Genomic DNA, 143,466 nt, shown 5'->3' on the forward strand with positions numbered 1-143,466 from the left:
CGCTCATTGTGCAAATACTTCTCTCGTTGTACACATGTGCCATAATGTTCTGCTTAAATTCTATCGATTTATCATCTTACATCTGGTCGTCGGGTCAGATTGGTTCATCCTGCTGTTTGTTGATATCGAATGGATTTAAGGTCAGGGTGTAAATCTTATTTTGAACAGAAACACTCCGCTTGAGAAAATTTCCAAGAGAGAGAGAGGGGGGAAAAAACACACACTAATCCTTAATATCACAAATGTGTATAATCCCCTCTTTTCTTCTTTTTTTGTTTTTACTTTGACCTTTTGCATCGCGAGTGGCATCAAATCCAATTCAGAGGCCTGGGCTGTTCTCGGCAAGCTGTGAAAAGCCACAGTCGTCATCCAGCGCTGGGTCCTGACATTTAAATAAAAGATGATGCAATCCAAAAGAAACGCCGCTTTCGCTACAAAAATCTGATAACACAGAATAGCTTTTACCCCATTTCATAAGGAGGTCCTCACTTGACGGGAGAATTATTTTTATCTCCTGCGCTACACTGTCAGGCCGTTAAATATTAATGGGAATTCTTGCGCCATATTTACATATGATGTGCTCTCTGTAGGTTAGCCTCTTTCAAGGGCAGGCTTTTACTTTTTGTAAAGCGTTGATTAACTAACTTGATGTTCTGTTGAACCGAGAGTAAGTCAAAATGCAAGGTGGCGGCTTTTCGTCTCACATTTGGATGTATTGAACGTTGTCGCATCGCTTCATCGTCAAGAAACGGGACGCAATGAATATTTCATCCCCGCTTGGCGCTGCACCTTTGCTGCCTGCATACAGATGTTCATCGCATTAAAAAAACAGTTTGGCTTCCTGACGCTTCTTGTTTGGAGGCTCGCGCGGTGTCATGAAGCGCTTTGTAGGAAAAGCGCCTCTGTTTATTGTCACCTCGTGCAGGTGAAATGAATATGCACACTTGGTCCCAGTTTGTAGCAGATATATTTGAGTTAAATCCAATACTACCACAACATTGACAACAACAACAACATTAAAAAAAAACACTGCAACTCATATTTCATCTGAAATTATGTCATTATTTTACCATGTAAGCATGTAAAAAGACGCCAATCAAGCCATCCATCTATTTGCTTGTCTTATCTTGATTGTGGTCGAAGAAACGCTGGAGCATATCTCATTAAACTTTGAGCATGAGTGAGGCCGGGTGCACCTTGGGCTGGTCACCTGTCAGTCCCAGAGCAGTGTATGGTGTGCACTGTATTCAAACAAACAACCTGAGTCAGATGTGGATCCAACGTGTGCAACGCACTTTCAATAATTGTGTCCGAGGAGGGCTATAAAGTCGTTATGGTGGGTTGTTTTGATTTTTGCATTGCCTGGCAACTTCAGGTGAAAATACCAGAAGAGCAAATGTCGATGTTTTTGCATTATTTCAAGTGTGGTGCTGAAACCTGCTGACATTATTAAGTTCACACGAAAAGCTGTTCGTTTGAGTAGAAGTCTGTAAAGTTGTTCAAAATATTGTATCTGCACAAAACCTTTGGAGATGGCAGACGATTCCACTCCATCATAGGAAGTGAAATGTGAAGACAGTATGGTGCAGCTCAAACAGCTTCCACTTTTCTGAGAAGACTTTCTACAAAAACAGAAGGTTTCGCTTACATATCAAACTCACCCAAGCAAGATTTTATGGATATTGCTTTATGCACTCAGAACAGAAATTCTCATTTACCAAACTGTAACAACAACGTTGGAAGGTGATTGTCAAAGTGCATTTAGAGTTGTATTGTGAAATTTCAAACAATGCCCTTCATTTTTTGGTAAGTAGTGGATGTGGTGCGTAAAATCCCAATACGGGATGTGCGAAATTTCAAAGATAGTGATCAGACAAAAAAAAATGCTCCATATCAGCCCACTTATGAGTATGACACCATTTAAGCCATGAACCATTCCAAAACAATGATTAATGAAATCATTGATTAAAAAGGTGCGTTATGCATGTTTGCATCTTCACCAAAATATTCTACACAGGAGGCCCTTGATGCATCACGGTCGATGACAGCAGCTCCTCTGAATCCAAGCGGCACCTTACAGAGAGGCTTCTACTAATCTAACACAACAACATTTTTTTTTCCAAGAGGTGGGATTTGTTGCCAATGTATTTTCCCTCTTTAACTCAAAATCTTCTTTATAGGCTGCATTCTCATGGATTTTGCATGAGTTCCTTGCCAGCCCATCAGCGGTCCTTAATAAAATCACTGCGTAATGGTGAGGTAAATTACACCCTAATTGTGGTGGCATCAATTAATTATTCATCTGCGGTTTCCCCCGACAAAGCCTCCGACGTAGCTTTAGCATTCGGTGAGGAAGATGTGAAGGATCACATGTACATTGAGTGCAAATTAAATTACATCACAGGCTCCTTCTTGTCGCCAGAGCTTTGTTTACTGAACTCGGGACTAGATTACAGCTTTATTGAGAAATGATTGGGATGGATATATTGCGCATGCTAACGCAGTTAAGCTTCGAGGTAAAATTTGATTTACTGGCAAAGAAAGCAACATCCTTGCGCTGTGAGCTGTAATCCTGTAGTGTGAGAGGAGTAGAGTGTTTATATGAAACAAATGAACCAACCAATTAGGTCAACGACATCCCAAGAAAAACAACTGTATTCTCTTTTACTGTCTGATGCAACTTTGGAACATTCCAGTATTTGTACCATACATAAAACAAATGATTAATTATGCCTATTCCTGCCAATTATAAAACTAATTCATTAAATTAATGTTTTGTTTTGGGGTTTTTTTTGTTTTGTTTTACCAGAGCAGGAAGACCATTTTCATCAGTTATTTTATTTATTCATTTATTTTACACTATGGCGGACAGAAGGCATTTAGGAAAACCGGTGCATGTTATTCTTAGCTTTAATGTGGCTTGGCTATAAAATATATAAAGACAGAATTCAAGTAATTTTTATATGAAGCGTGTTTTTTTTTTGTAAGAAAAGCATCATGTCTCCTCGAGACATTATAAGAGGAATACAAAATGATTTGACAATTGATGGGCTTATTTTCACAAATCTGCTGGATCTGGTGGGGCACACATAACAACAATGTCTTCTTTCAGTGGTAACACACCTAAATGCACAAGAAATAGACAAGCTTAAACAAGAGTATCATCCTCTCTTGCTCCAACCACAACAAATTGGTTTTCAAAGGAGATCAAGGTGGCATTTTGACTGCATAATCCATTATCGTATTCAAGCATGAAGAGCATTTTTTTATAAGTCCCTGCGGGGTACACAAGCAGCATCGTCAATGCGTGACTGCTGATGGCTTTCATTTGCAGGATGGATGCTCAGGCGGTCTCGCGTTATGGGATGAAGCCTTATTGAAAAGCGTGCCCCTACCTGTGCGACTCTTCCGATGTGGAAAGAACAGCTAGTTTGCATTGAGCAATTCCCAGTCAATTTTCCTGACTTCCTCAAGCAGAAAATGAGCACAGCTCAGATAAGATGGAAAAAGTGCAGCGTTGGGGTACGTAGTATATACCGTCTTTATGGTGGAAAACAGTGAACGTCCTGTAGACCAGATCGGCAGGACATGCTTGAATCACATTGCATAAATATTCTCGCATGATCTCCACGTTAATGTGCCGGGTCCAGCAATCATTTACAGTACTTATCCTCTTTTATTTTTATTTTAGGGTCATCATAACCCCCTGCTCAGAGTACTGAGTGAGCTAAAATCAACAAAACAAGGTCAGATGAAAATGTGCAGCGACAAATTGTGATGGATCCCATCCATTTTTGTATATTGAATGTCATATTAATCAACGTCTGTGGAATTCTCACTCGGACAAAAAAAAAAAAAAAAAAGCTACTTCAGGTTTGAAGAATGTTTGTGACAATTACTTTACTTTGTTTTATAAGGATAAAGATCAGTTGTGAAATGCATCCCCATTGCAATGCTTGAATCGGAACCATAGCTAAAGTGAAAACATAACTTGCACATTTTTGATTATTCATTGTTGACATTTGAATTCTTGAACAAGAAACTTTTTTGACTGGTGTCATTGAAGATATCTTTTAAACTCAAACTACAAGTTTTCTTCTTCAATGTAATCACCCTGGAGAATCTAACTATGACCACGGCTCTCTGCAGTCATTAAGCTTTACTTTTGCCTTTATATACTTATCCTCTGTGTCAAGTCATCAAGCAATGAGCAAAGTGAGTGATGATGAAACCAATGAGATCAGACAGAGTCATCACTAATGATGAGTCATGGATCTTTTTTTACAACCTCTGACACCAGACGCTAGTGCCTGAGTCAGACGAGACCAAGACAGTCAAAGTCCAAAGTCAAAGTCATGTAGATCACTTTCTTTGATGTAAGAGGCATCATACACTGTGAGATCTTGCCACAGAGTCAGATGATCAACCAGCAAGTCAACAAAGACGTCCTGTATCGTTTACTTGGTTCAGAGAAGCAAAGGTTGTGACAGGACAAGTTGTAGCTGCTTCACTATCACAATGCATCTATCTGCTTCCAACGCCCTAGGTATCCAGCAATTCTTGGCTAAGAACAAGAACGACCCCCCCTCACTCAACCTGGCTGCATGTGTTTTTTTATTGTATTTTTTGTTAGGTTTTTTTGGGACAACATCAAAACAGTATAGCAATGACAATGGAGCTGTGGAAGATCACAGAATAATCCTTCCAGGAGTACAATATGGAATGGCAGAAATGTGTGTTAAAGTGCATTAGACGTCAGGGTGATTACTCAGAAGGGAAACACTGAAATGTATCCTTTGTGACACCAGTCCTGCAACCTTTCTGAACAGACTAAACTCGCCAGTCAGAGACTGTAGAGTAGTGATGGGAAAAAGAAGAGTCAAGATGCTTCGTGGTCCAGCTGTTGTGTTTATTCAGCCCTCTTGCTGGACCTCTCTGTTCAACACTGAGTTGAAAGCACACAGAGTTGCCATTTGTTAAACCCTTTCCTTAAATCAACAGTGCTATCTATAGGAGTGAAAAAAAATATTCATTAAGCAGTTCATTACTGTAGAGCCAAAAAGCCAGACAGAAAGATGTGTGAATCATGTGCTAACCCACACAGGCTGAAGCAAAGGAGACTATCATAGTTTCTTTCCCAGTAATTTAACTCCAGTTAGCAGTAAGTTTAAAAAAAGGAATTGTAAAGTTGTGTGCTTCATGTCAGATGACATGAAATAAATATGGTGTTTTGGGGGGATATTTGGACAGCAGCATACAGCTTCAACCCCCGTCAAGAACCTGCACTGACATGACCGTTTTGTATCGGGTCATCAACTAAGTAATGCTAAAAATAACAGAAAGGCAACAGCAAATGTCAGAAATCGCGAATAAAGTTGTTTCCAGTCGAGCAAGCACCTGACAGCACCTCAGATGATAAGACCCCGATGCTCCTCAACAGCAAAGAGCCTTTACGGTGGTTGTGATTGATCCACATGTCAAGCCCCCACGATCGATATGAGCCTCCTGACATGCAGTCAGGAGGCTGTTATTTGACTATGCTAACCATCCTCTGACATCTATTTTATAAGATGACAAGAGCATGTAAGCACACATTTTTTTGTATTGCAAATCAAGACTAGATTATTGTGTTTTAACAAATGATTTATTCGATACATCCACACAATCGAATGAGACTGAGATGCAGAGTAAAACCCTGTCCACAAGATGTCCTCCTTCATTTAGTATACCTGTATATTCATGAATCTGCTATTACTTTATCTTATTTCAACAGCATGCCACTGAGCAGCTCATTTTATATTTTCCAGCCTGCTGCAGAAAAACACCCACTTTAGCCATGCAGGTGTAGGCCACGAGGAAGATGATGATGACAAAGAATTCAAACATGTTGCAGTGCCTATGTGCTTCTTTCAGACCTGGGATCTGAGCCGAAGGGCTCCCAGCACCACAGTGCAGCAGCGCTCTTGTCTTTCAAATTGTATCACTCGACACAGCGGCCATCTGGCTTCTCTCAAAGGTGTACAGTGACAAAGATTCAAAATAGAACAGGTCATGCACTCTTGCGGAATTTTAAAAAATGCTACCGGCTTAGTCTTTCTTGTAGTTTTAAGATGGCAATGGATGATGAGCACATTCACATAAGAATTCACAAGATAAATGAAATATTTTCCACTCAGGATTAGACCCCTTTATTGGGGTCAATGAAAGAGTTGGGGTTCTACGAACAAGCTCTGAAATAATGTTAATCATCATGCTCTTATTGAAATGACCAACAAAGCACACCACACAATATCTCCAAAGACATTTTCGACTCTCCTCCCCCAAACCAGATGTGTGCCAGAGTACAAGGATCCACAGGGCATGTACTGCACTACCACATTAGGATTTGTGATCGTCCCAGGCCTTTTTCCAAGTTAAAAATAAAATACATTGAGTTCAATTTTAAAGCTAATTACATTTCAAAATAACACATTTTAGTGCTTTTGACAGTGTCATGGTTATACAGCTGTCAGAATCTGATACTGGCCAATGTCTTCATGATGACTTTATGACACAATGTGGTGACAGAAATTAGACATATAGATTTGTTCTCCAATGCATTTTCTCAATGGTGGCAGTAGACTGTAGATTGTTTGTATAAGATGTTTATAGATAGATAGATAGATAGATAGATAGATAGATAGATAGATAGATAGATAGATAGATAGATAGATAGATAGATAGATAGATAGATAGATAGATAGATAGATAGATAGATAGATAGATAGATAGATAGATAGATAGATAGATAGATAGATAGATAGATACTGTAGATAGATAGATAGATAGATAGATAGATAGATAGATAGATAGATAGATATTGCTCCATCTTTTGATGAAATCGGTGATCCGAGTATTGTTTTTTTCTTCAAACATTCTGATCACTGATCGACCCCAAAAATCCTGGCCATGTAAAGTAATAACAGTAAGGTGTCACAATACCTGTGTCCAAACAGACCTGACAAGTTCCCACTAAGGAGGTGCACTCAGGCTCGGAAAACCCTGATAAGATAAGATAAGATATCCTTTATTCGTCCCAGGATTGATCTACCGCACTGCAGCGGGAATTAACTCCCATCGGATAAACTGCTCCGAATTGTCTCTCTTATATATGGCAGCCTTTTGTTACTTGTTACCGTACCCCCGTACCTCACCCCCACCCGGTCCCTCTGTGGCAATTTTCCCTATTCCTTCAAGGTCAGCTCTCTCTGCTGCTGTACATAGTAGAGGATCCACTCTCCCTCCACTCCTCTTCCTTAAAACCTCTCAGGCTCCCTCATCCACTTTCCCCAGAAAGGAGTGTCCACAATTTTTGCGGCAATTGAAATATTTTTGGCAAAAGTCTAACTAAAATCTCATAGGACTTGAACATCAGACACCATCCATCAAGATATTTACATTCAGCAATATTATAAACCACTGACTTCCATGATATAGCTAGGATTTCCGGACTGGAGAAGTGTAACAGAAGCCAGATTGAGCAACACAATTTAGTAAAACTTGATTCCTGGTGACCGTGGATTTTAGCTCAGCGATCAGCACTCTCCACTTCCAAGCCAGTAATGATGATGGCGGATTCGAACCCGGTGTGGGTTGACAGTGTTGGGAAAATGCAGATTAAATATAATCCAGAAAAAAACAATGTTCAGCGGGTGAACTGCAATATAGCAGGAAAAATACCATTAAACATTCCCGCTGAAGCCACAAAGGCTCCTCATCTGGATAGATCCAAGACCAGCATGCTATTTTGTTTCAAATGAGGCATTTGTTCCGATTGTACAATGAAGTGTCATGCGGATGATATGTGACACCTGCAAAGAGAAAGCCATTGAATGTGCCACAAAGGAGCAGGAAGTACACTCCAAAAGGCCATTTTATTTCTCTGTCTTCTACGCATGTGGCTTCTAAAGTGTATGCAAAAAAGAACACAACCAGCCAAAATGAGCCAAGCACTGTGTCCTTTATAATCATTTTCAATACTTTATGTAATTGCTTTTGTTTGTATTTTAGCAAGTGTTGTGACAGAACCCAAACTGTCACGTTTCGGTTTTGCGGTCTGGCCAGCAGGTGGCATGAGCGGTCTTCCTAGCGCACCTGCTGGCAATCGGTAATCTACAGATGCACTATTTAAGGACTCCACCGTCCTACACCTGTTGTGGGAGTATTGTTTATGGCACTGCTATCAGCACTGCTATCAGCACTGTTCATTGACTTAGTGGCTTTTGACCTCGTCATGATTTCACGTATAGTTCTTGGTACCAAGTTTTGTGTAAGTACTGTTTTATTTTGATGATCTGGCTTTTTGTGCGTGTACAAGGTGTTACATTGTTTTTCGTTCATAGTTTGCGGGCTTTACTTTCCTTTCTTGCTCTTTTGTGCAAGCACCTTTTGTTATTCGTTTGGATTTACCTTCTGGTCCTCATCGTGGACCAGCGCTTTATGTTCTCGCCTTATTTTCGGTGCGATGAAGACATTAAATTGTCTTTACTTCGGAGACCTTGTTTCTGTCTACGTTTTTTGGATCCACCCCCCCCCAAACTCGGTTTATCGAGTCCTTAACGCATACAATCAGAAAGTGTGTTGTTACTGCTCTTATCATGCATCATGTATACTTGAGGTGACCGACGTAGCATACCTTAAACAAAATAATATCACTGTGAACAATCGCGAATCCTCGCACCCAAAACTAGAACCCAGCTATGGTTCCAAGTTAGAACTTTGAGAGGCAGCGGTGTGCCACAAGACATCCAGACTGCTGGACAACACAAAGAAGAAAGAGTAGTCATTGTTGCAGTAGAAGAGTAAGAAATGGACTAGACAGTTATGAACTGGACAACTACATTGCGGTTGCAAAGCCATGTTCAGAGTGCTGAATGACTTTCGAGACGTTATACAAACACTCAACATAGTCAGTTGCTTCTTATAACAACAAGAGCTTCAGGTCACTACCGAATTAACCATCGTTCCAGTTCGGGCTTTGTGATATGGCAAAAATTTAAGGCTTTGTGATATGGCAAAAATTTAAGTTTATCTTAATATTTAATATGTTAAAAACATGGCAAAAATTTAAGTTTACCGGTATCTTAATATTTTTGCCAGATATCTTGATAATGATACGATAATGATATTACGACGGGTTCAGTGAAAACTATGCATTTTTATAAACAAACGTACTGACAGCCATCAACATGAACAGTCAGCAATAAATTAAAAATAATTTATTTCACATTGTACTGCAACTGTGTTTTAATTATAACATAAGTGTTAATTGTGTTTGCGTGCATGTGTGTGTTAACTGCATCAACGTGTGCACAACCGTAGTTAAGTTAAGCGGTTCGGCATGTGGATGGATGTGTTTTGTGGCCTGGGGAAAAAACAAAAAGTTAATCAGACGATGGTTGTGTATGCATTGATGCATTACATGTAAATGCGAAGCGCGGATTCCTAGCGATATGAATTATGCCAGCCTGGATCGCGTTTTGCGGCTCCTCATACAATGTTGCATCGTATGACTTTTTATTCGCTTGAGGTGCGGACTGCTCGTTCATTTTTACAACGAGCTCTGCTATTTTATCCAAATTTTGGTAATTTTGAAATTATAAATATTTGTTATGTAATGTTATAGAAGACAATATACTGTATATGTACTGTCTGTATTTGATTGACAGAAAACACGGAAGCAAATTTCTTGCAACTACCATCTGGTGGTTTAACTGTCAATCAGCGGCAAACTTGAAAGGAGGAATGTGGTTGGGTGGACTGAGATTTACATGCACCTCAAGTGTGACAAGATCACATAGCTGATATCATCCTCATTTCGGTATTCATATATTCACTGTTCATATCTCGATTTTAATACAATAAAGATATATCGCCCAGCCCTAGTTCAAGTCCACGTCACAATCACTGAATCTGTGCCTCGACCCTGTCATGATTTGGTTTGGGACCAACAGGTGGCACTGTAGGGCTCCCCCTGCAGCTGCACACCTGTTGGTCGTTATGTTATTATTAGTTGTATAAAAGGACTCCCGCCCGTGCACTCAGTGTCAGGTTATTGTTTGCTTTTGGCTACTGTCATGTTTGTTTGCTGCTGTTTGTCTGCTGCTGTCAGGTTTGTTTCGGTCATGTTTTGGTCACGGTTCTGTACATACATACATACTGTACATACATGTTTTAGCTTCAGTTGTGATTTTTGTTTGCTACTTTGGACTATGGTTGTTTTTGGATTTAGTTTTCTCTTTTTCAATACACTTCAAGTACAACCTGCTCCTCCCTCCTGTCTGCTTTTTGGGGTCCACCACCACCATGCAAACATGACAGACCCAACACACAAATATTTCCCATTTTTAAAATTGAACGTCAAAATGAAATGTTTACAATTGGCTCTGACCATTTTCCGAAGACAAATCACTCCTAATGACCCCATACTACAGGATCATCGCCTGTGATATCTTTCAGAGAGATTGGAGAATCAGTCTTCCCTCACTTGGAGAGAAAATGTTCAATTTATTCTGGTTCTTGGTATTTGTCAACCCCTTTTCATGGTAACGTTTGTTGATTTTAATTCCTCCTTTTATTTTTATGCCAAGTTCCACAAAGTGCTTTTGTTAAGACTAAGTGCTCTGTCAATAAAATGCCTTTCATCTGTCCATTACATCAACATAATAAGATGCTTTTAAAAGTTGGACATATCTAGTCAGTAAATGATGTCAATCCACTATGTTGCTAGACGGGAAAACAACTTGAGCATGATTGCAGTATAGCTATTTGATGTTATAACAAGGAGCATTGTAAAGCCGGATATCTGTCAGCACAAAGGGGGTGCTTCAAATATTCCAAACTAGATGGAGAGTGCAATGTGTGTGTGTGTGTGTGTGTGTGTGTGTGTGTGTGTGTGTGTCTTTCTCCCTCTCTCTCTCTCTCCCTATATATATATATATATATATATATATATGACAAAAGATTAAAAAGGAAAAAAATCAAATTCGTCTGATGTATTTATCAGGAAGCTTTCCAAGAGCTGTTGCTTCCGATGCTGTCTTGGCTCGCCTTTGTAGCGCCCACTGGTGTGTGTCGCTGTGCTCCCTTTGTGTAGCATTCACAATCCCAGCGATAACATTGAAATGTGCTTGGCTCGTTCACAAAGCCGGTCCCAAATTGCTTTGTAACTTCATGAACACCTTGATACATGTCACCCATCTTCTGCACCCCAGATAGACGTCACATTGTGTAATTGTGTGTCAAACTGAGATGCAGTCAAGACCTGAAAATATGTAGAATGTACAAGACAATCTGTTCTTTTCGTATTATGCTTCAAACAAATAAAAATCAAACAGAATAGAAATGCAACAGAATGCCCATCTTGCAGGACACACAAAAAATATGGATACATTCTTTGACTGGCCGTTATAGTGTTGTGTTTACAATAGTATACTTTATACAGGAATAATTAAACAAAATGCAAAGAATTAAACAGTTTGTGCATCGTGATTAATTCATTGTGGCTCTTGGTGATGGCGACCTTGGCACTAAGGGACAGTGCAATAGAGTCATGCAGACACCAACAAAGAAGAGATCCACAACTACTGTAAACTGGAGTAATTTTCATCGTTGTTTGCAAATGATAAATGTCCCTGGGTAGTGTTAAATTGTCCCTCTATTTGTGTTGTTGCACCATTTGTGTTCAGAGACATTTGCTTGAATAATATTGCTATTTGACTATGGTCTTTCTCATTATACTGTATGTCAGCTTTAAGCGATCGGACTTGAATAGAATAAGTCATTGTTTTTCTTTGCACTTTCTTTTTAGTTTGCCATTAAACCTCAACTGGGAATAGCAATAAAATATCCTAATGCCTCACTATCTGCAAATTTATTTATTTTTTTCTGGTTTGCTCCCGGAATATCTTCTGTCTTGTTTGTTTGATTTTGCTTGTATGAAGCACATTGAGTTGCTTTGTGTATGGAATGTGCAATATAAATAAAGCTGCCTTGGCTTGACGAACGAACCAATCAAGAGTGATTCAAACAATACCTTGGAGCTTCAAACGTGGAAATAATTATTAGCTGGATAACAGTGGAAATCAAAAAGACAGCTCATAGGTAGAATCAAACACGTTAACCTTCATGCTGACTTTTGACACATATTCCTATGCAAGTCTATTTGGTAGCTGATCAAAATATAACTTCAATAGTCTGTTTGGAATGACTTTTACCCCAGTTACCAAAACCCAACGTATGCATCATCATTGTAAAGTCCTCTTAATTGCTTTCCTACGTGACTGATGCCATGAAGATCGGTATCTCGCTGACAGTGTTGCTGCAGAAAGCCTTTCCTAAACACAGAAAAACACATAATGACTATTGGTGAGTGTGTGTTATTGTGTTATTGCTTCAGTGTGCTCTGTAAGGTGAAAGCTCTCCTGTCACTGCAGTCTCTTTAACAGAATGGATGCTTCCTTACTTTTAGCTAATTGAGTTTAGAAACATTCAGCATGTGACCCTTATAAGGACCCGGCTTCCTCTCAGTGCATCACGACACAATTTACTCCACTTTCATTTGTAGCGCACGCACCTTAAAAGTTAATTGGCACAGACTTTTTGCCCCGCAAGTGCATCTTTCTGTTGGCCGCCGCGCAATCACACTCAGTCACGTCAAAGTTGCAGAGGCGGTACGGCGTTTATTGCTTTCCCGTTCAAGCGGCGGGGTGTTGTTTTGCTAACCAACTCCAGTTAAGATCATGCATTAAGAGTGTAAAATGAAAAGCTGCACGCGCCACACTTTGGGGGCTCAGGCGCAGTAATGAACACCAGCATGTTGAAGGAGAACGTGTGCCATGACGCCTTACAGCTGATTATACTGTATAGGGGCCGTCTTTAGCTGAGATAATCAATTTTAATCCCACAGAAAATGCTATATGGACGTTTTTCCCCTCAAATGTTGGCTGCAAATACACCAAAACACAGGTAGCAAATGAGTGTTTATGAAAGTTCACTTGCAGCTTCTTTACACTAAGCGAGACTGTAGAAAAAAATTGTTAGACAATTGGATCACGGGTCTTTTTTATGCAAATAGTGTCTGGTTGCAATATTAATGACTTTAAATGATGGCAAGCTGAATACAGTGTTGAATGTTTGTGGTCTGGGTCGGAATCTGGTTTTATTTTTCTTTCAATAGGCGCAGAAATCTCTGCCACAAACCGAAATGACTACGTAACTTGAATTTGTACTTAAGTCGGGAAATGTCTTCAACCTACGTTTGCATTAAAGCCAGAATTATGAGAAATGTGTGTATGGAAAACACTTCGACACTATCCAAATACTGGAAGAAAAGCACGGCATTAACTGAATGTGCCTTCTGATATTGTAGTTTTATGCCACTCGTTGCGACCATTCATTATCTCAAAAACACAACACAGTACAGTACTCTGTATCTGGACCGTTGTCTCTGACAAGAGACCGAGTCTCTGTCAACGACAGGACAGCAGCAGCAGCCAACCACCAGGTTACGGACGAGTACATTCGATACTAAGCTGCAGAGTCAGACTAAAAAAAAGGAATGTACATTTTTGCACATCAGAGTCTGAATGAAGTTTTATTTTGAAAAGAAGATGCATCCACCTGTGCCCCTGTTCACAAGGTAAACTTATCTAGGTCACGCGATATGGTGGTACAGAAGTATCCCACAAAAAGAGCAAAAACGTGTGGATAAAAATCTTCTGAAAGGTGAAAAGGAGAGATAATGAGCAGAAAAAGAGCCTATTACTTCCAAGAAAAAGAAACTGCTGCATTTAAAAGCCAATATCAGCAGTCAAACTAGAAATTTGGGTTTAACACTCAATGTGATTTTCTTGGCTTAATCCCGTGGTGCGAAATTTCTGGTGGAAAACTCACAAATGAGGCAATGAAGCCTTCAAAACTGATCCAAAACCTGACTGAATAGCGTGCTTCCAGTTCCAACATCAAGGCGGTGACCAAAACAAAATGACAGTAGACCGGACATAAGTAACCCACTTTAGGTGTCATTGCATCCCACCCCAAGATGGGACTGGCTTGTCGAAGAGAAACAAGTGCAAGGTTCCCCCTAATTCCAGCTCTATTCAGCAAGATGTTGAGCTGTATTTTTAAAATGCTTTTTCTAGGTCAGTGAAAATATTGATTCGCAGCCCATGGCAGATGAAACGTTGGGGACCACCACACAACAGGACAATGTATGGAATTCATCCATCCATGCATTTTATTTGGCTTACCCTGTTCAGGCTCCCGGGTAAACTAGAGTCTATTCAGTGCAGCTCTATCATGGACTGGTCAAGCATTGTCAAGACGACATAATGCCAACAGTAAAACACACATCCCATCAAGTTATGAGATGTCTCAAATTCAGAGTCACAGGCGTAAAACATTCCAACAAGTAGGCATCCTGAGACGTTACGAGTCAGATGGAGAAAGCCTTTATTCCATCCTTTCCAGAGTCTTAGAATGACTACGAGCAACTTGGGCGATGAAGTGAGGAAGTTACAGCAGATTTGTGACTGGTACTGGACCGATTGACGCCATGCATGAGCATGTCGTTGTTGCCTCCAAGGATTGAATCGGGAGACAGAGATGGAGGATCTCAGCTTGTCTTATATAATACCAGTTACTTTCTGATTTAAAGATCAAACTGCCGTGTGGCATGAATATGTTTACGATACATGAACCTCTGAGAGGTATACAGAATACGATAAGATTTGCTTAGGAGAAATGCAGGTGTTGGAGCAGTACAGGGTAACCAACACACAGCAGATTGTTTCAAAAAGAAAAATAACTATACATAAACAGAAGAAAAATTACATACACTGTACTTATAGAAGACAACTGTCATAAATGATGACTTTTTTGTTTCCTTTTTAAATATATATAATGTGACATTCCTTGATATTTTAAAAATGGATCCGTCTGTTGGTTGGACAAGTGCCTCTTGGTGAGATGTAAGAAGCATGAATGTATGATTATACTGAACATGCTCAGAGGTGTTTAAGTGATTTTAGAGTACCAAAAACGGGTTTGGCAACACTGACCCTCCAAACAAAGAAAAGACATGCTTCATGAAGATAAGATTTCACATTCCCAAGCTTTGATATAAACTCGCTCACTAGGAAGGAAATGCCTGGCCAGGGGGCTGACATATGAAGTGTTAAAAATGACACCGATCAACAATATCTGTTGTTGGATGGTCACGACTTCTAATATTCAGGACTGGATAAATCAGCCAATGGAGGAAGTTGGTGTGTCAGAAAGCATCTTATCTCTTAGAGTGCAGACATGATTGGATATCCTTGTGGGTCAAACATGCCATAGGGCTTGGCTGTGAATGAGTGCGGCCTCGGCACATGACGAAGGGGTGGGGAAAGCATTGTAAGCATTGCACTAAGCCTCCCCGGGCTAATAAGAGGTGACCCACCAAACTCCCTTGAATCAAACTGTCCAACTTTCACCTGGGCACAGAATGGACTCCAAACTTTGAAGTTATCTAGGGAACAAAAAACGGGTGACGTTTGAGGCAGAGTTGATGCAGCGAGGTTTATTGCTGTCAGACTGGATGTAAACTGACAGATCACTTTCGGAGCGTCTGTGAAGCATATAGGTTGTATTCCTTTCGCTCCATAGTCAAGGAGTTTCCTCCATGATCTGCAGTGACGTGTCCCGCTGAGCTTATCTGGCCCTATTTTGAGAGTGCCTGCCAGCCGAGGTAAGATGCTCTCCACTTTTAACACAAGCCATGCTTTAAAAATTACTGATGCTACAAAGCCAACTGAATTCAGTATTGGTGAAACATTGTCGCTTTGTTAAGCTCGTGGCAAACTATTATGTCAAGATCTAATTTCCCTATGCAAATATTTAATACTCATCTATTTTCAATGAGACAAAACCACTTGATAAGCAGTCACGAGTCGCAAGAGGCCCAAAGCTGGGCTGCAGGGAGAATGAATGAGATTGCTCGAAGCATCGCAAAGCTACATGCTCATCGAATGATTTTCAGTGGGAATTCTTGCCAAGTTAGTGGCTGTACAATGCTAATCATAAATGCGAATGGGGAAAATATCAGCCTCTATGGAGGATTTGTTGTAGTCGAGATGTTATTTCAAGGCTTCTTTTAATGTTACCCCAATCCAAAAGCTCTTATCTCAACATTAAACTTCAATTAAGTTAGCGTCTGGCGAGCAAGTAGCAAGTAGTGTATACTTTTGGCATAATGCGCACGCCCACTGAGTCCCTGCAGAGCCCCCCACCAGTTGCCTTGTGCTACTATTTGTTTTTAAGAGGCACAAAAGCAACCCACCGCTCTTTTTTTTCCACCTTTAAAGTTTCAAGGGCATTAATGTCTCTGCCTGTCGCAGACCATTTATTGACTTTAATTTTCACCAATTACGGTAAGTTTAGAACTTGGCAATCAATCCTTTTATATAAATGTCTTTTTCTTTTCATTATCTCAGTGATTTTGCCGCTTTATCTGGAGCCTTGTCCCTGTTTACCATGTTGTCCATTTATCAACTCCAGTTAGCCGTTGAATTTTTCATCCCTTCAACGCGAGCACGGAACATAACGCCCTCCCACCCCCATCCCACCTCTGGTTCCGTCCCAACTCACTCCTGCTCCTGCATGGACGGATAGCAACTACAGTATTTCTAGACAGCGAATATTGTTCAAGTGGGTGTTCTTGCATTCATGCTGATCAAATTCGGATGGACGACGGGAGTGAAGGGGGATCCGGAACATTCACTTCACCAAAACTATCCCATGTTTACAGCTACGCAGGCAGGACACAGGTCAGGGACTCCCAACCACCGTGCTGTGAGAGATCTGATTTCACACGTTATTGACTTTCTCCCCCAAAAATGTATCTGTGTTCAGATACTAATGCCAGCATCATATAGTGAAAAGCAAAACAATAAATGCTCTTCGACCAGATAACAGAAGGTACCATTCACCTGTGTATCCACCCCTTGCATTCAGACCCCAAATACACAGCCCCAAAATAGCTTTGTGTTCAAGGAAACATGCTGAGATTTTACACAAAGGAAATCATTTTGGGAGTAAATAGAAACGGGGTCCTATGGATGAATAAAGGTTGGGTAACACTGACATATACAGTCTGACTGGAATGTGCATTCTATGTTGAACAAAATAGGCTACTGTATGTCCATCTGTATATAAAAGACTCACAAAGTACACATTATTGTAGAAAAACATTGTACAGTAATATATATTCTCTTCTTGTTAAATAATAAAAATAACGTGATACGGGAAGAAGCAATTGCGCTTTGTCAAGCCAATCCATCCATGCAAAAATGAATGGCTCAATGTGGAAGTGATAACTATTTTTGTAGACCGGGTGACATTAACGGTGTGTATGAATGCTGTAAATAAAAACACGTCACTTTCTCACCCATTTCTTCACGGGTTCGGTGAAGGAGAAACATTTACAGCTGCATAGCAGCAGCCAAAATCCCAGCTCAATAACAAAAGTTCTTTCACACATTAAATATTTACTCCTCACCACGTAGAAGTGGCCTCTCCAATACGTTTATAAGACCGATCTTTTATATGAGAATTCGTCAACCAAATCAAGTACAAAGCGGTTCAAGAAAAAGGAGCACTTCATAGAGCTGGGGGCTACACAGCTGTGTGAATTCCTCGTGTTCATGCTCTGATCGATGTTTTCTCCGAGTGGCCTCCCCAGTGTAAACAACACAGTCAGTTGTTGACTCCACAAATGGACTCTTATTCATCAAGACTTAAGCGAGACTGCTGGAGATAAGTGGAAGGGCGCACGTGCAGAGCCGAGCTATCTCCTTAAGAGCATCCTCAATCTCGCACCCTGTTTTCCACTTAGCAAAATGTTCAGGATGTGCTCAACTCGGAAGCGCTCAGAGGCGCACTTTAGTCATAGTGGCTACCGCGCTCATGTTGATTTTAAACTACAGATAAAACATGAGACTCACCTCCATCACACCACCACAGTTTTGTCTTGATTACAGTACCTTGGATCAAAATTTTGAGGTGGAATGTGACAAAATTCCCCTAGCTCAAGTTTGGGGAAGATAAATGATATCTACAGATCCACAACACAAATTGGCAAGTTTAATTCAGTATTTTGGTGATGAACTGGTGCCTCCCCGAATGAAAATACATTTACTGTGTTAATGGTTTGTACTCGCGTGACCACCCCCTCAAAGCAGGATAATTTCAGCAAAACTAGAAAAAGAGGGTTAAAGTGTATCATAGTAATTCTTGTTCGTTAGGGTATTTTTTAAAAAAAATCATATCACAGACATGACACTAGGACTCCTCGGAACTAATTAAATTGAAACATGTGCAAACATTGAATGTAAAGGTTGCCTCCTGACCAATACAAGTGACAAATAGGATGGTGACACAATATCCTATTGTCCTGACAAATGACAAACAATGAAAAATTGAATATTAAAGGGGAAATCAACTCAAAACTTGATCATCATATTGTGTTCTTGACATCCCCGCTAGTGTAAACACAGTATTCTGAGTAATATTATGTTTGTGGAATATGATTTAAGCCACAAAATCCATCCATTTTTATTTACCTCAGAAGGCAGCCATTTTGCCCCTTGTTGTCAAATGAAAATGACATCACAGTTGCTCTGGGCTCAGGTAATGACCAATCACAGCTCAACTTGCAAATGCCACATGACCAAACTGAGAAAACTGGTGAACCATGATTGCTCGCAACATGGCCACAAAACCTCAGATGGATAAAATATTTGCTGCTCGGTTCATATTCTACAAGCACAACATGAATCAGAATACAGTATTTATACTTGCTGGGCCACATAGAACAAATTCTTAAGAAAAATATTTTTAAAAAAACATTTGAGTTGACTTCCTCTTTCAGGAAGATGAAATGTGAATTAATAAATGTGTTCTTTTCTGCAAAGGTTCTCCTGTTTGCACCACATATAGAGAATCAGAAACCAACCCTTGCAAGTCAAAATGGCACCGGCCGTCGGAGGTCCAGTAGGCTACACCCCCCCGGAGGGCGGCTGGGGATGGATGGTGGTGATTGGGGCCTTCATCTCTATTGGCTTCTCTTATGCGTTCCCCAAGTCCATCACTGTCTTCTTCAAGGAAATTGAATTGATCTTCAATGTTACCAGCAGCCAGGTCTCCTGGATTTCCTCCATCATGTTAGCGGTCACGTACGGAGGAGGTAACTACATCTTCAGATATGGGATTTTACCGAAAGAATGATTCAAACAGACCATTTGTGTCAAACTATAATGTTCTATTAAGTGTCCCCGCCAGAATCAGTCATCATGAAAAACAACCCGACGAATGAAACACTTGGGCAATATTTTAAGTGGCAAATCATTTGCAGCAATACAGGTGCAATAACTCTCTTATGTGTGCCCTTCATTTCATACCCAGCTTCTTTTTCTTTTCTTTTTTTTAAACAAGTTGTGTGGGATTTTTTTTCACATTACACACACTGCCCTGCTAACTATAACGTATGTAACAAGTAGTTAAATTACATTAAATTCAATGAATTTAAATGGTTATATGATTAAAAATGATGTCGTTTTGTAATTACCGGTATATAATATATACGTAAATAACAATTGCATTTGCCTTTCTTGGAAATGGAAATTGAAACAGTGGGTATGTTGCAGAAACGTTTACATTTCCTAATGTTCATCATATTATGTATGTAATTGAATGTTGTGTACCAGCTTGCTAACTACACATTTCAGCTACAGCATAATGACTTAAATGAGGATGTCCTAAAAAGCACAAGGTGGTGATAATGACTACTTTCAAGAAAATACTGTTGTCCTTTCACTCTGCTTCAGTGTTGCATGCAGTACATCACACATTCACACCATGCAAGGAAAGAACTCCTGAACTGATTGAGTGCCTTGGTCAAGGGCACTTCAACAGTCCTCAGGAAGCACACTCGCATTTCTTCCAACAATTGTTCCCTTATTTAGTTCCGTAGCCACATTCTAACTCTTTGAAGTTTGGATGGACTGAACCCCTACTGCTTCAAATTGCTAAAACTTCTTTTAAGACTTAAAAAGAGAAAAAAAACACTACTTTGAAGACTCTAAATTGTCTTTGAGGTTTACAAAACAGGACCGTTGGGTGAATTTTTAGATTGGCTAGATTGATTTGTACACATCCTGAATGTGTTTCGTTAGAAGTGAGGTAGGCCACTTTGATGAGATGAATGAAAACACGCAGGGCAGGTGATGATGGAGCTTTTGTCTTCTCTGCATGATATTCCTCAGAGGGAGAAGAAAGATACCGGCCGTCCCTCGCAGCTATATGCTTCAGAATGAAAAGAGTTGCACTTCTCTTTATTCCCGTGTGAGACAAACGGCTAAAAAGGATGAAAGTGGCCAGTTTTTTTGAGATCTCTGTAAAGTGTCTAGAACGTACGGAAGAGGATTAGGGCCAATGAAGAAAGAAAAAATAAGGTTGGCAAGATTCTGACTTTAATCTCAGAATTCTGACTTTAAGGTCAGAATTCTGACTTTAAAGTGAGAATTCTGACTTTAAAGTCAGAATTCTCACTTTAAAGTCAGAATTCTGAGATTAAAGTCAGAATCTTGCCAACCTTATTTTTTCTTTCTTCATTGGCCCTAATCCTCTTCCGTAAAAACGTATTTCCTTCGTATGCCCAATGAATATGAACCTGAAAACATTGCATCACACAATATTACATCACAAGCACTAATGTATGTTTTTAAGTGACAAATGTGTTTGGAAAGTGTGCAAACAAATGAAAGGTAGTTGCGCTATGAATGTATGGCATCATACATTATGTAAGAGTGAGTTCTGCTTGTTAAGTCAACAATCGCTCATTTCATGTCCAACTCAAATGAAACTACACATCCATCTTAATCTCTCATTCCTCATGACATCAGCAAGCAGGATGCTTAACATCAAATGAATCAAAGCTGCTTATCGTACAGCGACACATTTCACCGAGAGGCTGACTGACACCGTCAATGAATGCAAATGTTTCGATGTAAATATACACAGATGACAGCAAGTGGCACTTTAGAAATTGAAAGTTAGCAGGGAAATGTGTTTGCAGGCACTGCGATGCTGAAGCTTTGCCTGCTTAGCACTCGCTGCACGTCAGCGGGACGAGTTCATTAAGCGACTGTTGCACACCTCTGTACTCCCTCCATTTTTGATCCATTACCTTCATAATATTCCGCACCGGTTCGTCTCCAACCTTTTTATCCCGGGCAGCTCTCCCCGCGGCCCTGCCAGGAAAGAACTCGTTGATAGCTCGGAGACGGCCTGCATTACAATTTAAAGACCTTTTGTCTCGCGTGGCGTCGGCAAAAGTGTTTGGACAACCTCTAAACAAAAACTGTCAGTTTCCATTTAGATGGACTGGGCAGTGTGGGGATATGGCAAGAAGGCGATCTTCCCTGTGGGCCCTCAGAGACACTCAAAGCCTCTTAGAACCCACATATGGACGAATTGCACACATTGCACGGAAGGCCGAACAAAATGTTCTCATGGACCATATTTTGAGCCATGTGCGGAAGATTTCTTACCACCGGTTTAAAGAATCCTCACATGGCGGCAGAACCTAACACTTGTGGCTTAGTTCCACCTGAATAACAGCTTAATTCTAAGAGCCCTGCATTAAAGATTTGCTGATATTGTAGCGCTAACACACTGTGTCCACAACCTCCATCCACATGTTCACAAAATACAAAACACCCAGGCCTGAACTTCCAATCATCTTTCAAATGTATTTCAAGTCAATTTAAGGAGATTCCACAAACAAATTACACCTGTCAATGTGTATACATCTCCAAGCCAAATAAATTATTATTTCATTATAGCTCTCAGTTTTTATGATGGATCCTATTATGAATGGAATGAAAACGCACCTACTGCAGTGCACCACTGACAAAAATGATGCACAAGTTGTTGCGAGTTTGCTTGGCCTCAGATGTGGTGCTGTGGCTCTCTTGTGGGCAAAAACAGAATTGCAGTCACATCCAATCCAACCCAATACAGTCATCGTGTGTGTGTGTGTGCTTGTTTTTATTCTCAGGTCCTATCAGCAGCATCCTGGTGAATAAATATGGAAGTCGTCGTGTTATGATGCTGGGAGGATGTCTTTCCGGAGTGGGCCTTGTAGCCGCCTCTTTCTGCAACTCTGTCCAAGCCCTGTATTTTTGCATTGGTGTCGTGGGAGGTACTTTACTTTACGTGTGATTTTTTTTTAAATCACCAATTATGCACACCTATGCCACCTACTGTTGTGAAACAACAATAGGTTGTCCAAATGTTGTAAAGCAGACCGTTTTCCACAATTTAAAGTGGTTCCCGTGTCGAAATGACTTTTCTCTGACAATGATCAAGAATGATAGCACTTAAACATTTATTGTCTCGCTGGCACTAGCCCGTTTTGAGGGCATGGCTCTGTCTCATGCAAGTGAGCAACTCATCGCCTACACTGCGGAAATGACAGGTAGCTGAGCTAAGATCATTGCGATGAGATAAGTGGCTTGTACGTGTAGAAGTAGAACCCAGATTGTGTAAAAATAGGGCAAGACTACATTCACTATTATTGAGGAAATGGCAAACCTTTGCCCAACCTAGCTTCTAAGGAATTGGAGGAGAAAGTGAACAGGGATTATGGAAACCACAGGTGTCAAAGTCAAGACCCAGGGGCCAGATCTGGCCCGCCGCAAATCAAGCATGTCAAGTTCCATGAGGCTTGCTAAAGTCTGAACCAAAATTTCAAAATGTCATACGTAATCCACAATAACATTTTACAAACTATTTATTAATTTGTTGTGTGCTGTGTATTCAATATGTGGAGGTGATTAAACATTTGTATGGTTTCCCAAAATGATAATGACCCTCCAAGTCAAACCGTATCTACAATGTGGCCCGCGACAGAAATGAGTTTGACACCCCTCGTGTAAACTAATCATACTGTGTGAAGACATACTGTATTTCACAAATTTCAGTAAATAGACTAGAACAGATTAACTGTGGTTGTTAAATTTCACATTTCATGCTTGGCCAGGCCCTCCCGAGTTCCATCTTTACGCCATTCAAAAGTTACATTTTCCATAATATGCCCCGTTTAAATAATATTTGTGATTGTGTTTTAGGTTTGGGGTTGTCATTCAACCTAAACCCCGCCCTCACTATGATTGGGAAATACTTCTACAAGAGGCGTCCCATTGCTAACGGCATTGCCATGGCTGGTAGTCCAGTCTTCCTTTCCACATTGGCGCCTCTCAACACATGGTTCTACGACCGCTTTGGCTGGAGAGGAAGCTTCCTCATCCTGGGCGGTCTGCTGCTCAACTGCTGCGTCGCTGGTTCCCTTATGCGACCCATCGGACCGAAGCCCAAACCGGTGGAGAAGACTACGGGGCGAAGGAGCTGTTCGCAAATCATGAACAGCTTCCTCGATCTGTCTTTGTTCAAGCATCGTGGCTTCTTGCTTTACATTTCAGGCAATATCGTCATGTTCTTTGGCCTTTTCGCTCCGTTAGTGTTCCTGAGCAATTTTGCAAAGAGCAAAGACATCCCGAAAGAGAAAGCTGCTTTCCTGCTGTCTGTCCTGGCGTTTGTTGACATGGTCGCGCGGCCCTCGATGGGCATTGTGGCCAACAGCAAATGGGTTCGGCCAAGGATCCAGTACTTCTTTGCCGCCTCGGTGCTGTACAACGGCGTGTGTCATGTCTTCGCCCCTATGTCAGTCGACTACAAAGGCTTTGTGATTTACTCCATGTTCTTTGGCTTTGCTTTCGGCTGGCTGAGTTCCGTATTGTTCGAGACACTGATGGACCTGGTGGGAGCGCAGCGCTTCTCCAGTGCCGTTGGCCTGGTCACTATCATTGAATGTGGCCCCGTGTTGCTGGGACCCCCTTTGCTAGGTAACCGACTCATTCGCAAACGTTACAGTGGAACCTCCACAGTCCACAATAATTATATGTTCTGTCAGACATAGCATACAAGTAAAAATAGAAGTGAATCAATGTTTAATACAACCAAAAAAAGCAACACCACTGTTTATCACAAGAGCTACATTCCAGATTCACCCACAATAGGTGAAAATAGAGTAAAGAGTAAAGTGGACTCTTGTAAAATTGAAATTCGGCACCCACGGGTGAAGCTATTTGCAGAATATTCACACCCACAATCACACCGAGGGACAATTTAGAGCACTCCTTCCATGCATGTTTTTGGAATGTGGGAGGAAACTGCAGTACCCGGAGAAAACCCACACCAGCACAGGGAGAACTCCACACACCCACGACTTTTGCACTGTGAGGCGGGTGTGCTGATCAGTCAACCGCCGTGCTGCCCGACAGTAAATATTTGTATGAAAAATGCTTCTAGGCATTAAGTACACCGCTGCGCAAACTACTTATTTGCACACTGTGCTTACCGTTGAAACTTCATGTCGAACCCGTCGTGAAACCGAGGGGCCCCTGTTTTAAGATTTTTTTAATGTGTATTTTTTGGCAACATTTTTTGTCATGTTACCGCTCGTCATTAAAATTTATTTATGCAATGTAACTGATTTTAAATGCTGCGCTGAAGGGCCAGACCCAGTGCTGTGTCCCAGTCAGTTCCAGTGTGGTTTCTACGGTTATCATGGCACTTGTTCGTATTGCAAATTGTGCCGACTTTGCCGATATTTGACTGTGGAAGTTTCACTCTGTACTGTGGTGTGGACTGCCGTAATTACATCACACCATTATTATCTTCCTCCTCACAGGGAAATTCAAGGACATCTATCACGACTACAAGTACACGTACCAGGGCTGCGGGATTCTCCTCATCGTCTCTAGTTTCTTCCTCTTTATGGGTATGGGTCTCAACTATCGGCTACTGAGGAAAGAGAAGAAAGAGGAAGAGCGAATGGCCAGAGTGGGAGATCATAAATCCTACAGGGACATTGCAGCCAAGGTGGTTGAGTCCAAGAACACAGACACTGTCTAAGTGGTCTCATTTTCAGTCACTTTGTTTCAAGTCATAGAGATAAACCTGAAAACATCCTGCCTCATTTATGACAAATCTCTAGTTAGCGTTCACTTTTGTTTTGACCACAAAAAAAAAAAATATTTGTATTGTACCAGCACGTGCACTTCACTGGAATATATTTATATGCTACAACTGTATTGGTGTATACAAATAATTTTGAAATAGGGACCGTTATTGTGTCTGCTTGCAATAACCAATTTAATTCACTTTTTACACAGATTCAATATGTGCATTACATCACACAGCATGTTGTTTTCTCCTATTTTGATGATTAAATGTAGTCATGCAGAGCGTTATTCTACTAGTATCACTATGTTGAACACAAAATGTTACTCTCCTATTTTTTTCTTGACAGAAAATGTTCTGAAATGAAATGGTTTGTATCTTCTTGTACAGGAAAACATACTAATGTCAGAGTGATTTGCTTTACTCAAGTCGCCGGTTGGAATTGAAATGGATTTCCATGGGACAGGAGAAGTGAACCAGTCTCTTCTTTCGTCAATGGATGTTGCAGCTTCTTGTTGACTTTGAAAATTAGCTTGTAGCCGACGTGTGCACATTTTGAGCATGACGTTTCTGATCCACTGGTTAAAGGACACTTTGATTCTCTCCTCTTTCATCTCAAACTGCTTCAGACAACAAAGCGTGTGACGGAAAAGTGGTGAGGACTGCACGACTGTCCACGTTTTATGTTCTGTGTTGTGTTTATTATTTTACTTTGTTAACCGTTTTGTTAAGCGCTTTGTTACAGCTGCCGCTGTTGTGAAAGCGCTATATAAATCAGCATGTATTGTATTGTATTGTATGTCATATATTGCATTCACAATTACAGAGGAACTTTGCAACTTCCAAACTGTTTATTTTTGCTTTACACAAATAAATAGAAAAGACCTACAATGTTTGTCTAGTGGATTCATATCTTGCTCATTATTACTGACTGGCTGAAGCCTTGGAAATATTGCAATTCCCCTTAAATTATGTTAATGCTGTGAAAGCATTAAGTTAATTGAGCATTGGTTATCGTCCTTATAATAACAATCCCTCTATGCCAATATGCCACCTAACTGAACGGTTACTGAGGTGGTGCCAAGACCTCATAGCTTTTCTGTTTGAGTGGGGGTTTGAACCTGGCCCCGGCCTTCTTCTGTGGCGTTGGAATGTTCTACCCATTCAACTTGTGTGTGTTTTGTCATGGCACTCTGGCTTCCTCACACTTTGCAGAAACATACATGTTAAATTCAGTGAAGACTCTAAATCAGGGGTGCCCATTAGGTAGATCCTGATCTACCGGTAGATCTAAGACAGGTCCCAAGTAGATCCGAGGAGTGTCGAGAAGAAAAAAAAACAAACAACCATTTGTGTGTCTTTCTACATGTTAGTAATATATTTTTGTGTTAATATACACTGCACCCTAATCATCTTATCAGTCTCATTTTCACTATTTTTTAAATAAAATAAAGCCGATAAATCTTAAATTTACGGTGGCGCGTGATTACGTCACCGGAAGTTGTTAGCGCTCAGCAGTTTGCAATTGCAGCTTGTGAACAGAGCTGTTGCGCTCTATCTTTTATTGTCATGATTCTCATTCAGAGTTTGCTTCTTGTACAATTCACCGAGGGCACGAGCAAAGAATAGGAATCTAGGAGGGCCCAGGGAAGCACTTTAAAACAGTACGTGTTAGCTACGAAAGTTAACAGGCTGCAAAAGTGCGTGGCATGCCTCTGTTTCAGGCTGTTTTTCATCATGGCGTGTGTGTGTGTGCGCGTGCGTGTGCGTGTGCGTGTGCGTGTGCGTGTGCGTGTGCGTGTGTGTGTGTGTGTGTGTGTGTGTGTGTGTGTGTGTTTGTGCGCGTGCGCGCGCCAGTAAGCTTAGATCCCGGGAGGTTAGTTGATCGAAAAGTAGATCTTTGATCCAAAAAGTTTGGGCACCCCTGCTCTAAATCAAGGATCTCCAAGTCCAGTCCTTGAGAGCCCCTATTCAGCCTGTTCTAGGCTGGATTGGGGCTCCCGAGGACCAGACTTGGGGACCCCTGCTCTAAAATAATTATCAGTGTTTGCGTAAATGTTTTTGTCCATATGCCTTAAATGTGACGCTCACAGACGGGTGCCCAACCACGCACACGTGCGCATACGCAAGCAGCACGCACGCACGCCAAGATGAGCAACAACCGGAACGTCACTGAATATGAACGAATCGAAGCACACAGACACACAAAGTTTTTTTTCGCCCCTATTTCCTCCTCCCAACGTTCGCACTCGACTTGGGACCAGTCCGCTGGCTCCAGGTCGACCGCGGTTGACGTATTGGGACACTACTGCCTTAAAATCGGAGGTAATTCGCTGACTAGCTTAGCGTTTAGCGCTAAGCACTGTTGTTTGCACATGGGCGATGATTTAGTTGTCATCTGATTGGTTGCCCTGTATGTGAATCAAATAATGGGATTGATGATAGGCTGACGTAGTAAGTTCTGTGTATTTAACTCCGTTGTTTGAATGGCAGTGCCACTGCCGAGGCATTTTCGACGCTTGTCATTTGAAAGCCCAGGAGTCGCATTGAGCCAGCCAAAGAGCCACATGCGGCTCTCGAGCCGCGGGTTGGCCACCACTGTTCTAGGGCATGGGCAATGTATGACTCTTCCATAATCTGGCCCACCAGGCATTCACATGATTATTACATTACAGTCATACAATATTTGTTGCATGAAATTGTTGTTTCCTCAAATTGGTTAAGATGTATTTGTTCATTATTAATTAATTTATTTGATTGAATAATGGATTTCACACACTCACTCTCTCTCTCTCATATATATATATATATATATATATATATATATATATATACACAAACACACACACATTCAATTGGGATATCACGTTTAATGATTAATTACATTTGATACTTGGTTTATTAATCACGATTAGAACAGTGAGGCCGTTTTTAAATCCATGCGTTAAAAATACTGTACCCTTGTTAACAAGTGTGCTTACCGCAAGCCCCACGTTAAGTATGCTCCTTCATTTGTTTTTTAAGCAGACATTAATGTGCCGTCGCCATTTTGTCATATTAACTGACTTCGCACACAAACGTTCGTGAGTTGTAGGTAAGAAACGAGTTTAAAAACGCTTATTTTTTACGTTGTTATTGACAGTTATCTGATTCTGCAAGTAGTCACGAACAAGTATCGGCTCTGGGTATCCACGAGCTAAACATTTCACTCATTTTTTAACAATTGAATGTATTGTCGCCAACAGCATCTGTTACTTTGTCTTGAACGAACTCCGAAACAATGCTTTCGTCACATCTAAAGGTGAGCGCTCATTACATTTACGCTTAAAAAATAATGTGAATAGGTACCCCTGATCAGTATCCCCTGCGAGGTAGTCATTCGGGCGTTGGACTTGATTCCCAGATGGCCAAAGACGGACGGTTCAACTTCAAACTTTTGGTGCCACCAAGGGTGAATAATTGCAGCCAGGTGTCTGCGGTTAAACCCCAAGAGAGTGTCGAGAACAGAGTTGAGCTGGTGAGTACGAAGTATTTATACTTAAGTAAAATTTTAGGTGTCTGCTAATTTAGTTATTATATACTGAGTATTTATTTTTCTGACAACGTTTGAGTTAACTCTTAAAACAGACTAAGTTTGTCAAGATACTGTATGTTCATCCATTTTTGTCAACAACGGAAAAAAGACAGATCTCAATCACTGTTGAGATGTTGGTGATTTGAGATATTTGGGGCAAATAAAGCAGGGGGGGAAATTAAAACAAGAGGAACGTGAACCAGTAAGCAATGACGATGGCAACATAATTGGAGAAGCAGATATTACCAATCCATTGGTCTCGTCAGCTACAAGAATATGGTGAATGTGCAGTGTCCTCTGTACACCTACAAACTAACAGCTTCTGGCCTAATCAGAAAACACATACCTGTATAAGTGAGTCATGTTTTTTTTTCAGTTTTCAATGGCTTGTTTAGTGATTTTCTGTCATGATTTCACGGCGCTAACAAAGATATTAGACCACGTTTTGTTTTTTCTGTGCTTTTTGAATTTTATTGAAGGAGTTGAATCAGTACTTCGACTTTTTGCAGTCATTATTTACTGAAGTAGTTCTACATCTACTTTCGGAATATATTGTGTGAGAGCTGTGTTCACCATGGACATGTGGTGTATTGAGAAAATAACCAATATCCCCCGTTGCTCTGTAAACGGTGGACATAAAATATCGTCACTCCCTTTTTCAAATACCAGGTTTTTGTGACATTAAGAAAATTAGTTCAAGAAAAGTCATGTAAAAGCTTGTGCAACCAGATTATCTCAATTGATTATTTTTATTTCACCTCTTTTAAATTACCTTTGTTTTCAATTAAATTGTATTGATTATAAGACATAATGGGGAAAACAAATATTTTAAATTACTTATCTTGGTGTAATTTTTCATAAAAAGCTTATTTCAAATGTTTTTTTTTTTTATGATTACTCTATTTTTTTTAAATCACAAATCTTTGCACTTGATCAGGAGACCCTCTCTATCCACTGTACATGTGTTGACCTATTGCTTTTGTTTAGGGTCCCAGTAAATATTTTGTGATAGACCAAAACACGCCAGCCCTCAGCAAAAGTGCTGTTGCCCCAACTAAACCAATCACACAAGGTAATGTCTACGGTGGAACACACATCTTAAAGATGAAGATGCACTGCGTCAAGTGTAAAAGTTGTATGTTATTTGTGTCCTTAAAAGATTGCCTCAAGATGACAGTGGCCCCAACAGAGAGAGTGGAGGTAATATATATAAAAAGTCAACAGCCTCTAAATCTACCAGTGGTGCATATGTAAATGCAGCGCCACAACTGCTTGGTGGTGCCACATTAATTCTAGTGTTGCAATGTGTGCTACACTGCATTAACTTGTCATGCCACTGGCGCACCCTGAGTTCATCTACTGCAAAGTATTCAAGAAAAATAGCACAATTTATACAACAGTATGGAGCATTGGGTTTGGTATCAATTCTTGGGAATCAATTGGAACTGGGAGTAACCTTCCGATTCTGCCAGAGTCATTCACATTTGTAAAATTCCGGTTACCCGTTTCGATGCCACGTCTCCTGAATGGAATAAGTTCACAGCTGCGAACCGCATGCACATGCACACGGCGGCAATCCAAGGTGTGGCTTGAGCAGTCTCATCACAACACTTTCAGTGACATTACAGGTATATTGTGCAAAGGAGGTCACACGACCGGTAAAAGTTAACAGTGCTGTGGATGACGAGCAGAGACCGCAGCAGACTTCAATCATCTTACACGGGGCAAACAATGAATGGAGATATGGCCATTTTCCTCAACATGAACGATGTAACTATCTGCTGCTATTTTGAAATGGGTTGCTAAGATATTCTGTTTTGCTTCTATACACCAAGTTAGGTTAGCCCATCAGTGGGAGCAACATGTATACACTCATTTTCAAATGTGTATTTTCTGAGGTTTTCAAAAATAATCCTCTGTTGTGCAGTGGAACCTATACTCCGGTGAAAAGAAAATGAAAAACAAACAATTCAGGTTTGATATTAATACTTTGTTGACAAATTGAGAGGATTTAATCTAAAAATAGCTGATTAGCTAGGCCATTTAGGCCAGGGTGTCCAAACCTTTGCTTCCAAGGGCTACATTTAGAAAAACAGGAGGCAAGGGCCTTAATGTTTATTGATGTATAAAGCAAGACATAAAGTTTTCAGTATGTGTGGGTGGTCAGTGGCCTTACCAAATGATGTGTTATTGGTTGAAAATGAAACAGTGAGAGATGTTAAACTTCTTATCTTCTCCTTTGTTTGCCACTCAGTGTGTAGATAGCAAACCTTCAGGATGTGCCATATTTTCATTTTAGTCTATGCTCCGGGCTGCTAAAAAATGGATGGCCATGGTTTGGACACCCCTGACTTAAACGATGCAAACATATTTCTACCCTGGCCCCTAAAAGAATTGGAATCAGCAGTCGTTGGGAACTGAAATGGAAACAAGCAACCAGAACTTGAATTCAAATTCAAACGATCATGCTCAACCCTAGGGAGCCTGTCTAATGTGCGCCACAACAAGCGCACAAGTCATGCGCACGGCACGGGGCCGCACTGTAGTGGGTACCACAGCATGATTTGGCAGCTGCACATATAAAATCTCATTTATGGCCACCAAAATCCTCGGGGGATACTTGCGTAAATAATCTGGATCGAATGGTCCACAGAGTGACTGTGCTCCTGGACAGCTTTGTTCAAAAATGTTTGACGAGGTGGAGAAAATCAAATGCTGGAAATTCAAAGTGGACTCTGATGCTGCGCAAAGCGAGCGGAAACTTCAGGAGAACAAAAGAACAATTGAGACTCAGCGCAAGGCCATTCAAGAGTTGCAGGTGTGTGCCTTTTGAGGCAAATACTGCGCATGTCCTGTATTTGTGTAATTTCACATTGTGTGAGTGTGTGCTTTACAGTTTCAAAATGAAAGTCTAAGCATCAAGCTTGAGGAACAGATGAGTGAAAATGAGGATTGGCGGAACAAGTATGTTTTTTTTATGTTGTTGTTTTTTTGTACCCAGCAGTTTCCACATGCACAGTCCTGCTTTTGAATAATCAATGTTTTGATTCAGACACAATGCAACCCGCAACTTGTGTAATTTGCTGAAAGAAACATTTGAGCGGTCGGCAGACAAAATGCAATTATGTGAGTGTGTTCAGCTCTTCCGCAAATCTCGCGGCCTCATCAATGTGCCAAAATTGACACACATTTCTACGTTTTATAGTTGAATCTGAGCGAGATGAGACACATCACCTTCTAATGGAAAACGGTGAACGTGTTCAGGTAAAATACATAACATCAGCTAAAAAATGAGGAATAAACGGTCAGACAATGAATAATTAATCTTCCCAGAAACTGATAGTGGCATTTGAACACCTTCGCGGTCAAGCTGAAGCCAATCAGAACGAGTTGGATTCTGGTTCGTTCTTCAACATTTCTTTCTTCTTTGCATGTTGACCAAAAAAAAAAAAAAACTCTTTTCATTCACAGTTAAAGCAAATTTACAAAAACTTGAAGAGCTGAAAGAAAACTATCAGCAAGAATGCACCCTAAAAGAGAACACGGTCAGTAAGTAGAAGACTGATGACTGCCTTTGTAACACAAACTGCTAAAAGACTTGACGGCTCCACAGGTGGCGATGCTGGAAGCTAAACTTCAGGAGAAAGTAGGCGAACTAGAGGAAGTCCAGCGTGACCTTCATGATACTCAAAATCAATGCAGACTGCTTCAAGAGGCCACAAGTAAGAATGATGCCAAAAAGTTAATCACATGATTACATTTATCGACATTCAGTTAATTATTTTCTTAAAGGGGACACATTACGCAATATTGACTTTAACAGAGTGTTTCACATAGTTGGGTCTTTGGAGTGTCTGCCAACCCATCAAGTAAAATGAAATGGTTAGGACCTGATATACTGCGTTCCAGGAAAGAGAATATGCAAATAGATTAATTTAACATGTGCAGTAGGATTTACAGCGGCTATAAAAAGTCTACACACCCCTGTTCAAACATCGGGTTTTTGCAATATAAGAAAATGAAACACACTGCCTGCTAATTGGAACTGTTCATGGTTCTTTCAACTTGTCTAAGGCTTCCAGTTTGAGCTGAAGAAAAACAACCCCAAAGCCTGATATGCAATTTCAACTTGCCTTCTGAAATGTTCCATGGTGAAACCATCAACGCTACCAAAATAAAAATTAAAAAAAAGAATGCAGCGGTCTCTCATCAAAAAGGCCCTTAGTCTGAATGTTGTGTGAGCTGCCTGTTTCAGAAAATGTGTCCGTGAGCAAGACGTATTGTGTTTCCCTGAATTGAGGAGTCACATTTTGTGTTTGGAGTTGTCACTTGGTGCTGTGGGTGTCGCGTGCACTGATCCACACAATACTGTAACTCAGTATAAAACCGCAGTTATGCGATGAAGTGTTTCCTCCCTGAGCGAAAATACACTCAAAGCTTTGAATTTGTGGGCACTGGCCTTGTCCAAACCCTCTAGCTCCGTCCTTAGCAGGGTAATAGTAGATTTGGATTTTTCAGTATAGTTGATTTATTTATTTATTTCAGTTACTTTTTAGAGCAAGTTTGTTCATTTTAATTCATTTAAAAGTTTTCCAAAAAGCTTAGTTTTAGTTTTTATTAGTTTTGTCTTAAATATATTTATATGGAGTATTTGTCAAGTGCAAGAAAAAAAAGGTCGCTAAGTTGTGTGTAAGAAAAGTAAACTATTACTGTCAAACAACTGTGTGTACTTGCTTACTCCAGACGTACATATACAGTACAATGAACCTCAAAAGCTCTGTTATGATACGAAGTGACAAAGATGAAAACTTTGACATATCCATGATGATATTTAGTTTTAGAAATGTAAGATGTTTTTTCAGTTAGTCTTAGGTTTTTTAAAAGCACTATAGTTTTTATTTTGTCAAATTTTTTTGTTTTGTTTTATTTCAGTTGTAGTTATTTTGTTAGTGTTCAATGAACTATTATAACATTGGTCCCTCGTTGTCATGGTATAGAAAGCCCTACACCAGGGGTCGCCAACCTTTTTGAAACTGAACTACTTCTTGGGTAATGACTAATGAGAAGGGCTAACCGTTTGATACATGCAGTACATCATCATCATCATCATCATCATCTTCCTAACCGCTTGATCCTCACTAGGGTCGCGGGGGGTGCTGGAGCCTATCCCAGCTGTCTCCGGACAGTAGGCGGGGGACACCCTGAATCGGTTGCCAGCCAATCGCAGGGCACACAGAGACGAACAACCATTCACACTCACACTCACACCTAGGGACAATTTAGAGTGTTCAATCAGCCTGCCATGCATATTTTTGGAATGTGGGAGGAAACCGGAGCACCCGGAGAAAACCCACGCAGGCCCGGGGAGAACATGCAAACTCCACACAGGGAGGCCGGAGCTGGAATCTAACCCGGTACCTCTGCACTGTGAAGCCAACGTGCTAACCACTGGACTACCGGGCCACCCTACATGCAGTACAGTACTTATGAAATAATTCAAATTATCCATCCATCCATTTTCCGAGCCGTTTGATCCTCACTAGGGTCGTGGGGGGTGCTGGAGCCTATCCCAGCTGTCTTCAGGCAGTAGGCGGGGGACACCCAGAATCGGTTGCCAGCCAATCGCAGGGCACACAGAGACGAACAACCATCCACACTCACAATCACACCTAGGGACAATTTCAGAGAGTTCAATCAGCCTGCCACACATGTTTTTGGAACGTGGGAGGAAACCGGAGTACCCGGAGAAAACCCACGCAGGCCCGGGGAGAACATGCAAACTCCACACAGGGAGCTGCGAAGTCGACGTGCTAACCACTGGACTACCGGGCCGCCCTCATTCAAATTATCTTTCATCAAAACTACTCAATATCTGTTCTTAATAATGAATGATATTCAATTATGTGAAGACAATTGATCGAGAATTTCCCACAATAATTGTTTTAAAATGTAAAAATGAGTGCACCTGAGCCTTCACAATGTTCAACTCATTTTGTAATAGACAAAATGTTTTTTTTAACTTTTGTAGCTCAACAATGTGAAGAGCTAAGACGCTCAAAAATGGAGAAAGAGTCCCTTCTCGAAAAACTACACTCAGCAGAGCAGCGCTGTAAAGAGAGCGAGGTGATTTTTGTTTCTGCTCTGTCCGTGTCTGATTGACCTGCATACTGTATCTGCTCGACATCATAAAACTCTCCAAGAGCCCCTCAGTTGTGGGTTGTCTGCTTTAGCTGAAACATGTTCCCCCCCTCAAAGACAAGACAGGAGGCCATGGGTGTTGTGCTGAGACACAGCAAAGAAGAACATGAACAGATCCTCAGCAGCAAAGAGTTAAGCTTGAAGGAGGCTTGCAGAGTTAAAAATGAACTAGCCGAGACGCTCGAGCAAGTTCAGAGAAACCTTGTGGAGCTGCAGAATTCGTTAGCCTTTGAGGAACGAAGGTACATACTCTTGAGAATTCACAGCACGGAAGCCTGAGTGGTGATTACTTTGGTCATTTTGGTCCCGGAATTACTGTTTAAGGTCTAAGGATTGCGAGGAAAAACTAATGGAGAAAAACAAAGAACTTGAAAGGAGTCTTCAAGTTGTGGGTGAGTCTAAGTGAAAGAAATCTTAACACATTTGGTGCTCAATTTGTATTTTTAAAAAAAAGCAAAGCAACTATTTTTTACTCTGACAGGAGAACTTAAAGAACAGAGGGCAAGAAAAGATGAGCAAATCACCATCCTTCAGAGTGAATTAGTGAGTTTGACTTATTTTAGTGTGCATATTGCTGTATTTCAATTGAAAGCACTGTTTCTTTGTTATTTGTGCTCTCAGGAAAAAAGCTTGCGCTTAATAGAGCTTGTGAAGGGAAAAGCTGATGTCCTTGAGGTCAGAGTGAATGATCTCCAAGATGAGCTTTCGGCAAAAACCATAGAAGTACAGCGAGTCATGGTGATGCACAACAGTAATTTCCAAATGGATATATATTTTAAGAACCCTTCATTGATCAGACAACTTTTTTCCCCCTTAAACCAGTGTGAGGCAGAGACTATACATGCAGACAACGAAAAGCTCAAGAGAGCTGGTGAAAAGGCAGAAGAATTTTTCTTGGAGAAGCAGCGCAACTCTGAGGTTTTTACATCAACTGTGGAAATAGTATGGGAGCAGACACATTGTAATGATTGCACTAGTCAGCTCCATGTGTTTTCACGCTGTTCCACAGAGCAAAGTACACGAGCTGGAGGAAAAGTTGTTCAGTGAAATGAAGAAAACAGAGGAGTGCAGCTTTGAGATAGTACAACTGAAAACAGAACTCACACAGCATCAGTGAGTCACTCCATCATTAACAGCCTCCTATTATATCACACTGTCGTATTGCGCATGACCAGTGCTGTTCCGCTTTACAGAGCTAAGTATGAAGAGCTGCTGTCTAACTTTAATGAGGTTAATTTCGAGAAGAAAGCTTTTGAGCTGAAGTTTGAGAACACATCCTCTGATATGAAAGCCATCACGGCAACCATGAAGGTCTGAGTTTTGCCTCATGTTTAGGTCGCTAAACCATGTAAACTTGACATCTAAACCTGCAAATTGTATCCATCAATTAGTAAAAAAAAAAAAAAGTTATTTGTGAATCTGTAAATTTGACTGGCAGGGGAGTGAGGAGAAGGCTGTGAAGCTCGCAAAGGAAATTCAGAAACTGGAAGAGGATAACCAACGTTTAAGGTCAGTTTATATTTTAGAGATGAGTTAGATTAGTTTTATTTGGGTTTCCGAGTGTGTGGAATTAAACAGACTTGAAAGTCTATCTCTGAAAATTTGTTTGTGCGCGAACCGTTCAAAATGTTACCGGATTATGACTTAGATGTATAAATATACGGGGGCTTGGATGCACAAATTATTTTGCACTTGGTATTAGTCTGCCACCAACAAGAACACCAAAATGCTTAAAAGTAAAGAAATAAAAGTAGGTTTCTAAAATAACACGTCCCTGCAGGAATCCGTCATTCTGCAATCGCGGGATTTGGAATTTGGTTTGGATTTCAAAGCGCTGCAGAATTTAAAGCAATCTGGTAAAAAGGACAAGATGCATATTACATTGAATGTAGTGTTCAAGTTAGCAGCTAGATGTCGCAGTCAGGCTACAGTTGCATTAAAGCATGGCATGAGGCCCAATCCAGATTTTTTTATTGTTGTTAAATCTGCTCTTTTTATGTTCTCGTTCACATTACAAAAACAAATGTAAACTCTCCGTGATCTGATATGCATGCGCACAAAGCACAATGCCGAGTGACACGCAAAAGACAACGCACGGCAGTGAAAATGTTTGATATGTTGATAGAATGGCCTTTCCCAGAATATAAACGTTTTTAAAATAGCTCTCCAAAGATTTTGGACATTTTTTGTTATCATATGTGATGAGAATGACTTTCTCTGAATTGCATTGAATTCAATTCAATTTCTATCCATCCATTATCCGAGCCGCTTATCCTCACAAGGGTCGCCACACTGGAAGGCCGGAGCCCAGATTTGAACTCTGGACCTCCGCACTGTGAGGCGGATATGTTAACCAGTCGATCACTGTGTTGCCCCAATTCCACTTCCTGTAATTCAAATTCAGTTCTATATCCTGTGTGGTGAAGTAAATTCAAATTCAAAAGTTTAGCATTTTCTAAGACAAAGCATCTTGTGTCTTTTAAGATGATTAAAGTGTATATACATTTGTTTTGGGGTGTTTTATAGAGCGGAAGTGCACACTATTCAAAGTTTAACCCAAAGACAGTATGCAGAAATTGAGATGTTGCAGAAGAAAATGGAAGACAACGTAAGCAACTTCAAATTAATGCTCAGCGACTATTTTCTTTTGTGATTTTAACATTTCGCTTTAATGTAGTGTCAGCATTTGCAGGAGAAGGTTGTGCAAACAGAAGGACAGATCAAAGCCGCAGAAGTAAAGGTGAGGAGAAATAAAGATGTGTGATTATTACTTGTTTTACTTTGACACTGGTCTGACATTGTTTTGTTTTTTTAGTGCTCTTACCTCATGAAGAAAATTGGGGCTCATCGTAAAGCAGGAGAATATCAGAAAGAGGTTTGTAAGACCTACAAACCCGATCATCTACTGGCTTTCTGCACAGCTCAACTTCTCACTCGTGTATTTCAGATTAAAAAGCTTAAGACACAAATGGCAAAAGAGCTTGTGAAATACAGTGAACTTGAAAATAAGGTATGCTTATTATCCTCTTGTGGAGTAAAATATGTTTTAAAAACATGCTTAATGCAAGCCTTTTTTTGTCAGATGACCAGTCTGTATGATGAATCAAACAACCAGAAAAGACAGCTTGAAGAAAAGCATCAAAAGCTGGTTGAAGAGCTTCATGAAAAATCTTCATTTGCAGCAGATCTTGACAATAAGGTTGTTTTTATAATGAACTACATTTTTTGGCCCTTCTGAGCAGTGGTTCCCAATATCTTTGGGCTTCTGCACCCCCGAACCATTCCATGAGTATCCCCTCACTCAAATGTGTTAATGATTCTGGAAAAGTAAAATGTAACACAGCTGATTATTAAATGAAAATAATGTTATTTTGTTTCCTTAATTTCCACATTAAATTCTTAGGCATTTTAACAAAAAAATGAAATCTAAAAATATTAGCCTTGAAAATAGATTAGTAATATCAATAAAATAGGACTATACTTTTTAAAAACGGCCTTTGTTATACTATGTACAGCGTGGGAGTGACGTCACGAGTGTCAAAAGTGATAGAATACTACGTTTTCTCCATAGATAAAAGAGCTGCGATTAACCACAGACGAGGCTATCAAGAGTAAAGAGGACGCAGAACACAAGTGTCAACACAAGACAGCTGATATTGTCGCACTGATGGAAAAACACAAAGTACGCTTTGATCCCCACACATGTGACCCCTGCACACTTTTACTGCCCGTTCAAACACATCCTTCATTTTGTCCTTCCTAGAACCAATATGACCGCATGGTCAAAGAAAAGGATGCGGAACTGGATGAGATGAGGAAGCGTGAGACAGAGGCCATTAGCTGCCGGGTGGCTCTGGTACTGAGAACTCAAACAAATTCAGTCACAAAACAAACCTAAAAAAATAGTTTATAGATGAAGATTTATTCATTACATTTTCTGAAATAGGAGATTGATGTCTCAAAGTTTAAGACTGAAAACGGTCAACTGAAGAAGCAGCTGATAACAGCAAAGGTATTGTCTTATTAATATTCATTTTCTTTCTTTTTTTTATATGCAATTGACTATTGTGTTTTTGTTGTCAGGATAACTTTCAAAAAGAGTTAAGTGATCTGAAGAAAGAATTGTCTTCGCTTAAATTATCTCGGCTTTCCCAAGACAAGAGCAACACGGTATACATACATGACACAAATAAAAGAGCACCGACTACCTCACCTATTTATATCTATATATATATTACTATGACTGTACTAATATTTCTAGGCAAATCCCTTCTACACAAATCATAAAGGGAGACATGCAGAAACACCGAGAAGCAAGTCTTCAAAGATGAACGTGTTTGACTTCGCCGAGGTCTGTAAAAGGCCACTGTATATTTTGCTGTAATGAAGAAGCCTAAACTAGTCAATTGTGTACATCTGCATTAATATGTACTGGTGACCATTAAAGTATCACACACATTTATTGTTGAGAAAAATGTAACATAAGATCCATCATATGGTTTGTTATGTGTGTGTTAGGAATGTGACTTCGGTTCCATGAGGATGTCGGGTGAAAAAAACCCAAAGATCAAGGTAGAACCTTCATTGCTCTGTGATGAATGGGGGATCATTATCAATAGTAAAGACTTAACGTACCATTGAATCAACTCTCAATTTATGCACAAGGAACATCAGGACTCTGCTTCCCCGGTAAATGGGACAAAGCAGGCTGGCAGAGCAGAAAAAATCAAAGTAACTGATTGATCATTTGTACAATCTGAAATGTTTTGACTCCTCAACATGCTGATGAATTGCAACTGCTTTGCAGACCTATAGAATAAGGACGCCCCCTAGTGCTGACAAGCCAGGGAGCTGGAAGAAGAGAGCCTTGGAGCTGGAACCCAAGTCTGACAACTCTGATCCAAACAATGTTTTGGTGAGAATGTTTTTTTTTTTGTTACCCAATAACAGGAGTAGGTCAAAGGTAGTCTCATTTGTCCTTCTGATTTTGACAGACTTTAAAAAACACGCCAGCACCACACTTCTCGGTTCCCCTCTCTCAATGCAACCGATCCAAAAAGGTAATGTGAATGTCTCAGAAAGAATTACAATTATTTTAGTAACCAAATTGCTGCATTTCTTTTTACCCAACTCCAGAGCCCCACTGCTCTTAAGTCACCGGGAACCGCCCTAAAGTTAGCGGGCATCAAGAGGATGCGTGATGCTGGCTGGATCGCTGTCAGTGACAGTGAGAAAAAGAAGAAAAAGGCTCGGGGGAAGATTTTTGCATAAGTAGTGTCTTTGTAGACACCTTAGATGCAGTTAAGTTTTCTATTCTCTAATTTTGAAAGGCACATTTCTTATGTGGTAAAAATAGTGGTGGTGTGGTAGTCATAGAAGAAAAGCAGGAAGAGGTATAGTTTTGTAGTTGCGGTTCTTACGGTAGTATTGTCCTAAGCATAGTAATAGTCACAGATTGCTGGTTTAGAATTCATTGTGTTGTTATTGTTGTGGTGTAGGAGTCATAGTTTGCAAGCGTAGTAAAAAAAAAAACAACAACAAACAGACATTAGTTTTTCACTGATTTATGCAGCAGTACTTATAACAGTATGCTAGTGCAGTATTGCCGCACACAGCGAGTTACTTGTAGCTGTTGTAGTAGTCATCAGAATAATGCCTTAGTAAAGTTAGTTTTGTAGTATTTTACTACGTTAATAGTTATGACCTGGTATGTGCATACTTTTTCAGTTTGATAGTAAATGGTCAAAGAAATATTTATTTTTATTTAAGCAATCAAATGTGAACTGTACATAATTCTTCATAAGAAATCATAAAAAGATAATAAATGATTTATTTTCTGCAATGAAAATGTTCCAGTTTACTACTTAACAGTGAAAAGCTGAGGTCATACTGATGCTGTCAATGCATGGGCTTTGCAATACATTCATTCATTCATTCATTCATCTTCCGAGCCGCTTGATCCTCACTAGGGTCGCAGGGGGTGCTGGAGCCTATCCCAGCTGTCTTCGGGCAGTAGGCGGGAGACACCCTGAATCGGTTGCCAGCCAATCGCAGGGCACACAGAAACGAACAACCATTCGCACTCACACTCACACCTAGGCACAATTAAGAGTGTTCAATCAGCCTGCCACGTATGTTTTTTTGGAATGTGGGAGGAAACCGGAGCACCCGGAGAAAACCCATGCAGGCCCGGGGAGAACATGCAAACTCCACACAGGGAGGTCGGAACTGGAATCGAACCCGGTACCTCTGCACTGTGAAGCCGACGTGCTAACCACTGGACATTTTTAATCAAGAATGAACCCTTTCCTGTAAAATAAAAAATAGCTGATTAAAAAAAAAAAAGGCATGTATTACTGACCAAAACTGTACTTAGCGTAATAAAAGTGAATGTAAAATTTGTAGATGAGCATCACCAGCAGTTCAAGAAATGATATGTTGTTCTGTCATCACAAGGGTAGCTAGAGCCTAACCCAACTGACTTCGGGCAGTAGGCGGGGGACACCCTGAACTGGTTGCCAGCCAATCGCAGGGCACACAGAGACAAACAATTATCCGCGCTTACACTCATACCTCGGTCCTGAAGCAGAGAGCGATGTCATCGTCGGGAACGACGGACAGCATTAAGCAAGCATACCTCGGGACAATCTAGAGTGTTAAATTAAGCTCCACAAGCATTTTTTTGGAATGTGGGAGGAAACCGGCGACCCGGAAAAAAACGTAGCAGGCATGTGGAGAATATGTAAACTCCACACAGAAAGGCTGCAGCCGGGATCGAACCCTGCACCTCTGCACTGTGTGGCAGGCATGCTAACGAGTCGATCACCGTGCCACCCATATTTTATTAATATCAAGCAGCGAATTAGAATAATGCAAGTACTTCACATGTACAGTGTTTTGTACCACTGAACTTTCTGGAAAGCAGGTGTATTGTACAGTTGATTCCTGCACACTCACGGTTCAGCATCTGGGATTCACATATTTACAGATTTTTAAAAATCTATTGGGGGGGAACAAACATTTTGAATATTTATCAGTACCTTTTGAAGAATTTTATGGTTTAATCGTTTTTTTACAACAAATGTTGTTCCCTCTATGCATTTCAATGGGGTCAATTACCGGTATATGTAAATCTGTTATTCAGAGGCCAGCCTGGTCCTGTCCCCCGTGAATAGCAGGCGTCACCTGTACTTTTCAAACATAGACATTACTGGGTAGTACCATTACTTTCCACCAACATCCCTGAAATTGTAAAAAATAGCCATTAAATTATATGATGTGAAACACATAATCGTGTGCCAAACAAAGATCCAGTATTTATGTTAAATACATGTTAGAAGTACAATATCTGAATGGAATATTATAGTTTGGTCGCTTCAACAAAATCGTGGCTTGTCGGGTCACAGTGTACAAATCCTGACTTGTCTGCTCCTATGTCGAATTCTGTCGCACCCTTCTCTGTTTTTCCTGAAACCTGTCATGAAAATGCAATTGAGATGTAAGATGACCTGAGATTGTCTTCTCAATAATTTTGTTCAAAAAATTCTAATTCTACCTGTGATTTATGGCTGCAGCTGAAACAAGCAAAGTCGCTTTTCCTCACAAATAATTGGGAGTTCAGCTTGCCTTGCTTGCAGCCACCTATCCACAACAAAGGGGAAATTACTGCTTTGTCTTCTTGTGTTAGGAGGTTTCATGCATTTGCCACGGTGCAAGTCGGCAAGTGGTCCTCACCTGTGATCATGCTCACCAATAGTCCGATCACGATGGTTGTCAATGTACCAAGGAAGGAGATGTACAGGTAGGACAGAGAGTAGAAGTCTGCCAAAGGGGGCCTAACACTGACACACAACACAGGATGTCAGATTATCATTCAGTATTGTATAGTTATAAAGCAAATGGTAAATGGGCTGCCACTTCAATGGTGCTTTTCGACTTCGACTTGACACAGCACCAGGAGCAACTAGGGTTCAGTATCCTGCTTAAGGACCCTTCGGTATGGTTGCAATGGTGGGAAATGCCACTCTATCACCAAGCCATGTAGCTCCTGAGCAGCCTTCAACTTAGAATGGGGACTGGGGGAATTTTTATTAGGTTCCCACCTGTTGACTACAGTAAATATGTACTATATTTACTGATTGTAATACTAGGGATCCAACGCTACCCAAAGGTCATGATACAATACCACAATATGAACCTCACAATATGATAATGATCACGATATTGATGGCAGTGTGGCGATATTAAAAAAAAAAAAAACTCACGGTACTGTAAAAGAACAGCTCATGATATTGATAAGAAAAAGCACAATATTGTGTTTTTGTACATCATAATCGCCGTGACAAAGGTGTGGCCCGTCATTTTATTGTCATCTTTTCCTCCTGGCTCAGCAGCACAAAGTACCATAGTCGATGTAGTTCACAATGCTGTGTTTGGCTGAAACGGGAGAAATGTACAGAAGTTTTTGAAGATTTACGTTTGAGAGGCTGAACTTCAATTTGGACAGTTTTAAATTAAAGGAAGTTTCGAATCAATTACTAAAAGAATTAGCGATTAGCTTAATAATTAATATGTTGTGTAATCGTTGCACCTGCCATTACTGCAAATGTTTGTAAAGTACACTTTTATGCAGTGCAATTTTTGTTACAACAAACATTTGTTTCTGGGGGAAAGGCTGGAAAGAATTGATGGCATTGCATTCATTCCAATGGGGAAAACGCGTTGTAATAAATGTGTTTCAAGCGACGGGCCTCGTCAAAGAACAACTTCAATTTTGAATCTCAAGGCACTTTTGTTTGCAACATTTTTGTTGAGTAACGTGCAGTGAGGTTTGTATCTTGTTAAAAATGCGCCTTGGCTCAATCGAAGATGGAAAACACTTGGCTGAACTTTGTGTCTGTAAAATGTAATCAAAGGGTGAAAAGAGTAAGTTAACTCCTCTTTGTACTTGAATGACAGGAATGCCCAGGAGTGATCTCTTATGTCTCACTCAGGTTGGGTGACTGGAGTGGTCCATGGCGTTTCTGTGGTCATGTTGGACTGGAGAGTGTTGTTGCAACCCGCAGTGCTGACTGGCAGAGGGTTTGTCTTGTCTGCCGTCGCCGGGTAGAGCTGACCTCCGATCCCTACCCACAGTGTCAACACCAGGCTGAGGAACATTCCTGTGAGGCCTCCCTGCAAAGTCAACAAGCGAGTGCTGAAGGGCAGCAGGTGTGTGTCAGTGTTTTGTGTGTGTGTGTGTGTGTGCGTGTGCGTGTGCGTGTGCGTGTGTGCAACTCACAATTGAGTTGGCTGTGCGGAAAAGCATGCCTAATAGGTACAGCCCCAGAAGTGGCCCGCTCAGCATCCCAAATATAGAGAGAGCTGCCTATGGACAGAACACAATCAGGACACTGCGCTGTAGAGATAAAACAGTCAGTGTGTGATGGTCTATCAGGTTTACCTGCAGAACGCTTCCCATTTGTGAAGCGACTCCAGCCATCCCAATGCACAGAGCGCCAAAGAACACACCTCGGGAGAAAACAGTAGATTTCAGGTTGAAGGAGATGAAATATGCACTGCTCCTAGGTTTCTTAATGAAAGGTCTCTGGCATGCTTTTGTCAAAATTCTCGAATAAAGAAAATCAAGCAGATGTGTGTGTGTGTGTGTGTGTGTGTGTGTGTGTGTGTGTGTGTGTGTGTGTGTGTGTGTGTGTGTGTGTGTGTGTGTGTGTGTGTCTAAACAGCAAATGTGCAAAATCTCAAGTGCTGAACTGAATATCAATCGACTGTAGTTTTAATGGCACTAGTGACCACTAGAGAGCAGACATGTCTTTGTTTTGCTAAGACCAGGTCTTACTGGTCTTAATGTCCTACAAAATGAGTAGGCCTAATTTTGACAAATTTAGGAATAACATGCAGGAAAACATAGTTCCTCAACGGATTAACATTTTCAGAAAGATGTTTTTTTTAACAAAATGAGTTCTTTGCACTTTAGTTGATTTCTAGTTCAGCAGTTTTGTGCTGTTCTTCAATGGTAATTTTTAGGAAAGAGCCACATGTGGTTAAAACTAACTGTTTGCTCAGGTTAAGGACATCAATCAACTGTTCATCTTCTGAGATGGGATAGTCTGAAGAAACATTGTATATTGTGCAGGTTCTATTACATAACCATTTCAGCATTCCTACAGTAAGCAGTTTGAATAATGGATTGATGGATAATGTGGAGTCCTTGATTACACAGCCTATATTGAAACAGGATTCAATTCCTTGCTGAACGTGAACAGGCAAATCGGGGTGAATGGTTGTCAAGGCCTCGGTTATTTGAGTCATCAGGTCATCCTTTCTTATCAGTTTAAGACACAAAACACCTTTCCATGATCAGTTTGAAGTCAGTGAAAACCACATTTTAGGCAAAAAGCAAAAACATTGCTTGTGATATAACAGCAGCCAGACAAGACCACAGCAGCAGAACATTTGAAGATACTGCCTTTCAAGCGAAACCGGTTTGATTTTGTTACCATTCCAAGTTACTCAGATATGAGATTGTGAAGTGACCTAGATCTATGATACACTCTATGCTTTACAATACAATTTTCTTCTATCAATCTGTCAAGGTATTCTCTTACAAGTGGGACGTATTCACACAAAAGTTTTTTTTTTAAAGTTTTTTTGGGGGTTCGCTAAGAACAAGTGTATTACTTATCATACAATTAACCTTTTATCAACACTTACTCAGGCCCATGCTCAGCCAGGTTGTCTGCTTCACTGAGAGGTTTTTCCACACGGGACGAATAAAGTCTTCAACGGTGACTGCAACAAGGGCATTGATGCTGGAGGACACCGTGCTGAAAAACATAAACTCATCATGTAGCATCTATGTGATTGTTTTATACTTTACTATGTATTTTCTCAGCACTGGGCCAATTCATGTTTTGCTGTCCCTTATCTGGAAGAGCACACTCTCATGAATCAAAACTAATTTGCTGCCCAAACCGAACAATAGGCACACCTGCAAACAAAATGTGCTTCAGATAGCACTACTCAGTTGACAGGGTATAATTATAATTATGGCTGAGTATTGCTTCACAAGAAAACTTTAACAGCAGCGTTCAAAGGGGAGCATTCATTTCTTTTGCCAAGACAGAATTCTTGTGCCCTGTGAGGTTGTATCAAATGCTCCGTCTGAGCTGCGTGATTCCCACCAACGATCTAAAGCAATGATGTCCACAATTTGGCCCACAGAAGCCCACGATCCACACAAACCGTACAAATAAGATAATAGGAACATTTGTGTTAATAACACCAGATTATTGAGTGAGAGGAGCAAAAAAAGGTTGGTCCTGTCTCCAATCGCAAGTCAAAATGATCCCTACTGTCCAACCCATAGAATCATATTGGCACCTCCCATCGCTTCCCCATCCTTCACTAACCCGGAAGTTGCCTGCTAGCAAACAGACAAATAAACCGAAATGCAAAGCTCTATGAATTGTTTTTATAATTATGAATACTTCGTCCGAGGTGGTGGTCTGCGCTCTCCTTCGTTACATTCTAGTTTTAATTAAACAACAACTGTATTGAGGCTTTACAGCATCATATAAAAACAACATACAATTGCTGAGCATGTTTATCTGGACTGATGGATTGATTTGGATAAATTAGAGGTGAAGAATCTTCAAGTGGCCTATGCGTTCTTCCGATTTTTTGGGGGATGTGGCCCTTGGAAGAAAATGTTTGGACACCTCTCACACTAAATCAACGCATTTCTCTCTCCTTAGCCTCACCTCAGAGTGCCACTGTATGCAGCAGCCACAAACAAACCAGGAATTCCAGGGTAGACAGCCAAGATGTCCATGACCAGGTAGGGAAGCAACTGTTTATTTTTTGTTTTTTTGCAAAGACATTGTTATTCAACGCATAGGCAGGCGCTTGTGTGATGACCGGGTTGAGAAGTACCTGGTCTGTGGAACCGACATCGCCATTGGTGAACGGGTCGCAGTTCTTGTAAATGGAGAACATCGCGAGGCCAGACAGCATTGCCAGACTAAGAGTCACACACAAGCCCACCATGTTCACATACAAAGCCCTGGACAGAGAATGAGAGGTGATGTAAGGGCATGAAGGCTTCTAACTGATAATTATCGATAAATAATGTAGGCTGCAGGAATGCTCACATCTTGGCATGGCGCAGCGTTTTGCAAGAGATGTAGCGTTGCACCTGGGATTGGTTTATCGCGTAGACTGACATCCATGTCACGCTACCACCTATAGTCATGCTCCAGAATGTATGTCGCTTCAGGGGATCAGGGTCAAAGCTGAGTCAGGTCCAAAATGAAAGAGCTTATATGTGGAAAATATTTGTCTTGGTTTTACAAGCTCCATTGCAGGACACTCCTAGGCCATTAATAACAAAACAAGCAGTCGAAAAACTGACAAGTAATAATTATGGCGGGAACCGACAGTGCCTTCTTGACTTGCTTGTGTCTTTGGGGTGGAAGGGAATGGTAGGGGTCAAAGGCAGGTAAAGTATGTGCTGTCTCCCACTTTTTAACATGAGTTTGAATGTGAACACTGCCTCACCCCTGTTATAAGAGAGTGCAACCACATTATTTCGGTTACTTATCTTTGTTAGCCCTCTCAATAAGAGGTGTGTGTGCGTGTATGTGTGTTTTGGAATTGTTTTGTACAGGTTAAAGGCCAAATTATTGGTTTTGAAATGATTTCTCTTTTTCTTGGGCCTTGTGACAAAATATTTCTAAGCATCACAAAGTTATATGATGTGATGTGTGATGAAATGAAGCTCCGCATATATTTTTGGGATTCCTAAATAGATAACACTTCTTTCCAACAATGATACTTAATACGCCCGTCCTTACTCAAATGTCTCAAGTCTACCCCCTTGGCCAGCGTCTTCCCAAATTTTGTCCAGGCCTCCCTGAAGCACGGCCCCCCTTGCTATTACGGCCACAAAACCGGTCAACATGATCACCATCTGTAGCACGTCGGTCCAAATGACAGCTTTCAGGCCACCCTGTAGATGACACCAACACTGATCATGTAGAGTTCAACAATTTTGAGCAGACAAGCAAAATGAGGCTCGGGGATATTCAGAGTGAGGGCGTTTTACCAACCAAAGTGCAGTAGACGATGCACACTGCCCCCGTAGCCACCAGTACTCCCCACAGATCCATCCCAGTGACTAAATAATCAGAAATGCACATGATAATAATTGGGTGTCAAAGTTTTACCATGATCAAGTAAGTATAATTATGTCAGTTCAGTTTGTGAGTTAAATGTTGAGTGCATTTCAGTTGAGTTGTTAAAGCCCCTGTAATGACAAATCAGAGATTCGTTTTTAAATACATTGTACTAGTTTGAAGCTAAGTGTTGAAAACATTGCCAAAGAGTGAGAACTATGTAGTCTGGAATAATACAGATTTACTGTTAAAAACAGTTTGTTTTTTTAATCATTTAAGTTTTCCATTTTTTGGGGGCTGTGGCGAAAATCAGTGCAAACACTTGGGCATTCAGCATGAGTCCTCATGTCCAGACTTCATTCGCATCAGTGGTTAGCCGGCGCAATGGGTAGTTACTTAACTATTATTACTGGGGCCATTTCTACCACTACAGAGAGCGGTTAGCTTGCTACCTGCACCTACACCCCCAAAATGCATCTATCTTCCCTGGAGGCTACATTTTACAGAACAGTTTGGTGTTGTCATTAAAATTCCTAAGTGAGGAGGGAACATTGCGGGTGAACCCACCACTGATGAGGAGTCCCAGAAGGCTCACAAGGTCGCTAGATGTTGTTGTGGCGTGGAAATCTGATATATTTTTGCAGCTCATGTGGGGATGTGTAGGCATAAGAAAAGACGCTACATAAAGCAGCATCTATTTGTCAATAGGGTGTGGTTTTCTGCATTCATTGGAACTACCTACAGCAGTGGTGTCAAACATGCGGCCCACGGGCCGGGTCTGGCCCGCAAAGAGGTTCGATCAGGCTCACAGGATCATTTAAAATTGATAAAATGCATAAAAGACACGGAATCAATACTTTTAATAAGGTGCAATTCATGCAGTATCCGCTAGGGGACACACTGTTATATAATATTTCTTTTCTTTTTAGAGAGACTTTCACGTTGGTTTGTTCAGCGGGTGTGCATGCATATTGATAACCGAGCCACATTTGAAAATGTTCCCCGCTTCTGATCAAAGCCAGCAGATTCTCGATTATCGGGGTGAATCTAAAAGATTCTTGATCATCTTGACTGATTATCCTGTGGTGTGTAAAGAGAAGCGCTGTCACAAATTAACAGATATATTTAGAATCAATTACTCCATCGATTAACCAAATAAACGGATAAAAATGTAATTTGCAATGAAGTGTATTCCAAAAATGTTTATTTCCCCCAATTACTGTTCATCAACCAATTGCTGTGGTTGATTTGGTATCGTTTCAGAATTAAAAACAATTTAACAACTATTTAGCACAACCACACAAGTGTGATTGCTGAGGTACTCTCAACCATTTTTCAACTGATTCAGTGACTGGTTGGGTCATTGTTTTCCAAAGTAAAAACAGATGTTTTGAAATTACTTATTTTAATGAACCACAAACGATATTCAGTCTGCTTTCATGAAGGACGATAGAAATCAGAGAATAATTACTGTTGAGACGTTCAAATTAGAGCTGTCAGTTGAGAGCGTTTTTATTGGCATTAATTTAAATGAATTTTAACGGGATACATTTTTTGTCACGAGATTAACGCGGCACACGTCACAGCGGATGTTACGTTTCTCTATAAATAAACCAGAAACAAAACAACAAGCGCGCTGCATAGGTCCATGCACGTTTGTTTTGCCAACCACGGCAGCACGAGACACAGAAAATGGATACTTTAAGAGTTTATGAATGGAAAGTTTACTTTTAAAAAGTTGCCAGATTGTTCCACTGACAAGACCAAAGTTACCTGTATGTTTTGCAGTGGTAAACTGATCTATCATCATAGCACGTAAAGTCTGAAATACCACTGAATGGCCAAGCACAGCTGACGTGAGTACTCCGCCCCCTCGTCTCGGACAAACAGCTATGGATCATTTCAAAGCGAAGAAAATGGATAACACGACGAAGAACAAATTTGCTGAAGCCATAGCTAAATGTATGGCAACTGCATGCAAGCCTGTCAATATTGTTCACAGCTCGACTCAAGCTGAAACTGACGCGATTGTTACTTGTTTGGAACTATTTTGTGTGGAAGGTTACAGTGTTCTGTGGCCCTATAAAAGCGGGTGGAGCTTCTCTAGGTTCGTCTGACAGCGAGGGTGAGTCGAGGCACCTCCAGAGTTCAGCAGTGCAGTGGTAGCGATCTAGCGAACCCACTGAAAATAAAACGTCTCCACTGTTGTCATCGAACCAAGTTTAGTCATCCGAAATGATGTCTACGCAAAACCGTAGAGAGACTTCCGAGCAAGAAGGACCAACAGAATCAACAGAGCCTCACTGCTGTGTTCAAAGCAAACTTGAGAAAAACGAAGTATGCAACCATGGCTTGAATCTACGATAGGCTGAGTACTAGTTTATCTTAGATGTGCACTTTATAATATTATATTGCTCTGTTTTGATTCCATAAAAAGAGCTGTTAAAGCAGTTGTTGTGTGACAAAATATTTTTTTCACTGTAATATTGTGTGAGAGATTATGTGTGAATAACTGCTCCAAGTAAAAAATGTTCGTGTAAAATTGAAAATCGAAATTGTTATTTCAGAAAATATTTGCATTTTGCACATAGAAAACTGATCCATGTTGATGAGAGCATTAAAATGGGGAAAAATAGGACAAAAAATATAAAAGGAAATTCAGAAACGATAAAAAAAATGCGTAATATATAATAATCACGATTAATTTTTAGTTGTTAATTTGAGTTAATTATGACAGTTGCATTTTTAATTAGATTAAATATTTTAATCGTTTGACAGCTCTAGTTCAAATCAAAGGATTTGGACTCATTTCAGTTAAACAATGGCTCTAAAAGATTACCAGTACTTGATAATTCCAAAAAGTTGTTGATTAATTTTATAATTGATTAGGTGCTAAATAATCGATTAATTTTGACACCTCTTGTAAAGAGTGACTTCACAGCCGCAACCGGTTGCGCTAAGTGTATGTATAACACGTCTCCCAAGTCATTCCACACAATAGAAAAGACAAGGAGGACCATTTGCGACTACAATGTGTAATATAGTTACTAAATAAGCGAATAGTTAGCCTTGGTTCTTCTATTTCTACTTGTACTACTACTTAGTTTGTACTCTTCCTTCTAACTTCTGGCACCACAGGTCAGGTTTGGAACTATGACAGACATCTGTCATGGGAGAAGAGACATTGTTAGTGTAGTTATCATGATTTCTGTCATGTGCTCTGTTGAGTTACTGGATTACACAACAAACCGTAAGAGCAGTTTGCACACCCATGCTGATTTGGAGGTATTGTACAAATAAAGGCTTGACGATGCAAATTCCTCCCTGTCATCTGCAGTTGAGTTGAATAAATAAATGTTCCTGGACACGATTTGCTGAAATACAGCATGAGAAGTTGGGCGCACGTCATTGAGTCACTAAGACAATAGTTACTGATCACATGTTTGTTTGTTTTCTCATAGTCTCAAACGGTCATGATTCCAAATTACTCCGGCGTGTCGTTATGATGTGTAGTCTGTGTCTCTTGTCTTTTTGTGAAACATTTTTGTCCACAGCATCGCTTCTCAGTCAGGCTAACAGGGGCATCGTACTGTGTTTATTTCCTCCATCTGCTTGTCGACTTGTGTCTACAAGTCACATACCTTCTTGCAAACGTCCCTACATTAAGTTCTTGAGGCACCTCCCACACATTCAGATCTTTCAGCACTAAATCCCCGATTTTCTATTGTCAAGAACTTAAAAGTGTGATTTCTCGGCTTGCTGTGTTGACAAAAGGGAAAATAGTACAATGAACAACTAAGTATGAATTTCCCCCAAAAAACAAAAAACAGCTTAGATTAAATGTGACTCATCAGAGATTGACGTTTTAAGACTTTAAAATGTATTATTTGGTGACTTACTTTGATTCAGAGCAAGAGCCGGAGCGTAGATGACCAAACCGGTGTACAGGATCTGTTAGGAGAGGCCGCCATTACTTGATTGGATTGGAAACAACGCAAGCTTGCCATTCATAGTCATAGAGGAGGGAAAGATGCTTCAATTTCCATCAGACCAACAGGGAAAACAAAGCCAGGTGTTGTTTGTCAGGATGAAGACTGCAAAGGAGCATGCTGGCGAAATTGTGTTGCGTTACCAACCGTCTGCATGGTGTACATGAAGGTCCCAAGTACACGAATGAGCCTGCTGAAGCGCATCTCCAGGTACTACAATTGAAAAGGAATCGTACAAGTTAAAATACCAGATGGTAGTCCTTTAGTTTAGTTTTTTTAAACTTCCTGTTACACATTTACTTGTACCTCTTTATTTTATTCCTCTGGTCTCGATGCTGGCCATTTGTGTCCACCTGGCTACCTTTTTGAACTATTTTAGCTTCGGTGTCAATAAAAAGGTAATGGAGCTGGCCAGGGGTGGAGATTTATGTCTGATTTTGTTATTTCCAAGTTCAACTCATGAACGACGTCAATAATATACTGTTTACAACCGATTTTACTTTTTGGCTCAGGTGCCATTTTTGGCTAAATGAAGCTCATGAAAACCTTTTTTATGTTGCTCTTGTTTACTGGATTAAATCTTACAATTTAGGGGTATCATTCATTCGAGTATGAACACTCCCCATGTCTGCGTGGCTTTTCTCCAGGTATTCTCTCTGTGGTAGTAAAATAGCGGGGAGAAGCTCATTTAAGTGTGTGTGTGGTTGATCACCTTGATTTTAAAAACGAGCCATCCTGCACATTAAGTCAATTAAAGATCCATTTTACTCTATAGATGACAAGGTTAGGTTAATTTTCAATTACTGCTGCGTCCGTGCAAGGAATGAATTAAACTAAACCAAGCACCACTTCATAAGGTTGTACTGAGAATATATAAAACTTTTGTTTTAGAGGTTATTTGTAAATTATTAATTATTTGTAAATTTCCCCAGTGTGGGACGAATAAAGGATATCTTATCTTATTTCACAAACTGGACGTTGTGCAAACCGACTGGAATTTGAAATGCTATCCATCCATCCATTTTCCAAGCCGCTTAATCCTCACAAGGGCCGCGGGGGCTGCTGGAGCCTATCCCAGCCGTCTTCGGGCAGTAGGCGGGGGACACCCTGAACCGGTTGCCAGCCAATCGCAGGGCACACAGAGACGAACAAACAGCCGCGCTCACACTCACACTCACACTCACACCTAGGGGCAATTTAGTGTGTTCAATCAGCTTGCCATGCATGTTATTGGAACGTGGGACGAAACCGGAGTACCCGGAGAAAACCCATGCAGGCCCGGGGACAACATGCAAACTCCACACAGGGAGGCCGGAGCTGGAATTAAACCCAGTACCTCTGCACTGTGAAGTCGACGTGCTCACCACTGGACTACCTGGCCGCCCATTTTAAATACTAGAAAATTGAAATTAATGGATTTATTCATGACTAAAATGGAAGTGAAACTTGATGGGTGATTTCTGCTTTTAAAAATCTTCAAAATTACAAACAAACATGTTCAAAGGTAGTAAACTCAAACAAGGCATGTGGATTAAATATGACGATCAAATGATTGGTAACGACTTTGTTGTATTTTTGGGGGGAATCTGTGTTTTTCCATTGCTAAGTTTATATCACAGTCATTACGCTTATATTAGACCTGTTTGTCTCCCTCTTACTTCATAGGCACTTGTGATCCCCAGCCGATAGAATAGAGGCACAAAAATCTCAGCAGTGATGAACGACATGATGACGTAGCTGATGCCAAAGAGCCAGAAGGATGTTCCATAGAGGTACGCCTCGGCTGGGGTGCCAATGACGGTGACGCCGGACATGAAGCTGGCCGTGAGTGACATGGCCACAGGTACCGCCGACATTTGCCTCCCGCCCAGAAAGTACTCGGCGCTGCTGCTCTCCTTGCGTCCTCGAAAGGCCTGGAAGAGGCCAAGGCCAGCAGCGCCCACAATCGTACCCGCGAACACCACATAGTCCCATTCGGAGAAGGTGGCCACCGGGCCACCCGTGCCAACCATAGTGACTTCCGGCGTGGAAGATGCCTTGTGCTTGATTCTTGAAGATAGAATATCTCAAAGTAAAAATCTTGAAGGGGGAAAAAAAAAAAAAAATACAAAAAGCAGCAGTGAGGGAGAGAAAAAGTCCTTTCCGAGCTCATCAAAAACAACTAATAGATACACATACCGTGGAGTCACCAGAACTGATTCACACGGACACTCCTCTGCCTCGCGATATGTAAGAGGCTACCTGAAGACCATAAAGATTATTTCCCTTTGTTAATAATCTATCAAAGACAGCCTGGGGCATTGGTCCGCCGTCATCTCATGTGTTTATAAAAAAAGAAGCATTGACCTGTGGTGTATTTGTTGTTGTTGTTGTTCTGTTAAAACAAAATACACACCCTCAGTGAAACATTTCCCAAAAATGAGCATCTCCAGGTTGCTTCCTACCTCCTGCTTATCTTGGAAAGCAGCTGTTTCACCAAAATGATCACCACAGACAGTCATATATTATTTAATATCACTCCACGGATCATTTTTAATACTCAAGTCATGCATATTGAAGGATTTTTTTTAAAAAACGTGGCCGGTAGAATGTGGTCATGGTCAAGGCACCTTTGTGTACTCATAACAAATTATGCGTACTATGTGCAAAATGATGATTTTTGGGGGGGTGATTTCATTTAACTTGAACTAATGAACTCACGGTAACGCTGTGAGTTTGTCTGGTTCCATAAATGCTTAGCATTAGCGCCTGCTAATGTTTGTTGACTGACTGTGTGAAGGAGGTTGTCATTCACTCGGTTTCCATGTGAGGTGTGAAATCCAATAGAAGATCAATTAACATCATTTGACAAACACATTTGTCTTCATGTGTTAATATCACTAGTGTGCTTTTGGTGTGAATCACTCAGAAAATCATGAACATGGAGCAGAATCATGACATTTTGCGGCCTTGTCATAAGTGGACAAACATTTGCGAATATACAATATAGACAGTGACAGGTCTCTTAAAATGTGTTTTCTCATTATATACTATTTCAATCACGTAGAGTCTATTTTCATATTCGTATTGGAAATGTTTGGTGCAATCACTGCTCCTTTAAAAAAGAAATAGGGATGTTTACAGTGGTATAATGCCAATTTTGTTCATAGTCATTCTTCAGTGGAAGCTGAAACAGTGGGTAGTTGCACATTTGAGTAAGTAATTGCACATCATTTTCGTCATCTCATATGTCCAGAGTTGGATGATGTCCATCTTAAAATATCCACTATGTCACAATGAAATATGAAATGATACAGTCTTCAAACCTTTCAGAAATTCAGAGTGTTTGTGAAACAGTACACGGTCACCTTGCTAACTGAATGTAGTAAACCTTCACTTCGAAACACCATGTGACCATTACACCATTAGCCCAAACTGTCCACCCTGTAAGTTAGCTCATATGTTTTTCTGTTTGTGTCTACCTGTATATTGTCTTTATTAAAAAAAAGAGAGAGAAGAGAACATAACCTCTACTTAATACGGTCGAAAGAATATGAAGTTCAATGATGAATTTCTGACTTTGTGAGGGTGACTAATCATAACGACTAATGTGCGTTTCCAATGAACCACGCCTGAATGACAATCAGGTAACAAAATCCACGTGCTTTAAATATCCTCGACAATGATTCAACAAAATTCTCGATAAGGACAGGATTGTACATCTCACTTTATAGACTACCGGATGTGTTTCAAGTTTGAAATGATTTTTCTTTTATGCTCCTGAGAGTAGATAAGACATTTAAGAGTATGGCAACTTAGTGTGAAGACACATTTTCCCGGTTTAATGTTTACACAAATGAGAGACAGATTAGAGCATCTTTGGCAAACGTAGAAAACCTTGGTTTAATATTTGAGAGGCTCATGAGAAATATCCAATCCTTCCAGTAAAAGCAATGAGTACAAGGCCTCCAGTGCAGTATTTCCCACCTTTGACTGAGTCACGTGTATGTATGATACTGGAAAAATCTCTTGAGTATTTCCGCACCAAAAAATGTCACCAAAAGTATATATTGCTCACCGAACCCATGATTTTGTGTCGATTTACCCCCATATGGACTTACTAAGTGTGGAATCTTCAATGGAACACAAAGATAAAATGCTCTTGGATGAATTGCAACAGGAGAACACACACAGGGTAATCGGGCCTTCTGTCCTCTAGTGGAAAAGCAAATAATTGTTCTGCATGTCACTGGCTTCAATAGCTGAACAAAGGTTACATTATTTGTCATCAATAACTTATCATTTTCTGAAAAATTAAATGGAAACGGCTCATTACCGGATGATCTCTCATGGAACATCTCTGATCAACACACACAGAAACTGGTGGTGATTATTTTGATCGGACACTGGCAGAAAATAATCAATTCATGTCATCAGCGTAATGGCCTGATTTCACAGTGGTTCCATTTGATCACAGACTGGAGATAAGTGTCGGCAAGGCAACAGACGATACATTATGTGTATAGTGCACTGAATATATAAGCACCCAAAGGTTTCTTAGTAACTGTATTGCCAGGCTTCTCTCAAGCAGGTGATGCAGAACAGGGAGAACAAATGCAATGACAAATAAAATGACATCCTTTCATATTCTCATCCTTTGCTAGGTGACCCCGTGACTCGGACTCCAGCTGAAGATGAACGCTGCCGTGTTCTCCTGCTTCCTCCTCTTGCTGCTGTGCAGCTCGGCAGCACCGGCGTGCATAGCCACCGATTACAATTTGTACGTGGAGAAGCCCGAGTGTGACTTCTGCGTGGCCATCAACACCACCGTCTGCATGGGATTTTGCTACTCCAGGGTGCGTACTGTACATCCTCGACAAGCACACCATAGAATCTTTTCCAAGAGTCATGCTTTATTGGATAAAAATGCAAAGACTTCCAACAATGCAAAATCTCACAAAGTGAACATGTCAGAGATTGCACCTTAATCCAGATCTGAACTCAAATATAATTTCTTCCTCATCTAATCCCACAAGCACTCAACTAAAGCAGGGTACGCACACTTGATTTAACATTGACGTTTTTCAATGCGAGAGACCCGACACATGATGAGGAAAAAAATTGCCTGCTTTGTTTATGCCACAATTGCATTTTACCTCTTTGCGAATTTATGAACAGACGTAAAATGAATTAAGAACAAAAAAGAATAATAATGCTCTGCTTCTAAGTGCAAGCGGTGCACACATCCTTAGACCAACTGATGCAATGCACTGCAAACGCTCCATTCGGAATTTTCAAATTTAAAGTGTGCTTTATCTTTAACATAGATTTAAAGGACATTTACATTCGACCTCGTTTTTCAGAGTGGGTCTGCCTTTTAGAGTCTCTGGACAGGAGAATCAGCATGAATAAAAAGGGTGCAAGTCTTAAACGAAAATGAGAGTATATGGGCCATAGTGTGTGGTGTACTCAAGATGGCCAACGCAGCACACCATACACAAAGTGATGTCTGTCATGGGACCAAAACTGACCGGTGAGTGGCCGCATGTTGCCACAGGGTATCTAAGCTGTCAGAAAAGACTGATAGTCATAATAGAAAGATCTAGGTTGTGCAATGATTGTGTTTGATGACTTGTGAAACGCATTTTATGAACATGCTTGTGAATGTTCTCATTCATCCAGGCCACGTTAATTCTCGGGTTGTTGAATCCATTGCAACTGGACTATTGCGTTTGTCTTAAAAGACTTTCAGTTTTCCATGGTATTCTGCTCTTTGAGTAAAATTGAATACAGTTGTTTGATACACTCAATACTAGATCTCCCAAATCTTACCTACACCGTACGTAATTTTATTTTAGAAATGTTTCCATTTTAAACTTATGCTGTGGCTTTGTTTTGTGTACTTTCACTGTGCTGATTGTGTACGGTGAGCAGGACAGCAACATCAGGGACACATTTGGCTCGCGCTTCCTGATCCAGACAGGCTGCACCTACGACAGGGTGGAGTACCGTACGGCCCAGTTGCCCGGATGCCCTGGAGTGGCCAGTGCCGCCTTCACCTACCCAGTAGCCCTCAGCTGCCACTGCGGAGCCTGCCGGACTGACACCAACGATTGTGCCCACAGGGCGGACGTAGGTGGCCCTGCGTGCACTAAGCCGGTCCGACACCTGTATCCATACCCTGGCGACTACATGCTCTCCTTTTGAAGCTACTTTATGTTTTTCCACTATCTTGTTTGCCATTGCATCCTTCCTGCTATGCTATGACTGTCTCAGTGAAGGCGTGCAAGCCTCATGTTTGTCTGAGTCACTGACCTCGTTCATCCCCTATGTATACAAATGTGTTTGTTTGACTCCCAGCCTGATTATGTGCTCTTGATTAAAGCCTCTAAATAGCCTCCCAACTAAGCCGCACTTAACTTAATCACATTTGGTTTGCTTTCTGTTTACTACTTACACATCCGGTCTCCTGAACTTTCCACAATGTCACCTCAGAGACTATATTTGCCTTGACTGCGAGGCTATTATGGGTTGAGGTTGAAGGCACCTGTCAAAATGCTGTGGTCAGTTGTTACCTGGGCTCCGAGCAACTGGGATGGCATTTTCAGTCGATGCTAAGTGGCAAAATGGCTGCCCCCTGAGATGGCGAAAAATGAGTGGACTTTGCTGCTGCTGAATTCATATTCCACAAATGCAATATTAATCAGAATGCCGTGTTTAGACTAGTGAAGGCACACATAACATAATATTGGAAAGAAAATGTTTGAGACTACTTGCCCGCTAAGCTTTACAGTCCCGATAACGTGATTATGTTCTACATTTGACACACGATAAAAGAAGAGTGTTAAGAACCCTGGCAATATGAATAATTGAAATGACCAGCAAGAATATAAGGGAGGTTTCAAAATCATGAAAAATCACTTTACTCTCAAATGCTGCGGTGAAACCACGGCCCAAACAACTGTGATTCAAATACCACTGCAATGATCATCCTTTAGAAACGGGAATGTTTTGTGCATTTGTATTTGTAAGAATGTATTTGTATATACATTCTTTGTACATTGCATACAAACAATATCACATCTGGTAACGGCATCAGACAGGAAATGTTGGAGCATAAGCGGAAGTAACCTACAGCTGTCTCTCCAATGTGAAAGTAATGCACTTTTTATTATTATTTTTTACTTCAGTAACTCAGAACATACAATATCCGGCGGGTGACAAACAAAAAGGCAAATAAATACATTTCAAAATATATCCTGAAGGGAACACAAGTATGAAAGAATACGAAATACAAATACAGTCATACCTCAGTTTTTGAACATGAACCGTTCCAGAAGGCTGTTCGAAAAGCGATTTGTTCGAAATCCGAAACTATTTATTAGCCCATGATTAGGGGCTAATACACTATGCAGAAATAACAAAAAAAATGTCAGATTTGCGTAAATCACAACAAACACGTCTGCTCACAATGAACATTACATTTCCTCGTGTAAGGAAGCCGAGTGACGTATTCGGGTTTGCTCAATTTCATCGAAAAACATTTTTCGGGCTTAATCCGAGGTGTAAAAATCTCGAATTTTCTGTTCGAAATCCGATTTGGTTGATAACAGAGACATTCGAAAACCGAGGTTTATCGGGTAGCAAGCTTGTATTTTAATTAAATTAAATTAGAATACAAATATAACGAAAACCACGTTTTGCGTGCTTTCGCTTTTCCCCTCGTGAGATGCACTCATAGCTGACGACAAGGTGCTCTAAAACGGGGCAGCAGATTATTTGAAGAGAAGATGCATTATCGGAATGCTGGCATACCTAGCCAGCTAAGTGCATATCGCAACTGTACTGCATAACTGCCGATCTGAATGAAGGCACTCCCGTTCTTTTTGAGTCGGAATACAATCATGAAACCTGAAACGGTGAAACCAGTTTGCTGCACCTTCCCACCCAGTTGAGTGCCACAGGTAATTATCAGTCTTAAATTTTCAGCATTATTTTCAAAGATGTGTAATGTATTTAGAACAAATATAATCTCTGAATTCACTTGAAAGGGTCTTTAAATGGTTTCACCAAAATATTCCCACTTTCAGGGTCTCAGTAATACTTTTTATTCAGACAATTGAAGTGTCAGAAACATTTGCTGCTTGTTTGAGGCTCTGGCAGACTTCACTTTTGTCTTCAATGAGTGAAAAGAATGCTCTGTAGCAGTGGTGTCACATTCATCTTTGTCTCAGCCCATATAGTAGTTATGTTTTTTCTCAGAAGGTCGTTAACACTGTGAAACCATCCCTTTTCTATTCTGCTCATCGTCACTTGGGTCAAGGGTGAGCTGGAGATTATCCAAGATGACTGCGCAATAGGCACGGTACACCCAAGACTGGTTGCCAGCCAAATGCGGGACACGTAGAGGACACAACCATTCACACTCACATTCACAATGAAGGACAATTGAGTCTTCAATTATCTGTGAAGCATTTTGGTGAAAACTACGAGGAAGCCGAAGTATAACCATGCAAATCCCACATAGGACGTCCAGAGCCCGAATTCCAACCCCCAACCTGAGAACTGTGTGGTGGATGTGCCAACCACACAGTTTAAGTTCTTTCAACTTCATTTAAACTTTTCAAAAATTGTTGCAATATCACACCTTGATTAAAATTGAAAACAATTTATCAGTACAGATTTTAGTGAGTAATTAAGTACATACGCATGATTTACATTATTTAGTGGACCACATAAAATCATGTAGCAGGCTGGAATTGAACCCCAAGCTTTGACTTTGACACCGGTGCTTTATAAGCCAGGTCACTGATTTGGCTAATGAAGAACCAAGAGTGCCCTTGGTTTCCGTTCGAATGGCAGCTAAGTAATGTCAATCTCGATATTGGCAGAATAAATAAAATCATAATGACAATAACTATTCAAAAGGCACGTCTATGCTTACACCACGACACAAACAAGTTTAAGTTTGTCAGGAATCTCATATACCGGTACTTGTAAGCATTTTTTAGCTTCATAATCTTCAAAATGTATGTTCTTAATTTGCCCTGCAAGTCTGCCTTCAACCACAAATGATTTTAACTCCACTGTGGTGACACACAAGTCTGTGCAGATTGATTATTGCATAACATAATTGCCGAAATCATTTTTGGAACAGCATAACTTTGCACTCCTTCCAATGCTGCATCAGTTTACCTTTCTTGTCCTGTGCCAATCACAACACTTCCTAGAACACACCAACAATCCCCCTTTCGGTAATGACCCACCTTCCTGCTTTTCTTCCCCAATCACATGTAAGCAACATACTAATAAAGTAAGGGAAATCTCTTTTAAAATGATACACAAATACTATCCCACCAAGCATTATCTTCTTAGATTCAAGAAAGACATCTCTGTTGATTGTTCATTTTGTGGAATGTACCGGTACCCTGAAACGATGGTTTACTCCAACACATTTTGGAAAGTTGTATCCAGATTTATCACTGTTTTGTAAAGCGCTTTGTTACAGCTGCCGCTGTTGTGAAAGCGCTATATAAATCAGCATGTATTGTATTGTATTGAACATATTGACTCTGACTTTATGCTATACTGGAAAAATGTACTATTTGGGTTCTACAAAAATAAGGGGGAAAAAATACTAAACAAAACTTCATTATAAATTTAATAATCATTCTCGCTAAGTTCCATATCCACAAATGCAGATGGAATAATTCAAAACCTCTTTTCTTATTGTTTGAAGCAGAAACAAAGCAGTACCTGAGCTCTATTTCGGATTCCAAAAATAAAAAAGCTGTTAAAGTTCTGGCCATATGCTCCTTATTTGAAATTTTTGTCTAAAAATCCCCTGGCTTCCTTTTTTTTTCTTCTTTTTTGTTTAAAAGTTTGTAATGTGTATATATTGGTAGCATGTTCGTTTTGTTTTCTGTTTGCTGAGAATTGTATTCTGACTTGTTCAATAAAGATTTAATTAAAAAAAACATGTAAGCAACATAAGAATATTTCAGAAAGTATTAAACAGAAAATAATTTAGGTAACTAAAATAAAATAATTAATGCTTAAATATAAAATGATAATAATGAACAATTTAACAAAAACTTACACTTTCAAAACGCCCCTTTCTCGTCGGCTGAATAGCCACGCCCCCAACCTCTTCCCATGTTGTCTTGGTGGGATTCAGCAGAGGAACCGGACTAGTGATGGGAATTCCGGCTCCTTTTGGAGAGCCGGCTCTTTTGGATCGGCTCACTAAAAAGAGCCGGCTCTTTCAGCTCTCAAATGGCTCCTCAGTTTTTTTGTTGCTTAAATTAATTTACTACCAAAAATAACCTAATATTATGTGTAAAATGAATTACTAATGCAAAAAATAGAGAGTATATCAAATATTTATTTACATTCTTCTAAACATACTCAACATGGAGTACAACATGGAGTGCTACAAAAATAAAAACAAAGTACAAAGACCCATCTCAAAACAAGGTCAACAAAAAGTTCCAATCTCTGAATGTTTATATTTATAAGCTTTTAACTGTTTACAGTAAAACAACAAGTAAGCTTTGTATACCACACAACAAATTCTAACTTAAAAAATGTAAAACCAAAAGAAAAAAGCAGCATCCAGGTTTTAACTTGTCTTTAGTGAAGATTGGCATTAAGAAAAACCAAGTGCCTCAGCTTTGAGGGGTTGATCCTGTTTCTCCTCTCTGTTAATATTTGCCCTGTTTTGGAAAAGATTCTCTCTGAGGGGACAGATGTTGCGACAACACACAGCCTCCGTGTCATCACATGTGCAAGACGTGGGTACACCAAATCCTTGGCCTCCCACCAGCTCAAAGGGTGAGCACTTCTCTGGAAAGGGGGCTCCTCAAGATCGGATCTCACTTCCAGAATTGCATCTGATGAAGGATTCCGTCTTGTAGTGCTTCCAGTTACTCATTCTTCGAAGAACCTCCAAACAGCAGATGCTTGTGGCTCTTCTTGTTGTTGCTCTGCTCCCTCTTGGCCCCCTGGCAGTGGAGTTGTCTGGCTGGCTCTTGCTGCTGCTGCTGCTGCAGTTATTCTTTGAAGAGCTTCATCAACCGCTCTATTGTCAGTGAAGGCCAGCTTCTTGAATCTTGGGTCAAGAATGGTGGTTTCTGACAGAACAGTGTTCCATTCCATTCTGTGGAATTTTCTGTCCATGGATGCACAGAGAGCATCCACTAATTATTTCACTTTCCCTGTGGTTACGCTGGTCTGATGCTCAGCTGTCACTTTCTGAAGACCCTTGCACAGGATCAACACTTTAGAGGCTGTAACATAGCTGAAAAAGAGTACCGGTAAACAATAAGTGTTAAAATTTGTCACGTTCCGTTCCTGCCTGCAGGGGGCGGGCTTTCTCTCCGCCGACTGCACACCTGTTGTTCATTTCGGGATGATTATGCTTCCTTTATTAGGAGACTCCGGCAGTTTACTCACTGCCGGAGAATTCCACGCCGTGCCATATTGCGCTCGCGCTCGATCTCGCTATTTTGTCATTTGACCAGTTGCCTTTTTGCCTTACGGCCGTTACTCTTGTTATTCGCGTTTAGCTCCTAGATTTTGTATTACTCGTATTTCCGCCAATTCAGGCCCTCCTCGCGTCGTTTTGTTTTCCGCGAGCGTTTTCAGTTGTAGTATCCTTCTTTGTTATTCCTGGTCCTTATTTGACCAGCGTTTTGTGTTACCGTTTTTCCCTGTCGGGCTCTTTCTGTTTTTTGTCATTAAAGACACTCTTTTTCTTTGACAAGATTTTTTCGTTGTCTGTTCTCCGGGGATCCAACCCTTTATTTCATTGTTCTGCACGGAGCGATAGTTATCGCTTCGGGCAGATAATAATAATAACATAGAATAATGTGATAACATTTGTACACTATACCTGCCTGCACTGATCTCCACAGTTACCTGCTCAAATGGCTCCAGAACAGTGCATGCCTCCTGCAGTATCTCCCATTCCTCTTGGCTCAGAGGTTCAATGGGTGAATTTATCACAGCCAGGGTAGAGATTACTGCATCCTTGGACTCCAGGATCCGTTTTAGCATGTGAAAGGTGGAATTCCACCTTGTAATACACTCTTGCTTGAGCGTCAGCTCAGGCATGCCCATCTGTTGTTGGGTAGATTTGAGCTTCTGTGTGGCTGTTGTGCTCCTGTGGAAGAATTCCACTATCCCCTTCACTTTGTCCACAGTGGGCTTCATCACCTTCAGAGCATCTCTTACAACCAGGTTAAGGGTGTGTGCAAGACATGGGTGATGGGTCCATTTCAGGGTTTTAATTGCTTTGGTGATGTTAGCTGCATTGTCGCTTACACAGCAAACCACTTTGTTTTCCACATTCCACTCTGTAAGCAGCTCCTCAGCTAAGTTCTCATAAGTGCGTCTTTCACTGAACTCAAAACAATCCAGCAGACAGGTCACCATTTTGAAATTTTCAACAAAGTGGCATGTAACTAACATGTAGGATGTAGTGGTTCGGGATGTCCAGCAGTCGTTTGTTAGACAAACAGCGATGGCTTTTTTGACCCGTTCTTGGAGTGCAGCACGTTCTCTGTCATATAGGCCTGGGATGATTCTTTGAGAAAGCATTTTCCTGCTGGGAATTGCATACATTGGATTGAGAGCATGAGTATATCTTCTGAATCCTTTGTCATCCACGATTTAAAATGGCTGAAAATCACTTGCCATCATTTTACCCAGTTCCTCGTCAATTGTGTTCTGTTTTGCTGGTTCTATAGGGCTGTTCACACGGCAAGATTTGGTCCGGTGCTGTGCCGGGGCTGCCCCAGTAGAGCATTCACACGTGCAAATTAGCTCCGGCGTAACACTGAAAAAGAGCTTATACCGGACCAAATTTGACCCACCTCAGGGAGGTGGGTCAAATATTTGCTCCGGAGCAAATCGTTTGCGAAGCAGCACCGGTGTAAATTTGCACGTGTGAAACGCAACTGGGTTAAATTTGCTCCAGAGCAAATGCTTGTGAAGAGTATGTATGGCGAGAATGCGTTGCTTTCGTTTCACAACCCCCCGCCCCCATAGAATTTATTTTGTGATTTCCTCTCTTGATTTTCTGTTTGGCGCATTAGTGTTTGCTTTTGGGAGTGTCATTGAAGTCATCGTTGATTTACGTTTTCTTGGGCGGTCACTCTCGAGCAGAAGGCACGGAGACCGAGAAGGAGAAGGACGTGCCGGTCCAGTAGTCGCTTGAGTTGTGTATATACAGTACGTTTTAAAAAGAACCAACACGACAGCTCGTTTGTTTTCTGTCGTTTTGCTCCGTTGCAGAAACTGCCGTGTGAACGCAAGTGGGGCAGCCCCGACACAGTGTCGGGGCTGCCACGCTCAGCGGCTTTGTACGTGTGAACACTCCACACAATTTGCTGCGGTGCAAAATATATCGCAACAAAATATATCGGTGCAGCGCCGGAGCAAATGTGTGCCGTGTGAACGACCCTTATAGGTGTTTGCATAAAGTGGCTCATAGAGCTCTGGGTTGTACTTCTAGGCAGTTGTTGTGACATTGCAGCAGCAGCAACAGTTGCAGACACGCTAGCACCTTCATTAACATCTGGTTCCCTTGCTTGTCTTTTCTCTTGAAATTGTACTGATGGGTGGACTTTTCTGATGTGCCTGTGCAGATTATTTGTGGAGCCTGATCTATGGGATATTTTAACTTTGCACAGTCTACACGCTGCCTTTGAACTATAAATTAAATTGAAATGAGTCCAAATTTCACTGCGTTTCCTATCCATTTTCTCACCTTTTCGCTTTCCACCGTGTTGTTTTTTTTTTTTTTTTGCTAACTAGCTCTGTCCTCGTCCTCTCCTCGTCTGTCTCGTTCGCGTGCTGCTGTGTCTCTTCTCTAACCCCTCCCTCCCCCCTCTCTAAACTTTAGTGTGTGTGTGTGTGTGAGTGTGTGTGTGTGTGTGTGTGTAATCCTCCCCTTCCTCTTCTACCACAGATCTTGCCCAATCACGTGCGGCTTTAACCGAAGGGGGGAAAAAACAACAGGAGAAAAAAAAAGTCGGCTCCTATTCGAACCGGCTCCCATCGTGAGGAGACGGCTCCCATCATTCACTTCAAAGAGCCGGCTCGTTCGCGAACGACACATCACTAAACCGGACACAATTTGTCCATTCAAAATCATTGTACGTAATGTCCAAAAACAGCAATCAATCTGCACCAAATGTTTGTGGACATCTCGACATAATGGCCACTTGTTGTGAATGAACATCTGAAATGATCACGATTAACTTCTCCATTCCTCACTTGTGAGAGATTGAGGAAATGAGCAGTTTACTCAAAAATTCTCTCAATTTATTTTTTTACTGTCCCATCCATCTATTTAAGTTTCAGAACTTTAAAAAGTTCACAAAGAGCCATTGTGTTCCAATACAATTCCTGTTTCCGTGCTGGAGCTGTTGCAGTGTTTGTGAAGGCAGGTATGGGCAAGGTGAGTCATTCAGTGACTTGCACCTTCTGTGAGAGTTAATACAGGTTTAAACGTATTTGCAGACATGTTTGCACATATTTTTAATTTGTAGGGGGAACGTCTGAGCCATTTTTTAACTGCACAATAAACTAAAATATTGATGATCTTTTTCAGGCTTGGTGTGTGTGTGCAAAGTTTGACCTTTTGTGCATGTTAAGACCCTCAAAATTAGCGTTGTTTTCTTGGCAAACAATGTGTTGCCACGGCAACGGCGCTTCATGATTACTCACACGCTTTGTAGCTCAACATCATGAAGGCCTTGACACTATTTTGAGCAAATATGAGGTTGATCTGGTTAACCCTCTAGGTGGTGTTAAGGAATTTATTCCTCACTGTTATTTTTTAGCCCCTCTCTGTTGATGGTTCTGTTCAAACACTTGAAACAAAGAATGTAGAATACTGTTGAAGTTATTTCACTTATTGTGATTACAATCATCTTTAGTCCCCCTTGACCCCCACCTCGGTGGGGAGTGTCCCTGAAGGCCGTCAAGTTCCCCCGGGAGGGACTCTTATCTCAAGATTTACGCAAAGCGGCAAAGGTCTGGACTTTACCAGCATGCCAAGATCGGATTGCATCGACCTGTCTTTGTTTCCGGGATTTGCATGAAGGCGTAACTTCCCACCTCTCATTATCATATTGTCTCTATATATTCTCATGACTGTATTTTTTTCTGGGCTTCCTGATGAAATCTGACCTACCTAACAGGTAGTTCCGTTTGCTTTTGCCCAGAATGTTGCTAGTCTACTCGAATGCTTTTCATTGTATTATGGAGATCTACAATAAATATCATTGAAAATTTCGTGGGGGTTTTTTGCCTTTATTTTGACATATAGAATGCTTTGGGATGTTATAAGGATTTGTTGCTCTTTATAAGGATTTTGGTAGTTTATACAGGTTGGCGCTCCGAAAAGTTGACAGGTATGTAAAAAGCAGGATGCGTCCATAAAAATGGGCATCATTAAGATAAGTTGAACATAATAAAAATCTCATTAAGTTACAACTGAGTTTTTTAGGGGGGTAAATTTTAGTGCTGATAATTTTTTTTTACAGAGATCTATTAAATAAGTGCAAATGTTCAACCCAATCAAGTGTCCCTTTTAGGTGGGAAAGGAAAACTGGTCAAGGTTCAACATGAAGAAGAGTAAAACAACTTTGCTTAAGTTATGTTTGCATGTATATGTCAGAGAAAAAATGCCTAAGTCTTGGCAAATTCTGCATTCGTCACTTTTATTTGTTCAGCAATGAACAAAATGTTCCTTTTCACTGCCACACCTTTGGGAGTATCCAGACGCTACCACGATACTTATTTGATTTGACGTTCTGTGTCTAGCAGCATTCATCATCATGGGGGCTTTGAGGAAGACAGCTGGAGTGTATTATTAGCACGGGGGCTCAAGAGTGGGAGAATGCATGATGCGCTTCATTATGTGACTCAATTACATCACTTCCACATCATGTGATGTCCACCTCATTGTCTTTGTGATCCTTGCTGTTCCCGGGACACCTCTGACAAGGGCTCATGTTCTTGGTTTAAAGCTGATGTCACAGAGGGGAAAGTTATCCTAGGGAAAGGGGAAAAAAACGGTTTATAAAAATCCAAATTATGCAAGATGAGAAAAGTTTAGACAGATTTTACAGGAGCTGAGCCACTGTATCTTGGGAAGTCCGTGTTAACCTGATGGTCTTGAATGAGGTTTTGTAAATCAATATGATGTGGACTCCTTATGAAATCTGCAGCCATCCGCCGATGCATGTGGGTCTGATCTGTGATGCACATCCATTCATCCATTTGAAAAAAACAAAACAAAACAACATGCAGTTTGGTCAGTATTGTGCTCACCTAACAATAGAAAGCACCGATTCGAGTTTACTTTCGGCCAGAAACACCTTATTTCTCAAGTGAGGCAATAATTTGAGATTCTATATGCACTTTGAACAAAACTTTACTATGACTGAATCGTATAGAATTTAATTTGTATGAATAGGGGTCACATAAACGAACTCCAACGCAAACAAAATGAGCACTTTCTTGCTTCTACCATTGACCCAATTATTTCAACATGCACACCTGCATTTTTACAGGAGTCAAACCTGACGCACCTTTCTTGATAAACCTGAAAGGAATTACAACACAATAATTTTCTAGATTCTAACATTTCAAATAACAAGCAAAATGTTTCATGTGTAAGGCAGTATGAACATGTAGAAGCACATTTGGAAGATTGCAATAAAACATAGTCCTGCATAAGCGTTTGTATGCCTTTTTCTGCAGCAGAATACTTTCTTATACAATGAATAGAATGGCAAGATATGAAGGTCAGGGGCTCACGATCGTTACCACTTTGTGAAATTCATTATTTACAGCAGTGTCACATTTTGTAAACATTAAGATAAGTCAAAGTTATCAAAGTCAACGTCAACATGACTTGCACTGAAGGCCTTTTTTAAGAGCCAAGCCCCGTCAAGCTATTCATTCCATTGGCGGAACCGTTTAAAAGATCGCTTTGTGGTCCAATGTCAGTGGGATAAAACTAGCCAATAGACGCCGTGTAGGCAAACTAGCGAGGCGTTGATTGGTTATCTACAGGCGAAAGGGCGAACTTGCGGGAGTCATACTGAAATGTAAAGCGAGCCATCAATGGAAATTTCCACTCCATCTGTTGAACTTCTCAAGTCAGCGCCATAGTCTTCACAGACCTCTCAGAAATTTAACGTCGCCGGCTATTAAAAAATTGAGAAAGACTACGCGCAGGCTTATTTAGGTGAGTTGGTTATTTCACATCATTTAACGTGTATTTGTACGTTCTTTGTGGGAGTATTTTGCGTCAGTTTTCACGGACGCTCTTCTGCTTGCCAATGGTAACAATTAGTAAAGTGGAATGCTTGTACCACTCCGGACTTATTTTTTTTCTCGTATACGTGTACGGTTACTGCTCATACTTCTTAAAGTGATGATAGTTTACCGATGCAAGATCCAATGTTTTTGATACATTTAGTCAATATTACCGATTTTTTTAATTGAGCAGCGTAAAGCTAAATTAAAGCTAACTAACTGTAGAGCCAAACAATGAAAAGCGTATATGTGAAAGCGTTTATTCGAGTTTTGTCAGGCTGTAGAATAGAAAGGTTCTTTTTCCTTTCAGACTCTTTGCGACCTTTTTGCTCTTCTGGAATGTTAAAATGAAAGAATGCCCACGGTTTGTGAACCGTGACGTCACGGGATCCTGAATTTGAAGAGACTCCTTTCCGTTCTCCATCAAAAACTGCGCTCGCGCAATTAGTGCAAAAGAACGGTTGACCGGTTGTTAAACAGGGAAGATCAGTTTGGTTTATATTGAGTAGTGATGCCTCGCAGTTTATTGTACTGGTGTGCAAATCGAAGCAGAACGGGGTTTTTAAAACATCTTAATTGCAAGAGTATACCGGCTGTTTGAAAACCCCCGAAGAGCCGGTGGTTGTGGGCTCAAAGAGTGGACCAAGAATATGATCAGGTGTTCCTGCGTTTGCGGTGCTCATTTCATTTCGGGTAAATTATCGTGGCCATGTGTTCTAACTTGATCTCTATGTCTTGAAACGTTGAGAAAGTGGTCAGGAAATGTGAAATAATGGCCAGGTGTCTTTACTATTACAAGTTAGTAACTGATACTTAACTCATTTAGCTCTGAGCTTCCGTGCACACCCGCTCAAGTAATTAAAGCTCTTAATTCGTTGGCATGTGACTGTGATGTCTATGTTATTCGTTTCCCACTGGACATCCGAGAATAACCCGGCAACATAAACGTGGCTAGCTCATGATGTTTGGCTTACGTGTACATGTGTGACAATTGACTCGTTTCCACCGTATTTTTTTTTTTTTTTTTTTTGTGCTGCCAATTTAGTGTGATCACGTTGCGCCGGTCTGTTTTGCGCTCCTCTCAGAAAATGCGCCCTTATTTGTTGAAAATGTGTTTTCCGCCTCAGTTTTTAGATGTGACGTACAGTAATCTTTGTCGCCTCGTTTTTAATTTGATGATATCTCTATGTTGATGGCACTCACAGCGAGAATAACTAATTTTTGTAATCGGCCAAAAAGTGTTGAAAGCTAACTTACTTTCTTAAATCGACCCATCACACCTAATTTGGAGGTAATTGGGGACATACAATGTTTCATCCAACTTGTGCAATGCAGAAGAAAGTGATGAGGTAGCGCGTTATCTGTTATCTCAAACCGCAGCCTTTCTGCACCTCTGATGCCTCTCACTTTCATTTACAAACATGGAAAGGGTCTTTAAGCAGTAGGTTGTATCAACTACACCAGTGCTGAACTTGAGTGTGCCACCATATAAGTAACTCCTGACTTATGTTATCTTCTCAGAACTCTGCATTGATTTTTGATTGGCCGTTCAAATATACATCTTTAATTCAAAGTCATCATGTCTCAGCAGCACATCAGGTATGTACGTTTTAAAAATGAACAGTATATTTGGCTTAACGTAATAGCTAGTTTTTAGATATTTCTTCAAATTATTTTTCTTTCTCTGTGCAGCCTCCCAGCCAAGCTCATCAATGGCGGCATCGCCGGCATTGTTGGCGTCACTTGCGTCTTCCCCATTGACTTGGCAAAGACGAGGTTACAAAACCAGAGACGGGGAAAGCAGGTCTACAAGAGCATGTGAGTAGTCATGCATAAGCTTGCACAATATACATTCCCAGGGCATTATACACCCTGCTGTGGCCTGTTTTTGAAAGGCATGCGCAATTGACTGTGAGTGGGAGCAATTCCTGAAATTCCATGTTTTACATTCTGCCCTGGGGTAGCTCTTGTGTTACGTGGCCATTCTAGTTGAGGCAAATATGTCTTGACCAGCACAGGTGGAGGTCTGACTTACTGCGGATAGACAATGAGACTTGGCACTCTAAATACCACCATAAGAGTTTGAGTTTGTTGTTTCACCTGAACCATACAGTGTAAATCCAACCATGGTGTGATGGCAAGAAATGTCACTTTTCAATTACCGGTTTTCTGTCTTATGCCCAAGGTTATTGTGTACAATATTTGATCAATCTTTGAATTCCTTTTTTTTTTTTTTAAAGGATGGACTGCCTTGTGAAAACAGTTCGATCGGAGGGCTACTTTGGCATGTATAGAGGTAAAATTCCAAATATAATGATTACAATGACTAGAAATGCTCAAAGAGGATTTATTTTAAAGAGAGGGTAAGATCGGGACGTGTTGTTTAATATGACTGGCTACAGGGTAATATTTTTCTGACAGTGGAATCTCCAAAGTTGAATGCCAAAGTTGAAAAACCGCATGATTTGGGGCTCAGAACGTCATCTGTGACAAGTCTTGTGAGACCTTATCTGCTCAGCAAGCGGCAAAAGGATTTACATCCTTGGGCCCCTTGTTCCAGGCATAAGTCCAGCGCAAAGTGTTATCTAACTGTGCACATAGGTGGAGTTTTCTTTCTTTGGTATTTGGCTAGATTTTGCGCCAGTAGTATTCACAAATGCGGTAAAGTTGCCTCTACAAATAGTCAAGGGTAAAGACACGGCTACAAATGCCGAATTGTTCCTTTGACACACACATTTTTAAGCTCGGCCATATAGCCTGCTTCGGCTTTATTCATGATTACTATATGTATGTGTGTGCGTTTGTGTTTAACTTGCGTCCTCAGGCGCCAGCGATAACGAATACAAAGTTTAGCAAGTTCGGGTTCAACCCATCATTTAATCACCCCAAAGGTATCATAGTTTTCACACCTTGCGCGAGCCTGTCCTCTGGGTTTGGGCACGTGATATTCCGGGTTCTACAAATTTTCAACAGCTGAAGCCATTATAGGTTAGCATCCGGCTGCTTCGTTCAGTATGAAAAAAAATGCGCATGTCGGTTAGCAGTAATTTTCTTTCAGATTTATAATACAGACGTTTTCTTTATACCTCAATACGGGCTTGAAATGTTATGTAAAATATCATTGTTAGAGGCAGTACAAATTAAGCAATGTATAAATAATGTAAATGACTTTGGATTCTGTTCTAAAGGAATATAATGGAATATAAAATAAAATATAGTCTGGGATTGTTTGACTTTGGAGGTTCCACTGCCTTATTTAATTCAAGGCTTCATCTTGTTAGTAACGAGGCTGAAGCAAGTGTATTTTCAGTCCACCGTTTACTACATTAACAAAATAAATGTGGCTGTTTGTAGACAAGGCCATAACCATTCCTATGTTAATTATAGCAGCAGTGCTGCCAGAATGGAAAAAAAACTGACAAGGCTTTTAAATGATTGTTCGATGCCTTGAAAATTAAAGTCGTTGTAGAGTTTGATGAGAAAAAATCGGGGCCCTTATGTTGTGGGTCTCTGCTTGTGTGAGGAATGCTGTTTGTTTGCATCTGTGTTTTTCATATTACAGACATGGGTCCCCCTGGGATATTGAAGGCTAGCCGATAAGGCGCAGCCACGCTGGAGGCAAACCATTAATGGTTCTTACAATATTGCTCTATTCCAAACTACAGGCACATATGTTGTTTTTTGCCATCTTTACTTGTCCTTTTGTGTCAACTCCTTGTCAGTAACATCCGTGCTGCTCCTTCACTTTCCGGACTTCTGGAGCGTGCTTTCGGGACTTTTTGCTCGATCTTGCAAATGACTTGTGAAACTCACAGTGGTCCATTTTCAAGTTTGGCCAAAAATCTGATCACGCGCCATTCATTGTCTGTTTGTCTTTTCTTTTCACAAACATGTTTTTATTTTGTCTTGTCGGCTGATTCTTTTCTCCTTCGTGTCTTTCACTGTCTCCATCGGCATCTCTGTATTCTCTTTTCAGCATTATGGCTTTGTTTTATTTGGCTCCTCCCTTATTTTCTCTTTGTATTTTCCTCGACTCTGTCCTTATGGCTCAAACTTCTCTGTTTAATTAGCCTCATATATGACTCTTAACAGTCTACTGTTGTAATGATAATGGTGGGGAATGCATGTACAAAGTCAAAGGTGACAGCTCGATTTTTTTGTCTCATAAGGCGCCGCTGTGAATTTGACTCTCGTCACACCCGAGAAGGCCATAAAGCTGGCCGCCAATGACTTTTTCCGACACCACTTTGCGAAAAATGGGTGAGTTTTTGAGCACCGCTCAGAATTGAGGCTAATTGATTCATTATGGAGACTGACTGTTGGTTGCTTTTGTTTGAAGTCAAGGTCTGACAGTGTTCAAAGAGATGCTGTCTGGCTGCGGCGCGGGCATGTGTCAAGTCATTGTCACCACACCCATGGAAATGCTCAAGATACAGTTGCAGGACGCCGGCAGAATTGGTAAGCGCATGTTTATTGGGCAATAGGAAACACTTTCAAGTACTATGGAATAACATGTTTTATGGGATGTTCTGTAAAAAAAGCAGAAACATCTGATGTGATTAAACAATCTCATTTGCGTCACAAAACCTCCTCAAAGGCGTTTTCCTGCCACTGCATTCATGTTGAATTGGTGTAAATAGTGGTGTTGTTTTGCTTGTCACTGTAGTTGCCGAGCAACAAAAGCCAGTCATCACGTCTTCCTCCAAGCTTGTGGCCACCAATCCACTACTGAGTCGCTCCTACAACTCGGGAACTGTGACCGCGCTGGCCACGCCACGGCCCGTGTCGGCAACGCAGATCGCCAGGGAGCTCCTCCGCACGCAGGGCATCCAGGGGCTCTACAAAGGCCTTGGGGCCACGCTCATGAGGTAAGATCTCTGCCGTCCTCTCCAAACATATTCATTTCACATGTGTCTTCCAGTCTAACATGTCTTCTGTTGCTCCTTAGGGATGTCCCCTTCTCAGTGGTCTACTTCCCTTTGTTCGCCAACCTTAACAGACTCGGCCAGCCGAGTGCTGACCAGTCGTCACCTTTCTACTGGGCTTTCCTCTCAGGTTGCGCAGCAGGCTCCACTGCCGCAGTGGTCGTCAACCCCTGTGATGGTGAGGGCTCATCATCAAAATTTCCGAAATTAGCCTAGTAGGAATATTGTCCCTTAATGTGTTAGCTTTTGTTGCTTTCCAGTGGTGAAGACCAGACTTCAGTCACTAAATAAGGGCTCGGCTGAGGAGGCTTACAGCGGAGTCGTCGACTGTGTCAGGTGAGACTTGGAGACTGTAGTTTTTATAGACTGTGAATGTGAGCTTGAGTGTAAAAACGGACACGCCATAATTCTCCTGCTGAGGCAAGCCTACTTTAGCGAGCGAAATTTTGCAAACCGCATTACGCGATGATTTGATGACTAGAGGGCATTTTCTGTTGCACCGGCACAAGTATTTGACGGGCGGCGTGAGGATTCACTCACTGACATGAATGATTGGGTTGGAAGATTGTCTCCCAAGTGTCCACATGACGGCAGCGAACTTTTGATCCTGCCCAACTTTACATAATTTACCTTTGAAGGTCTGCTTGCAGTTAATTATCAACGTTCCTTGTATGCTTCAATGTTGTGCATGGGCTCCAGGGAGTTCTTATCTGATTACGCGATTTCAAACACAGCGCCTGGTGCGCACTCTGATTTTCGAGGGAATGAGAGTCGACTGTGTTGACTGCTCACAAATTCCCGTTTCCGAACACGCTCGTCTGAGAAAACCAAAAGAAATAAAACTCCACGCATGCGTGCAAGTCGACTGTGCTGTGTGCTAAACTTGTGCTGGGCGTGAAAATATTGCAATATGTTTTTCATACATTCCATTTTTTATACACCCTGTTTAAAGGACATTGAAGATTATTTTTATCATTGAAAAAGTTTACAACTGTCTAAATAAAAGGTAGCTGACGTTCTTCTGTCAGAAAGGACAAAGAATTGTATACCTGCATGTTTCATTAGGACTTCAACAATTTCTCCATAAGGACTCATTTGACTGCAGACTCGCACACCACAGGTATAGACATAAGTTGGTGCAATGGTGGCGAGATGGAAATAATGCACACTAACAGAATGTCCAAAAATTGGGGTCATTCCACACAAAAAAAAGTACAGTGCGTAACGTCACAATCCAGGAACACAAGGTGGTCGAAGATAAACGCAGCTGCCAGTGCACTTTCAATCACTTTTTATTAGACCAATTGTAGCAACAAGTCTCTCGCCAGGGTTTGCCCAAAAACAAAATGCATTCAAAGTCACAGATACAACAGTGACGAACGTGAGGATGGGGAGCCAAGTGGGACAATCATAGTACCTGCACTTCACATGAACATTTTGTATTGGCATTGGTTAACTCATACAACGCAAATTTGTATTGGATTTACTCAAGGGTAGAATACTTCATTTTAAAACTATTTGATAGCTGCTGCCCTTTTTAAATGACTTGATGCTCCTTTGTGCCCACAGCAAAATCCTGCGCAAGGAGGGACCGGCCGCCTTCATGAAAGGCGCCGGCTGCCGAGCCCTGGTCATGGCGCCTCTGTTTGGCATCGCCCAGGTCATGTACTTCGTCGGCGTGGGCGAGTACATCCTAGACAACTCCCCTCTCAGTGTCCTATCGCCGTAAGAGGTCCTCGCCACCTGAGCAGGGGGACCACTTGGAGCCAAGAAGGATGGCCGCAACTGGCAGCTACGTTCAGTATCAGTTTACATCCATGCAAAGAGGAAGAAGAGTTGTGTTGCACTTGAAACACTTTTGTGGCTTAACTCTCGCCCTCGGCCCGCGTTGGCACTGTGACGACCATCAGCCTTACTCAAGAGGAGTTGAGAGAGGCAGAGCTATTTCATTTTCAGTGTTTTTCTGTTTCTCCGTTATGTAGTTACTTTGAGTGAAGTCTTGCCTTCACATGATCATTTCAGTGTGAAGGGCTTTGTTACCACCACATCACTGTGTGTGCGTGTGTCTGTGAAGATGTGTGTTTTGTCCACATTCATTTGCACGAACCTTCATCCTGCCGCGATGCCTTCGTGGGGAAAAAAATTACACTACAATAACTTTTTGTACACTGTATGAATACCCATGCATTATTAAATGCAATCTACTTGCTTTTGTTGTTTCATTTATTTGAATGATTGCACACAATTACAATGCAACACATTTTGAACTAAATACACTTTTCTGTTTTTATTGGCACACCCAAAATAATGTACAGTGCATTCACAATTACAGTACTTAACTAAATGTTTAAAAAGATGGTTAAAACCTCTATTATACTTTAAAAGTACAAAGATTGGTTGGTGCTGAGTCGCAGTAGTATAAACACATTCAAATAAATTTCCACAACACTTATATGAGGGTCACAGAGAGCTGGTGGCTTACATCCCTGGACTGGTTGCTAGCCAATCGCAGGGCTCATGTATGAAGACACACCCACTTCCTCACCTATGGGCAATTAAAAAAAAAAACTATCTTGTCATTTGCGAGGAAGCCGAATAGTCTGGAGATAATCCGCGCAAGTACGGCAGACGCATGCAAAGTTGAGGTTTGAACCCGGTACCTCAAAATAATTTACCGTGCTTAATCACAATTAAAACACTTTTAATAAAAACGGTCACTTGCACAAGGCTTGTCCAGTAGGCACGAACAGTATGCAGTACATTCTACATCAGGTGTAGGGAACTCCGGTTTCTCGAAAAGCCAAATCCTGTCTGTTTTAGAGCCCTCTTGACTTCAACACACCTGATTCAAAAGATCAGCTCATCAGCAAGCTCTGTAGAGACCTGAAATGAACACGGACAATTGAATCAGGTATGTTGGAGTATCGGGAGGGATCTAAAACAGGCAGGATATGGCTCTCGAGGAACCGGAGTTCCCTCCCCCCGTTCTACATGAAGTCAGGCTTACAAAAAGGCAGGCTAGGCCTCCAAAACAACGAGGCACACAGTATGTAGGACATGCAAAGACACGTCCATATTTCCAGCAGGAATGTCACAGAAGCGTGCCACAAGCAGAGAGCGTGTGTTATATGCAAAGGTGAGGTGAGGAGTGGAGGGACAAGTCCAACCAGGTCGGATGATTGAAGACTATATAACCTCCCTGCTGTTCCGGATGGCACAACACAGCACCATGCTGAAAATCATCCCTAGGATCTGAAATCACACACACACACACACACACACACACGCACACACATTGCAAATCTCCAGTGGCTACTTTGCTGACACGCAATCATTACACACACCATTACTCCTCCGATGCCAATCCCGACGTAGCCGATGACATGCAGCTTGTTGTTGAAGAAATTTGTGATCGCGCTCAAACAGTCCTGGAATGACATTGAACAAATCATTAGGTAGACCTACACGTATACTCTTATAGGCTCCAGCTCACACACAACCGCCCAAATCAAGACAAGTGCTGTGTATAGATGGGTTCCTAATAATTTGACCACCTCAAACAAACTACGTATCGACAACATTTCAATCTCGGAGCGCCATCTTGTGGACATAATTACTGAGCTTCACTTTACCTGAGTGTCTTCTGGGGCATCAGCACACAGGCCAGATTTGACCGCCGACGTTGAGCCCCCACAGCAGTTGAGCTGCAAATCAGATAGTTGTTGTTGTTTTTTTTAATATATATATATTTTTATGTATTTAAATGTCTACAATTTTGATTGGAAAAAGATGACTCACAGTTTTGTGGTAAATTTGTGCAATGGCAGTTGTGTTGGGATTGGATGCATCACTGATGGAGCTGCTGTAGAATTTTTGCACCTCCTCGACGATCTGGTTGAATATTAATAATAATAATAATAATAATACATTTTATTTATAAGCGCCTTTCAAGACACCCAAGGACACTTTACAATAACAAAAAACACAAAACAATACAATACGGCAATGCTGCAATATTATGCAGGTTAAAATATGGTTGGAAGGAATTTTTTGTTCAATTCAAAGAGTAAAATTCATGAATTAACTCCAGATTGATTAAACACATGGCAAAATAATTTCCAGTAGACCAATTGCTTCCAAATTGTCTTTCTTAATCATTATATTGTTTGTTGCAGCCAAGACATGGAAGTGATTCAACACCCACACTTTTTCCGGGGACCGAGCTTAAGACCCAAATATTCCCAGTAAAAGTGTACTTTTCCTGCTGTTATCAATATGTAGAGAGGTTGCTCAACTTGCAGAGCTTTTTTATTTGTTGTACCTGCTCCTTGTTGATGAATCCAAACACACCACCTGCAATCTCTGCAGCGAAAATGATCAAGAGGCAGGCAAAGAACTGCAAAAGAGACATTATTAATAATTGTGTTCCTTTTAATTCTCACACACTGAAAACAAACATTTGTAAATGATTAAATGTAAACATATTGTATTTAAAAGTTAAATACAACTGAATTGTACTTAAATTATAAATACAAGTTTCATCCACTTTCACATGCACAGTAAACACTTAAATTCAGTGATTCTTGCCACACTTTCAGATTCACTGACCTAAATCACATAAACTTGCGATTAAACTTACCGAGGCGAGAAGGCACTGAGATTCCCGAACGGCCCCGAAACAACCAAAGAAGCCAACGAGCATCATTAAACTGCCTGCACCAAGGAGAATGTACACAGCTGCGGAAACAAGCACACGCGTGGCGTGATTGACACATGTGACACATAAAAAAATCTGATTTGTGAAACAAGCTTCAGTCAAACGCAAAAATCGGTTTCAAATACACAATCGGAATCAGATTCTGATTTGCATCATAGGAAACAAATTCCGTTCTCAATTTACAAAGGTAAATAAAATAAATTGCACGTTAAAAGCACTCATATTTTGTGGGCAAATTTGTAAATATCATTTGCTAAACAATCAAGCCAGCTGGAGTGACAGATCTCACATATTAGTTGCCATGACTTCTACTATTTCTTTTGGAGCGTGGCAAGTGTGTATCATAGTCACCTTTTTAAAATGTGGCATCAACCACAACAAGATTTACGATTGTATTTACAACATCCAAAGATGCAATCAAAAAACCAAACGCAAAATGCAACACCGCATTCTAGTAAGGAAAATCTCCATTTCAAACTAAAAAGAAAAACTTGTTATAAGTTGCGCAAATTTCATATTCAACTGGAACTCATTCATGTGTAACTTCACTGGAAAATCACTCATTCATTATTAAAAATCAAGTATACGGGGGATTTTAATGTTATGACACCATTAGTATGTGTACATCACCGACATTTAATAGTAAATAAAGATATATATATATATATATATATATATATGTATATGATGTATATATATATATATATATATATATATATATATCTTTATTTACTATTAAATGTCGGTGATGTATATATATACATGCTCTTTTGTTCTAATCAGCCTGTTAGCCACCACGTTAGCCTAGATCTGCATCATTAGCCTTTCTACTGAGATATCGTCACCTTCTCGAGTGTTGTAGTCCGGCTCCCTCCCTCCAGAGAGTGAGGGTTGCACAAATTTAATGAAGCCACGTGGGAGACCAGCAAGCTGTTGTTTTTCCTCAACAAAAGAGCTGACTGGGGGGACTAAAGAAGAGGCTGATGCTTGGTATCGCATAAAATGTATTATATAATAATCATAACCGTGAATTTCAATGTCTCGGGTGTGTTTTCCAGGCAAAGAATTTTAGTTGGATTTTAAGTGTTTTTTTTCTCCACAATATCATCGAGGAGGGACATTGGGGGAGACCATGTCAAACCATATGACGCACACACATGAAAGAAAAGGTCTCAATCTCAGCATCTGCGCTCAAAACAAAAGCCATAGAAGGTCTTTTTTTTTTTAAGAAAGCTCCATCCACACTGAAGGTGATGACTTTACTGTTTACGATATATTTCAGCCTTGAGCTGCTTATTATAATCATACAGCTCTGGGGCATTTGCAGCCATTTATGATGCTTTCAGGAGGAAGAGGGAATCAAATCAGAAACCCTATACAGTATTGTTGTGCCGTTATGCAGCAGAATGCAAGATTGTGCATTATAAGACACCATGATGCACCACATTGTAGTGCAAGTATATTGCTTATCGATCCACCAACATCCTATCTATCTATCTGGTATGCTATCCGCTGTGAAAGTGATTTGTCTGTGTTGAACATTTTTACTGAAAAGCATTTGTTTATATAACATGATTTTCATTCATTCGTTCGTTCGTTCGTTCGTTCGTTCGTTCGTTCGTTCGTTCGTTCGTTCGTTCGTTCGTTCGTTCGTTCGTTCGTTCGTTCATTCATTCATTCATTCATTAATCTTCCGAGCCGCTTGATCCTCACTAGGGTCGCGGGGGTGCTGGAGCCTATCCCCGTTGTCTTTGGGCAGTAGGCGGGGGAGACCCTGAATCGGTTGCCAGCCAATCGCAGGGCACACAGAAACGAACAACCATTCGCACTCACACTCACACCGAGGGACAATTTAGAGTGTTCAATCAGCCTGCTACGCATGTTTTTGGAATGTGGGAGGAAACCGGAGCACCCGGAGAAAACCCACGCAGGCCCGGGGAGAACATGCAAACTCCACACAGGGAGGCCGGAGCTGGAATCGAACCCGGTACCTCTGCACTGTGAAGCCGACGTGCTAACCACTGGACTACAGGGCTGCCCATAACATGATTTTGTACATTCTAAATGTGTGGTGTTAATATTTTATGATCCTCGCCATTTTATGTGCTTTGACACCATCTCGTGGCATTGATTTGCGAGTATAACCATTTTTCTGGCGGGTGAGTGGGTTTGTTAATTATTCGCGGATTATTAATCGTGGAAAAGCGACAATGTGGAAAAACAAGGATTTTGGTGCACTATAAACATAGTTTACACTCTTGTGCTATGGCAAACAGCGATGCACCCCTTATGCATTGTGTAAGACTGTTTGGTAACACCAAGCAGATTATTGATTACTATTATACTCAATTATGTTGGAGCATGGTGCACAATGTGGACCATATTGTACCATTTTCACTACCAGAGGGACGTTCAAGTACATACCGATGAAGAAAGTGTCGGGGGCATTGTTGCCTGTCAGCAGCTCCACTGTTTCTGGATCAAACCGCAGCCAAAGTCCTACGGCCAGAACCAACAAGCCGGATAACTGAGGGGGCAGAAAGTCATAAGTGTGGGATGGTGATGTGATGGTGTCGCAGTGTCATAAACCTTTCGGCAATGGATATATTGACACAAAAGTTGAAGCAACACATGTAGACATATAATATAACAAAATGACTATGATTACTGCAGTTTACTGAAGTATTTTGACTGGCTCCACATGCAAGGGACCCTCAAATACTTGTGGTTCGGCACCTGTAGATTCACTATTCGCAGAGTATTTGTTTCAATAAATAATAATTTTGTTTTATTTTTTTTGTCATTCCGACAGATTTTCGCTGTTCACAGGCCATCCTAATGCCTATCCCCTATCCACTGCCTGTATTATACTGCCCCCAGGTGGCCAATGCCCACACACCAGAACAAGTAGCACAATATCCATTAAAATTAATAAAAACGTGGCAAAAATTGGTTAATTCTTTTCATTCGACTTAACTCCATAATTGCTACACATTTTTCTGTACTACAATATGATAGAGTACTATTCTTCTGAATTAAAAGAGTTATTCTGGAAAGAATTAATCGCATTTCCTTACGTTTCATTGGGGAAAAGTGATTTGAGATACAAGTGCTGTGAGGTACATGCATAGTCACAGAACGAATTGAAGTTGTGTCTTTAATATTTCCCATGATGCACTTAGTCTACTAGCCATGCCAGGCTCACAAGCATGGGAGGGGCTATTTTTGAGGCGGTGACGCAACCCACCCCATTGCTCAACCCCCACAAAAATAAAACCCACCACCACAACCACATGAGTGCAGGTTCCGCCTCTTTTGGCGCCCGCCACAAGAGCTGTCGGTCCCATGAGCCCCTTGCAACAAAGAGCCGCTGTCTCCTTTTATGACACACAAGTTGTCATTCGACACAGCAGCTTTAAGTGTTTGGGAGTGCCTCAATCGAACTAAAACACTCTCCAGTCCATCACTAATGTTATTGAGAGCCAAAAGAAGAGCTGTATTCATTTAAAACCATAACAATGCTCAGTTTTGATTGGTATTTATTATTGTGATGAAAGCAACTATATCATAAAGATAACGAGATTTAGATTTTCTGAGGCCATTGCTGATTCCCAAATTTGGCAGATTATCTAGAAATGGATACAACTGGGAGCAGTGGCGCTAATTCCCAGGAGTGGCTGACCAACTAATATTACGCAAAAAGTGTGACAATAATTCCTCCAGGAAGTTGCAAAAGAACCTAGAACAACACCCAAAGAACTCTAGACCTCGCCGGGCTCAGTTCAGGGCAGTATTCAGGACTCCACTTTGAGAAAGACACTGGCCAAAAATGGCATCCATTGGAGAGTTCCCAGGCGAAAACCCTACTGTCCAAAAAGAACACAAAGCCATGTCCCACATTTGCCAAAAGACACCTTGATGATCCTCAAGACCTTTGGAAAAAATTCTGTGGACTGATGAGACAAAAATTGAACTTTTTGGAAGAAATGCAGCCTATTACATCTGGCATAAAAATGGCACAGAGTTTTTATGATATTTTAAGATTGATAAAAAGAACATTATGCAACAGTGAGGCATGGCGGTGGCAGTGTGATAGTCTGGGGCTGCTTTGCTACCTCAGGACTAGGAGAACTGGCTGTGATTGATGGGACAATGAATTTTGTTGTCTATCAGAAAATCCTGAAGGAGAATGTTCAAAAGGCAGTTTGCGCCCTCAAAATCAAGCGTTCTTGGATCATGCAGCAGGACAACGATCCGAAACACAGCAGCAAGTCCACCTCTGAATTGTTTTAAAAGAAACAATTTTTAAAAATTGAGGTTTTGGAGTGGCCATATCAAAGTCCGGATTTGAATCCAATTGATATGCTGCGGTCTGACCTTAAATGGGCAGTTCATGCTAGAAAACACTCCAATATGGTGGAGTTGAAGAAATTCTGTGAAGAAAATGTTTCCACAGAAATGTGAAAGACTCATCAACAATTATTGCAAACGGTAGATTTCAGTGATTGCTGCACTCACTTTTTTATAGAGGGTCAGAAAGGTTTGGAGTATTTTTTTTTTGTCCTTTAAAATATTTAATTGAATTGTCATTTGAAAACAGTGATATTACAATTGGCTTGATTATTTTAAATCTTTGTGTGTGATAGATATGCCCAAAAAAACAAAAAACAAAAAAAAAACAAATACAAACACACATATATATATATATATATATATATACTAGCTAGTTCGCCGCCCTCCGGGCGGCTCATCAGCTAGTTCCTGCGGAAGGCTGGTAAGGTGGTGGTTCGCCGCCCTCTGGGCGGCTCATCAGCTAGTTCCTGCGGAAGGCTGGTAAGGTGGGCCTTCGGCCCACAAAAGTGTTGTTGCTTGCTTCAACTTTTTGTTCATCTTCATTGCTTATTGTAAAAATAAAGAGATGTTTAGCTCTACTAAATAACTAACAATTTTATTGCAATGCTTGTGGGTAGAGAACATTTTTTCGCTAAGATGCCCGCGCGATCGTAGTGAGCCACTGCCTGAGCGGCGCAGTGGCGGCGCGCAGTGGCGGCGCGCAGTGGCGGCGCGCAGTGGCGGCGCGCAGTGGCGGCGCGCAGTGGCGGCGCGGTGAAGTAGGTACGTTTTGAAAACGGACAGACGGAAGGACAGACCGTATATATATATATATATATATATATATATATATATATATATATATATATATATATATATAATCCTCATCTCACCCCTCGGGTGGTGTCCGTCCCTCATTCAGCTCGGGTCCTCTACCAGAGGCCAGGAAGCTTGAGGGTTCTGCGCAGTATCCTTGCTGTTCCCAGCACTGCACATTTCTGGACTGAGATGTCCGATGTTGTTCCCGGGATCTGTTGCAACCACTCATCTAGTTTGGGGGTCACTGCCCCGAGTGCTCCGACCACCACAGGCACGACTGTCACCTTTACCTTCCAGGCTCTCTCCAGCTCCTCTCTGAGCCCTTGGTATTTCTCGAGTTTCTCGTGTTCCTTCTTTCTGATGTTTCCATCTCTTTGGACCGCTACATCCACTACAACGGCTTTCCTCTGCTCTTTATCTATGATCACGATATCTGGTTGGTTCGCTATTACCATCTTGTCAGTCTGGATCTAGAAGTCCCACAGGATCTTCGCTCTGTCATTCTCCACCACCTTCGGAGGTGTTTCCCATTTTGACCTTGGGGTTTCCAGTCCATACTCCGCACAGATGTTTCGGTAGACTATGCCAGCCACCTGGTTATGGTGTTCCATGTAGGCTTTCCCTGCCAGCATCTTACACCCTGCAGTTATGTGTTGGATCGTCTCAGGTGCCTCTTTGCACAACCTACACCTTGGGTCTTGTCTGGTGTGGTATATCTGGGCCTCGATGGCTATATATATATATATATATATATATATATATATATTCTTCTGTATATATTATTCTTTTGTGAATTAAAGGAGCACAATTATTTTTCTTTTTTGAATACTTAAAAAGGAAAACAAGCATGTATTAGTCTGGCAGAATTAAAGTTCAATGTATTTTTTTAAAATACCCCGCCAGGCAACATTGTTTTGAATTTAAGAGCATGAGAAAGGTTGTTTTTTTTTTGTTTTGTTTTTAAATTGAAAATGAAAATGGAAAACGAAGCGATGCTGAAACAAATGCAATGAATTTTCGGTGTATTATAATGAAAAGTGTAAAATAAAACCTGTGGAATTAAGTATATTATTTTAAAAATAATATACAGCATTACACCTGCAACAAAACAGGATGTTAGAGAAGTAAGCGAGCGCATAACTTGTCCTAATTGTCCAAAAGTAAGGAAAATGATGGTTGTTTGAGGCCGGAGGTGGCCTGAGCTGGTTCTATGCAGCATCAACATTATAAACAATGTTGACTGTAAACAACAACATAGTGCATCGCTAGCTCTTTCGGGAATTACACAATAAAGCGTAACCATGACAATGTACCATTTAAACGCACAGATTTCAGCATGCAGTTCATTCCCATTGGACGACTAAAAAAAATGATGATGTCATATCAATCAATAACACTGGTGCAAATGGACTCACCCAAAAGATGAAGTTGAACACGATGAGCAGATATTTCACGCATTTCATCCCCCCGTGCACTTTGCTCATGATTACCACTTGATTCGAGCCGAGTCGTGATGAGCGAGCCTCCTTTAACGCAAATAGACAACAAAACAGTACAGGACTCGCTGATGTGTGCGCCTCGTTCTCGCCGTGCACGTTCACGTCGTCGCGACCGCGATGGACCAGGGAGCGGGTGTGCGTGCACGCGACACCAACATCGCTCGCGAGCGGCCCCGCCCATACCCCCCCTCCCCTGCGGTCGTGTGGGAGCGTGCATGTGAGCGAGCACGCGTGTCTTTATGTGTGTGCCCACAAATACAGCACTAAACCCCAAAAATGGGAATATGTTGTTTTGTACAAAAAAAAAAAAACAGCACTCTGCCATTGTACTTTACAAAAACATACAGTAATAAAATAAGTGAATAGAACGTACAACGCATGGGCTTCTGCGGATCGATTTCATGCGTCAGTGTAAAAAAAATAAAAATATAAATGGACATTGTGCTCCTTTTGATGTCACTTGGAGGCAATATACAGTCACCTGCAAAAGTATTGAAACGGTAACGTCACTTCCCTTGTTTTTGTTGTGTAATGAAGACATTTGGATTTCAAATGAAAAGATAAAAATGAGAAAAAAAATCAGAAGTCCAGATTTTATTTCATGATATTGCAATCGAGATGGGTTAAACATCTTATGAGACAGCACCTTTTGTTTGAAGTCACCCACTTTTCAAGTGAGCAGAAATATTGGAACAGACATTTTTACTTGAACTTATAGTGAAGAACATTCAATGTTAAAAAAAAACATTTAGGTATTTTTCCCTTCAGTCTCGCTTCAAGAGACAAAACGCACACTCTCTTGGGTTAAGGCTCGATAAGTGACTTCACCAGTTGAAGACCTTCCACTTTTTTCCCCATGATGTTAGCGTGTTGTGGGTTTTTGTCTTGTTGCATCATGAAGCTCCTCTTGATTAGTTTAGACGCATTTTTCTGTAAATTGCCGGGCAAAATGGTTTTGTAGACTTCAAATTCATACTGCTGTTACCATCATGAGTTACAGAAGCAGCCATGCAAGCCTAAGCCATGATGTTACCTCCACCATCCTTCACAGATGGTCTTGCGTGTTTTGTATCATCAGCAAATTCTTTCTTTCTCCATAGTTTGGCCTTTCCATCACTTTGGTAGAGGTTAATCTTGGTCTCATCAGCCCATAAAACTTTGTTCCTAAACGTTTGTGTCTCATCTATGTACCGGTACTTCTTTGTAAAATCTAATCTGACCTCACAACTCTCTTTGCTGATGAGTGATTTGCACCAGGCGGCCCGGTGTTCCAGTGGTTAGCACGTTGGCTTCACAGTGCAGAGGTACCGGGTTCGATTTCAGCTCCGGCCTCCCTGTGTGGAGTTTGCATGTTCTCCCCGGGCCTGCGTGGGTTTTCTCCGGGTGCTCCGGTTTCCTCCCACATTCTAAAAACATGCGTGGCAGGCTGATTGAACACTCTAAATTGTCCCTAGGTGTGAGTGTGAGTGTGGATGGTTGTTCGTCTCTGTGTGCCCTGTGATTGGCTGGCAATCGATTCAGGGTGTCCCCCGCCTACTTTCCGGAGACAGCTTGGATAGGCTCCAGCACCCCCCGCGACCCTAGTGAGGATCAAGCGGTTCGGAAGATGAATGAATGAATGATTTGCACCACGTAGCCTGGCATGTATATTTCTTTTCTACGATTCTTCTTCGAATCCTGGATTGCGATACCTTCATCCCTGTTCTGTGGAGGTTGGTTGGTTGTTTCTGTTTATCCAACTGCTGTGGATACACTTGGTCGTTCAGTTCACCAGTAGTTTCTTTCTTTTTAAGGACATTGTTGTTACGGCTATGCTCCGTATTTGTGCAATAGCTCTGATTGAGTTTCCCTCTCCTCTTAGCATCAAAAAGGTTTGCTTATCTCTCATCAAGCGCTCTCTGTGTCACGATTCGGTTTAGGGACCAACAGGTGGCACTGTAGGGCTCTCCTGGCAGCTGCACACCTGTTGGGCATAGGTAATCAGGCCTATAAGAGGACTCCTGCCCAAACACTCAGTGTCGGGTCATTGTTGCTTTTGCTACTGTCATGTTTGTCTGAGTCATGTTTTGGTTGCTGTTATGTTTTATCTTCAGTCATGATTTGTGTTTGCTACTTTGGACTTTGTTTGTTTAGGATTTAGTTGTCTGTGTTTTATCAATACACATCTTCAAATACACCCTGCTCCTCTCTCCTGCCTGTTTTTTGGGGTCCATCACCACCTTGCTACGTGACACTCTGGTCTGAATAGCAAATGCAGTTTCCACAGGTGAAACCCAGATCCAAAAACTAACGGCACTCCCCACTCAGTTTCTCACTGAGTGGGGAATGCGTGGGAATGGAGCGAATGCTGGATTCGTCAACTTTTTTGACAAATGTTGATGAAAATCAGGGAGTAGCGACATTTAGCGACGTTTGGTGATGCTTTGAGACAAAGCATGAATGTTTGGGAGCATGTTGCGTAAGACAGAAGGTGACTATTAGCGGCTATTTGGTGTAGTGTTGCAAAGATGAATAACTCTTTGACACTTTTGCCAGTTTTTGGGAAACTTTGGGACAGTTTGTCAACTCCTGGAGTAGCAGACGACTCTATGGACCAAATTAAAAAGGTACCGTATATGAACATTCCCGAGCGATCAGTTTTCTACGGCACCCCTAAGGTGACATGGAAGGAAAAAAAGCACCTTTAACGTTACCTCATAAAGTTTGCGAGTTAACGCTTTTTTTTTTTTTTTTAATTCAAGGAATGCTTTTCTGTTTTTTTAATGCGCGTCCATGTACTTCCGAGTCAGTTCGGCTATTGCAGCCTTTTAGAGAGATGACGGGATGCTTCAGACATCTTCGCTTATTTGGAAATCGTGCTGTAGATCTTGAACAAACTTTGAATTTTAAGTCAATTTCAAAGTAAAATTCAATTAAACTCGCACAAGGGGGGAAAACGCTATTTTTGTTGCTTTCATTTATCCTAAAGTGAAAAAGCGCTCCTTTGCAAATAAATGTTACCTAATCTCGCAATACTTGCAAAGGAGCACAACATTTTGTAAGGGAACACAGGTGTGAGTGTGAGCGTGGATGGTTTGTCTCCGTGTGCCCTGCGATTGACTGGCAACCGATTCAGAGTGTTCCCCGCCTACTGCCTGAAGACAGCTGGTATCGGCTCCAGCACCCCCGCGATAATGGCAGATGCAATATAGGATAACAGTACCTCAGGGGAATAATAATGCTAAATATAACAGTTCTTTAGGTACATGTTAGATATTGCTATCATATCAATATCACAGTATTCAATATGATCCGGCCCGAGTATGCTGATGTTTGGTCAGAGGAGGCAGAGGGCCTCCTCTGCTTGGGAAAGGTAGATAAATACATAATTAAATATTTTTTTCCCCCAAGATGGCGCCCAAGTAGGCAGCCTTCGGCAAGTGCTCTTAAAGAGCCTTGCTTTTTTGTTCTTTTTTTGCTGTTTTTGTCTTTTGTTTTGTCACATGTTGTTTGTTGTTTCATTGTGTGGACCTGATATGGACTGTTTTCAGCGCTTTTTGGCCACGACATTCGTCAAAGGAGAAGTATCTGCGCCTTCTCGGCAGCACCAGCACAGATGTTGATTGGGAGGAATGTCGGCGCCATTGACTGTCGGTGCTGGACAGACCTTGGGCGCTTGTGTTTTTCGCGCTTATAATGGGCAGCATTTTTCACAACCCCGTTTTGTTCAGTGGCTATGTCGGCGCTGTTGAAAAGTAGGCGTTGGTGCGGCGGATGGATGGATGCTGAAGTTGAGGATGAGGAGAGAGGGGTGTCGGTGCAGAGCCGTATTTGGAACCGTGAGTCGCCGCTTGGAATTGAAATGGATTTCCATGGGACAGGAGAAGTGAACCAATCTCTTTTTTCGGCAATGGATGCTACAGCTTCTTGGTGACTTTGAAACTTAGCTTGTAGCCGACGTGTGCACATTTTGAGCATGACATCTCTGATCCACTGGTTAAAGGACACTTTGTTTCTCTCCTCTTTCATCTCAAACTGCTTCAAACAAAGCGTGTGATGGAAAAGTGGTTAGAACTGCATGACTGTCTGTGTTTTATGTTATGTGTTGTGTTTATTATTTTACTTTGTTAACTGTTTTGTTAAGCCCTTTGTTACAGCTGCCGCTGTTGTAAAAGTGCTATATAAATCAGCATGTATTGTATTGTAAAATTCGTATAAGTTTTCATTCTCTGGTCTGTGCCTGATATTGATTTTCTTTTTGATTCCATCAATGTTCAAAACTGCAACATTTGCATATTTCTCGTTCAAATTCATGAGTGAGACAGGAAGTGCTGAAGCAAGCATTCAGCTTTACTTCATGTTACGTCATCGATCACAAAAAGCTGCAATAGCGAATCAACAGCACCACCTATTGGTAATATTACTGCACTGCAACTGAGGTCGACTGGTTGGTCAGATGTTCTGTTTCCCTGTTAAGTTAACGCAGAAGGTGATGATTGCTTGAGCGGATTAATGGTGCTGCAAATAATTGAATGCATGAGAACAACCTAAAGTAGGGCTCGTGTTCGCGCGAAGGCTAATCGCTGTGTTTTGCTAAATTATTACAATAAGATATCAAATATTATTCAAAGACACTTGGATTATTCAAAACATAAATTTCATCTATACATGATCTTAAATCCTTTATCAACCTGTGAACAAAAATCCATCCATCCATCCATCCATCCATCCATCCATCCATCCATCATCTACCGCTTATCCGGGGCCGGGTCGCGGGGGCAACAGCTTTAGCAGGGAAGCCCAGACTTCCCTCTCCCTAGCTACTTCTTCCAGCTCTCCCCGGGGGATCCCGAGGCGTTCCCAGGCCAGCTGGGTGACGTAGTCTCTCCAGCGTGTCCTGGGTCTTCCTCGGGGTCTCCTCCCGGTGGGACATGCCCGGAACACCTCACCAGGGAGGCGCTCAGGAGGCATCCGAATCAGATGCCCAAGCCACCTCATCTGGCTCCTCTCGATGTGGAGGAGAAGCGGCTCGACTCTGAGCCCCTCCCGGATGACCGAGCTCCTCACCTTATCTCTAAGGGAGAGCCCGGACACCCTGCGGAGAAAACTCATTTCGGCCGCTTGTATCCAGGATCTCGTTCTTTCGGTCACGACCCATAGCTCGTGGCCATAGATGAGGGTTGGGACGTAGATCGACCGGTAAATTGAGAGCTTCGCCCTTTGGCTCAGCTCCTTCTTCACCACGACAGACCGATACAACGTCCGCATCACAGCAGACGCTGCACCGATCCGCCTGTCGATCTCTCGCTCCCTCCTGCCCTCACTCGTTAACAAGACCCCAAGATACTTAAACTCCTCCACTTGGGGCAAGATCTCCCCCCCGACCCGGAGGGGGCACTCCACCCTTTTCCGACTGAGGACCATGGTTTCAGATTTGGAGGTGCTGATTTTCATCCCAACCGCTTCACACTCGGCTGCGAAACGCTCCAGTGAGAGTTGTAGAGCCCCGTTTGAAGGAGCCAACAGCACCACATCATCTGCAAAAAGCAGGGATGTAATACTGAGGCCCCCAAAACGGACTCCCTCATCGCTTCGGCTGCGCCTAGAAATTCTGTCCATAAAGGTTATGAATAGAATCGGCGACAAAGGGCAGCCTTGGCGGAGTCCTACCCCCACTGGAAACGATTCCGACTTACTGCCGGCAATGCGAACCAAACTCTGACATCGGTGGTATAGTGACCGAACAGCCCGTATCAGGGGGTTCGGTACCCCATACCCACGAAGCACCCCCCACAGAACTCCCCGAGGGACACGGTCAAACGCCTTCTCCAAGTCCACAAAACACATGTAGACTGGTTGAGCGAATTCCCACATACCCTCAAGGACCCTGCTAAGGGTGTAGAGCTGGTCCACTGTTCCACGGCCGGGACGAAAACCACACTGCTCCTCCTCAATCTGAGGCTCGGCTTCCTGACGGACCCTCCTCTCCAGCACCCCTGAATAGACCTTACCAGGGAGGCTGAGGAGTGTGATCCCTCTGTAGTTGGAACACACCCTCCGGTCCCCCTTTTTAAAAAGAGGGACTACCACCCCGGTCTGCCAATCCAGAGGCACTCTCCCTGTTGACCACGCGATGTTGCAGAGGCGTGTCAACCAGGACAGCCCCACAACATCCAGAGCCTTGAGGAACTCCGGGCGGATCTCATCCACCCCTGGGGCCTTGCCACCGAGGAGCTTTTTAACCACATCGGTGACTTCAACCACAGAGATAGGAGAGCCCACCTCAGAGTCCTCGGACTCTGCTTCCTCCAAGGAAGGCGTGTTGGTGGAGTTGAGGAGGTCTTCGAAGTACTCTGCCCACCGGTTCACAACGTCCCGAGTCGAAGTCAGCAGCGCCCCATCCCCACTGTACACAGTGTTAGTGGTGCACTGCTTCACCCTCCTGAGACGTCGGATGGTGGACCAGAATTTCCTCGAAGCCGTCCGGAAGTCGGCTTCCATGGCCTCACCGAACTCTTCCCACGCTCGGGTTTTTGCCTCGGCGACCACCGAAGCCGCGGTCCGCTTGGCCAGTCGATACCCGTCAGCTGCCTCTGGGGTCCCACAGGCCATAAAGGCTCGATAGGACTCCTTCTTCAGCTTGACGGCATCCCTTACTGCTGGTGTCCACCAGCGAGTACGGGGATTACCGCCACGACAGGCACCAACCACCTTACGGCCACAACTCAGATTGGCCGCCTCAACAATAGAGGCACGGAACATGGTCCACTCGGGCTCAATGTCCCCCGCCTCCCCCGGAACATGGGAAAAGCTCTGTCGAAGGTGGGAGTTGAAACTCCTTCTGACAGGGGATTCCGCCAGACGCTCCCAAAAAACCCTCACGATACGTTTGGGTCTGCCAGGACGGACTGGCATCTTCCCCCACCATCGGAGCCTACTCACCACCAGGTGGTGATCAGTTGACAGCTCCTCCCCTCTCTTCACCCGAGTGTCCAGAACATGCGGCCGCAAATCCGATGATACAACTACAAAGTCGATCATCGAACTGCGGCCTAGGGTGTCCTGATGCCAAGTGCACATATGGACACCCTTATGTTTGAACAAGGTGTTCGTTATGGACAATCCGTGGCGAGCACAGAAGTCCAATAACAAAACACCACTCGAGTTCTGATCGGGGGGGCCGTTCCTCCCAATCACGCCCCTCCAAGTCTCACTGTCATTGCCCACGTGAGCATTGAAGTCCCCCAGCAGAACAAGGGAGTCCCCAGCAGGAGTACTATCCAGCACACCCTCCAAGGACTCCAAAAAGGGTGGGTATGCTGAGCTGCTGTTTGGTGCATATGCACAAACAACAGTCAGTAACCGTCCACCCACCCGAAGGCGGAGGGAGGCAACCCTCTCGTCTACCGGTGTGAACCCCAATGTACAGGCACTGAGCCGGGGGGCAATGAGTATGCCCACACCTGCTCTGCGCCTCTCACCGTGAGCAACTCCAGAGTGGAAGAGAGTCCAACCCCTCTCGAGAGAACTGGTACCAGAACCCAAGCTGTGTGTGGAGGCAAGTCCGACTATATCCAGTCGGAAATTCTCTGCCTCACACACCAGCTCGGGCTCCTTCCCTGCCAGAGAGGTGACATTCCATGTCCCAAGAGCTAGCTTCTGCAGCCGAGGATCGGACCGCCAGGGTCCCCGTCTTTGGCTGCCGCCCAGCTCACATAGCACCCAACCCCTTTGGCCCCTCTCATGGGTGGTGAGCCCATGGGAAGGGGGACCCACGTTGCCTCTTCGGGCTGTGCCCGGCCGGGCCCCATGGGTGTAGGCCCGGCCACCAGGCGCTTGCCAACGAGCCCCACCTCCAGGCCTGGCTCCAGAGTGGGGCCCCGGTGACCCGCGTCCGGGCAAGGGAAACCTTGGTCCATATATTGTAGTCATCATAAGGGTCTATGAGCCATGCTTTGTCTGGCCCCTCACCTAGAACCTGTTTGCCATGGGTGACCCTGCCAAGGGCATAAAGCCCCAGACAACTTAGCTCCTAGGATCATTGGGACACGCAAACCCCTCCACCACGGTAAGGTGACGGCTCACGGAGGGGTATCTTAAATGCTTTATCAACCTGTGAACAAAAATGTCTTCCACAAAGATCGATTAAGGTTTGGTTCCTTGCTTTTGAGCAGTGGGTACTTCGCCACCATCGAATTGGTACAGCCAAAGGTGTACCCCCCCGAACCCCCATCACACACACACACACACACACACACACACACACACACACACACACACACACACACAAATAAATAAAAGCGCCACTTTAAGCACTACACTACTACTTAATGTACAGGAGAGTCGAAGAAAGTGTTTTGGAACCTGTTTTCTGTACTATACAATATGCATGTGGCGTGCCACTCCATGCCAATAAGATGACTTATGAGGCATCGCTGTGGGGGCCGGAGTGGGATCGCCACGCGCTTCCTTCTCGTGGTTAGGCTGCCTTTGTGCCACCTTGTACTCATGTCATGTGGGCGGCAAACAGCGACCTCGTTTGTTTGCCAGGGGAGTCGATGGTGTGAGCGTCACAAGACTTATTGAGCCACTGCCCACCACTCGCGTGCTACAGCAGCACCCATTGTCAATGTGCACGCGAAGAGACAAATGCTCATTGGCATTGATATGTGTTGATACACTTGGATGCCGGTTTCTTAGAGGATTTCAAAATATCGTCATATGAACACCTGCTTTTGTAATTTGTCAGTCATTCCCTCGTCCGGGTTTAGTAAAAAAAAGTGCGTTGTGGCGCTAAAATCCACATTGAGACGACTAATGGAAAAGCGTAAAGTTTACGGTTTGGCCCGTAGATGGCAGCATAGGTCAAAATAAATCATAGCCTACCACCACCTTAAGTAATGAGGTTCGTATTCCTGCATGACTTTATTCGCTCACTGATTTTATTTTATTTTTTCAAAACTTTTTACAGTAAGGACATTGCACTTTGCACCTATGTATACTTAATTTCAAAGAATTAGTATGCAATAGTATGTGTTATTTATATGTCCTGACCCATGTCCACCTGTGCACCGACCTTATGTCTTTGTCTGTCACACTGGTTGGGATTTGCAGCACTTTTTAAAGTCGTTCATTATCTTTGCACGTTAGCCAAAATTGGGGCATTTTGCTTCGTTTCGTCGCATGACTACCATCACAATTGATTGATTAAAATACTGTTGACTTGACTTGTTGTTGACTTGACAATTGCTGCAATCGAAACCGAATCAGGGGGCGGCCCCGGTAGTCCAGCACGTCGGCTTCACAGTGCAGAGGTACCGGGTTCGATTCCAGCTGCGGCCTCCCTGTGTGGAGTTTGCATGTTCTCCACGGGCCTGCGTGGGTTTTCTCCGGGTGCTCCGGTTTCCTCCCACATTCCAAAAATATGCATGGCAGGCTGATTGAACACTCTAAATTGTCCCTAGGTGTGAGTGTGAGCATGGACGGTTGTTCGTCTATGTGTGCCCTGCGATTGGCTGGCAACCGATTCAGGGTGTCCCCTGCCTACTGCCCGGAGACGGCTGGGATAAGCTCCAGCACCCCCCGCGACCCTAGTGAGGATCAAGCGGTACGGAAGATGAATGAATGAATGAATGAAACCGAATCAGACCGTTTGTTTTATTGTCAGACTTGACGTTCTCATAGTCACGCCTTTTCACGTTTCGTTTGCATAGCATCCACATTTGTTATGAAACTATGTGGGGGCATTAATGTTGTTTCTGTCTTGCTCTGCTCTTCCACCATTTTGTGAATCTGACATACTGAAATGGCCTTTGGCAACCACCATCATGTAATTGATTTGTTTTTTTTTTCTGAGATGGTTGCTCCAGACACAAATCGTCTCTGATAAATTCTTCACAAAACTCACCCAAGTTGCAGCTGTTAGCTTTGATCCTTAAAAGGGAACGTCAACCCTAAAATGAAAATGTAATCCTGTGAAATAATCCAAATTGTTAATAAATGTAACTCTAATCTGATCACATTTAGTTTTCTGTAATCAGAACGGAATAATGTTACTTTTTTTGTCTCCTCAATACGTAAATACTTGTATCCCGTTACTCCCGAAGCCTGAATGTACTCAATTTCCATTTTAGGCGAGGTGATGGCATTCAGCAGACGCCTCTACGTGTTTTTGTAAACCATAACGAATCGGTTGTTAACTATTTGCCTTAACACCTTCAACGGAAACCCGATAAAATTAACGAGACAATATAAATAATATGAAATTGCTTTCTTTACTGACTTTTAGGGTGTTTTAAAAAGTTAAATTTAAAAGTGGCCCTTTCATCCTTCCATTTTTCTGTATGTGGCCCTCAAACGAAAAAGTTTGGACACCCCTGCCACACGCGGTGAAAACGCCAGGGAGAGTTGAAGGTACCGTATTCGAGTTAGGCAGGCTTAGCGATAGGCAACATCGTAAAGTCACAGGCGGCTTCGCTTCGCCCCGAAAACCAGTAAGCGGCATTGTTGTCCGAAAAGGCGTTATTACACCCTTTGTCCTCTAGAGGTCAGTGTTTCATTTTGGTTGGCTATACAACACCAGAAGCAAACAAAACAAACAAGTACATTCTTCTGCAAACAGTAGCCTTTTTGTTTGTTTGTTTTGAATGCGTTTCACAGATATTACTCAGTGTTTTAGCTGCAACAGAAAATTTGACAAGCTCACTACTAAAAAACAAAAACAAACAAAGAGTAACAACAACAAAAACTAATTGATTCAGACTGGATTAGCTGAAAATCACTTCTAAAAAAAAATACTACCACTACTACTAATAATAATAATCATAGTAGATTAATAAGAATAATAAAAGAATGGTGCATCATATTATTACCGACTACAGCCAAAGCTGTAATTGACAGGAAATCCTATTCTTATGCTTCTGAAATATGGAAAAATTGATGTAAAATTGCAGTAAATTGAAGTCACCCCCCCATCCTGTATAAAGTGATTAGGATGCCCGTGTGATTGAATTCCAACACAAAATGTATAAGGTACATGTTTAATAAATAATAAACACTATTTTCAACATGGATTCCCCAGACCTGGGCCAAGTAACAAAAAAAACAGGATACTTCTAGTATAATTGTGTTGTTATGTTGAGGGCAGTGCTGTCTGCTTAGCAGCCTCTTTGACAAGTTTAAACCCGCTGTTTGGAGGAAAGCTGTGTTCACTTCAGCTGCATGTTATTCTTTCATGAGATTATCTGTTATTAAATTATTGGAATTATTCATACCCTGTTATCTTGAAGCCAGCGGATTGAACGACATTTGAAATATTTGGATAATTGCAATTTTTCCACAGAGCGACAGTCTGTAGATTTCCTTGTGTAATCATGTCCCCCTGTTTTTAATGGAAATTGTAGTCCAACAGTGTGTTTTTGCATGTCTGAAATAAGTGAAGCCGGGGTCATAATGGGGACATATTGTGGAATAAAAAAAATACTTTTTCAATGTTAATACACAAATAGTCGTGTCTCTGGAGTACCTGCCCACTCACCAAGTACAAAATTAAACAATCCAGTCAATCGTTAGTGAGCTGAGGATTTCTGAAAATGTCTCTTTGATTGAGATGTTCTGAATTTTGGCAAATTGTGGCGTCAGAATTGTGGGGTGGGAATTTGCATTCAGCAACGTGGTGCATTAAATTTGATATGGTATGAAATTGTGTTATATTTATAGTTTAAACCATGAACAAAGCCAAAAGTCACTTCTTCTTTTATAACATTATGCTAATAGCATAATCACCCAGGAGGTTACCTTTTCCTTTTAACCTACTTTTTCAAATTAAGCGAAAAACTCACCTACTTGCTGCTTTGCAGTGTATTTTGGCATTTTATGTAATTGTTGTCAAGGAATTGTGTTGAAGTGATACATCTCGATTGATGTAAAAAGAGGGGCTAAATTCAGCCAGGGTTGTTAACTAAAGTTCAAGAGTCCTTACTCCATGTTTTTTTTTTTTTTTGGTATTCTGCCGGAATCAAATTATCTGCAAGTTTTTTAAAGGTATTGTTGTAAGATGAATTAGAAATGACACTGAAGGGATTATTGTGGATCATAGGAGGAAGCATATTCATGCAAAGATGTTGAAGTGATTTGAGATATACAGTACACACACATGCATATCCATATTGCGGCAAATGGATTTTCTTTCTTCTCTTTGTGGACTTAGCATTTTTCTTCATAAGCGTAATATAGTCTTTGACCCAGGCCTGCCGTTATACACAGTTCATGCAGTCCCCGTACTTTGGCATAATACTAATAATTTACTCTGTGCAGAAGTCATATATATATATATATATATATATATATATATATATATATATATATATGTATATATACATTTATTACTGCCGCCACGACTTGCGGCTGAGCACACACACGCAGGCCACGTTGATGCGTATGAGCCTCCAGGCCACCAGGTTCTGAGAAGACGTCAACGCCCGCACAAACGTGTGTGAGTTGGTGCAGCGGGAGTTCCAGTGTCGGGCGTCGATGCCCAGGCAGCCCGAGTTGCCCTCGTGTGAGCTGTGACACGTAGTCTCGAAGAAGTACTGTTTCTTGTTGACATTGTTAATGTTGACATCAGGCAGCACTGTCACTTCGTTGCCCGAAATGTCCGTGGCCTTGGTCTTGTTGCCCACCCACACGCTGACGCTCTCGCACACGGAGTACACGCCTCGGTGTTGGGGTTGGCCCGCTCGCCGCCGGCTCCTGTGCTGGCCATGGGACCCTGTTGGCTCGGCATCGGGCAGCTGGGCACTGAACAGCACCCTGGGGGAGAGCCTGCGCCGCCTGCTGAAGAGTTTTGGGTCCACTCGAGGGGCGGCGGTGACAGCGCCTGAGTCCCGACGCTGTGTGCTGGGGGCTGCAGCGCCCGGGTCCTCCCCAATGGAGGCTACAGCCTGGGCACTGAAGAAAAGCAACAGGACCAGCATAGACGACCTCATGGGCACACCGCCTGTGGGGAGCAGTTATGTATTCTTAGTAAAATCCACTCAATAAAAATATACAATGTTTACACACCCCAGTTCAAATGCCTCTTTTTTGTGATGTAAAAAAGACGACATTTATCATTTCAAAACTTTGGACACTTATAATGTGACCCAATAGGGGCGCACACACTTTTTCGGCGTGCAAGCTGTTTATAGATTTGTCAAGTCCAAATGATCTACCTATTTTATTTATCGATATATTTATTTATTTAAAAGCATACTTCCTATAATAGAGTTGCTTAATGGTGGAGCGATTTCCTCGCCTGACTTGTGAGCAGATGTCATTGTTTTTAAATCATGGCCCAAACCAATTTGGCACCCTATCCGAGATTGGCGAGCATTGATTTACATTTGCTTACAAAAGAAGTTGAGTTTTTATTCATTCATTCATCTTCCGAGCCGCTTGATCCTCACTAGGGTCGCGGGGGGTGCTGGAGCCTATCCCAGCTGTCTTCGGGCAGTAGGCGGGGGACACCTTGAATCGGTTGCCAGCCAATCGCAGGGCACACAGAAACGAACAACCATTCGCACTCACACTCACACCTAGGGACAATTTAGAGTGTTCAATCTGAGTTTTTAATATTACCATTATTTAAATTAATAACCCCTCAAAAATATAAAATGGTAAACTCAATTTCCTGACTGTTTTGTTACCGTCAAAGAAATCCCGAGTCACTTGCATTTGTGACATCTAAATGTGCAAACCAAAAGGAGCAAAAGCTTTTTCTCCCACTTTTTCCTTTGCTCGCCTTTTTTATGCTCTGTAACTTAAATCAGTAACGAACATTTTTAATTCTTCTAATAGTCTTAGATTTACTCATGCTTCATGTTTTCCTCACAACAAATGAGGCTGTTACTGTTGTTTTAGCGTAACGCTAAATCATTTATGTATTTCCAATTTCTTATTGTCCTTTTGTGTGAAATATTTTGACTAAAAATACAATTTCTTAATTGTATTACTCTATCATGGAATCATTTTCTTTTCATAAAACATCTCACACCATCATAAATTCAGAAACAAACAGCAAGTAAACAAGGTAATCAAAGGTTAATTCGATTGTAGGTGACGCACAGTGCGTAAACCGCAGCTCTGTCTGGGCAGAGACGCTGATTTGTAATTAATTCACATTGCTCTTCTTTTCTTACTTAATTGTTTATATTAATTTCAATTCACTCTTCTATCCTTTTGATTTAAAAATAAGAGCATAAGTTAGCATCTGCCTATCTTGCCAAATGGGCGAGACGGCCCAAGTTAAAGGATATTCTGGACAAGGATGCAAAATAATTTTGTGGACATTCAAATATATCATGGAACAAAATGAAGAGAGTCGTGATCCGGTGGAGAAAATATGGCACTCCAGTGACATCTCTCCAATATTTACGAGACGACAACAAAGAAAGTGGCCACCAAGAGGCCGACAGCAACATTGAAGGAGCTGTAAAAATTTCTGGCGAGTACCAGCTGTTTAATACACGTGACAACAATCTCCTGTCTTCTTTGTATGTCTCAGCTATGAGATAAGGTAGCAAGACAGAAAACAAATTTATCTTACAAAGAAAACCAGTCAAGCACGTGGGAAAATGTGTTATGATCTGATGCAAGCATAATTGAACGTTTTCTAAATTTATTCCAAAAAATATATTTGGGGCACACACAACTTATCGCCAAAAGAACGGCATACTTACAGTGAAGTGGTAGCGGCACCTTATTATTCTACGATGGACTACTTAGGCAAAGTAAAGGTAAATTCTGAAGCTTTCCAAGGAGCAGTTACTATGAGCACAAATCCCTCAGGCATATGCTAGAAGACAAAAAAAAAATGTCTGGAAACGTTAGAGTAGGCGTACTTTATTTGGAGTTAATCCAAGGCACTTCTAATGGTGGCAGATGTGTGTGAACTCTCACATCAGATTAGTTTGAATGCAAACAAATTACAAATTAGAGTTAAAAAAATATTCAATGGTTTATCCTGATCTCATTCTTATTTCACAAAAACCTGGAAGTCGGACAGGGCAGTGTAGACTTTTACATTCAACATATCAGCGGTTCTCAACCACTATTCCACAGCCCATTCGTGTCAGAAAATTCTTTATTCACAAGAAATAATGTTTGTGTGTTTATCTATATCTCATACCTGTCAACCTGTATAAACTAGTAAAAAAATCCTTATAAAGAGCAAAAAAATCCTTATAACATACCAAAGCATTTTATATGTCAAAATAACGGCAGAAAAAACCCCACAAAATTTTCAATTATAATTATTGTAGATCTCCATAATACAATGTCTGGTTAATGTCTAATCATCATTCTACTTAGTGGCATTACTGTGTTCAGAGTTGTATTCCTGCATTACTTTTTTCACCAACTCCAAATCATTTGGAGTTGGTGAAAAATAAACCCCGGAAATGTTCAGAATCCGTATAATTTGTGCGATACGGCCATATACGTAAGATTCACCACAAAATCCGTATGAACTATGGCTAAACCGTATGAGTTGACAGGTATGATATCTATCTATGACAGCTGCATTTAATGACAGGCATGATGTCGAATTAATAAGGTTTTGGATGTGACTTTCTTGAGTACAGCACACACTATGACAACAGTAAGATCACGGAAAGCGATTGGTTAGTGTGTCCCTCATATCAACATGCATGCATATGTCCTCCATTTTTACAAGTACTGTAAGTACTTCCTTCTATTGTCAACGTGGAAACAACACTGACAGAGTTATTTTCCTTAACTTTGCAACCCGTCGTCAGAAGGCTCCAGTGGCCTCATCTCTTAACATGTCAGAGTTTGTGCAAGTTTGAGTGGCTCTCAGTTAAATATTCTCATTTTTTTGCACCAAAGACCAACAATCAGAGCCACCGCGACCGAGTGGGCCCAAACAGAAAAATCCTCTTCAAGTCAAGTTCCCATACAAGAAATTGGCCGAAATGGCAAACTCAACAAAGATCCATATTGAAAGACTGCTTTTTTTCCAACCACTTTGTGGCACTACAGTAATTGAACGTGACTGAGTTATGCTTCATAACTTGGAATAATCATCAGCTCAACCAAAATGCAGCATAAATTTCATTCCCATTCAAATGTTGTGTTGAATGACGGTGTTGACCCTCCATCAAAGTGTCATTTCTACTATTTTTATTATTTTTCATTTTTTTTCTTCTGTTAGGACTGACGGGCAGCGAGGAAACGAGCAGGCGTGTCGACACCCGTGACGGCGCCGTCGGCGGGCTCCTCTGTCAGGCAGGTTTGTTACGCCATGTTTTGCCCCCGGGAAGGGGAGGGTGTGGGGGCTCTCCTTCGACGTAGATATTCAAACGGTTGGCAATTCCAATTAAACAAAAGCCCCTCACGTGATTCGAGGTGACACGTGAGGACGCTCTGGGGTCACGCTCGAGTGAATTAAACCAAAGTAAAGTGAAATGTCGGCTTTGTAATTTTTCATAATTTTTGGTCTTTATTTTGTCTCATGCAGGGTGCAATGAAGAACACATTGTGCAACACTTTTCCTCCATCAAAGGTATCAACAGATGTGGCACATGTGGCTTTGTGGCTAAAAATGCCTGATTTCAGGGGTGGGGAAAATAAATTCATCAAGGCGACATATGATGTCAATGTTTACTTTTTAAGGGATTGTGTGGAATAAGTTGAGTCTCTAGTGGGCCTAATTAAACAACGGTTTGGTTATACAGTATGCCTATTTCTGAAAATGTGTCTGAGAGTGGGCAGTGGGACTAAATTACACCTCCCCCCCCCAAAAAAACCAAAACCCATCGAGTGCCCTCATTTGCGAGGCTGTGTAAAGATCCAGGCCCACCTAAGCAGAGAGGTGCTATTATGCAAAAAAAAAATCACATCTTTCACTTTTGTGATTCACTGCTATCATACAGAGGTGGACAGAGTGGCCAAATTTTGTTCAAATATGTGTACTGCTAGAATAGCATATAATATGTTGAATATGTCAATATATGTATGAATAAGGTGAAAAGTAGTCCTCCAAAGAATTACGAATAAGTACTCAGTAAAAAAAAACTTACTCAGTACTGAGAAATTGGTGACTTACTTCTGATTTATAATATATCCGGCATGCAGTTGTCCAGAAAAGCGTCATATAAATCATATGCATTACTATTAATCATTATTATCATTATTATTATTATTATTAGTAGTAGTAGTAGTAGTATCATAGCATGAACATTAACAAGAGAAAAAACAGGAATGTGCAACTTTAGCTCTAGCACAACAATACCACTTTAACAATGACAATAATAAATAAGATTCTGTAAAATACAACATAGATAAAGGCAAATTAAGCCAAAATAAATAATCTTAAATTCATTGTCTCAGTTTAAATCCATCACTATCAGGCTCTATTTGACTGATGAAATTGAGTCGAACGTCACAAGTTGGCTACGTTGGATTGTTCGAACAGTCATGTGACACAAGTCAGAAGAACCAAACCGGAGCTCAGAAACAATATTAAATAGCTGTCGATAAAATTACTATTAGTGAGCGGAATGTAACGCTACTACGTGAAATTACTGTTTCTTTATAAAAATATACTCAAGTAAAAGTAAAAAGTATGTTGCATTAAAAGTACTCTGACAAGTAGAATTCCTCCAAAAAGTTACTTATTAACAATTGTAATGGAGTCACTTTAGCTTGTAACTACCCAGCTCTGCTATCATGTCGATCGATACCTACAAGGTAAGCAGAGCGGTATTGTCTTTTTTTTTTAGGATACACACGGACGGGTGTTTTGGCTTCTCGGCGTCCATCGTGCTTAACCTTTTCAGAGTCCGCTCGGGAACGGTAGCGCCTCACTGTGGCACCTAGAGGAAGCGAATGAAGCTGCGTGCTGCGCTCGGGGCTCCTGCCATGTGGACCCCGTCCAGCACACCTCACCTCCTTGGCCCGCCTGCTGAGACATAAGGCAGAACATTTGTTTTAGTGCCCTCATAAAAATACTATAAACACATTGTTAGCATCGCGACTGGACTTTTACATTGTGAACATACCCAAGCCTCAAAAGCAGGTTAGCCTCTCTGCTTGCCTCAACATTATCAGAAGCACGGTTTGTTCCATTAAACTGTATTCATTTATTCCCAAAGATGTATTCCCTCCATTTAGTCGTTTCTCTTGGCTGTACTTTTTCCAACACTGTGAATTTTTATTTCATTTTTGTTTTATTATTTTTTTGTCCATGTATGTACGTCTCAACTCACTTTGGCGTACTCTCCTTGACATGTAGATGCCACCAAATGGTGGCAAAGCAATTGTTTAATTGCTTCGGCCTGAGCGCATAGTGAATAGGCAAGTTCAATAGCACTGCTGTCAGTGTCAGCTGAAGAGGATGAATCACTGAGTATTATGTATTAAAGCAGGGGTGCCCTATCTTTTTTTAATGAAGACCTGCTTTTCAAGCAGCCAACCTTCAGAGCTCGACCGGTTACCACACATGCATGCATACACATGCATGTACGCGTGCCACATGATGAGCAACAGCCATAGTGGACCCTAAAATGAACGAAACAGAAAATGAAACCAGATACAAAACAAGAGAGTTTGGGAAAAGGAAATAACTGCCTACCTTACCGGGAGACCTGAGACAGGGAGGTCTGAACGCACTTTTAGAGCGTGTTAAGAGCAGAAACATCACTATCGCGGTTCGTGTGTACCGTTTTAAAATGCTGCTCTTGGTTCTCCAGATTCCTTTTCTTTGACAATGCTATTGGTGAATTAGAGATTAAAAAAAAAACTGAACGAAAATACACAGCTGGGTGACATGTTTACTTTTGGCTTGAAAACAAAAGTGAAATGCCTTTCTTAATTTGAATGTCATATTAAGTACGGTAAATCCCAGATGAAGGCTCAATTTCCAAATACACGGCTCGACACTGCTGCAAAACCAGACGCCATGCATGTGCGTTTGCTCACATGGGTGCCCACCGTAGCGGCATAATGGATTTGGCATGGCGCAAAACACCGTCAGCTGATGATCCATCACAATCATAATGCTTCTTCCCTGTAGTTGTGTCATTTTGTTATAAGAGCAAGGCGGAATGTTTTTATTCACCCGTCACACGACACCCGTTGACAGACCACAACAATCGTTTGTCACGATCGTATGGCGTCTTGCCTCGGCGAGTGCAAAGTGAGACAAGCTGACGGGGGAATGTAAGCCACTGCGTGCCCCCGAGTAAACAGACTGCAAATCTATATGACCATTAACAATGCGCCATGGCACAGAAATGTCTTATTGCGGTGCCTTGCATGGCCCTGAGGATCTGACAAAAAAATTAAGGCCTTTAGTAACGCCGTTATACTTAACTCATTCAGTACCAGCCAATTCTAGACCAAGTCTGAAAATACGTTTAAAAACGTCTTTGGGACTGAATGAGTTATTAGCTATTTTTCCCAACACTGCTCAAAAAATTCATTTTTCTGAATGAAACATTCACGACCGACCCAACATTACTTCCTGTTTGCTTTTGGGTAGAGAGTAATAGACCAATAAATGTAGTACAGTACTGTGAAACTCCTTTACAACGGAATCATGTTTGCAGCAAGACATTTTTCAGAACAGGGGGTTTTCACTGTAGCAAATTTGATCTCAGATGTAAACACACCCACACCCACACACACACACACACACACACACACACACGCACACACACACACACACACACACACACAAAAACGTATGTGTACTCTTTAAAGTGCATAATTATTTGTTGTTTTTATTTATTTTTTTGTCCCATGGTGTTGTTGTTAGGTCGTGTGGACCTGGTGTGGACTGTTTTCAGTATTTTTGGCCATGACATTCGTCAAAGAAGAAGAATCTATGCTTGGTGGTTGCTCTCGGCAGCACACGCGTACCAGCACTCATTTTTGGATTGGGAGGAATGTCTGCGCCATTTGACTGTCATTGCTGGACATCCCCGGGGCGCTTGTGTCTTGTGCCTGAAGTAGGCAGCATTTTTACAGCCCCGCTTTGTTCAACGAAAAGGTTGCACGATTGTCTCCGTCTCATGTGTTGTCTTGTATTATTTTGTCATTTTTTGTTAACTGTTCTTTGATGCCGGCGCGGACACCCGCAGCGGCTCCTGTTGTTTTATGTTGAGAGGGAAGAAATTTCATCTGTGCTACATTTGACAATAAAGTTTTATTCAATTCAATTCAAGTATGAGCATACACTTACCGTATTTTCACGACTATAAGGCGCCATTAAAAGTCTTAAATTTTCTCCAAAATGGACAGGACGCCTTATGGTGCGGAGCGTCCTTTATATGCGCTGAGTTCCAAAATCTGACTGACAGCCGACACGCTGTTTATATAGAGAAAAGGCGGAAGTGACTGTGAAAGAAGTCGGCCAATCAGGGAAGGGTGGGCGTGTATATATACATATATGGAGAGGGAGAGGGAGAGAGAGGACAGACAAGCTAGTCCGCCAATGGTGAAGGGTGGGCGTGTAAGTGGACGCCTCAAGCCAGTACCAACACTTGTATAGCGTGTGGCAATGTGCATTGTTGCAAAACAACTCCGGTTTTGGTTTCTAAGAACCCCTGAAAATAAATTCGACAAAAAGACACGCCTATGAAGCTCAGTTCAAACTTAAAGCCACCGGTTATGCTTTTGGCATGCGTGCCCATCTCACAGCAGCGGTGAAAAAACAAGTCAAGCAAATGAACTCTGAGCTTGCCGTTATTCCCGGAGGCTTGACTAAAGAACTCCAACCGCTGGACATTGGCATCAACCGGGCGTTCAAAGTAAAGTTGCAAACGGCATGGGAACAATGGATGATCGGTGGCAAACACAACTTTACAAAGAGTGAGAGGCAGCGCTTGGCGAGTTACGCCACAATACGCAACAACGAGAGGGAACGCGGCGTTCAATTCTTTCTACACACACACGCGCTGCCACCATGTTTCGCTCTGTTCTTTATTTTCAAATGTGGGAAAGCTTCACACGAGAGAAATGTTGACTTTGCTGTTGCTACTCCTTCTTTCCGCTCGGCAATGCGTAGCAACTCACACTAGCATGTGATGCATTCAATGACAACTGAGATGTGCAGTCCTCTGCTTCTGATACAGAGGATGAGGACTTTGATGGATTTCTGGGTGATGATTGATCGAAAAACGTGAGAACATTGTACGATGGCTAAATAAAATACACCCGAACTCAGTTCTGCTTTCGTTGCCTTTGTAAAAACGTGTTTTTATCTTATCTGTATGTCTTGGCATGCTACCGTATGCTTCAAGCTAACGTGTTAGAGTGCGCGCATGTTTAAGGTGGCGTATGTTTTACCACTGTAAAACTGAGGCTATTCGTACGATGCGTCCTGTGTATGTGTAAAATACAGAAATGTCACGCATTAATGAAACTGCGGCCATTAGTACGATGCGTCGAATAGTCGTGAAAATACGGTATTTGACACTTAATATAGTCAGTGTAGAAAGAAAAAAAGGGAAAGAAATTGCAAAATTTACGATCAGCATTCACTTTTACTTACATCAATTTCTTGGATAATGTCTTTTATTTTGCTTCCGTCTTTCATTTTGATCACTTTTACCCTCTCTTCCAGCGTCAGAGCGCCTCTTGTCTTAGCTGCATGACATCCAACGGTCCGTTTTGTAGCCATTTTAGCAATCCAATGTTCTTGTTGCGTCTGAAACGAACAATAACAAATACTTTCTGGACTACTGCACATGTGTAAACCATTGTGGTGGTTGTTGTTGCCATTTCCGAGCGAAGCAGTAGAGGTCGCTGTTGGATAAGACTTCGTTATAGTCAATCTCGTTGCAAGAGCAGAGAAAAATATTTCGTATATGGCAGCCAATGTCCAAAGTCCGGCCCGGGGGGCAAATCCGGCCCGCGGTCGAATTTCATCCGGCCCTCGGCCCCTGTCATAAAATCAGTGCCGTCTGGCCCGCAGGTTGGGCGCAATGGAACACGTGTTGCACTGACTGAGGTCTCGTAGACTGGTGAGTCATGTTTCATAGAGTACTGCTTCCCTCTAGTGGCTAAATGAGTAATAGCATTCACTAAATGAGTGAATGCTAAAAATAGCATTTAGACACTAGGGGGCATCACTCACGAGTTAACAAGACATCACTCCGTGTTTATATTGACTGATATGTCATATTTCAAATGATCCTTGCAGTTGTGGATATGTGTATTGCTTGTTCATTTCCCTGTTGTTCGAGTCAAAGGTTTTGTGACTATTGAAAAGTCATGGTGATACATTTTATGTTTCAAATCAATCAATTTGCACTCAGGATACTTCTGTTTAAGAAAAAGTCAAGTGAATAAGCAGTTGCATGTGATATACCGGGCGGCCCGGTAGTCCAGTGGTTAGCACGTCGGCTTCACAGTGCAGAGGTACCGGGTTTGATTCCAGCTCCGGCCTCCCTGTGTGGAGTTTGAATGTTCTTCCCGGGCCTGTGTGGGTTTTCTCCGGGTGCTCCGGTTTCCTCCCACATTCCAAAAACATGCGTGGCAGGCTGATTGAACACTCTGAATTGTCCCTAGGTGTGAGTGTGAGTGCGAATGGTTGTTCGTTTCTGTGTGCCCTGCGATTGGCTGGCAACCGATTCAAGGTGTCCCCCGCCTACTGCCCGAAGACAGCTGGGATAGGCTCCAGCACCCCCCGCGACCCTAGTGAGGATCAAGCGGCTCGGAAGATGAATGAATGAATGAATGAATGAATGAATGTGATATACCTGTTTCAAATGAACCAAAAGAAATTCTTAAGATTGTTGAAATTAAAATAAAAATGGAAATGTGAAACAGACTGGCTTACTAAAATTTGTTGAACAATATTGTTGTCCAATGTAAAGAATGTCAGCCAAGGTCGGCCCCCCGACATTTTACCACATAAAATCTGGCCCCCTTGGCAAAAGGTTTGGACACCCCTGGTATAACGCAATAGGGTTTTTCTTTTCAGCAGGAAAGTGGGAATGGTGTTCATGCATGAAGATTTTTTCACACTAGGTGGTATTTTCGCCCATGTAGGCTTCGTTGTCAAGGAGTTTCACTGTAGCAGAATCACATTCCTCCTCTGCATAGCTGACTATTCAAAATGGGTCATCAAAGTCGAGACAAGACATTGAATGGAATAGTGTGGTTGTGGCATAGGTTGCAAAGCTTTGAGGCTCGTGTTGCTTTTGTGTGAGTTGCATCGCACAAAAGCAATTACACTGTTCCATTTGATGTCTTGTCTAGATTTTGATGACTCATTTTTGAATAGTGGTACAACCGCATGCCATACGCGGTGGCATTTTTGCCATAGAAACAGAAAATGCAACGGAAAAAAAAAATCTATATAATCAAGTTTGGCAAACTTTGAGGGTGGCAATATGGCCGCCGGTGGCTTCCCCTTTGCCGACGGCGAGTCTGGCAATGTTAGTTCCGTCATGGGTCATGAAAATGCTTGCTCCTCACAACTTTGAATGTAACCTGCAACGTGTTCTCACACCACCATATGAGGAGCGTCTCGATTGTCTTAAAGGCGCAATGAAGTGCGAGGATAGAACATCGACGATCTTAACAGCGGTATTAACTGAAATCGAGAGACATCAGCTATATCATTTGCGAAAGGCTTGCACCCCCTCGATGGTGACATATGAACGAGCTAGACCTTAAACAAAATACTTGCATTATATGTTTGTGTAATGTCTTGAACATTTTTGTTACTTTAGTTTGAAAATATGTATTTTGCTGCGTGTGTTGTTATATTTGGCACAGTACTTGAACCCAAGAAGACTTGATTAACCGACTCGTGGTTACGACATTGAACCAAACCTGCTTCTAAGGTTCGTGGTAATCATCTAGGCGTAGGTGTCATCTAGATGTGAACAGCATGATGAGGATGACTGTTTAAACACCGGCTCTAATTGAACCAGGACATTTATTGGCAGATTCAAGAGTCAAACGCCTGTTTGGTATTTTGTCATGAAGGTCCCTGTTAGGGAACAGCAACTTGTGCAAAAAGTACTGAAGCATTTAACAATTGGACATATGCATTCAAAAGCTTAGAGAAGGTCACATTGAGTTAACCTGTTAAGGTTTAAATGCATTTTAGTATCGTCCACTCTTTGAGAGTAGTGAATCTGCATTTATGATCTATTTACATATCCTTCCGAATAGACACTGCAGGCAATGGGGATGATGGGGGCAGGGCAGACGCACTAGGGACAGATCGCGTTTGTCTTTGCATCTGCAAACTGGCAAAGCATAACCGTGTTGATATTTGACTTTAATTTAATTCCACTTGGGACATAAAGCACAAAGTGGACATTTGTGGTGAGAATAATTCTGACAAGCAGACGGTACATTTGTGACACGTGTCAATGATATGAGGTAATCTTGAGCAGACTCCTGCAACAAATTATGACATTGAGGAGTGATCGTCTAATGACCCTAAAACATTTCTACCTCCTCCTCGTCAGTCTCCTCCCTCCTTGATGGAATTTCTCATGAGAAGTGCTAGCATGTAAACAGAGTAGAGATGCCCGAAGAAGCTGCAATTAGACAAATGAGACCCACCAGGAAAAGGAAGTTGAATGGCACCCATGAGGTGCTTAATACAATCACTTCTAATAAGTTTATGGATGTCATTATCCATCCATTTTCCATTTCGCTTTATCCTCACAAGGATCGCGGGGCGTGCTGTAGCCTATCCCAGCCATCTTCGGGCAGTAGGCGGGGGACACCCTGAACCTGTTGCCAACCAATTGCAGGGCACACAGAGGCGAACAACCATCCGCGCTAACACTCACACCGAGGAACAAATTAGAGTGTTCAATCAGCCTGACAAGCATGATTTTTGAATGTGGGAGTAAACCGGAGTACCTGTATAAAACCCACGCAGGCCCAAGGAGACAATGCAAACTCCATACAGGGAGGCCGGAGATGGAATTGAACATTTCAGGCAATGTTCAATGTTCAATGCCTCACCTACGCACTGTGAGGTCGACGCGCTAACATAAGTTGAATGTTTCATAAAGATAGTTTCTTTTAATGATGCTTCTTTTAATGAACCTTTAATTCATGCTAATTTTTTTGAAATATAACTAGCTGCAACCAGGGACGTGCGGTCAGGGGAGGCAGGTGAGGCAGTGCCACACCTCTCAACGCGCATTGCATTGCGCAATCATCACAAACTGGGTTGATACATGCAACTGGCACGTCCTGCTTGCCGTACATCTGCACATCAGCAATATAACATTTGCAGATACATTTATTTGATCTTCTTTTCCTAAGTCTGGCTAATGTTTTTAAACCATTAAAGTTTAATGTTTTTTTGTGACATATTTAGATTTGCTGATGGGAAATAAAACCGCAGTGAAAAGGCATAGGTTGCGGCAGATCGTTCTCTGCCGCAATTAAGAAGGCGTACGTGAGCAAACAGGTACGTTGCGCTCTTCTTCTGTGCAGAGGCGCCAGGCGAGTCAAGTGCGATCCTTTTTTAAATTTGCTACGTCGGACAGCCAAAATGGAAGAAAAGGATTATATATCGAAGCTTAAAAACTTCTCAAAACTGGACTTTCAGTCAAAAGTGGACGTGATTAACACAGGTAGACCAACGCCGGAGTGAAAAGGTTTGCTTCAAACTACGGGACAGCCCGGACAACTTTTCAAACGGAGTGGTAAAGCCGAAAAGAACGGTGATGTGGCTGTCCTTCGAAAACCCGTCTTTACGGTTTTCCCTGCCTTTTGTTCTCAATTTGTCTCGATATTGTGATATAAAAAGCGCAAGGATCGATTTGTTCTCTATGTTCTCAATTCTCAATTCCACTGTTCGTTGGCATTGAACGAACAGTGGAGGTTCAACGTTAGCATCCGCAATGCCAAGGTAAGGGAAAAGCGAGAGATTGTGAAAGACCTCATTCATGCAACCTGCTTTTTCGCTAAACGGGAGTTGGCATTTTGTGGTCACGACGAGAGGGCAAGCTCTTCTAATCGTGGCGATTATGTAGAAGTATCACTTGCTTTTGATGAGAAAGATGAGAGGTTAGCTAGACATTTGGACTCATCCAGTGTGCTTTCTGGCTTGTCCAATAGAATACAGAACGATATAATTGAAGCTTTCGGTGATGTGATAATAAATGATCTAAAAAGGGAGATCAATGCTGCCCCATTTGTTTCCATAGAGTTGGACGAGACTACGGATATCACAAACAAAGCACAGATCTGTTATTTTGCGCTATGTTGCCAAAAGTGAAGTGGACTGTGGTGGTGGAAGCGTTTTTAGGATTTGATGATGTAAGTGATGATAGGTGAGCCCCTGCTGTAGCTGCGTATGTCTTGGAAGTGTTGGAGAAAACAGCTGTGTTAAAAAACTAGTAGCGCAAACCTATGATCCAGATCGCTGGGACAATGATACTCAAATGATGGTCACTGGATATGATCGATGGCTGTCAGAAGCATCGACATGCTTTTTAATGATGGCATATGAGGGCATTTTCAGTGAAACTGATGCACTTTTTAGAGTGCTGCAAAACAAAGTCATGGACATTGGATATTGTTGTGCGCGAACCCACGACACCATCGGAGTTGTTGAACGCATGAGACGGGACTTTAACACACTGTATGAGCGATTTGAGCAGAAATGCAGCACACTTGGCCGAAACAACAGTGGAAGAAATCAGTCGGTCAGAGAGGAGAGAAAACTAATGTTCGACAAGATTATGGTCAACATCAGTGTTCAGATGAAAGCTAGGTTTGATCATTTTGTGAGCTAGCTTTCCTCGGTTTGGTCGACTGTACAAAATTTAATGACATGTCACAACATTTTGATGACACCAAACTGCAGAGGCTGTCAAAATCTTATAACAAAATAAATTAGTCTAAGAAAAATACAATAAAATATTGTATTTTTACCCATGGGGTCAAATTTTGGATATGAAATAACCAGTAGCCAATTGAATAAGCTACTGTTTTTGGTTGATACATTTGTAAATCTGACACTAAAGGAGTCGGTGCCTCACCAACCATGAACCTCACCGCACGCCACTGGCTGCAATCATGTGTCAGTCTTCCGTCCAAACACGGTTTTGTGTTAAGCGTGCACTTTTTTAACAGCTACTCTGAAAAAAAAAAAAAACTTTATTCAACCCAAATGTGCCCCTGAAAGGGAAAGCAAAGGGAGCCTTTCTAATGTGTTATTTGAGCTAATTTCTCAGTGAATTATAGTTAGTGAGGAATTTAGTGATATGTAAATCTTGTGTCCGCTACTTGTGTTGGCCTCTTTAATGATGGTGGAAGGTCGCTCATAGAGAACAGACGTCTGATGCGAAAACGACTTAGTGGTTTAGTCAAGAGAAAGAAAAACGTCCAGTCAGCAGTTGCTTCTCGACTCGGCGAGTTACAAGAATTCACAAGACTGGGCCGTGCACCAGCATTGAGCTCGGAGGCGAATGGAGTCGTGAGTGACAGCTACAGTATCCAAAAAGAAACACCTTTCAGTTTGACGAAGGGCTGGAGTGATCAAATATTTTGGTACTCGGATAGCCTACTGAAAATTCTTTTGAATAATTGAGTATTCTAATAAAATAAAAATGTACAGTCATGTAGTTATCCATCTATCCATTTTACGATCCGCTTGTCCTCACAAATGTTGCGGAGGGAGATGGAGCCTATCCCAGCTGTCTTCGGGAAGTAGGCGGGGGACACCCTGAACTGGTTGCCAGCCAACTGCAGGGCACACAGAGACGAACAACCATCCACGATCCCACTCACACCAAGGGACAATTTAGCGCTGGGCCATCAAACATATGGCCCGCGGGCTGGAACCGGCTCCCAAGGAGGTTCGATCCGGCCCGCAGGATCATTTAAAAGTGAAAATATGCATAAAAGACACGGAATGAATATTTTTAAAAAGGTGCAATTAATGGAGTATCTGCTAGGGGACACGCTGTTTTGATCAGAGTAGAAGAAGTACAATCTTGTGCTTCATTAGACCAAAACAAAGGAAAGACATCCTATTTTGGTTATTTATAGCAGAGTATGGTGTAATTTTAATAGTCCAGCCCACTTCACATCTACCGAGGCTGTATGTGGCCCACAATGTGAAATGATTTTGACACCCCTCATTCAGAGGGTTCAATCAGCCTGCCATGCATGTTTTTGGAATGTGGGAGGAAAACGAAGGATGTAGGAAACCATTTACACATGTGCATATAACATCTAAATTTAACCTTACAAACTAAGGAGAGTGCTATTAAATGTGAGAAGAATAAAGTATTCAAAAGTCCTTGATAGCGTCTGCTGTGTTGGGTCTGTCTCAGTGACAGACTGAGGCTGCTGTTGTCTTCTTCTCTGATCAAAACAATGTTGTCTTCATGTTCATGTCAACTTTATTGTCAAATGTGTTCTATGTGCAACATACAGCACAGATGAAATGTCTTTCCTCAGTAGAGAGAGGAGCCGCTGTGGGTACCCGCACTGCCATCAGAAGAACATTCACAGTGCAGAGGTGCAGGGTTCGATTGCGGTTCCGGCCTTTCGTCCTTTCATAACGTTGCTGCTGTAAATTGTGAATTTCTCCATTGTGAGACAAAAATAGGTTTTCTTATTATTTCTCTGTAGAGTTTGCATGTTCTCCCTATGCCTATGTGGGGTTTCTGCGGGTACTCCGGTTTCCTCCCACATTCCAAAAACAAGCTTGGGAGGTTCATGGAATGATTGAAATTGTTCTTGGGTGTGAGTGTGAGTGCGAATGGTTATTTGTCTATGTGTGCCCTGGCAACCGGTTCAGGGTGTCCCTTGCCTCCAGCCCAAAGACAGCTGGGATAGGCTCCAGCACCCTTATGACCTTTGTGAGGATAAACGGAATGGATGAATGAATGGATGAATGGTTGTCTTCCATGTTTTCATAACTCAGATTTGTTAGATCTGCAACATAGACTTTGTGTTCTATTTTGTGGTTGTTTCTCTGCCCTCAAAACATTGCTGGGTTGTCAAATAAAACGTGCAATTTTGTGTTCAACTGGACACGCACGCCCTGTCATACAGCAAATGTGTCATTAAACGAGATACTATGCTTTGATGGTTTTGCCGACACTTGGATAAAGGGAGCAAATACATAACACGTCATCGATGCTAACTTGTTCTGCCACCACCCTAGAATGACAATGGGTGGGGTGTTTAAACTCCACCAAACACCATCAAAAATAATAATAATAATACAAAATCCCCATTTGGCTCAGTACCAAAAATGTCAAAGTTGCACATTTTAACAATAAATATCATAGATCTCCACCAAGGCCACATCTCATTGAAATGGGATTCTTTCACAGACTGGCCTGTTAGTCATCTACCATTCGTAAATGTATCCTCTCGACAGAAATCCCCATTGTCATTCACCCTGTCATCTGTTTATATGTTCCTTCCTTGACCTCTGCCATCCATCCATCTATCCATGTGTCCTTTTATCAGTCATCATCCATTCATGAAATTCTATCATCCATCATTCTTAAATCAAATATTCCTATCTATCCATCCCATTCCTCCAACCCCCGAGATACTGATAAATATATTTATGACAGACAGACCTGCTGTCATTTTAGATGTTTATGTATATGTGGAGTCATTTTTGCTCGATGGAGAAAACACGCAATCGATTGTCCTGCAGCACTACGAGGGCTTAATAAAGCCAGGTTCAGTTTATTGCTCTGGCAACCGTGTTGTCTTTTACTTCCTAAGGCTATTTTGTTTTTTCTCATGAGCCACATAGGTACTTATTTATTCCCTCCACCAAGGAGATAAGGGGTTTTGTCCTCAAAGGTTGGCTTATGCATGACTTCCTCTTTCTAGTTTTTATGAAATCACTTTATGGGTTTTCCCATGACGTTTTGGTGGAAATGCCCACAGTCCGTCCAAGTTGTATTTGTGCAAGTTGTACAAATACAACTTGGCCCCCACTTCTCCTCCACCATCACACTCAGCACCGGTTCTCCTCAAGGATGTGTACTGAGACCCGTGTTGTTCACTCTCTAAATATTTAACTGCTCTCCGACCCATCTCTCAAACACTATAATCAAGTTTGCGGATGATACGACCGTGGTCGGACTCATCTCACGGGGGGGATGAGTCTGACTACAGAGACGAGTCAGCGTGGTGCTCAGCAAACAACCTGCCACTGAATACCACAAAAACAAAAGACATTATCCTGGACTTCAGGAAGGCAGGAGCAGACCAAGCGCCACTCTACATTCAGTTGGAAATTCTATTATGCCTCGGTGGGTTGGATCCTTCTATTTTGGCACTCCCCCCCCCAAAAAAAGTAACAAAAATAATCTGACAAATCCACCAAGGCACGCACACAAAGAAAACAAGACAAACCCCAAGCAAAGCTACGAAAACTGGACCGCAAACTGGAGCTCTGGTCAAGGGTGACATTCATACATGTTTGTGAAAATGTGTTTTGGATGATTAAGATTTTGATTATGTGGGAATCAAAGTTGTTACACCAGCAGACCAGCGTATGATTAATTTGAGGTTTGGTGTTTTTCTTTTAAAAATAACAAAAAAATGACATCAGGGATTTTTTTTAACCCCACCATGAATAATGACTGTTCCTAAAAGGGTGTGTGTGTGTGTTAGTGATTTTGTGGAAAACAATAATCTCTCTTTGTGACTGTTTTTGTACCAGGAAAAATAACATCACTGATATGTCTATTGTAGTGGTGTGAAAAATTCAAAATCCTAACCTACATGACCCTGTGTGAAAAAGCCCCCTCAACTTAAAACAACCAGCGCACGTCTTTCACACGGAGGTGAACTGATTTGCGAGCAAACACCTAATCACAGTGATCGCCATTTTGCATACTGCAATGGATGGCACATTCATTCAGATCAGATCTAAAAACAACATATCCTTCAGATTTATTAACGCGGCTTTTGGACTTGGGTTTGTTCCTGGTTGTATTTTGATGTTGTTTTGCATTTTATTTCATGAAATCATGACAGTGATTGGTCTCACAAACAATGACTTCTCAGCCATCTGCTTATCATTGTCTGACTTGTGAATGGGCAGTGTGGGGTCGGTTTCCACTCAGTGACGCTGTGGATGTGAATGGTTGTTGGTCTATATATGTGCCCTGCAACTGACTGCCGACCAGTTCAGGGCGGCATGGACTCCAGCACCCCTGTGACCCTGTTCAGGATAAAGTGGTGTTGAGAATGGCATAGGGAGAACATGCAAACTCCTCAAAGGAAGGCCGGAGCCGAAATCCAACTCTGCACCTCTGCACTGTGAGACCGACACGCTAACCAGTCACTAGGTGGGCGCTTTTATCTCAAACATGTATAGTATAAATACCGTTGTACCTCTACTTACGAAATCAATTTGTTCTGGAAGAAATTTCTGAACTAGAACATTTTGTAAGTAGACGCATTTTCCATATCAATGCCCTAATCTGTTCCAAGCCGCCTGAAAATTCAACATAAATTTTTTCTTAAGCATAAAAAAAAATCATCAAAATATGTAACAAATACATGTTACAATTTTATTATTGCGCAAAAAATGAAAGTTGTGCATAATATAAAAAAAAACAAAGAATAAAGAATAAAAATGATGGTCATTTAAATTTGACTGCAGCCTAATCGTTTTTTGCGGTCTTCAGTTCGTGTGCTCTCTCAGAAGTGTTTTTTGCATGGCGTTTTGTGAAGAACTGATCCTAGGCCTTTTGTTTTTGTCGTCTTTCACGATCCTTCCAAATTGTCCAAGGCAAACAGCATAGTGAGCGATCGCCCGACTGGTGAACACTTTTTCTGGGTGAATCACATTTACGTCAAACTATAGGAACGTTTCATGGCCACAGGGGCGAATGACAAGAACACATCTATCTATCTATCTATCTATCTATCTACACACATAGACCCATTCGGTAGAGGTCCGTCTTAGCCAATGGGATGCCAGGAAGATGCTAGGTAATAGCCACTGGCACAGCAGCTATAAGTATATTGAGTTTAGGAAACTTGGAGCTACGAGTAGCAGCCCATACTGTATTTTTACCTTTCTTATTGTGAAATTTCTTTCGTAACAAGACGCAATATTTTCCTGTTGAGGCGTTTCGTAACTTGAAGATTTCGTATGAAGAGACATTGGTAAGTAGAGGTACCATTGCACTGTTTTTATACCCACACACATGACAATTCCTAAACATCATTCCTTCAATGTCCCTCGCTTCTATAAAGGCCGGTCTCATCCTTTGCAGCACTGACAATTAGCTCCTAACGCTCCATCCAAACTTAGCGCCAGCTGTGATGTCCAGAAGATCTGAAGGTAACATCTGGACGAGCGTGGCATTAGTTTTTTTTCCTCCGCCGTGTAACACAATACATGCGCTTGCACAACTGTGAGTGTGATTTACAATCTGCAAAGTTCTCGTAAGAAGAATCGACACTTCCTGTTCCACACACACACGCACGCACGCACGCACACACGCATGCACGCACGCAGACACGCGCACACACACACACACACACACACACACACACACACACACACACACACACACACGTGTATGAAAATCTATTAAAATGCACGCTGTCAGAGTTAAGTTAAACCAGCTCTCAAAGGAATGTTCCATACGGCCACAACAGCTTTTTTTTCCAATACCAGTTGACATGAAATATAATGAGTGTCAATGACAAACACGTGAGGCAACAGTTTGACTTGATCAATAAACACAACACGGCAGATTTCCTCCATTATAAAGAAGACGATTGCGTCAAACTGAACTGCACAAGAGCATGCTTGGGAATCCAAACCAATCCCATCCAACGCTTCTTTGATTGCAGTGGCCCGTTCAGTCACTGGAAAGCACAGCGACTTCCGTTGCCAGCAAAAATATCGACGGAAAAGTTATAATTTCACTCTTGTCGCAAGGAATTAATTTGCTCTTTACGTCATTCTTTCCACCATCGGCCATCGTGGAAGCAGGTCCGTCGCCTTTTGTACCTCGCGGCCCACACTGTGTGCTGTGCTGCAAACACAATAAATCATGGAATGTGTTTAAGAAGCAGCTTGTCTGAAGGAAAACAAGTGTAGAGCAGATCATTCTTTTATAGCTTTGCGTGTCTCCCGGTGAGATTTGTGAGGATTCGCAGGGCGAATAGGTTGCCTTTGCATGTTGCGTTTTAGTGTTTTGGACGCTCTCTTAACAATAGCAGGCATGAGATATTCTTGGAAATAGAGCACCAGGCATTTTTGTATTTTTAGTACCTCCGTCAAGGTAGATGAGCTTTGGCATTGCAATTAGGCCGCATTAAAAGTTTGGCTGAATTACCTTTTGTACAGGTCTTGGTTGTGTTGTTGTTGTTTCTCAAAATCTTTCAGCGCAATTTCAGTAGTTGGACGAAACCATTCAAAGACGCACGGGGGGCGCGACGCAAATCGTCAGGTGTTTAACAAAGGACATAAATGCAGCAGAAAATGTGGCAAACAACGCAATGCCTTGTTAAACACCTGACGATTTGTATTCTATTTGTGTACACAATATTAATGCATGTTTTAAATCTGTCCATTTCAGTTTCACTCTACAATTCATTGAGCTGATGTCACAGTTCATTGTACGCCGTCAAGAAGACCGTAATAAAGGAGCAAGACGCTCAGTTTCCTCATGAATAAATGAGTTTGGCATGCTGTTGACCTGCGTTAACATACTCATAGTATCTAACACGTAGCGATAACAGTAAAGTGAAAAGCCATTGCATTCGAAGGTGAAACGAAAGGAATATAACTCAAGAGGACTAGTTGCAACCACCACGGTCAGGGTTTCTGTAATGACTCGCCTGATGAAACATGGCGTCTGCTACCCACAATGCACCGCGATAACTAAATGAATATTCTAAACAGAATTTCTATTAATGAAATGGCCCGAAACTTTTACTGTGGGCAGAACACTCCCCGTCTGACATTACTAATGCCACTACAACTATTTTACAGTTTCTTCAATTTCTAGAAGCATGAAAACATCCGAGACGGGACGTAAGAATGTCTTCGAGACGCCCTGGGATGATGTCCTCACTTTGAACTTTCTGACCTTTCCGTCGTCGCTTGGAAATGTGGCTTTGATGATGGCCATTGCCCATTCATTTTCTTGGTGCTTGATTTTGTGAAGCATGCTTGAGACGACGACCGACTTTAATGAGGCCGTCACTCGGGTAGGGATCGAAAGCTACAATAGGACTTGAGCTCTGGACGGTTTGATCTATTTGGAGAGCAGCATATTCGTCAGGGAAAGGATCTTGTCGAACGGACAGCAGGATGAGGCTACTGGTGATGTCTAGCTCCTCTGGAGTGCGTGGCATAGGACACTGATGCCATCCTTTCCGTGAGTGATTCGATGATTTACTCGAAGAATGGGAACGAGCTTGGTGAGTCAGGAATGAAATGGCCCAAAACTTTTACTGTGGGCAGAACAGTGTATTTTTCACAAAATACTTGATTGTAAAACTGTAATTCATCTCCCATGACTCAGGATTGTCACCAGGCCGCAACAGTATGATTGAACGTTCACTCAAATCAAAATAGTCCACATGAAAGTAATGCTGGATAATTCCTACTCTTTTTTTTTTTTAATAACAGATGATCAAAAGTCTTTAAACTGCATTGTACTGTATTTGTGGATGATCTAGCATGAGGAAATTATTTTGGTTGGCTCTTAGTTCAAAAAATATGCATGTTTTAAATGATCAAGCCAGACCTCAGGGCTATTGTGATTCGTGAGTCACACGATTTAATGAGCTGTTGCGTGTGTTTTGTGGGTGTGGTCTCTGCAGCTCATCCTTAACCTTGTTGTACTCTATCTTCACTTGTGTACAACGGTATGTGAGGGGGAGGTGAAATCCAATCGAAAGTTTCCTGCAGCAAAGCATTGAATTTTCAAGCGGCAGCTGCGTGTGTTGCATATATGGGAATTGCCTTCGTGGGGAGAACGCTCGAGGCCACGAGAGACGACGGGACATGCCTGCGTAGAGGCTTCCGTGCTTGCCGTTGTGAACACACACTAAGGCTGGATATATCAGGTTGGATGTCAGCGAGGAAGGAGCTCACGCAGGGGTGCCCATTACGTCGATCGCGATCGACCAGTAGATCAAGGACTGCTCCCCCAAGTCGATCCGAGGGATGTAGAGGGGGAAGAAAACCAAACATTTGTGTCTCTGTGCATGTTAGTAATATATTTTTTGTGTTAATGCACACTGCATTCTAATCATTCTATCAGTCTCACTTTCACAAAAAAGTTTCTAAAAAATAAGATCAAATAAAGCAGGTAATCTTTTAACCTACAGTGAAGTGTGACTGCATCACCGGAAGTTGTTTGCACTCAGCAGTCTGCAGTTGCAGCTTGTGATCAGAGTTGTTGCGCTATATCTTTATCATGATTCTCATTCAGAGTTTGTTTTGTACAATTCGCCGAGGGGCAAAGAATGGGAATCTGGAGGGCCGAGAGAAGCATTTTAAAACGGTACGTGTGAGCTACGATCGTTAACAGGTTGCCGAAGTGCGCCGCATGCCTCCGTGTCAGACTGTTGCTCATCATGGCATGCGTGCACAGTAACGGGTCGATCGCGGCAGGTTGGTTGATCGAAAAGTAGATCTATGGTCAAAAAGGTTTGGGCACCCATGGGCTAACACAACCTCTTGTCTTTCGGGAGTAATTGTCCTCTGTCAGGCCGTGATGCCCATGAACGGCCGTTGGGGAAATGAACATATTTTCTCGAAATTCCAGAAATCCACCCCATCCCTGGTTGTTGATATTTTTGAATATTCCGTTGTATTCCGTCGAATGCAAAAAAAATTGTGTTGAACCATCAAATCATTTTCATTTTCTTTATGTGACCCATGTAATAGCCATGATAAAACATGAAAACGTTTCATGTCACAGGCCATGCCAAATGGCAAATTATCTTTTAATGGACACAAAATTCAATCTGAGCAAAACAAGAAACCTCTTGAATCATTTGAACAAGTGGCAACCAAGTGATCAAGCGGAAAGCATGAAAATGCCAGCAGAGTTTGTCCAGCCTGCCCGCGTCAACATTAGCAATTTAGTCGCTAATTAACTAGCCGGCAGCCACCGGATGATCAATTGCGTCATCTTTTGATCAGTCACATTTGCAAATGCTAATGATGCTAACGCCATATGTAGGAGCATAACTTAAAAAGGATTCTGTTTACATTATAAGGCGTAGTTATTGTTCCTGATATTTCCATTTCTTAATAGTTCACAAGGTTATTTGACTTTATTCTACATTTGTTGTAAAGTAGAACAACACTGTTTAAAATTCATGAAAAAAATGTATTTGAATAAAATGTTGAATTACTCTGACATCATCGTTGTCAGTACCAGTGCTTTAGAACTGGCAATTTAAAAGCAATTTTAAAAAATTGATCCCGGTCCGCAAACAGCATGTACTTGTCCCGACTGGTCCATGACACAAAAAAGGTTGGGGACCACTGTCATGCACTGGCTGTGTGTCTGAGTCTGGTAAATACACAATCAGTCATGTGCCACCACAGCAGTCTGATGTCCCACGTGTACAACAATGACTTGAATTGACGTGTCTCTGACGTTTGTGCGCAGGGCGCTGCTGAGCAGTGTCACATCGAAACACATCTTCCAGTCAAATGATTTGAAGATGGAAGATGCCATTTCCCATCTTTTGAGGATCAATATGGCCGTATGTGGACATCTCTTTCGTTATCCGTGTCATTTTCATGAGTGCAAATGAAGAAGACAGAATAATTGACGATTGAACGTCATTCGTCAATGAGTTGCCGCCGTCACCGCTTGTCATGCATGCTGCTGTTTTTTTTTTAATTGGAAAATATTACCTCACATAAGCAGGAAGCCTCTAATCTTACTTTCTTGCACCTTAGCAAGTGTGGTGCTCTCTCTCTCTCTCGCAATTCCCAGTCTTCACAACGTTTTTTGTACTTTCAGGAGCTTCTGCACACTGGATTGTTAACCATTGCGGAAACATGTAATTACCAATGCTGTTAATTTAGGACAGCTGTTCCATCAACATTGACTGGCGGTCTCATCTGTTGAAACCATAACATTATTATTATTTTTTTTTTTAAGTGAGTCTGCACTTGGTAATCAAAACAAAGCATCGGCGGTTGAGTTCGTCTTTCTGTAAGTAGTAAGTTTTAAAAGTAAGTAAAAATGTTTTCATTGCTTGCTAACCTTTGTTTTTTGTTTTGTTTTGTTTTGTTTTACAGGGTGTGCAATGCAGAAAGTCTCGTTATGTAACTCATTCAGTACCAGCCAATTCTGGACCAAGTCTGAAAAGACGTTTAAAAACGTCTTTGGGAGTGAATGAGTTAAACAGTCAAAATTGTCATGAAGTGACGAGACACTGATTTTTTTTTTCCAAACACAGCGCTTATGCAACACCATCAGGAACTAAACAAGACTGCACATTTGAGTATACTGTTGACAATATTAAAAATATTCAACAAGTTGTATCATTTAGTTCCATTTTATAATTAAGAAGCTTAGGATGGATTCGCTTGGAGGTGGGGCTCGTTGGCAAGCGCCTGGTGGCCGAGCCTACACCCATGGGGCCCGGCCGGCAACGTGGGTCCCCCTTCCCATGGGCTCACCACCCATGAGAGGGGCCAAAGGGGTCGGGTGCAATGTGAGCAGGGTGGCAGCCAAAGGCGGGCACCCTGGCGGTCCGATCCTCGGCTGCAGAAGCTAGCTCTTGGCATCTCTCTGGCAGGGAAGGAGTCCGAGCTGGTGTGTGAGGCAGAGAATTTCCGACTGGATATAGTCGGACTTGCCTCCACACACGGCCTGGGTTCTGGTACCAGTTCTTGCGAGAGGGGTTGGACTCTCTTCCACTCTGGAGTTGCTCACGGTGAGAGGCGCAGAGCAGGTGTGGGCATACTCATTGCCCCCCGGCTCAGTGCCTGTACATTGGGGTTCACACCGGTAGACGAGAGGGTTGCCTCCCTCAGCCTTCGGGTGGATGGACGGGTCCTGACTGTTGTTTGTGCATATGCACCAAACAGCAGCTCAGCATACCCACCCTTTTTGGAGTCCTTGCAGGGTGTGCTGGAGAGTACTCCTGCTGGGGACTCCCTTGTTCTGCTGGGGGACTTCAATGCTCACGTGGGCAATGACAGTGAGACCTGGAGGGGCGTGATTGGGAGGAACGGCCCCCCACCCGACCAGAACCCGAGTGGTCTTTTGTTATTGGACTTCTGTGCTCGTCACGGATTGTCCATAACGAACACCTTGTTCAAACATAAGGGTGTCCATATGTGCACTTGGCACCAGGACAGTTGCCGCCACGACAGGTTGGTGCCTGTCGTGGCGGCAACCCCCGTACTCGCTGGTGGACACCAGCAGTAAGGGATGCCGTCAAGCTCAAGAAGGAGTCCCATCGAGCCTTTATGGCCTGTGGGACCCCATAGGCAGCTGACGGGTATCGATTGGCCAAGCGGAACGCAGCTTCGGTGGTCGCCGAGGCAAAAACCCAAGCATGGGAAGAGTTCGGTGAGGCCATGGAAGCCGACTTCCGGACGGCTTCGAGGAAATTCTGGTCCACCATCCGACGTCTCAGGAGGGGGAAGCAGTGCACCACTAACACTGTGTACAGTGGGGATGGGGCGCTGCTGACTTCGACTCGGGACGTTGTGAACCGGTGGACAGAGTACTTCGAAGACCTCCTCAACTCCACCAACACGCCTTCGTTGGAGGAAGCAAAGCCTGGGGACTCTGAGGTGGGCTCTCCCATCTCTGTGGTTGAAGTCACCGAGGTGGTTAAAAAGCTCCTCGGTAGCAAGACCCCAGGGGGAGTTCCTCAAGGCTCTGGATGTTGTGGGGCTGTCCTGGTTGACACGCCTCTGCAAAATCGCGTGGTCAACATGGAGAGTGCCTCTGGATTGGCAGACCAGGGTGGTAGTCCCTCTTTTCAAAAAGGGGGACCGGAGGGTGTGTTCCAACTACAGAGGGATCACACTCCTCAGCCTCCCTGGTAAGGTCTATTCAGGGGTGCTGGAGAGGAGGGTCCGTCAGGAAGTCAAGCCTCAGATTGAGGAGGAGCAGTGTGGTTTTCGTCCCGGCCGTGGAACAGTGGACCAGCTCTACACCCTTAGCAGGGTCCTTGAGGGTATGTGGGAATTCGCACAACCAGTCTACATGTGTTTTGTGGACTTGGAGAAGGCGTTTGACCGTGTCCCTCGGGGAGTTCTGTGGGGGGTGCTTCGTGGGTATGGGGTACCGAACCCCCTGATACGGGCTGTGCGGTCACTATACCACCGATGTCAGAGTTTGGTTCGCATTGCCGGCAGTAAGTCGGAATCATTTCCAGTGGGAGTAGGACTCCGCCAACGCTGCCCTTTGTCGCCAATTCTGTTCATAACCTTTATGGACAGAATTTCTAGGCGCAGCCGAAGCATTGAGGGGGTCCGTTTTGGGGGCCTCAGTATTGCATCCCTGCTTTTTGCGGATGATGTGGTGCTGTTGGCTCCTTCAAACGGGGCTCTCCAACTCTCACTGGAGCGTTTTGCAGCCGAGTGTGAAGCGGTTGGGATGGAAATCAGCACCTCCAAATCTGAAACCATGGTCCTCAGTCGGAAAAGGGTGGAGTGCCCCCTCCGGGTCGGGGAGGAGATCTTACCCCAAGTGGAGGAGTTCAAGTATCTTGGGGTCTTGTTTACGAGTGGGGGTAGGAGGGAGCGGGAGGTCGACAGGCGGATCGGTGCAGCGTCTGCTGTGATGCGGACGTTGTATCGGTCTGTCGTGGTGAAGAAGGAGCTGAGCCAAAGGGCGAAGCTCTCAATTTACCGGTCGATCTACGTCCCAACCCTCACCTATGGTCACGAGCTATGGGTCGTGACCGAAAGAACGAAATCCCGGATACAAGCGGCTGAAATGAGTTTTCTCCGCAGGGTGTCCGGGATCTCCCTTAGAGATAAGGTGAGAAGCTCAGTCATCCGGGAGGGGCTCAGAGTCGAGCCGCTTCTCCTCCACATCGAGAGGAGCCAGATGAGGTGGCTTGGGCATCTGAATCGGATGCCTCCTGAGCGCCTCCCCGGTGAGGTGTTCCGGTCATGTCCTACCGGGAGGAGACCCCGAGGAAGACCCAGGACACGCTGGAGAGACTATGTCACCCAGCTTGCCTGGGAACGACTCGGGATCCCCCGGAGAGAGCTGGAAGAAGTAGCTAGGGAGAGGGAAGTCTGGGCTTCCTTGCTAAAGCTGTTGCCCCCGCGACCCGGCCCCGGATAAGCGATAGATGATGGATGGATGGATGGATGGATGGATGGATGGATGGATGGATGGAGGATGGATTCGAAAGTGCCATACAATCCTCAAATACCGTATGGACATCAGATTAAAACAATGAAATAAATCATCTAATCCAAGGGGGGCCAACCAGTCAGAGACTATGAGCCAATTTTTTTACTGTGGTACTGCAAAGAGCCACATCATACACATGGGCGGGCACACACACACACACACACACACACACAAAGAGAGACACACACTAACATGAAAACGACAGAAATTGACTCTTCCAACACTAAGTCATTTTCAACAATGCATATTGTATGAACTGTCTCACGCACACAAACTCTCAGTTCAACCAAGTCCACAAACAAAAATATAAAAACGTTTTTCTCTTACTATGCATTGAATTGAATCCAACTTTATTGTCAAATGTGCTGTACGTATATGTAACATACAGCACAGATGAAATTTCCTCCCTCTCAACATAAACATGCATGTTGCTTAGTTCGTACGGGGACTTTTGGCATTCCTTCTCTAGAACAATCGTCTTCAAATCTGGCTTGTATTCCGTTGTTGCCAATCAAAGCAGGCACTGTTTGCAGGAGAGCTGCAGCGGTTACTTACTACTCGGGTCAGCTTGCCACATAGGGCAGGGGTGGCCAAACGTTTTGACCGAATATCGACTTTTGAAGCGACCAAACTCACGCGATGCAAGCATATGCACGCGCACGCAGGCGCCCAACTATGCATTTGCACGCATATGCAAGCACACTCGTACGCCACGATGAGCAACAGCCGAAACGGCCCGAACATGAATGAAATCGAAACACACAGACACATACATCTTTTTTTTCTTCTCCCATTTTCTCCTCCTCACGGTTGACTTGGGACCTGTCCGCTGGCTACTAGTCGATCGCGATCGACGTATTGGACAGCCCTGCCTTAAAACCAGAGGTAAAATGCTGACTAGCATAGCGCCGTTGTTTTGCGCATGAGCGGTGACTTAAAGGTCAAAATTCAGTTGTCATCTGACTGGTTTTCCTATATGTCAATCAAGTAACCAGATTGATGATAGGCTGACATCTTAAGTTACGCTGCACTTCGCGCCGTTGTTTGAATGGCAGCGCCGCTGCCAAGGCGTTTTTGACCATCATGTGAAAGCCCTGGAGCCGCATTGAACCAGCCATAGAGCCGCATGAGACTCACGAGCCGCAGGTTGGCCACCACTGCTCTAATCTATGTGTGCTAACACAGAAGATGTTTGGACTTGTCCCTTATAAAGGTACACATTTTCTCTCTGTTGCGGAATCCGAGGTGTAGTTTGTGGTCTCACAGGAAAAACAATGCCATGAAATGACACTAAACCCATCGGCAGCCCTCAGAGTGCCAACCCAAGAAAAATCAGTTGGACCAGCTGCGGATCAACTTGTTTTTTGTTTTTTTTGTTTTTCCGCCCAAATATGTTCAACCTCATTCTGCCTCCAGCCAACATCGTGCTTGAAAGCATTAGAAATAGTCCCAATGTCTAAACAGTGGGCTCGCACATGTCTGATGAGTAAAGGCCCAAGTCACATTGCCTTTTTTTTCTTGCCAAGTCTTGATGAGAGAAGACATGAGAAGCATCCTCCCAAGCAGTGACTTTACCTGTAGGCATGCTCCGCAATGTGTGGGCCAGAAGATGCCGAGCATACAAGCTCAGGTTCAATAATAAAGAAATTGACAGTTGGTCTTTCAATGGAATGCTGTTCGTCTGTGTGTCTCATTATCGATTGCTCCTCGGGGATCAGTAATCATCTCAAATGATGATGCATTCAGCTGTCCGTTACTTTGTTATGAATTTCACTGAAACCAAGGAAGAGATGACTCAATGCGAATGAAAAAGACCAACAATGTTTTTGGGACTGTGATAGAGAAATCTATGAACAAATTTGTATCATGTTTAAAGTTTCGGTTAATTTGGGCATGTCTGGACATGCTCAGCTCAGAGGTGTCGGCCGTTTGGGTAGAGGGCCTTTTCTTGAGTAATCACGTCAAAGCAAGGGGGGCGAAGTCTCGATTCAATCACAGAGTGGGAATAAACAAATTGGGAACAAAGAGTTGTTGAATTCCAAAAGACAGTTTGGGAACAGCTGACGCGCCCAGGTGGACATTTGTCATCAGCAAGGTCTGTGACTTGTGTATTCGGGTAGATCAGATCACTACCGAGGGGCCGGACCGGGGGGCGCGGTATGCAAATCTCTGGGGCAGTGTCTTTCTTGTATTTTGCAATAAAAGTTCGAACTGGCGGATCCAAGTGTGATCGCGGAGCAACTAACCGTCGTTTGCTCTCAGAGATCCGCTTGCGCCAATATTGAAAACAATTTTCCTGTGTGCCGAGTCATTTCTTTAACTTTGTCCGAGAAAATCTCTGACAGACTGTCAAAGGCTGTTATTGGGGCGTTATCACTTTTGATCTTTTAGATCAAGGGATTCTAACACCATAATTTCCATTGAAAAATAAATGTCAACCCAAGATATTCTACAAATAACGCTGATAAACGAAATAGCCCAAAGCAAAAAAATAAATAAAAAATGACGGTTGGCCACTGACCCCTGCATTTTGGGCGACTTAGCATTATGACTCCTTGTGATGTGAAATATGTTAGCCTGCATCGCCACCTGAGGCTCCTCGTACAGTATGCTGTACCTTATCTTGTTTTAATCCAAAAGATATGTCAGTTAAGGATGACGCAGAGTTGCTACAGAAAGAAGACCTGGCTGAGAATAATGATGAGATAATGGGGATATATGGAAAGGTGGGTCTCACTCCCATTCATTTGTATGTAACCAGTGCGGCACATATCCCGCTTGCATGCTGCATATTTTGCAGGTCATTTGTAGATACGAAATTATAAATATGTGGAAGTATTCTTGTAAAACACAACGTGTGTCCTGTATCCAAAGTATATAAACTCTACTTCTATCTCTTGGTGGCACATGGTGGGCGAAGTGTTTCTCTAGCTTATAACGTGGAAATTGATTTTTCGACCTGTGTGAAAGCTTCCATGCATTAAATCGGCTCTTATTTGTGACATCATCACAACTGTAATTCTAATTCGGAATCACCCCAAAAGCAATGGGCAAGATTCGGCAATGCAGGACCCCGCAAACTGCGCAAGTGTTGAGTGGAGTTTCGCCGCGTTGCTCAGTGTGCGACGGGCCTCAGTGGTATAGGTTAAGATTATGGTTAAAACTTTATGAATACCACTTGACACCGTTATTTCACAAGTAAATCAGTGCATTAACATCTTCAAGGATACCTCGACAGCTCTGCAGGCAACGGTGCGTCGAACTCAAAATCTGCTAGTTACTTAAAAGCCACTTGACCCCTCAACCAAGCCATTTGTGACCAAAGTTTCACGACTACTTTACAGTTTCTCCTCCAGCGGAACAATTTGAGGACAAATGGAGTCACAACCAAGGCAAAAGTCTTCCTGACACTCTCCACCTCTTTAATTGACAAAATTACATTGACAAAAAAAGCACAAAAAAGTGACAGCTTTGCTTGTCTGTAACATTTTCTTGCCAAAATGTCTTTCAAGTTCCTCGCTGTCCCACCCTGATTCGTTTTTCCATCACTCCTCAGTATTTTAAACTGCCGTTTGTCTCCTGACAAAACTTGGAAAATAATCTTTGTGGAACAATGAACAGTAATACCATCTGCAGGAGTTCATGCTTTACTGCACCCAGAGGAAGATGATGTATGCATGCAAACTATGAAACAATGTCCAGGTTTTTCACGGGGACCAAAAAAAAAAAAGACCTGGGAATGTTTTTTGAGGAAAACGATTAACCCTGAGCAAATCTTCTCCAAATAGTAGCAAGTCTTCTCCGGTATAATCACCTGCTATTATGACAAGAACGCAATCATTCATTTACTGTGCTCTTTGGCATAATTTGAGGAAATTGCCCTGCAGCTACCTCCTTGTTTCCACGCCAACATACCACACAAACCCAGGAACTCTGCAGGATTTTTTTTTGTACCTCCAGAGAAGAGGTGTGCAGCCACGATGTAACCTGATGATCCCCGCAGCTATGCTTCAGCAGTAGTCCCGCAGGTGATGGAGGTTCCACTCTGAAGCTGACCTACAACACGCTCAGCCCTCAGAAAGTGTCTCAGTAGTACAGTAGTCAGTAAATCCCCCCACCAGGTTGTGTTTATCACCTAACACGGAGGGAGGAAATGTAAAAACTGTGCAAATGAAACCTGAGAAAGTTGCCTTAGTTGGAAAGCGTTGCGCCTAAAAAGCGGGAATTAAGCTCCATTCTTTAACGCCTAAAACGTTGTTCAAACGACTTCTGTTGCTTTGCAATTTTTCTGTAATTCCAAGGATTTGAAAGAGAAATAGGGGTCTACCTCTGCAAAAGCTTCGCTTCTTGCTGCTCCAGAGGATTATTGAAATATATTCCAGGTCGCGTCCAAAGGATGCCCGGGAGGAGACGAGCACATTCTTTGTCATTTGTCCCAAACGTTGCTCTCGGAACACTGCACTTGTCGGAAACTTGTTGTGATAGTCAGCAAGTACGGGAGTTGGAATAGTGAGCAAGTACGGTAGGGCACTGTGCGTCTTTGTTGAGTGTGCTGCGAGGTCCTAGTGCCTGCCCGTTTCGTCCTGGGCCTCTTGACTGGCTCTTAGGGACGACTCAAGACTGTCGTATTCGCAAATACTTGTGAGACGATACATTACTTTGAAAACCTCGAGAGTCACGTGGAGAATTTCCTCCCCGGCCGTATTAAAGTGCCTTGTAAAGGTTTGCGCTCCTTAATTGATCTATAAAGGTCTATTGGGTATATTTTGCAATCCAAAGGGAGTAAATAAACGCAGATGAGGTCCACGGTTGCGCCAAATCAGCAAAAATACCACTCTGAACCATCATGGTAAATAGTTTAACGCTTATTTGCAGAAGTAATCTGCAAACACAATTCTCTCTTTCCCATCCTGTGGACCATTGTTTACTTTTATCATCAAAGAGCTCAGTGACAACTTATTACTCTTTATTTAGGGTCCGATTAAAAGTTTGAAGACACTTTTGATGGTAAACAGAGGACACACCTTGATTGAACATCACATCACCATAAAAAAAAAAACAACAAATTATATCAGGTTAAACAAAATGCAGTCTGAGTGAGCAATATAATTCCTGGGATTGATGTGTGTCACTTGTTTCACTGAAATCTGTCAAGGTCAAGATGAATATTTCCGACTATCCCTTCTGGTCATCTCCACGTTAGCTCTCGCCTTTGAGGAACTGGCTGATGAGGAGGAGTCACAGCAATTTGTAACTTAACTTTGCTAGCATATTCAAAGCCTCAACTTAAAAGTTGATCATTTGAAAACCTTGTTCTTCTTTCTTCACATCCAACTCAGCATCGGGCGTTTGGGAACGTGACCGTTGTCTTTCCAGCGGACTGCAACATACCTGTGAACTCATACGATTTAGCCATAGTTCATACACATTTTGTGGTGAATCTTACATATATGGCCGTATAGCACAAATCATATGGATTCTGAAAATTTCTGTCCCCCAAAAGATAGTTCCGTTTGCTTTTGCCCAGAATAGTGCTAGTCTAATCGAATGCCTTAATTTCCGATAACTTTCCAGTAAATCAAGTGTTTCCCAGTTGAAAACAGAAGAGTATTCATTGCATACTTAGGTAGTGTACAAGCAAGTTCTACAAGGAAACAAATATATTCATTGTATATATACATTGTATTATAGAGATCTACAATAAATATCATTGAAAATTTCGTGGGTTTTTTTGCCGTTATTTTGACATATAAAATGCTTTGATATGTTATCAGGATTTTTTGCTCTTTATAAGGATTTTTTGGTAGTTTATACAGGTTGGCGCTACGAAAAGTTGACAGGTATGCTGCAATGTGTCTCTTTGCCACCGTGGTTGCTTCGTACACAGCAAGACTGCCAAAAAGTGGTCCGACATGGATCAGTTCATTTTATACCATTTTATTTTTGCAATGGAAAAACTAAACCCAACTTTGTTGCAAATGCGCCTTCAGTGTAGTATTCCTAACGTTGCAACATTCCGCAAAACACAAAGTTGGTCAAAAATCCTCAATACCAAGCCCTAAAAGTTAACTCTATTTCATCAATACACAAACGGGGTTGAGATCGTCAAGTTCCAAATTTATCAATTTGGTCGGTGCCACTAATTATGACAGCGATATGGTTTTCTAACCATGAAAGAGGATTTCATTTTGCACAAAGATCAGACTCCAACATTGTTAGTGCAGATTTTTTTCATATTTACCAACTGAGATCAATGAAACAGCATTCGTTTCTATTTATGAAAGTTAAAAACTAAACATCTGCAAATATTTTAATTGAATACTCGGCAATGGAGTAACATTCATACATGCCCTCAATGACTCTAAGCATTAAAGAATCAGTTGAGATCGAATAATGACTTTGAAAACAAATCCCTGGCATCCAGTTTTCAAAAGTCAGATCTTCATTCTTATTTTTCCTTTTTCCCACCGTCCAATCTCAAACATGTGCACTTTTTACGAAGTTGCGTGTAAAGCGAGAATAAGTACAGTAATTCCCAAAAGTATTTCTCTTGAGAGCTGATCGCGAGCAGATGTCTCACACTGGCTCACCTCGTGTGTGCCATTCAACCTGCAGGGTAAGTTTTGCATTTCAAGTTTACAAATCGGATTTATAATTGGAGGCAGCACTGGCGAACTTGCAGCACATCTTTCAAGTTCAACTTGTCGAGTGCCAAACATTTACCCTTTAACTTTGGAAAAAATTGAAAATTGTTCTTCAAAAGTTTCCTTCATTATCGGCACCATTTATGGGATCCGGTTTCACACTGTTTTGAATACTGCATGTGTACAGTGGGTGTCCTTTCCTCATCTGAGCCTTGCTCCAAGGTTACTCCAAGGTCACAGGGGAGTCGGTGATTTATTCCTCATAAGTGAGACGACGGCGGTGGAGAATTAAATGCGCCGCTTGTGTTCGCACTGATGTCAGCGGCCTCGCACATCTGGAGCCAAATAGGAGCATATGGACGCCAAATCTCCTTAGCGTGTTACGCACGGGGATTACCGCCGCTTTGAATTAGGCGCTCGCAACGCTAGGGGGCGTGATGTTATTAAAACAGCTTTTGGCCACTGTTTTACAATCTTTATCGGGCAAAGGCACAGAGTTTACACTGGAAATAGAGTCAATTTCACAGAACAGCACCCCAAATAAAACAGTTGATTTTTACTAAGTACCTTCTCCGATTTACTGTCGTCGAGGGGTTTTAAATCAGAGATAGACCGCCGGGGCTGAAAAGAATTAGTAGTCAAGAGGCTGATAACCATAATTTGGAGTTAATATTCACCTGGACAAACCAGAACGTAATGGTATCAAAATTCTGAATAGTGCAATCTCCAACAATTTTGTTTGAAGTGGACACACATACACACACAAATATATATATTTTATATGTTTGTTTGTTTTTTTTTTTGCAGCAGCAGCAGCTGTATGTTCTGTGCGAGCAAGGTTAGCACGTGAACTTCACAGTGCAGAGGTCTTGTGTTCGATCCTGGCTCTGGCCTTCCTGTGTGGAATTTGCATTTTTTTCCGCATGTCTGCGTGGGTTTTCTCCGGGTACTCCGGTTTTCTCCCACATTCCAAAAACATGCGTGGCAGGCTGATTGAACACTCAAAATACCATTGGTGTGATTGTTTCGTCTCTGTGTGCCCTGCGAATGGCTGCCCAAAGACAGCTGGAATAGGCTCCAGCATGCCCCTTGTGAGAATAATGTGGATTGGAAAGTGGATGGATTGATGTTCTATGCGCCCAAAACTAGTCTAAACATTTTAACACAACACAGCCAACTTTCTTTCGCAGCTGGGGCGACCTAAAAGAGGAGCAGGCGTGGAGAATGGGGAATTTGTATCCAACACAACCATAGGTCACCAGATTAACTAACGATGCTTACATTGTTTTTTTTTCTGTCAGAGGGCGAGGAGAACCTCCTCCCCTCTGCCCAAAGCAAACCAGCTGCAGTCACCCCCACGAAACAACACACACCAGATATGTGGCGCAGGTTTCTGGCAGTCCTCAGAATTAAAATTAGAGTCCATCATTGACGGACTGATCGACCTTTCAATTGGTACTTCAGGACTGCCCACCACTGAGGTTAAGGTCACGATTTAGGTGATGAATGAAAAAACGCTTATCAGCATCAGAATCAGAATCATCTTTATTGGCCAAGTATGTAGAACACACAAGGAATTTGTCTCCGGTATAACACGCTGCACTAGTATCATCGTAAACAACAAAATCATTGAACCATTTTAGAGTAACCAGTAGTTTTGTAGTACCATTTTGTGGTGCAAGAAGAGTGACTACGTCAGTGACTGTTTAAGGAGTTAATGGCTAGAGGGAAGAAGCTGTTTAAGTGTCTACTGGATTTGGTGCACATGGATCTGTAGCGTCTGCCTGTGTCATAGGTGTCAAACTCAGGTCCTGGAGGGCCGCTGTCCTGCATGGTTTCCAAGTCTCCCTGTTGCAACACACCTGATTCAAATGAACAGGATCAATGTCAGGCTTCCACGGAGCTTGCTCATGATCAGATCATTTGAATCGGGTGTGTTGCAATGGCGAGACTTGGAAACCATGCAGGACAGCAGCCCTCCGGGACCTGAGTTTGACACGATGGCTTATGTCATTCGCCTAGCAGCACAAATACACCAGTTGCTAACATCAGGGATCCACCCACAATGGTTAACCCAAGGTGGGACAGTCCTTATCATAAAGGACCCCCAGTAGGGGGCCCTATAATAAGGAGTGTCCGGCTCCATTAATCTACGGATTTATAACCTGCATTAGCACCACACGAAAGCTCCTATCAGGCATCCGAGCAGCCAAACTGAGTAGGCATTAAGGGTGTGGAAAATAATCGATATTAATCGATACATCGATGCGCACGTGCGCGATCCGAGTGCATCGGCTCATTCACTGGGTACGACGCGATTGACGGGTGAAATCGCGATTCATCACGATGCATTGATGGGTATCGGTAAAATCCGATTCAAGCGCCGTTTTATTCATGTTAAACGTCACCTATCTGCCCTTTCATAGGCGCAATAAATGCACCATCATTGCTTTGCGTTTTGTGTTGAATACGGACGGTAGCCGTGCGTCACATACAGTCCAGTACACAACTAGCGAAACATTATGGAAGTTAGCGCAAGCAGCAGCGATTAAACTACTATATTTAATGCAGCCGCAACATTCAAATTTTGTGTTTGGAAATACTCCGGCTTCGAAAAGAAAGACGGAAAGCTTGATAGAACCTCCGTGATTTGCAAAGAATGTCGCACTAAGAAGCCATACAACGGCAGCACCACAAATATGCAGACCCACTTAAAACGATGACACCAGATCACCGACAAGTTTCCCTCCCGCTTCCCCGCCCAGTTCCTCGTCGGACACCGGAGAAACTCTTGGTAAACCAGGTCAGGATCAGAAAAAAATTGCCTCTTATTTTGGGAGTCCCCTTGCAACTCACTGTGACCGCGCAATGGCTATAACTAAGGCCACTGCTTATTTCATATGCAAAGACCTCCAGCCTTAGCGTGGTGGACAACGAGGGTTTCAGACAGCTCGTGCACGTTTTGGAACCCAGGTATAAAATACCAGACAGGTCTGTGTTCACTTACAAACATATTCCCGATGTGTACAACAAAGTGAGAACTGAGATTACTGTGTCGCTGAACAGTGCGCAAAGAGTTGCACTTACAGTGGATGGGTGGACATCTTGCGCTATAGATTCATATATATATATATATATATATATATATATATATATATATATATTATATTTCATATAAGACACTCAGTGAGAATAGTCTGTTTGTGTTTACACTATAGCAACAGCTGTGAGTCTCAGGTGCCAAATTGTTTACATTTTCTTTGCACAAAACCCAATTGTGAAAGGGCTTAAATAAGTTGTTTTACAAGCTCTACTGTTTATAAGGAATAAAGTGGTATCCTATTAGTAATACCATACTGAATTCCATCTTTTTAAAAGCTTTTTTTCTTTGCTTATTTGCATCATGTTTAATTGCACAATATCGCAACAAATTGCATTGTATCGTATCGGATCGCATTGATTTGAACTTAATGTGTATCGCATCGTATCACATTGTGACGACGGTGAAACATATCGCATCGTATCGCCAGAAAATTCTATGTATTGTTTAAGTATCGCATCGCTGGCAGTGCAGCGAGATGTGTATCGACTCGTCCTCAGTGCTGAGATTCACATCCCTAGTAGGCATATGGGTCAATACATGAGCACAGGAAAGACAGACGGGTGCCCAACGCCGAATACTGCTTGGCATAACAATCACCCAAGATTCACTCTTTTATTTCGTTCTGTGCTTTGCTTCTTTCCTTCCTGCCGTTTGCCTTCTTCTGGAACTTATTCCCATTCATTCCTTTTCCTTTTTATTGCGCCTCTTTTTCCTTCACTCCCATTTCACATCTACGAGTGGTCATGAGGTCACATTTTAGCAAGTTTGAAAACTTCAGCGGACCCCTCTTATACAGTATATTAATAGAGACGTAGGAGAGTTTGTTGCTTCCGTGTGCTCAGTGCTAATATGATTTACTTTCATAAATAATATACACATAGCCCCCTCACTGAGAACCTGATGTGTGATCCCTAAGTGTTCTTCTGCAGAGTCTTTGTGAAGAGTGTCCCGCCAAGTTCCTCCACTAGCTTGTGGTTGAAACTTGTAGATGGAGATGATCAGGGCCAGATGTGGATTTCCACTATGTCCTTTTCCACCATTTCAGACAGTCGGTTTACAAAAAGACGAACTGATCGGTGGGGCCAAAGTGAGAAGCAAGAGTGGCCGAGTTACAGAACAGGGAATTGGATGTCGCTTTCATAATTCTCAGAATTGAGATCGAGTGATCCGATGCGCCTTTGCTCAGACGTCATCCGAAGCGTGTGACCTTTGAACTACTCCCCCCACTACCCGGCCAGATTAGGCCCCCGGCAAGATAGCCTTTTTTGGGTGGAAGCCTCCTCATTGCTTCAGGACAATGACCGTGTTGTGTAGGACATTTCTGCATTGGATCGAATTTCCACTTGAGTAACAAGACTCCAAAATGGCAAAATTTCATGTTGGAACCTCCTCAAGACCTCTCTAGTGAGTTTGTGAGAGAGTCTGTCTGCACGTATGGTTGGTTGTCCTGCTTGATACTCAAAAGGTGGAGTGAACCTTTTGCCTTTTTGCCTCAATCCTCCATAAAATGTTTGAGGCAATTTTGATTTACTAAGTTAAACATAATTACATCTTTAAAGAAAAAAAAAAAAGAGAAGAAAATGAGGGACAATCCTGACTTCATCAGGTGCTTTAATTCCATAGTAGACATTAATGGATCAATAATGTCCTATTTACTACACAGTCAATAAGCAGTGATACATCCTTCTTTTTACCATTATCATAAGAGCCTTTTTATGACTCTTTCCATTTTTCATCAGCTTCTCCTTTGTAGGAATGCTAATAAGCTGACATAGGTCCTAGCACAGCAAAGCAGACTATGTACCCTTTCTGGAAAACATCAAATAAGCAATTTTAGCGTTGAAACGAAAATACTGCTTACTTGAAACAAATATGGTTGACTCAAATGGACACACACGATATCTTATGACACAGACTTTTTGACGTTGTGTTGCGGTAGCAGATACTTGGATGTGATGAAGTAAAAACTATGAAATACCGCAGGTTTGGGGGCCAAAAATGTCTTTTTCTGACAGCAAAGCACCCTATCCCACACAATTTAGAAGTATACACACACACACAGACCCACACAACCTTTTTTTTCTTGGTGGAAGGTCATGTTGGGATTTCTCAGGACCAAGAAATGTTCTCATATGCTAATTATATGGCTAAGGAGAGGGCCAGAATATTAAGAACAGCTCTCATTATGGCATATTTCCACAATAAAAATAACATACAATCTATAGTAATAAGCTTCAAACTAATACCTCAAAAACGAATAGTGCATTATTGTGGAGGTAGTTTGTGGCGACATCTCTTGTGTTGGACCTCATTAGAGTGTGCAAGTGAATTTAAATGTAAATTAAAATGCATGGAAAAATCTCATGAAGTTTGTATGGTAACATGGACTTTTACAGCCTATTGCAGGCCATATGTTAGAACGTAACAAAGTACTATAGTGGTCCCTTGTGCATTGAGTCTGACCCTCATTCACAACTATTTTCATGTGCCCTTGCCCCGCTGAGAGTTGAGCATGTGATTGACTCACTTGAAACATTTGTAATTGAAGAAAACCTCAAGAAAAAAAATCCCCTGAACGTTTTCTGTCATTTCCAATTAAGCATACATGCTTGTTTCCAACACTGCCACCCCTCCGTGTGCTTCCAATTGAAACAAGATGGTTAAAAAAAGGAAAAGAAAACAAGCCAGGCTCAAGTGAGGGCAACTAAATCTATCTACTGCCCCCCTGTGGATATACGCTGCAATTCATGTGCAAACAGTGATTGGCATTTCAACAAATATCATTTCTGTATGATATTTTCATTTTAGTGTTGGAAGATTTTTGATTGTCTGCCATAAATCAGCAATTTATTTGGCAAAATTCATGTTTGAAGAGTTGAAACAATCGTTATATACTAAATCGGATCCACGGAGAATACCTCAAACAAAGTGTGAGGTCACTCAATCGCATACTGGGGGCCAACAGGGAATGAGCTCTGAAGTGTCGATGTCCCTAAATTCAGTCCTTGAATAGTAGACATTTATAAAATGTTCAATCTTTTCTTTACTGGTCACTGTGTGGCAATATTTAATATATTTAAGTCTATGTTGAAACTCACTCCCATTTACTTTCTGCCTTGTTACTCAAAATGAGAAGTTTAAGAGCAATAAATCATTCATCCATCCAACCAACCATCCATCCATTTTTTAATCCACTTATCCTCACGGGTCACGGGCATTTTTGAGCCTATCCTAGCTGTCTTCAGGCAGTAGGTGGGATTCACCCTCAACTGGTTGCCAGAAAATCGCAGGGTACACATAGACAAAAAAGTCATTCAAACACACCTCGGGAGAAAAAAACACGTTTTTTAAAAATGAATTAATATTATTTTTTGGAGGGGATAACCCAATTTGACTTGATTTGATTAGACTTTTTATTAGGTCTCCCATAGGAGAAATCTGTCTCGGAGGCGAGTCCCTCTGTGCTGCTACATACATATGAGGTACGTGATCATCTGAATGGTTGCCCTTTCACCATGTAATGAAGTAATACTGGGTCTTCTGTTGAGGAAACTTTGCAGGATTTCTGTGTGAAAAACAGTACAAACTATAAATCTTACAGCAGGTTTTATGTTGAGGTGACATATATTTCCTTTGTTTGGACACAAGTAAAAAGTATTTTCGAGGACCTAACACCTGTTTCACTGATCAACATGAAATTAAATGAATATATCTACATTTTAAAAGGCACCATAAAAAGTCTCAAGGATCCATGCCCAAATTTTTTTTTTACGAAGTCAGCCATTTTGGTATGAAGACGCCACGCGAATTCAAGTACTTTTTTTCTCCAAATGAGACAGACTCAAGGCAGCCCGGTGTGCCAGTGGTTACCGCGTCGACCTCATTTCTCTCGTGTGAAGCTTTCCCATATTTGAAAGTAAAGAACAGAGCGAAACATGGTGGCAGCGCGTGTGTAGAAATTGGCGACGTGAAGAGGGGGCTGGACGAAACGCTAGCTCGTTAGCACGGAAGCTAACCGCGGACGTTAGCACGGAAGCTAACTGCGAAAAGTCGCTACGCAGCTGGAACCCACGACCAGAGACCAACCAACCAAACGCCAGCGAGCGTGAGGGAGCCGGTAAACCCACTTGCCACGTTAGAAACACCCAGCAGCAAGCCTACTAGACACGTCACAAACTAGCATACAACCGGCTAGCAACGAGACCCGACAAAATGCCACCCAAACAGAAGCAAGACACAAAGCAGGAAGAGGATTCCCTGACCCTCACTCAAGTAAATGAGTTACTCCAGCAACAAAAAGAACTTTTTACGGCGCTCTTGCAACAACAACAGGAAAATTTCAAAGGATTTGTCAAGATGCTAATAGACTCAACAAACTCACGACTTGACACTTTTACCAGGGAAGTCCAAGAAATAAAAACCAGCATCAACTTTACCCAAAAAGAGGTAGACGACATTTTAAAAAATCTAATCTGTAAAACTGGCCATTCCGAAGACATGCAAACGGAATTCTACAAAGTATGTGACGGCATGCTTGTATTAACGGACAAGGTGGACTACTTGGAAGGACAGTCAAGAAGAAACAACTTAGTAATTGATGGAATTGAGGAAAAACCGGGAGAAACGTGGACTGAAACAGAGGAAAAAGTTCAAAAAATCCTTAAGGAGAAACTGCTGATACAGGGGCAAATTGAGGTGGAGAGAGCTCACCGCACAGGAAGACAAGACCCTGGAAGACCTCGACCAAGGCCAGTTGTGGTGAAATTTCTAAGATACAAGGACAGATCAAGGATCCTACAAAAAGCAAAATACTTAAAAGTCTCCAACATTTACATCAACGAAGACTTTACAGATGCCGTACGACAAAAAAGAAAAGAGCTCCTCCCAAAATTAAAAGCTACACGTGACAGAGGGGAAACTGCCTACTTAAGACATTACAAACTTATTGTCCACCCCCGCACCAGTACTCCAACACAACAGGCTCGAGTTCAACACCATCAAGCAGCATACTGAGAATTTTTCACCACCCGACAATAAAAACTCTGACCCTACTGAAGCAGGAAATTCACATACCAAAAAACATGGACTTCGAATCTTTTGATGAGCCTTCCAACCCTTTGATGACTTCCAACCCTACTGACCACAAGACGTTTGACCCTGAGAACAACTTGGACCCGGACAATAACTTTTTCAAGACCGACCGACCGCGAGGCAGCCAGCGACGACCGACGGTGAGGGAGCCAGTGATGACCGCGAGGAAGCCAGCGACGACTGCAGGGAAGCCAGCGACCGTGAGGAAGCCTGGAGACAACCAGCCTGCGACCACCGTGAGGGAGCCAACGACGACCGCAAGGGAGCCAGAGATGACCGAGAGGAAACCAGCGACGACTGCAGTGGAGCCAGTGACCGCGAGGGATCCAGGAGACGGCGAGCCTGAGGCAGCCGGGAGACAACCAGCCAGCGCGCGTGAGAGAGCCAGCCGGAGAGCGTGAGGGAGTCGGCGACGACCGCAAGGGAGCCAGTGACCACGAGGGACCCAGTGATGACGGCGAGAGAGCAAGCGACGACAGCGAGGGAACCAACGACGGCCGTGAGGGAGCCATCGACGACAGTGTGGGAGCGGGAAATTCACATCCCAAAAACATGAACTTCCAACCCTTTGAAGATATTGACTATAAGCCATTCGATCCCGACAACAATTTGGACCCAGACAATAACTTCTTCAACAACAAACAAAGGGTAACAAACTCTGACTATTATCTGGATGAACAATTCAACACTAATATAAAATTGGAAAATGCACTTTCGGTAATACACTTAAACAGTAGAAGTCTCTATAAAAACTTCACAAAAATTAAAGAATGCCTGACTAAATTCAATACATTTAAAATAATTGCCATATCAGAAACTTGGCTTGATGAAGATAAAACAACTGAAATGGAAATAGAAGGTTATGAAATGTTTGCAACTAATAGAGAAAACCAAAAAGGAGGGGGGGTTGCAATATATGTAGACAAAGCACTTAAATGCAGTAAAATCGAGAGATTGACAAACACAATAGAAAACCTAATGGAATGTCTAACCATTGAAATACACAATAAAAAGGCATCAAATATCATCATAAGCTGCATCTATAGGAACATGTATTGACACATTCAATAAAAAAACTAACAGATATGCTCAGTTACTACAACGATAAGAAAACACGAATAATATGTGGTGACTTTAACATTGACTTATTAAACCCAAATAGACACAAAAAAACAACTGACTTCATAAATACTATGTACAGCAACAGCTTTTTCCCAGTAATCCTGAAACCTAGCAGAATAACAGTTGACACGGCCACATTAATACATAACATATTTATAAATAAGATTGATCATAAAATGGAAAGTGGACTTCTCATTAATGACATAAGTGATCACCTACCTGTTTTTGCAGTTTTTCATAAGTATTTCGATAGAAAAGCTAAATCAACAACTCGTATAACAGAAATAAGACTAAGAACCCAACGTTCCATCGATGCCTTTAAGCAAGACCTAGAAAAACAAAACTGGACCGAGGTCTACTCAAATGAAGACCCAAATACAGCGTTTGAAGTATTTCAGTCTACCATAATCTCCTTATATGATAAACATTTTCCATTAACTAAAGTCTCCAAAAAGTATAAAGACCCAAGTAAGCCATGGATAACGAAATTCAGAACTGAAGAAGCAGAAAAAAAATATAAGACCTATAAAAATAAACTAGTAAATATTATAAGGGCGGCCCGGTAGCCAAGTGGTTAGCACGTCGGCTTCACAGTGCAGAGGTACCGGGTTCGATTCCAGCTCCGGCCTCCCTGTGTGGAGTTTGCATGTTCTCCCCGGGCCTGCGTGGGTTTTCTCCGGGTGCTCCGGTTTCCTCCCACATTCCAAAAACATGCGTGGCAGGCTGATTGAACACTCTAAATTGTCCCTAGGTGTGAGTGTGAGTGCGAATGGTTGTTTGTTTCTGTGTGCCCTGCGATTGGCTGGCAACCGATTCAGGGTGTCCCCCGCCTACTGCCCGGAGACGGCTGGGATGGGCTCCAGCACCCCCCGCGACCCTAGTGAGGATCAAGCGGTACGGAAGATGAATGAATGAATATTATAAGAACCAGTAAAAGAGATCATTATCATGCACTATTAGAGCAGAATAAAGGTAACACACAAGAAATATGGAAAATACTTAACCAAGTAATCAGAAATAGTCCTAAAAAAATGGATTATCCAGAGTATTTTATCAAAGGCAAAAATACTATTTTGGAAAAAACCGCAGAAATAGCAACTGAATTTAATGAGTATTTTGTCAACATCGGCAGTAACCTAGCAAAACAAATTCCTGATCCAACAAACCTGTTTGAAATAGATAGATACGTAGAAAAAAACTCCTCCACGATGTTCCTTACTCCAGTAAAACAAGAAGAAGTATCAAATATTATAAAAACTTCAACTGATTGCTTTAATATTGATATGACAATAATCAAGCAGATTATAGAATATGTAGTGCGACCTTTCACGCACATATTCAACCTGTCATTCAAAGCTGGTATCTCTCAAAAATGAAAATTGCTAAAGTTATTCCAATCTATAAAAATGGAGAAAAACATCTGTTTACAAATTATAGACCAATATCACTACTACCACAATTTTCAAAAATATTAGAAAAACTATTTTCTCGCAGACGTGATAGTTTTAT

At 42.1% G+C, this 143,466-nt stretch overlaps 8 protein-coding genes across 10 annotated transcripts; 4 read left to right on the top strand and 4 right to left on the bottom strand.

The window, feature by feature from the left end:
* The first annotated feature begins 15,393 nt into the window (after positions 1-15,393).
* On the top strand, positions 15,394-25,779 carry slc16a1a (solute carrier family 16 member 1a). Its single transcript, XM_052075185.1, has 5 exons — positions 15,394-15,769; positions 18,993-19,264; positions 22,139-22,282; positions 23,211-23,984; positions 24,833-25,779. Exons 2-5 carry the CDS (start codon positions 19,048-19,050, stop codon positions 25,054-25,056), a joined length of 1,359 nt encoding a protein of 452 aa, XP_051931145.1. The 5' UTR covers positions 15,394-15,769; positions 18,993-19,047; the 3' UTR covers positions 25,057-25,779.
* Positions 25,780-28,128: 2,349 nt separating this feature from the next.
* sycp1 (synaptonemal complex protein 1) lies at positions 28,129-40,526 on the top strand. The gene is made up of 36 exons (XM_052075081.1): positions 28,129-28,198; positions 28,350-28,405; positions 28,508-28,621; positions 29,666-29,750; positions 29,838-29,878; positions 31,332-31,496; positions 31,575-31,642; positions 31,731-31,804; positions 31,884-31,942; positions 32,012-32,078; positions 32,150-32,223; positions 32,292-32,400; positions 34,707-34,801; positions 34,934-35,118; positions 35,201-35,268; positions 35,358-35,419; positions 35,498-35,614; positions 35,699-35,794; positions 35,886-35,989; positions 36,070-36,187; positions 36,315-36,385; positions 37,403-37,484; positions 37,554-37,616; positions 37,692-37,751; positions 37,824-37,886; positions 37,959-38,075; positions 38,448-38,558; positions 38,640-38,732; positions 38,823-38,888; positions 38,960-39,046; positions 39,138-39,227; positions 39,395-39,448; positions 39,542-39,607; positions 39,684-39,791; positions 39,871-39,936; positions 40,013-40,526. The coding sequence occupies exons 2-36, from the start codon at positions 28,385-28,387 to the stop codon at positions 40,145-40,147; spliced, it is 3,054 nt and encodes a 1,017-aa protein (XP_051931041.1). The 5' UTR covers positions 28,129-28,198; positions 28,350-28,384; the 3' UTR covers positions 40,148-40,526.
* A 613-nt stretch (positions 40,527-41,139) lies between these two features.
* On the bottom strand, positions 41,140-54,278 carry slc5a8l (solute carrier family 5 member 8, like). The gene is made up of 16 exons (XM_052075139.1): positions 53,699-54,278; positions 52,188-52,253; positions 51,951-52,002; positions 47,986-48,053; positions 47,731-47,885; positions 47,029-47,169; positions 46,811-46,940; positions 46,639-46,727; positions 45,590-45,702; positions 44,319-44,386; positions 44,157-44,243; positions 43,866-44,050; positions 42,611-42,717; positions 42,432-42,517; positions 41,514-42,350; positions 41,140-41,449 (listed from the first exon to the last, which is right to left on the bottom strand). The coding sequence occupies exons 1-15, from the start codon at positions 54,050-54,052 to the stop codon at positions 42,237-42,239; spliced, it is 1,815 nt and encodes a 604-aa protein (XP_051931099.1). The 5' UTR covers positions 54,053-54,278; the 3' UTR covers positions 41,140-41,449; positions 41,514-42,236.
* Positions 54,279-56,571: 2,293 nt separating this feature from the next.
* Positions 56,572-58,423, top strand: tshba (thyroid stimulating hormone subunit beta a). The gene is made up of 3 exons (XM_052075326.1): positions 56,572-56,610; positions 56,684-56,875; positions 57,954-58,423. The coding sequence occupies exons 2-3, from the start codon at positions 56,714-56,716 to the stop codon at positions 58,224-58,226; spliced, it is 435 nt and encodes a 144-aa protein (XP_051931286.1). The 5' UTR covers positions 56,572-56,610; positions 56,684-56,713; the 3' UTR covers positions 58,227-58,423.
* Positions 58,424-62,641: 4,218 nt separating this feature from the next.
* On the bottom strand, positions 62,642-65,841 carry LOC127607992 (uncharacterized). Its single transcript, XM_052076790.1, has 5 exons — positions 65,483-65,841; positions 63,913-64,424; positions 63,246-63,318; positions 62,965-63,064; positions 62,642-62,911 (listed from the first exon to the last, which is right to left on the bottom strand). Exons 1-5 carry the CDS (start codon positions 65,780-65,782, stop codon positions 62,652-62,654), a joined length of 1,245 nt encoding a protein of 414 aa, XP_051932750.1. The 5' UTR covers positions 65,783-65,841; the 3' UTR covers positions 62,642-62,651.
* A 3,280-nt stretch (positions 65,842-69,121) lies between these two features.
* On the top strand, positions 69,122-76,491 carry slc25a55a (solute carrier family 25 member 55a). 2 transcript variants are annotated; one of them, XM_052075233.1, is made up of 10 exons: positions 69,122-69,285; positions 70,878-70,955; positions 71,049-71,174; positions 71,597-71,652; positions 73,526-73,616; positions 73,696-73,814; positions 74,023-74,224; positions 74,305-74,459; positions 74,542-74,617; positions 75,851-76,491. In XM_052075233.1, exons 2-10 carry the CDS (start codon positions 70,936-70,938, stop codon positions 76,008-76,010), a joined length of 1,005 nt encoding a protein of 334 aa, XP_051931193.1. In that variant the 5' UTR covers positions 69,122-69,285; positions 70,878-70,935; the 3' UTR covers positions 76,011-76,491. The 2 variants fall into 2 exon arrangements, with proteins under 2 accessions (XP_051931193.1, XP_051931194.1); XM_052075234.1 differs by lacking the exon at positions 69,122-69,285 and adding an exon at positions 69,295-69,382.
* tspan2a (tetraspanin 2a) lies at positions 76,489-85,809 on the bottom strand. Its single transcript, XM_052075286.1, has 8 exons — positions 85,565-85,809; positions 81,423-81,525; positions 78,921-79,018; positions 78,603-78,677; positions 78,080-78,172; positions 77,914-77,985; positions 77,626-77,709; positions 76,489-77,533 (listed from the first exon to the last, which is right to left on the bottom strand). The coding sequence occupies exons 1-8, from the start codon at positions 85,631-85,633 to the stop codon at positions 77,468-77,470; spliced, it is 660 nt and encodes a 219-aa protein (XP_051931246.1). The 5' UTR covers positions 85,634-85,809; the 3' UTR covers positions 76,489-77,467.
* Positions 85,810-96,652: 10,843 nt separating this feature from the next.
* ngfb (nerve growth factor b (beta polypeptide)) lies at positions 96,653-130,489 on the bottom strand. Of its 2 annotated transcripts, none has more exons than XM_052075295.1 (3): positions 130,325-130,489; positions 103,457-103,586; positions 96,653-98,624 (listed from the first exon to the last, which is right to left on the bottom strand). In XM_052075295.1, the coding sequence occupies exon 3, from the start codon at positions 98,611-98,613 to the stop codon at positions 98,011-98,013; it is 603 nt and encodes a 200-aa protein (XP_051931255.1). In that variant the 5' UTR covers positions 98,614-98,624; positions 103,457-103,586; positions 130,325-130,489; the 3' UTR covers positions 96,653-98,010. The 2 variants fall into 2 exon arrangements, with proteins under 2 accessions (XP_051931255.1, XP_051931256.1); XM_052075296.1 differs by having other exon boundaries at positions 103,457-103,589.
* Positions 130,490-143,466: the final 12,977 nt, after the last annotated feature.

Source organism: Hippocampus zosterae, chromosome 9, assembly GCF_025434085.1.
Source record: "Hippocampus zosterae strain Florida chromosome 9, ASM2543408v3, whole genome shotgun sequence".
In the NCBI taxonomy this organism is placed as follows: domain Eukaryota; kingdom Metazoa; phylum Chordata; class Actinopteri; order Syngnathiformes; family Syngnathidae; genus Hippocampus; species Hippocampus zosterae.

What these genes read in the sequence shown, in the direction of transcription:
- slc16a1a (XM_052075185.1), top strand. Translation starts at nt 19,048, where the DNA reads ATGGCACCGGCCGTCGGAGGTCCAGTAGGCTACACCCCCCCGGAGGGC. An exon ending in TTGCATTGGTGTCGTGGGAG is followed by an intron (nt 22,283 to 23,210) that starts GTACTTTACTTT and finishes ATTGTGTTTTAG; the next exon opens with GTTTGGGGTTGTCATTCAAC. An exon ending in GCTGGGACCCCCTTTGCTAG is followed by an intron (nt 23,985 to 24,832) that starts GTAACCGACTCA and finishes TCCTCCTCACAG; the next exon opens with GGAAATTCAAGGACATCTAT.
- sycp1 (XM_052075081.1), top strand. Translation starts at nt 28,385, where the DNA reads ATGCTTTCGTCACATCTAAAG. An exon ending in CAGGAGAATATCAGAAAGAG is followed by an intron (nt 37,752 to 37,823) that starts GTTTGTAAGACC and finishes CGTGTATTTCAG; the next exon opens with ATTAAAAAGCTTAAGACACA. An exon ending in AATGCAACCGATCCAAAAAG is followed by an intron (nt 39,937 to 40,012) that starts GTAATGTGAATG and finishes ACCCAACTCCAG; the next exon opens with AGCCCCACTGCTCTTAAGTC.
- ngfb (XM_052075295.1), bottom strand. Translation starts at nt 98,613, where the DNA reads ATGAGGTCGTCTATGCTGGTCCTGTTGCTTTTCTTCAGTGCCCAGGCT.
- tshba (XM_052075326.1), top strand. Translation starts at nt 56,714, where the DNA reads ATGAACGCTGCCGTGTTCTCCTGCTTCCTCCTCTTGCTGCTGTGCAGC. An exon ending in TGGGATTTTGCTACTCCAGG is followed by an intron (nt 56,876 to 57,953) that starts GTGCGTACTGTA and finishes TACGGTGAGCAG; the next exon opens with GACAGCAACATCAGGGACAC.
- slc5a8l (XM_052075139.1), bottom strand. Translation starts at nt 54,052, where the DNA reads ATGGTTGGCACGGGTGGCCCGGTGGCCACCTTCTCCGAATGGGACTAT. An exon ending in ATGTCGGTTCCACAGACCAG is followed by an intron (nt 46,728 to 46,810) that starts GTACTTCTCAAC and finishes AAAAATAAACAG; the next exon opens with TTGCTTCCCTACCTGGTCAT. An exon ending in GCATACAGTGGCACTCTGAG is followed by an intron (nt 45,703 to 46,638) that starts GTGAGGCTAAGG and finishes TATGTTTTTCAG; the next exon opens with CACGGTGTCCTCCAGCATCA.
- LOC127607992 (XM_052076790.1), bottom strand. Translation starts at nt 65,782, where the DNA reads ATGGATAGGAAACGCAGTGAAATTTGGACTCATTTCAATTTAATTTAT. An exon ending in GTGGAGATCAGTGCAGGCAG is followed by an intron (nt 63,319 to 63,912) that starts GTATAGTGTACA and finishes ACTCTTTTTCAG; the next exon opens with CTATGTTACAGCCTCTAAAG. An exon ending in CAGCTGAGCATCAGACCAGC is followed by an intron (nt 63,065 to 63,245) that starts GTAACCACAGGG and finishes GAATAACTGCAG; the next exon opens with CAGCAGCAGCAGCAAGAGCC.
- slc25a55a (XM_052075233.1), top strand. Translation starts at nt 70,936, where the DNA reads ATGTCTCAGCAGCACATCAG. An exon ending in CACCACTTTGCGAAAAATGG is followed by an intron (nt 73,617 to 73,695) that starts GTGAGTTTTTGA and finishes TTTTGTTTGAAG; the next exon opens with TCAAGGTCTGACAGTGTTCA. An exon ending in CTTGGGGCCACGCTCATGAG is followed by an intron (nt 74,225 to 74,304) that starts GTAAGATCTCTG and finishes GTTGCTCCTTAG; the next exon opens with GGATGTCCCCTTCTCAGTGG.
- tspan2a (XM_052075286.1), bottom strand. Translation starts at nt 85,633, where the DNA reads ATGAGCAAAGTGCACGGGGGGATGAAATGCGTGAAATATCTGCTCATC. An exon ending in CCCCGACACTTTCTTCATCG is followed by an intron (nt 79,019 to 81,422) that starts GTATGTACTTGA and finishes TTGTTTCCGCAG; the next exon opens with CTGTGTACATTCTCCTTGGT. An exon ending in ATGCCCCAGAAGACACTCAG is followed by an intron (nt 77,710 to 77,913) that starts GTAAAGTGAAGC and finishes ATGTCATTCCAG; the next exon opens with GACTGTTTGAGCGCGATCAC.